This window comes from Furipterus horrens, unplaced genomic scaffold (genome assembly GCF_987537825.1).
Source record: "Furipterus horrens unplaced genomic scaffold, mFurHor1.1.pri manual_scaffold_16, whole genome shotgun sequence".
NCBI lineage: Eukaryota > Metazoa > Chordata > Mammalia > Chiroptera > Furipteridae > Furipterus > Furipterus horrens.
Genome location: NW_028327186.1, coordinates 12,453,753 through 12,587,832, shown reverse-complemented (window position 1 = coordinate 12,587,832; position 134,080 = coordinate 12,453,753). Strand labels below are relative to the sequence as shown.

Sequence of the window (134,080 nt, the reverse complement as noted above, 5' to 3'; positions counted from 1 at the left end):
AGCTGCAAGTGCAAAATCTGCAGGCAGCCAGCCGGCTGGGCACCCGGGAAGTGCAGCTCCCTCCCAGGAGGGAGAGGTGCTCTAAGGCCTGCTGGCAGGGACACCCAGGCCCCATGCCGCTCATTCTCCTGAGGGCCCTCCTTCCTGCTCGCTGTGTCCTAGGAGGGTGACCTCTGTGGACATCCCCCAGGGTCACGCCCTCCAGCTTCCGGTTGGGATGGGGCAGTGGGGGCACAGGCAGAGAGAGGGACGTGGAGAGAAAAGCCACAGTGTCTACCCCTCACCCATTCCCTGCGTGGCCATGGTTTGGGGGTAACTGCCACTGTGACCCTCTCCCTGCGGCCCAACAACCCCTGTTGAGACTGCAACCACTGTGTCCCTCCGCAAGCATGGGGTGGTCATGGCTTCTCGTCGTTATCTGTCCGGGTTATTCCCTCCCTTGTTGCCTCTTGCAACCCAGTCTGCAGCTCTAGATATAGCCCCTCAGTTAAACCCTCTTTGCAGATACCTTCTGCTCCCCGATAATCTAGCAGTTGGTACCAGGGGGACATCAGGAAACAGACTCTCACAATAAGCTTCTGGAGTTGATTCTGCTGCACATGAGGTGAGCACAGCAGTAGGTACCCGCCTTGCTGCGAGCAGTGGGACACTCACGGTCTGTACAAAAATGTCGCAATTATCAAAAGGCTGCGTGTGGTGGTGTGGGATGGAAGGCAGGCAGAGGAGGGTGACAGGAGACGAGTCATTGGCACTTAGTTCCATGAGAATATTGACGATGGCACAGCTTCCGGGGTGGCTGATGGCCAGGATCACCCAGGAGTTGACGCAGAGAGCAGGGTAGGGTGCCCTCCAGACCCTGACCCACAGGCCGTGTGCAGCGCCTGAATGGACTTTGCTTCATGGAGCCACAGGGGTCTCCTTCAAGGTCTGGGCTGCTGAGCTGCAGTGCCAGTTAACCGTGTGTGTGAAGGTCTCAGCGAGGGCCAGAGGGACCCCGAGACTTACGGAGGGCATATTTGGTTAGGCACAGACAAGGCTGACAATGCTGGACCCTCCTTGTCAGTGGAAGCAGCCCCTTCACCGGCCTTTACATAAAATCTTTCAGTGACTGTGTGGAGCCAGGGCAGGGGTGGGGGGATCCACCTTCCCACACACACCCCTGTTGTCTCCAAGACCAGGACTAGAGGTAGGTGCCAGCACCGGCCTGAGGAGAAGTCAAGGTGTTCAGCAGCAGCAGTGCTGGTTGGTGTGTCCTCAGGCGCACCATCCTCCCCTGAAGCTCCTGTCCTTGATGGCCATCAACTAAGACTCTCCCTCCTCCTGGGGAGTTTCTCTTTGGCACCTGGACCATCAGCGTCCTCACAGGGAAGACGTAGCCCACCCATGGCATTAACTGAAGAGGGTTTAATGGAAGAATACTTACAGGGGATGGCAAACCTCCAGGGACAGGCCACCGCTGGAAGCCATTACCCCCTCGGCTTGAAGCAGCAGGGAGAAGGCGTGTTCCCAGACCCGGCAGTGACTGCAGCAGAGAGAAAGTCACCCTGCAGGGGCCGTGGCCACAGGTGGACGGTCAGAGCTCCTGCCCCAGCTGCAGCTCAGCATTGGTGGACTCTGGCTTTGCAGGTCCCTCCACCTGGTGTCTGGTCGCAGGACCTCATCAAACTGAGTCAGCCTCGGGAGTTCTGGGACAGTTTCACGGGAGGAGACGTGGCTCTTTCGATCCACTGAGGACGTGCAGACATGTGAGCCACTAGGTGGGAAAAGTGAAGTAGGGATGGCGGGCACTGAAAGAGCAGGCTGGCCAGGCCAGGGTCCTGTATTCTCTCAGCACCACGAGCACCCACAGCGTGACTGCCACTGCCTTCCTGCCTCTGCCACCTCACCGTCACCGGGACTGCTTCCCTTTCCAGATGGCGCTCCCTCACTGGCCCACTTCCCAGAGGACTCTAGTGTCGCCAAATACAACTGCCACACAGTGGATGGTGTCTCAGACTTTACTGAGGTTTGGCAATTACAGGACGGGACTGTACAGCACAGTGCAGACAACAGCTTAAACGTGGCCACCACACACCTGAGCCCGGAAGAGCTGTTACACGGCCCCTGGAGGCGGAAGTTCCTCTCCGGTCACATTTCCCCTGAGGTCCTGGACTGTGACCACCATCACAAGTTTCTCTGAGTGCTTTTCCTTTCTTCTCTGCCAGCTTCCTCTCTTCGAAAGTTCTGTTTATTTCTTCCGCTGGACAGTTTCTCCCCCTCCACAGCTCCAAACTGCAATGGTGAAGGTGCTCTGATCACAAAGGACCACGTCCTGCCTCCTTCAGCAGCAGAAACGGACAACAGAGTTGACTCAAATTCCAGTTGCTTTTCCCTCTTAACGCCATCAAATTCTTGGGTCTCCCTCCCTCGTGTGGATGGTGGGTAGTTGAATGTTTATGTTCTCCGTGGCGTTGAGCAAGCCCCCAGGGGTCAGCGTGTCTCTTTACCTTTCTTTTTTTCTCTTGGGACATTTGTCATCAGAAGAAATGGAACCAACTCAAGGACTCACTAGGAGTCTGGATATACATGCTTTAGGTGGCCTGGTTTATAGCCGCTGAAATGAGAAGCAGGAAGACAATTGCAGAAACGTGTTTATGATGTCATGTTAGGAGACAGTATGCCTTAAATGACAGAACTGATGGCATAAGAAAAAAATTACACCTTGCATGTGGACAAGGATCAGCGGGAACATATGGATACAATGAATATCACTATTTTGTTGGTGGCTTGGCTAGAAGTGATTTCTAAATCTTCTATCCTTTCTGAAAGCATTTTTTCCCTTGCCACAAAAAAAAAAAAAAAAAAAAAAAAAAGAATCAAGATAGGGTGGGATATATTAACAAATCTAGATGGGGAAAAGAATTAATTGGGAACACGGGATCCCAGAGACAGTGCCTCTCAAACTTTAATGTGCATACAGATTACTTGGTGACTGTGCTGGTAGATTTCTGACCCCCGCCCCCACACCGTCCCCACCCGAGATTTTGATCCTCTAGGTCTGGAGTGGGCTATGACTTTGGGTTTCTGACAAGCTCCTGTTGGTCCTTCATCACCATCTGAGTAGCATGGCCCTAGGGAATCGTAGTTTTTGCTCCAAGAGGTCTCAAGCATCCCCAGGAGATGTCCCCAAGACCCTCCTGCCCCTCGGGATCTGCTACTGAGTGGCTGGGAGCTGCTTCAGAGGGGCTGCTCACGGGCGTTTCTGAGGTGGGCTGCGGAGTGCGAGCTGCTGCGGGGCCTGAGACAATACGCCTGAGGCCCCTGCTCACGATCCCCCCTTGCACAGAGCCCCCAGCGTGTCCTGGTTCACTGCCTTCGCCAGCTGTCCCCTGTGCATCCCACATGGTGGAGGGGACAGCTGGAGATGCCCTGGAATGCTGATGGGACAGCTGTGGCCTTGTTCACTCTCAGGGGTCCCCTGGTGGTGACAGTGCTTTGGAAACGCATTTCCCAGGTGGCCTCTTGGAGTTTGAGCCATGGCTGGGGTGCAGGGGATGGCGAGGGAGCCCTGGGCTGCTTCTCAGCTGCGGGTCTCTCCTGGTGGACGGCAGCCATGCCATGGGGGGTGAATGGAGTGCTTTCAGGGGGAGGGGGCATTGAGGCGGTCTCGTTAAACTTCGCCGTGGGTGTGTGAACACTGATGACAATGACAGTTACATAAATGAATAGACACCATATCCCTTGAGGTCAGTGCTGGGCGTTGCTGTGACCAGGGGTCTTGGCTGGGAGGCTTGGGGAGCTGAGGGGAACCAGGGTGCCAGCCTCTGGGGGGGGCGTTCAGGGGGACCCAGAACCTCGGCTCCTCCCAGCTCAGACCCCTGGCTTCTCCTGGGGTGGTGAAATCAAGAAAGGACACTAAGGTCTGCCCGTGCTCTGTCATTTCACCCTCACAACAACCTTGTGAGGTAGATGTCATTCCCCCATTTCTCAGATGAGGATACTGGGGCTCAGCAAGGCTGAGTTATTGGGCATCATAGAGCAAGGAAGTCGAGGGACTGGGACTTGGGACCAGGTTTGTGGGCTCAGCTGCACTGTCCCCGTAGCAGGGCCACAGATGTAGGTGACGGGGCGGCAGGCGGGGAAAGGCTGGGGTGAGGGGTGAGGAGGGAGGCTCACTATCCACGCATAGTCCTTGCCCCCCCCCCCCAACTGGAGCTCCTTTCATTCAAGGCGCCCCCTTCTGTCCTTTTACTCCCACGAGGTCTATGCACAATTAAAAAAACAAGCCAGGCTTTTCCTGCCCATTATAAAATGAGAGAACAGAGGCACTGAGAGGTGACGTGACTTGCTCATGGTCACACAGCCTTGGAGAGGCTGACGGGACTAGAACCCAGGTCTCCCCATCCACCCGTTATTCTTGTGGGAGGCTGTGCACGCTCAAGGCCTTGTTAGTCGGTGAGAGAATTCTGTGTGAGGAAGGATCAGCAAAAGAATGAAGGGTCTGACCGAGGGCGGTGATTATTAAAGTACGACCTGGCTACCTGGTGGGATGCTCTGCAGCCACTAACAGAGACAGGCACGGAGAGCGTCTGACAGAGGGCGCGTGTGCGTGCCGTGACATGGACAAGACGACGTCGGGCATGCGGCGTGACTCTCTTAAAAATACGTGTAAAAAAGGCTGGGAGAATATTTCAAAACTGTGGCTTCCGGGAGCTGAGATTGTAACTTATTTCCTCCCTTTTCCTTCTTCTTTTTTTTTTTTTTTTGTACTTTCCCAAATTTCTAAAATGCACATTTCACCTGTAACAGGAAAAATATACCCCTATTTTAGTTTAAAAAAATATGGCTGGGAAGCAGCCCCAGTGCCTTCAGTGGGTTTTCGGGGGCTTTGGGGGAGGCTCCCTCCATCTCCCTTCGTGACGGCCCACAGGAAGGGGCGTGGGTTCGGGTGGGATGTCTGTGGGGGAACCCCTAGGGCCAGTGCATGTGCTCGTTTGCATCTTCCGGGCAGAAGGTCTCCTCAGAGCAAGACCACTGTGGTGTGACAGTGGGTGTCGGTGCGGGAGCCAGGGAAGACAACCGCCCACAGCCATAGGGACCCCCACACTGGCCACGGCTGGGCCCCCCACCACACCTGAGCATGTCCCTCCGGTGTTCACATGAGAGCAGGCCAGGCTGAGATGAACCCTGCCCACCTCCGGGGGACCAAGTCCTGTCCTCGTGTCCACGGGGACACAGAGGCACATCCCGGGCGCCCTGCCCGCACCTCAGTCGTCCAGGTGCTGCTCCTCCCAGGTGGAGGTGGGGATGGCGCTGTAAGGGTCCATGATGACCTTGGCGCAGCGGATGATCATGACGACAAGGAAGAGGCAGAGGAAGACGAAGCAGGCCAGGGTCAGTCCTTTGTCCACGTCCACGTAGACGGCCTCGGGCGTGGGCTCCTCCATTGCAGGATGGTGGCTGCCGGCTCCTCCTCCGGCTCCAGGGTGACTGGTACCATCTTCCACCCCTGCAGAGAGCCAAGCCGGGGCTGGGAGGGGCGTGCCGCTGGCCCTGAGTGGCAGCTGCCCCTGCCCCGGAGCCCTCATCCCCACCACCAGCCCCGACTTCCTGCAGCACTTAGCTGTACATTGCACTCCACACTCAGACGATTATTGATCCTCACTTCAGCCCTGGAGGTGAGTTAGGCAGGTATCAGTACTACCATTTTGTAAATGTGGAAACTGAGGCCAGAAAGGGGAAATGACTAATGCCAGACTCCATATCCCACACCCCAGGCCTCCTCGGGAGGAAGCAGTGGGTACCCATCTCCCCCACCCCCTCTGCAGCTTTAGGACACCTGCGCAGGCTTCTGGCTGGCAGGTCCCAGTATGCCTGAAACCACAGGGGACCATGCTGTCCCCTCGCCCAGATCTTGTCCCCCTCCTTGCCTGTCCCCAGAGGGCACTGACCTGCTAGTCGGAGTGGTCACCTCTTCATAAGGGCCACGGGGTGGGCTGGCCCGCTGGGTGGGGCTGCTGCAGGAGGGAGGGCGGGTGGCTGGCCATCACAGCTGGGAGCCCGTGCCCGCGGGGACCTTGCCCTGGAGAGCAGGTACGAGAGTGGGCGTGACTGAAACAGAGCAGGGCGCAAGGCCAGTTACCTTCCCAAGCTGTCCGGCCGCAGACCTGACCTGGGCTGCAGGAAGGACTGGCCTATGCAGCTCCTCCCTGGGCACCGTGGGAGTAGTAGCCACCACGCTTTAGTCCAATGCTGCTTTCTCTTTTCTTCTCTTTTTTAAAAATGATTTTTAAAGCTATGCTAACACACAAATAACAAAACTTACCACCCTCACCATTGCTAAGTGTGCAGTTGAGCAGAATTAAGTCCATCCAGGTTGTGCAATCCTCACCACCGCCTGTCTCTACAGCTCTCTTCCTCTTGCAAAACTAAGACTATAGTTGCCAGAGGGGAGGGGTGTTGGGGGGCTGGGTGAAAAAAGGTGATGGGACTGAGAAGTACAGACTGGTGGCTACGAAATAGTCACGGGGGCATCAAGTACAGTCCAGGAAACATAGTCAGTGATACTGTAATAACTACGTATGGTGCCAGGCAGGTACCGGAAATATCAGGGGGGGCCACTGTAAAGTATATGATGGTGTAACCGCGGTGCTGTACCCGAAACTAATACAGAATAATATTAAGTGTAAACTGTAATTGAAAAAACGTGTTTAGCCCTGGTCAGTGTGGCTTAGTTGGCTGGAGCATCATCCCAGACACCGAAATGCTGGGACACATTCGGGAGGCAACCGATCAATGTCTCTCTCTCATGTCGACGTTTCTCTCTCTCTCTCTCTCTGGGTCTCTGTTTCTAAAATCCATAAACGTGTCATTGGGTGAGGATAAAAAAGTCACTGGCCTGGTTCCCCTCCCACCATTTCATAGATGAAGAGACTAGAATGCAGGGAGGAGAAGAGGTTTGCTCAGAGCCCCGGAGCAACGGCACAGCCACCGTGGAGCAAGCCCCCACTTCTGACTCCGCCATATGCCTGTGCCTCGGTCGCCCTGGTGCTGACCCCACATGACTCTCGGGAGGACGAACGGGCTGCAGCTTCATACCGGGAGCTGCACAGCAGGATGCGGTCTGGCCTCTCAAACAGTGACTCTGAAACTCCTGTTCAGGGTGTGCCTCAAGCCTACAGAGGATGGAGGCCCCGCACGGAGGATGGAGGCCCCGCACAGAGGGCAGGGGGCAGGGTTGGGGCCTGTGACCTGGTGGCAGACCCCAGAGGAAGATACAGTGTTTTCCAGATCCTTCCAGCCGCTGCGAATGCCAAGAACGGGAGCTTGAAGAACAGCTCCGCCTTCCTGCTTTCCAGATGGAGTGTGCTCGCTAACCTTGGCTGCTCGGTGGCACACGTCCCATCCAGCTCCGCGTGAAGTGAGGACAGGACACCCAGGAGGGAACGCAGCTGCCGTGCCCTGGGAGCTGAGGGGCTAATGCCCCAACGGCCAGCCCAGGGGTCCCCAACACAATGACATCGTCCTTCAGCACCAAGGCTGCACTGCCACACGTTTTCTCTGCCAGCTTCTTGAGGCACCGGGGTGAACTTGCTTCAGAGTCAAGGGTGCTGTCTGGGTGGACGACTGACCCCCGTGGATCGGCCCGGCACACTTGTCTAAGTGCTCAGTTTTAGGGTGGAGGGAGTGGCGGCAGCTCCAAGTGGAAAAGGCCGTGAGGTCGTGAGCCTGGGACTTGTAAGAAATGTCATCTGTGGCCACATGCACTGCAGCTGCCATCTGCCAGCCCTCTGAGTCCTTTCCGCCACCTCCTCTTCACTCAGGAAGGAGGCTGTGCCAAGTGCCCTTGCCCACTCCCCTTGACCCGCCACCCAGGACAGATGTCAGTCAGCGCAGCTGGCAAGGCCTGCATTTGGGAGCCTCCAGGGCCTCCTAGGTGGCCTGGCTGTTGGGGACATTGTAAGCTTGGTAAAGGCCAAGTTAGGTTTCTCCCAGGTCTTGTGGAAGTTACGTTACTCCAATGGTGCCAAGACACTTGACCACCCACTGTTCCCTGAGCCAGGCCCAGGAGCCCCACAGGGGGAGGCCTGAGGGTGTGAGTATGGGGGTGAGGGTGTGTGGCAGTGTCTCACTGGTTGTTTCCAACAGTGGCAGCAACTGTCTTGGACAAGAGGCCGGAGCTATTCTCTGGGGTGAATTGGGTGGTAACCGATAAAGAGAACCCAGACTTTGTAATGTCACTGTCTTCCTCCCTTTCCTGCAAAATGCTGGGAGCAAAGGTGTCCTTGCCCTTGACCCACAAGGGTAGATAATGCCCCGAGAGCTAGCGAGAGGAGGCGGAGTGTGTGGACCTGGCCGTCTCAATCTGGGCTCAGCCCCCGGTCACCAGCTTCTCCTGCTGACAATGGGGCGGTGATGCCCGTCTGCCTGGCTAGCGGCTGCGACGCGGCGGTACACATGGCAGAGCGTTCTGCAGCAGTGGAAAGCTCTGTGTGGACATCCCCAGGGCAGAGCCGTGGGAGTGAGGAGGGGTGCCCTGGGCCTGGGGTCAGCGAGGAGCCAGGCCTGTGGGAGCGCATCGCGGCACCCAGCTCCGCCACCCCGCTGGCCTCCTCCTCTGCGCGTAGACTGTCCCTCAGCACCCACTGAACTTCACATCCTAGCGGTCAAGAGCGTGGGAAGGGGAAGACCAATCCAGCATGATATTATTAATTACCTTCTCTGTTCAGAGTCCTTGAAAGTGTCTGCCTGTTTTCCGCGGAACGTAAAGCCTTCCCACTCCCGCTCCGCTAATGCCCTCTCTCCTCTGAGCCCAGCGCCACACGGAAACGAACACTTGAGGCCTGGGGCGTGATGTGCATGGCCCCACGCGCAGGACACTGGGGGACGCTGGTGCAAGGCGCGTCCGAATCCACAGAGCCGACAATCATCCTTTTAATCTCGATAAAAAGAACCGCAAGGAGGGGCAGCCTGACCCACGGTGGACCGTGGGGGCTGGGCTGAAGCGGCCCGCTCCTCGGGCGGCAGGGAGGACCGTATTCTCGCAGGGGGACGCACGGCATAGTCAGAAGTCTCTGGTCCAGAAGGGAGGCGTGAGATTGGGTCAGCTCTGCCCTGAGTCTGCGCAACAAAGGAGGAGGCAGGGGGGCTGGTCGGCGAGGACCCGGTGGCTGTGTGCCGTTCTGGCTGTAAGGGTGAGTCAGACCCAGACACCGCCCTGTGCGAGCCAAGCAAAGGTGACAGGGTGGCTGGGAACCGTGTTGCTGATGGGTTTCCTGGCGGTGCTGAGGCTGCTGGTCCGGGATCTTCCCCGCAGAGAAGAGCAAGGTCAGCCCTGATGCTGGTAGGTGCCTGCCCTGCTGTGCTGTCATCTGTTTTCCAGCCGCCGCCTTGGAGAGGGACCGCGCCTCGGGGTGAGAGGAGGGACCGGAGCCCGTCCTTGGGTTTTGGATCTCAGCCCAGTCCCACTGGTTAGCAAGGCAACATGGGCAAAGTGTTTATTTAACCTCCCTGGGCCTCAGTTTCCTCACAGGTAAAACGGGGGTGACAGTAGGGCACCAAGGTCACGGAGTCAGAGTGGGGGTTAGAGGAGCGACGTCAAGAAAGCACTCAGAACCTTCCCACACAGAAATGAACGTCCGGGCACCAGCGCGGCTGCTCTGCCCTCTGAGGCGAGGGCTCGTGGCCGGGTGGCATGGGGGATGCGGGCCGGGGCGTCAAGGCCCTCAGGCTGTGACTACTAGCCCGCCAGGTGTGTTGCGGTGTCAGGTGTGTGTTTCCCTCAGACTGAAGGGGCGATTCAGGTTCTTTATTCATAAACAAATCACTGTCATTGGTTTTGCTCACAATTCTGGGTTACCTGGGCTCGGCTGGGTGGTACCTCTCGCTAGGAATTCTGACACGCAGTTATAGTCAGCTGGTGGGTGGGGCTGTGTCCTCTGGAAGGTTCCTTCACTCACCGGTTTGGGGGCCAGGCTGGGAAGACTGACACAGCTGGGCTGGGACAGGCCCTGCCGACCCCCGGCATGTTGACCCAAAGGCCACAGCCAGTGGCCCAACACAGAGCAGCAATAGCATGTGGCCTTTTCTAACCCAGATTTGGAAGTCACTAAATATCATGTCTGCCTCATTTTATCCATTGAGGCAGCCACACAGGCCCACCAGGTCCAAGGGCTGGGGACGTGAGCTCCTCTGCTCAGTGGGGTGGCTGTCAAAGAATTTAGCCCATATTTTAAAACCACCCTGAGGCCCTGTCCCTTCTGCCTGTATCCCTTTCTGCTCTTTACCAGAAATGCCGCCTGCTTCCCTCTGCCACTCAAACTGCTCAGACTCATCAAACTCACCCTCCAAGATGTTCCCTTGTCCCCACCCCCACCCCGCCTGTCGCCGCGGAACCCACAGCCTCGTGTTCGTGATCAGTTTATGGGGCTTTGTTTGCGCAGATTCCAATTACGTGAACAAGCAAATGAACAGTAACACCAGAGAGGCATGTGTAGGGCAGGAACGCTGGAAGAACAATGGAAATGATAGCTGTGCACCTGGGATCATAGGTACTTAGTTCCTTCTTTTACATTCGTCAGTATTTCCCCGACACCTCCACAAAGGACATCTATAACTGGAACAATCAGAAAAATATCTTTTCCAGAATAAGTATATTGAAAACTAGATATTAAGTGTTTCTTGTTCGGAACCCAAATCTTAATAACTCAGCTATTCAGCTATGAAAGTCTTTGCCCTTCCAAGCAGCAAATTGCCACTCCAAAGTCGTTCTATAAAAAGGTGAAAAAGTACCGTGACAGATTCAGGATGAACAGAAATAATCTTCCTGATGTCTCGATTGAAACTGGAGCAGCTTTGGAATTTGGGGGTCAAAGGGTCATGTTAGAAGATGCTCTGGCATCAGATGCGGGAGCACAGGGTTCTCTGTGGTGTGTCCCTCTGTGAGCCCCAGGGCTGTGCAGTGAAGAAGGGGACCCCGTCAGCCGGGACAGTAGAGCTTTGGCTCCAGGCAGTGCTGACAACTGACCGAATCGTGACTTCTGTGGAAAACGAAATTATGGGGCGGCCTCGTGTAAAGCCCAAGTGGGAGCGAACGTGTGTCTCTCTGTCTAGAGGAGAAAGAGGATGTTCATCTTCCAGTTTAGACAGAATGAGCTGTGGATGTTGAGAGATTCGGAATTTAATTCAAGCCTCATTTCCTAAGCAGGGTGGGTGATTCTCAGACTGTGGGCTCTCTGGGTTACAGTGCCGCCTCATCCCTTTCTGTGTGGCCTAAAAATGTGCATTGCCAGCTCTACACCGGGAGGTTCTGGTCCAGGGGTGCGGGGCTGGGCCTCGGAACCTGCATGGCACAGTGCGCCTCCCTCTGATTCTTTGAGGATTTCTCTGCTTCGCTCATGCCACGGGAGGTATGTTTGTACTGTCAGCTTCAGGATCCATGCACATGTTTCCAGGCCTGCTGTGCGGGGAGCGAGGTGCAAGGTAACTTCACACTTTCTCCTCTCTCAGCCCTTCCTAAGGCCTGGGAGGTTGGTGGTCATCTCTCTGACCCGTGCGACAGCTGCAGCTTAGAGCAGCGGCTGCCACTGGTAGTGAAAGATCTAGAAGCTGGTCAGGGGGATCTGGCAGCCAGAGGCCCTCCTGCGCCTGGGGTTCTGTCATTGGTGAGGTTTGGATTCCTGGATCGCTCCCTGCACCATCCTGGCCACATTCCAGAGGTAGGAAGCCCTTTCCTTAAATGGCTCTTCCTCCCCCACCACCTCTGTGTCTGAGAGGCCTCAGAAGGGGGAGCGTTTGTCTGGTGACTGGTTGCAGGGTCCCTTCCCTGGACTCACAGGTGGGAACCTCCTCTGAACTTGGGGTGGTGGCACTGGGAAGGTGGGGAGCAGAGTGTGAGATGGAAAGATCGATTCTAGACGGTGGTGTGACCCTCGAAATATGGCAAACCCACCCCCCCCACACTAAGGCAGATAACCAGTGATCTCTCTGAGGTGTGTTCTCAGAAATCAGAAACACTGCTGGACAGGACGAGGGATGTTAGGGAAGCTAGTTAGAGCTCACTCAGGTGTCTGTCCATTAACAGCAACGTCTTTGCTCAGGTGGCAATGGGGCTGCCGGGGAGAGGCAGGATTTTCAAAGCTTAGTTTGTTAAAGGTGGCTGTGTTTCTCTGTTCTGCAGATGCCGAGGGTGAATATATTATTAGTATTTTAACTGGGGCACAGGGAAGGAGGCTGGATCCTCTGATGTCACTGAACAGTTCGGCCTTGTGGTTGATGCTGTTGGAATGTGGGTCCTGGCACTTGAGTCCAGAGTGTGCATTTGTCCACCTGCGGGTCCCAGGAAGAAGAGCATCCCTCCCAAACATCCGTTATTGAGAGAGAGGAACAGACTGTTTTCAGGACAGGGGTGGTCTTGGAAGCTGAGCAGTCCTGTATTGATGGAGGTTTAGATGGCAAGTCTATCTGTGCCCCCCAGGGACCTAGCACGTATGGCTGTTCCCATGCACAGGGTCTCGCTGCTGAGCCCTAGGACTGAGAGGCGGGGCCTGGGGGAAGGGCAGGGCATCCCCTTACTCTTGCAGCTTGAAACTCCTCAGTGTCTTCCCATTGCCTACTGTACCCAACGCAATGATATTCCATGAGCCAGACACCAGGCAGTTGCTGAGGATGGTGAGACCTCCCTCTGGCTCTGTCGGGGAGAAGGTCATGATTGATTAGCCATGTATCCTCCGAGCCAGGGAGCAGTCAGTGTAGCCGGAGGGAGCTGGGTGTGATGATAAAGGCCCCATAGCTCCGGGCCACTTGTTTGCTATCAGTGCCAACTGCTGGATGACAAACAGATGTCCTCATGCCCGCCACCTGCGGTCAACTCATCATAGCCACCTGAGCCTGAAAATTCATGCCCATGGAAAGAACACTGTATTTCCACCCCTGGTGTCCGCCATGTGCCTGGACCGTGGGAGAGCTGGCATGATCCCTTATCTTTCTGACCCCGCTGCCATCTCTTGGGGGAATGCTGGGTCCCTTTCCATTATGTCACTCCAGGGACAGGAAGGGAATGCCATCTGGCGTCCCTGGGGCTCTGGGCCTGGCCTCCCTCCTGGGGGCGTGCATACCATGGAGGGTGCAGAATGGGCCCAGGCAGCAGCTGGTAGGCTGCCCTGCTCTGTATGAAAACAGAGATGTATCATGGAGGAGCATAACATTTTAAAATAATATAAACATTAAAACTGAATAATTAAAGATTTAAAACTTTTAAAAACTCCCTGAAGCACAGAATATAATCTGTATACCAAACATGAAATGTGTGCCTCGAGGGCTATCATTCACTGAGACCCCAGGGTGACAGTCTGAGTGCTGACTCTAAATCAGGATACGTTCCCCTGGGCAGCCTCGTGGGGCAGGTGTGGCCCAAGGGATCAATATCCAATGAGCCCAGTCTGCAATATAACAGCTCTCCTACTTTGAACTCACCTGGGGTGATTCAAGGTGCTTCTCATCAGGAAAATGGGGATAAGAGTCGTTACTCTGAGCATTAAGCAGGCATATAAAATCCTCGGCATATCGTAAGTGCGTCACGAATGAGAGCTCTGAAGCTCCAAAGGGCAGCTCATTTGGGTCACCTGACCAGTGGCAGAGCCAGGACCAAACGCTGACCCTGCCAGCTGAAAACCTCGGGGTCTTTTCCCCTCTGGACACGAGGTAAGAGGTCCAGCCCAGTGCTGTCGGGAAGTACATCCATTCCCCTTTGCCAGCTCTCTGACTGTAGGGAGGCTGCCATGCACTTTAGGAATAGTTCCTCCCAAAACAATGCCAATGTTTGGAAATGTTGTCACCCGTAATGTCTTAACGTGAACTCAGTTATCTAAAAAAAAAAAAAAAAAAAAAAATCACGGCCATGGACCATTTCCATGGCTTTTAATGCCAAGAACCAGTGCATTATGGCCTTCCTCCCCATCAGAGCTTGTTAGAAGCACTGACCTCAGAGTCTTGGAACAGTGTCAATTTTATAAGCACTGTTCTTTCTATTGTGACCAGACGGAATGATTTAAGGACATTTTCCTTGATACCATTTCATTTTCCATTTAAATCATGGAAACAGTGTCGAATTTGAACGATACCGTATACAAAACCACCTAAGGACTGCAGATTTTGAGACTGTGCTGTGATAGGGCGGCCTGGTAGTGTAAATATTTGTTGGAGAAAGATTAGCTAAGCAGTATATTCAGAATGGCTGCCTCTTCCATTAACTCGGTAAAGAAATAAACTGGAACAGGGTTCTTGAAACCATGATTTATAAGCTGTCACTGAGCTGCTTCTAGCTGAACTATTTTGGGGGGGGATAATTAAACTTCATACTAGTTTTAAAAAACCCTTATTCTACTATAATCTTATTTATTTTAAATTTATATCTCAAATACCTAATGGCTAGAAATTTGCTCTAATTTTCCAGACCCATTTGAGTTTAGAGACCCGTTGAATTTCCTGCATTCATTACTTGCGTGTCATTCAGAAATAAAAAATGCAACTGGAAAAAGTGATTAGGAAATTAATCGTTCGGAATGAGAATAAATGAATGCCAAGAGCACACAGACCAAACGCACCGCCCACGCCCCATTTGTCTTCTGGATAAATGTGGAGTCATGGGTTTCAGAACGGTTTTCCGAAGGTAAGGTTTTGCTTGCACTGCTCCTCCCGAGGCGTCCTCGGAGCTGGTGTGTGTCTTATGCTGAGCCATCCCCGAAATGTGGCCCTGATCCAAATCCAGTTTGTAAGTCACACCCCAGGCCTTGGGTGTTTGGCTGTACGAGGCGCTAAACCCACTTTGCAGGCTTGCAAAGCGCTGAGATGAGGTTATCACAGTGTGTGTCTAGAGGCGACTTACGTCCGGAGAGGGAGGGTCCAAGGCCGCTGACCCTCACTGAGCCCCTAGTGCGAAGGTGCGCCACCTTGGTCTCTCCCTCAGAAATTCCCCTTGGGCAGTACAGGCTCTTAGAAAATTCCGTTCTGTAATATACACTCTCCAAAATATCACCCAGAGCCACGCTCCACTTCGGCACCGAGAGGGGATGAAATATTTGAAAGGTGTGTGAGGCTTTTCACCGCAAATCAGAACGAAAGCCCGCTGCGACCTGACATTTTGAAAGGCTGCCACGCACAGAACTTTTCCCAGAAGTTACATCAATTGTGACCTTCATCGGCTACACCGGGAGCAATTGGTCCTGTGTTCCTGTCAGCCACAAGAAGGAACTGCATTTTAGGCACCGAACTTGACAAGAAGAATTTCTAACTTTGAATCAGAGACAACTCACACGGCTCGACCCCCTCTCAGTGGCAGAGGGGCCCCGGGTCCCCGAACGGGGAGGTGATGGCTCAGCAGCGGGCTGGCGCCCGAGCGCAGCACAGCCTTCTTCCAGGTGGAGAGACCCACACCGGCAGCACAGCTGGGGCCACTGCAGTCCCGGCCGCCCAGGCTGCGGCGACCTGCCGGCCCTCCCCCCGGCCCGGGCGCAGGGCGCGGCGCCCCGAGGAGGGGGCTCAGCCACCCTCCGTTGAGCGGACAGACCTGCCCGCGCGGCCGGGGACCCACCGCGCGCCGCCGACGATTCTGCGCCCCAGCCGGCAGGCGCCTGGCGGTCCCGGGTGCCCCCGCATCCTTACCTGGCGAGGCCTGTCCCGTGCGCTCTCGGGGCCCTGGCTGGCTGCGGCACCTCTCGGCCGGGGTCGGCGGGCCGCAGGGGGCGCTGCCAGGCCCGGCTGGGCGCGCGACAGCCCGGCTGCGGCTGAGTCAGCGCCCCGGCGGTGCGGGCGAGCCCGGACCAGCCGCCGAGAGGGGGCTCTGAGCGGAGCGGCGGCCGGCCTGGCATTTTAAAGGCGAGGCAGCTGGATGCCGTTCAAGCGGAAACGCAGGAGAAACTTCACCCCCGGCCAGACAGAGCGTGGGCCGCGCGGGGAGGGGGCCGGGAGCCTCTGGCAGGCACACGGACCAATCTGGGCGTTCAGATACTTCATGTAGGGAAGAGCAGACACCTCTCCCCAAGCCTCCGCCTGCATTCTGCTGAGTATCCAGACATTGCCATTGAAGTTAGGATCGAGACCAGGAGGCCGCTTGGGGAACTCCGGTCAGTGCAAGCTGGACTGGAGGAGAAAAAGGTGTGAAAATACTGAAGTTGTGCCTTTGTGAAAGAGACACATATTTGCCTTTCATTTTCCATTGGAAAGCAGGAGAAAAAAACGGTTACTATTCGCAGCAGATAAACATACCAAATTAACAGTATTCTTGTGCTTGCTCCCACTTAGAAATACGGATGAAGAACCTCATTCTCACTCATAGCAAAATCACACATAAATAGGAATATGAATTTATCTGGGAATATGTTCTACTTTGTATAAAACTTCTGGCCTCTCCTGGGGGACTGAAGAGGACTTGAATGTATGGACAACCGATTCTTATCCTGAAACAAGGAGAAAACCATATCAAATCATTTTGAAATGTAAATTCAATACAATATCCAATTCCGAGGAGAATTTTTAATTTAATTTAATTTTATTCTTGTTTAATCTTTATTGTATTTTTTCTATTACCACTTAGTCACCACCTTTATACCAGCCTGCCCCCACCAAATAGAATTTTGTTGGTAGCTTGACACAGTGATTCCAGGTCTTGTATGGAAGAATAAAGAAAAAACAGCCCACAAAATCTTGATGAAGAGACGCTTAGGGAAAGTAGCCACGCTGGGTATTAAAAAGAAAGAACACCCACATGGGTGAATAAAATGCAGTACTGACGGAGTGCTTGTACCAAAGGAAGTGCCTTAGAGGTATTAGTGCCTTTTCTTCCTCACTGGAGCCCCGTGATGCAAATACTAACATTGCTGTCACAGCAACAGAAGTGGGGGCCCAGTGGGATAACTGTCACACCCAGAGTCACTCGGCGGATGTGGGGGACCAGGACATGCGGGGGCTCTGCCGCCAGCCCCAGGCATCAGTGCTCAGGCCTCTGTCACGCTGTGCTGCCTTTATCACAGAGCGACAGTAATTAAACCAGCGTGTTACCAGCCCGAGAGGACTGCTCAATGGAGTAGGACGAAGAGCCCAGAATTATCGGAACAAAAGAAACTGTGGTGCTTAAGCTGATAGAGCAGATGGATTTTCCCAAAAATGATTTTGGAATAACGACATAGTAATTCATGGGAGCTTCTTTTCTATCTACTTCCCCAGAACAAAACAAATTCCAAATCCATCAGTTAATCAATGTAAAAAAGTGAAGCCAAAAAATAATAAGATGAATATATGGATGAGTATTTGTTCTAAACCTGGAATTGTGAAAGCCTTTCTCAATATATTTCAGAACCATAATGGAAGACTGACAGATATGATTATAAAAACACGAATATACTTATTTATGAAAAAAGGCACCAGAAACAATTAAAAAGTAAGTGACAAACTGGAAACAATATTGGTTATGAAAGTTATAATTATGTTTATTTCTAAAAATTCAGAAAAAGATAGACAATCATGGGGGGAAATTTCCATTTTATGAATCAGTCCTTCTGCATTGTGATGCTCTAGGCTTTCCCCAAGCTTGTTTCTCCCTCCACATTCAGAGCGCCCAGATAGATCCCAGGCCTTCAGGCTCCTGCAGCCCCTGGGAAATCCCCAGCCCCGTGCTCACCTCCTGCCTGCCCTCTAGCGGAACGAGGGGGACAGTGCAGTGGCCCGGTGCTGTCACAGACGTGGCGGACAATCTGAGTAATTCCTAGCCTTCTCTTAGTTACATTGCTGGGGGTTGCAAAGGCTTTGAGGCCGCCCGGGTGTTTCATCAAATGTAAAATTGAAGGTATACTCTATATTTCCCCAACCCATTCTGACACTGTTATACGGGAAGCCTTAAAAAAAGCAATTGGTGTGAACCCTTCTCAACAATGAGAGGCTCTAGCAATTTATATTAATCAGTCATCAAGTATTCAAATATTCATATAACACCCACTGGGTGCAAGTATGAACAAGGCATAAATAATGCAAATCAGACATTTCAGTCATTTAAAAATAATTTCCTACCCATATGGGCCCTGTTGTTTTCAGTTTTAACAGAATGTTACAACTTGTCATTGGCCGTCAGGCTGTTGCAGTGCCTTGTGTGTTGCAGGATCTGAGACTTGTTTAAAGAACAGGGATGGTCTGGAGTGTCCGTGTGCTGGCAGCAGTCCTGTCCGGGTGGGAGTCCCTGGTTCCGTCTCTCTTCCTCCCTCCTTCCCTCCCTCCCTCCCTCCCTTCCTTCCTTTCTTCCATCCAACCCATCCACCCATTTCCCATTCTTTCCATCAAAACAGGGACCAGGCCACCTCTCCTCTTAGGCCATGAGAAGAGTAGATTTGGTTAAGAGATGATCTTATCTGTGGCTCCTCCCAGCATCACCTGAGGTTGGATTAGTGGCACCGGGGGGGACTTGCCCTTGGATATCTTGATGGCCGCACACTTTCCCATCAATACCTGAAGTCTGTGTGACTCCCATCCTACTCCCGCAGGTTAACCGATAAGATGCAGTTAGCCTTGGCCAGCAGGAAAGGCTGAGGGAGAGCAGTGAAAAACCTCCCCATACAAAGCCATGAATTATCAATAATGGATGATTCCCTGTCACACTGATTCTGCTGCATCATAAGAAGCAATTTCTGGTGTCAAATGAGGTGGAGAATGAATGTGAGTTTCCTTCAACTTTCTCCTATACTTTCAACTTTGGTCCTGAGCTCAGCAGAACTGATTTATGGGAAGCCACGGGAGACATTTCCAAGGCTGCGGAAGGAAGGTTAAATCTATCAGGAAGACAAACAGAATGAGTTCATAATTAAAAGTATAAACTCAGCAGATGAAAATGCACAGCTACGTCTGTCTGTGCCACGGACTCAGGGTGGCAGCTCTACGCTGAAAGTTGTTAAACACCGAATATACCATGCTGTTGTTTGGAAACTATTCCCATGACCAAGAAAAGAAAAGCAGGCTCGGCAGACCCCGAGGGACAGATAGTGGCGGTCAACGGTAGTGGGGGCGTTTGGGCTTTACAGCCATTCAGTCTTTTAGATCAATGATTTCAAAGTCAGAGAGGGATAGTCAAAGAGTACAATACTCGCTTGAGATAGAAAATGGAAAAGATATGATCTGTGCCCCCATAAGAGTGATTCACGGGCTGCTGTTTAGTTTTTAATTTCCAGAGAGCTTGCCTAATCTCCGTTCTAGTGCCATCGACTGAACTATTAAGTGCGACTTCATCCCATTTGTTCCTGGCGATATTAAATAAAACGGAAAACTCGACAGCACATTAATATGCACTCAGGGCATGGTCTGCCACTTAATAAATCTAATTTAAAAGAACTCAGGCTGTAACATTTTATCTTTTAATCAAATAAAAGAAAAAGTTGGATGTATCCGCTTGAGCAAATGCATCTCCTGTGAATAAACCTGCATGTTCTGCAGAGCTGGGTGCTATAAAAACGCATGGACCTTCTAAGGTCTGCACCTTGGTTTCTCATTCCATGGTCAGTAACACAGAAACAGAAGGCACAGATTGTGTAAATGGAAAATCACAGGATCCCCAAATGTCAGGGACTGTGAAGTATTTCATCTCTCCCTCCTCTTACGGATACTTCGTTCATACAAAAGCCAGAACAAAATAGGATTTAATTCAAACAGTTTGAAAATTATGGAGCAATTCAGGAGGAATTTTCCTTTAGAAATACGTAGTTTTGTTTCATTTGAGGCCGTTCGTCTTGCTTCTGTGATACCTAAGCGTGAATTTTATATCTTTACGCTAAAACAAACAGCTTCTGTCAGGCTCCAAGGACAAGAAGAATATTGCAGTCTACCAAGTCCAATAAGATCATTAATTACTTTTCTGAAGGTTCTCTGAGTTGACTGAAAAATTATGGGCCCAGTGATGGAAGCGTCCGCATGCCCTGTGATGGGTGGGTCGCTGCTACCCTGCAGACCTCTCCCCACCTGTGCCTGGAGCTCATCCCTGAACATCTTCCCTATGATCTCTCCATGTGCTCAACCCTCAAGATTGTCCACATATCCAGGTCATAGACGAATCTCTCCCACGTCTCCAGACGGCCTCAAATCAACCAACAGGCCAGGCCCCAGAAGACCTATTCCTGGGAGCCCCAGAACGGAGCTGCCTGTCGCTCCAAGCTCCACATCCTTCCCAGCTCTGTTCCCAACCAACTGTTCCAGGTGAACGTGGATAGTCACAAGTATTAGCAGAGGCGTTCTTTTCCTGTTTCCTGTGGTGCAGATATTACCCACCTCCCCCCGAGATGCCTCACTGCCGTAGACCAGCCCACGGATGGGGCTGAAACTCCAAAAACGTGGCAAGAAGCCCTCCAGGCAACCTTGGGGCGTTTTTCAGGGAAGAATAAGAAACAACGAAAGAAGAAAGCATGTGTGAACAATCACATGGGTTCTTTCAGGAAGAACTCAGCTCCGAATGGGCTCTTTTTCATTCTTTAAATCAGAAGCAGCCCCCTCAGCCTCAGGAGCAGGCACAGCGCTGGTGAGAAGGAAGTGAGGCTGCGGATTGCCGGGAAGTGCCCTGAGCAGGAGCAAGTCGGTGGGGGCTGCACAGTGCTGGCTGGCGGTCTGCCTGGGATCTAGCATAGGGCATGGGCCCACCGAGACACCGAGAAGGTTCTGGAACCAGACTGTCAGTTCTGATACTGCCAGCAGGAGCAGGTAACGCAGGTAGAAGAAGGACTCAGATGAAGGAAGACGCAGCAACCAAGGGCCTGAATGTCACTGTTGCCGGCGCTTCTCCTGCTGAGAGGAAACTAATCCCCAAGGAGGAAGAACTGGGGTCCAGAAGGGCAGCTGTCTGGTGGCAGGGCCTTGAGTGAAGCCCATGTCACCTGGTGTTAATATGAGGAAGGAGGATCTTGCAAAGGCAGGTTCCTGGAGAGGAGGGGTGGCGGTCTCCATCCTCCCCTGGCCCCCACAGACGGGATGCCGGGCAGGGCGCTGCGCCACGCATGTGGGGGTGCGTCCCACAGGACCGTGTGGCCCAGCAGTGCTGACCTTTACCACTGGCACGTCCTCACCACAGGCTGTGGCCAAGAGCAGAAATGGTACCAGCCGTGGGAGCTTCCCGGTGGCCAAAGAGCCCTGGAAGGAGAGGGTGAGCTGAGATCCAGGAGCCTCTGCCTTCCTTCCCCAAGTCAGCTGTCTCAGAAGGAGCTGGAAGCTCCCCCTGGTCTCGGAGTTCTCCTCACTGAGAAAGCAGTTGCTCAGGATTCTGAGGGGGACCGCTCCTGCCCGCCTCCTCCAGACCTCTGAGTGGGTCTGTGGCCTAAAACTGCAGGAGCAAATAGTAGAAGCAATGCGGCTCCTGTCCTGTGGGAGCTCTGAAGGGCCTTTTGTGTTTCCCCTAATTGCATTCACTCTGTTCACCAGACAGCCGTGGAAACCAATAGCAAAGGCATTTTTATTAAGTTCTAACTCAAAACGCTTCAGGACACTTTGGCAGCTTTTCTCCACGCCAGAAGCATACACTCTGTTTGTGCCCCTTTGCCCCCGAGGCTCGGTCTCAGGCATGTCTCTTTATGACCTCACAGTGCGCTTCCTGGTGCGTGGCTCGGCCGTGCTTCCATTCTTTGTGCCAACTCCTGGGCATCCTCCAAACACAGACGTCTTCCAAGGATCACTGTCTTCCCTTTGAACCTGGAAGCAGTAAGGGAGAGGCCTGTGGCGTGTCCTTTGTGAATCGGCTACGGAAAGGAACCTGTCCTGATTTTTCATTCATTTCTTATGGTGCCCGAGCTTCCTCTGCATGTGGACATGAGGAAGCTGGCAGCAAATGGAGACCAGGAAGGTCCAGCTCAGGCCACACCCAGCACTCGGACCGAAGGACACCTGGGGTGGATGGCTGGGGTCAGAGGCCACAGAAGAAATGGGGGAGGGCCAGAGCTGGGCCATTTTCAAGCAACCCATGACAGAAGAACAAGGAATATGAGGAAGAAAAAGCTTAGGGGAAAAATATGAAACACCTAGCGGGCTGAGGAGCCAGGCCATGGTGTGCTGTGTGCTCCCACGGGCTGTGGGTATGACACCCCTCAGCACTTCTGTGAGCTTGTTGACACCACCTGTCCAAGGTAACCCAGCTGGTAGGAGGGTCAAGCTGGGTCTCACAGGCAGGCCATTCCCAGTCTCGCCCGTCAACCTCCGAGGCCAGGAGGCAGATAAGAATATTAAGGTGCATAAAGTCTTTTTATCATTTTTTTTAAAAAATGTGGATTTAATTTTGAAAAGGAAGTCTCTGTGCCTTTCTCAAAAAGTGGCTGTTGCTTTAATAAGGAAAGACAGTTCTTCTGAGAGTTGCTGAAACAAGAGTGAAAGGCTCGGCATGGTCCTGCTTGCCGTCTATTAATATTAATGCCACAAACCACAGAAGAGCACTGGGCAAAGGCCCCAGCTGCATGGAGAACAGGGAACTGGAATGAGCCAGAAAACCTGGATTTGAGCCTGGCCCTGTATTCAAAGGCTATGTGTCCTTAGAAGAGTCATTTCAACCCCCTGAACTTCTGCTTCCTTTTCTGTGCAGTGAGAGAATCTTAGCTTGTGGGCTTAATTCTAAGAAGTCAGTGAAATAATTTTAAATGAACACTCGTCCCGTGAGAGCAGGTAGGTGAGTGGCTCCCTCATCCTCCGAGGTCAGGTGGCACTTATTATTCATGCATCCATTTCTCATCCCACGATGTAGTAATTGTACGTTGCCGGACTGTGTTTCCTTCCAGAGCACAAGTTATTTATGAGTAGAGGAGCCGACTGACCCGTTTTTTCTATGTACAAAACTCTCAGATCGTGGAAGACCCTGGAGTTGATTATTCCTGGGAGGAAGCGTGACTTCGGGCTGGGAAGGGCAGGAAGATCTGGGAAACAGTGGTGATTCAGGAAGTGGACGGAGCCCCAGACCCATGGAGGGACAGACAAGCGATGGTCAGACAGCAGCCACCGAGAGCAGAACTGAGAGCGGATGAGGCTCTAGGCATGACTGAGATCTGTGTTCAGAGCAAGGCTGGGAAGGAGGCTGTCCGAGGTCCGAAGCCCGCTTTCTGTGATGACCATGGGAGAGCCGTGATCCTTCAAAGGGCTTCTCAGGGTCCACCCCTCAGGCAGGTCTCTGGCGAATCATCTGCATTTTACCCCAGATACTGGCCTTGCCATTCCCGTTCTGGCTGGCCTGCTGGGCGGTGTACCACACGCAGGTACTGTTACCTGGACTAACTCAGCTGATCCCCCCGATGGAGCACAGAACGAGGTGTCCTTGTTCCCACTTTACACGCGAGGAAACGGAGGATTGCAAGGGTGAAGCAAATGGTTTAGGGTCTCAGGGAGAGTACGTGGCAGGTGCCGGGGGAGGGGCATCACCACTTGTGCTTGTCTGTCCTCCACGTGTTCTGTCTCTCACCTGTCAGCTGCTGACCTGTCACAAACAGCATCCGATGCACCACAGAGTCTGACTCCAGTAAGAAAATGCCTGATAATCGCAGACCGCCTACACTGGTTGCTAAAAAGAAACAAAGGATGGTAAATCCATTAAAATGAATCCGGGAAAAGTCGGGTACGAAACACAGGACGAGCTCAGCCTGGAAAACTCCGGTTGGGTTTTTGTCCACTTTATGCCTTTGGGGTCCTGAGCTCTGGAAATCGGCATGACCACCGGTTTTGATGGGGAAAACTTCTCACAGCAGCTTCAGCGACGGCGGCTCAGTGCACCCAGGCAGCTACATGTGACACAGAAGATCGCAGAGAAGCTTCTGGGGAGAGAAACATGAGCTCGGACTTTTGACTCATATAAACACGGAGATAAATGGAAGCACTTTGGTGTCAACAAGTCCAACCTAATAAATTAGAAACAACCCCAGTAAATGCATCAGACAGCACGAAACCAACCCTTTTTCTTTTTGTCTAACCGTGAAGCACAGGGCTGAAATCACTGGCGTCGATTTACCCAGTGTCCTGTTGTCAGATGTCATGTCTGTGCTGATGTGATGATGTTAATGGGCTACAGTAGTCCCTCTCTATATCGCAGTTCACTTACCGCGGCCTCACTGTATCGCGGGATTTAAAAATATATATTTAATTATTTATCGCAGATTTTTCGCTGTATCTCAGGATTTTGTGATACTGTATATGCATGTTGTTAAAGTTACGTAGGTTTAAGAGTGTAGAATATGTTTAAGGTTCCTACTTCGCGGGCGGGGGGGGGGGTCTGGAATGTAATACCCGCGATAAGTGAGGGAATGCTGTAATTACGTTCGGTGCCTTTTAGTGTACATGCTGCCTTCAGCAAAATAAGAAAGTAGGGCTAGGAGTCTCTGACTGTGTCCTGGGATAAATAGGGGCAGTGCCCTGTGAGAGCAGGAAGTGGTGTCTTTTGGGGTGCGCTGGCTTAGACGCAATGGAATTGGAATAATTGAACATATTTACGGGCATTTGAGCCGCGCAGTGGACCTTGTCATCGTGAGCAAATCGCAACAATGGTGTGTGTGCTGGTGCGTGGGTCGTGATAATTCAGGGGGATCCTGCGGGGAGCAGAAGCAGAGACTCATCTGCTTCTGTGCCACCCAATGCCACCTTTACCTCAAATTTATATCTCGTTCTATTTCTTCCTCCGGGCTCAATGCCGACACTCTCATTATCTTGAGTCTTGAAATTACATCTGCTTTTCACCTTGAAACTCCAGAAAAAGGCCTGAGGCCCAGGTCTTGTCTGAGATAATGAATATTTCTTAAAAGAGACAGAAAGAGTCCATTGTTCCAATTTGCAAACCATCCCCCGAGGAGAAAAACCCAGGTGCGTGGGCTCCTCATTCCCAAGGTTGTCTCGGTCAGCTTGAAAGGGTCAGAAGAACCTGTACTCAGGACAGAGCCCAATGTCCGTGGGTGAGGGCTCTGCATTCGGGTCGATACTGTGATGTCAAGACCAGAGCGACAGAAAGTGTGGCGCACTCTGGCGAAGAGCTGGGAGGCGGAGTCAGACAGGAAACCCATGCTTTGGGGAAGGGACCATTATCAGCCTCCTCATTGTCTTAGAGAGACCACAGGGACCGTTGGAGGGAACCATGTCCTGGCAGGTCAGGACGGGGCTGCATGTTCCCACTTCAGTCCTCCAGGAAAGTGGGAGATCTTACACCAGGAATTGAGGTCATTTCTGAATTGGCTGATGGAGGGAGGTTGCCCTGTCTCCGGGAGCTGGAAGAAATTGGGACTCTGGACTTGGTGGGGTAGAGAAAGCTAGGGCGTGTGGGTAGCAGGGGTCTGCGCGCAGAGGCAGCCCAGGCAGGCAGCTCCAGCATGCCTTTGTGTTTTGCTCGGTTTGGTTTGGTTTCCAGTCAATTGTCGGTGGTCAGTACATATGGCAGGTGCATGAGCAGCACAGAGAAGGGCCAGTTTATGGAGCCCGCAGCTTCTGGGCCAGTGGCTGCAGATACTCCTGGGGTCTGGCCCCAGTCCCAGGTGGTAGGAAGGAGCAGGAAAGGCCCTTTGTCAATGAGGAGGGCAGAGGTCTGCCTTAAGGCTGACCAGGACTCTGCCAGGGTGTGGGCAGCAGTGCCCAGCAGCTTGGACACCTGGCAGGGTCACTGGCTGAGGAAGTGCTGACCTGGAGAGAACTCTGGACCCGATGGTGCAGGAGGTGGCCACTGGGGGTGGCAAGAGGAAACCAAGACAGATCTGTGGAAAATTCAAATGCCTTGAGGACCCCCCAGAGAGGGCGTGCAAAATCCTGGGAAAGACCACACTTCTGGCTAATGCTGGGAAGGTGGGTGTGTCATCCTTTGGGACAATAGTGATTGCTTACCTGTCCTTCAGCCCTGACTCCCCCCTCGCCCAGTACACGCTGCTGGTGCCCATCCCTTCCACATCAACCCCAATTTCCTAACAGAGAAGCAGGGAGCCCCAGGGAGTTCCTAAGGCTTACCTCTGAAGTTTGTACTAGATAGTGTTTACAGTTCCCCTCTAAAAGTCTACGACTGTGTTTAAAGTAGGCAGATATTCAAAAGGCCAAAATCTAACCCCTCAATGAGTTAGCTTATATGTTCCCCAAATAAATGTTCTTCAACAGAAGCATGCCTGATTGTCCTCTAACAGTGTGACCTACAGGAAGGGGAGGCATTGTCACCTGTCCTTTATTTGTGGTAATTTGTATGCTAATAATTGAGCAGTCCCAGACCAGTCGGTTGGATAATGAACTTGGTCTAGCCATGTTGTATTGGAGTAACCACGGTGGATGCCGGAGGAATGCTGAATATATCTTGGAGAGGGAGATGAATCATTAACTGACTCCGTTAATGTACTTGGCATTTTTAAGCAAAAATCACCTTTTTTATATATAACGTAAGAAAAGACCACATGCACCAAGCTTTAGTCTTAACTGCTAAAATGTCTGGAGAATTTTATTATGCTGAGAAAAAAATTGTTGTCATTTGTGAAGGTGGTTTCCAAAACGGAGTAATACAAACAAGAACATGGTTATCTATTCGTCGGCAGCCGTCCGTCTCGAGAGACGATGGTGTAGCTTCTTAAGAGTCTATCTGCACCGCCGAGAATGGCTGTGCAGTCCAACTCGGGAGTGACACGGTATCTGTCTCCTCCCGTGTTGAATCGACATCTTGTGATGACGCTGGAGTGTCCTCTCCAGTGAAGCTGAAGCTACAGAGCCTGGGCAAGGTGATATGGAGGGTCTGCTGTTGCCCATGCAGCAGACCCCCCCTCTCTTTGCAGCTGAAGGGGCCAAGGGAAAGACGGAGTCAATACAGCTTGGCTTCAGGTTATCTATTAAAGTCTGAATAATTGCACACATGTGGCATTTCCCCACTAAGAAGGCTGAATCAAAAGCGCCGGAGCCTGTGAAATAATGATGGTCAAGTGACTTAGAAGTCAGGAAGTGCTGAGCATAGGTGAGGAGTCGTTATCCTCACTACTGAAGTCTTTGTGATGCACTTGGGGAAGGTGAAGGCGCAGGCCACGGGGAGCGTTGTGCGGAGTGAGGACCTTTGCACACACTCATCGCTCCCTTCCAGAGGGTGCCCAGGTGGCCGTGGAGCGCCTGGAAGGGCGAGGAGGGAGCCTGGGACACTGGATGCTGGAGAGCTCATCTGGCTGGTGAACTTCAGGTGACTTTACGGGACCTTGTCGTGGGGGCTGGAATCCGTGGCCCTGGTTTTGAGCCTTCGTCCATTCAGTCCCACTCCCTGGAGCCTCTCTGTCCTCCGCCAGGCCTCTGTGTGTCTAGACTCTCCCATGGCCTCCCTGCCCCCTCACCTGTGGGAACACAAGGACCCTAGCTGACCATGGAGAGGCCATGGGGAGCAGGACGCCCATCAGGCCTGGGTCTGTGGCACGTCCTGCGATCCTGAAGCACCAGCTGTGTGGCTGCCAAATGCGGAAGCCTCTGATTTTAGCTTTTCTGTCGGCTTGTTTGATGTGTCTTCCCTGGGAAGTCAGACACAGGGGTGGGACTGCCTTTCTCTCTCTCTCTCTTGTTCTCTCAGCATCGTGGTCTCGGAAGTGTGTGGAATGCCCCTGTGACCACATTCCATTTAATCTTCACTGTGCCGGAGCACAGTCGTGACTAGCACCACATTTCACAGACAGGGAAAGCGAGGCTGAAGAGGGGTAACAGTGCCAGGGGCACCTGCTCGAGGAACGAGCAACAGCCCCCCGCTGTGTGCTCCCAGGGCCACTGCCTACGCCCTTTTGTGTGGAACTAAGATCGCACCCCGTCAGCCGTACGTCCTAGACCGAGAGTGGGGGTCCGTTGTCGCCTGTGCTGAATCAAGGATCAGGGGGGTGGCATTGGAGGCAACAGAGACCTGCTGGCCTTTCTGTCCAGTGAAGACAAAGAGGTTGGGAAGATCCAACTCAGGGAGCGTGGCGAGGAGACAGAGTAATGGAGGAACAAAAAGCCGTTCGCCCCACCATGCCCTCTATTTCGGAGGCAGGCCAGGCTTCCCCTCCTGGGCGCTGGCTCCCAAAGCGAAGAGAAGATAAAAATTCCGCAGTGACCACACATTACACAATGGCAGTCCCGTCTCTCCCGTCGAAGGGCTCTGAAGCGGACGACAAGCACCCGCTTCCTCCCACCCTGTGTGAGAACTGGGCCTGGCAACCCCGGTAGTTTCTGGGAGGACACTGCCCAGAATCATGTGCTGTGGGCCCAGGGGGTCTGTGCTAATTTTTTTTTTTTTTTTTTTTAAGTGCAAATCTCAGCTTCAAACTCCACATCCTCTTTGGAATATAAAAGAGCTCTGGGTTGTTAAGGCTGAGTGGAATTCCTGAGCCTGCTAACCGGTCACAGTCCACTGACTCTCAGAATTAGCAGGGGCCCTGGATTGTACACTCACCTTGGCACTCAACAATGGCAAACCGCTCCATTTCAGGTTCCAGAGCCGGGCTCGCGTCCATAATCAATGTTTCTGGTTGTTTACCTATTTAACACTGAGAGGCAAGAAAGAGTGACTGCCCACCCCACGCCCCACCCCCCACTCCAGCCACCTAGTCCCAGCATTGCGGGTGACCCAGTGTGAGGTCTTGTCTAGCTCCTGAGCTGCATGACCTTGGGGAGGTCACCCTTCACCCTGACACTGAGGAGAGGAACTTGCTTACTGGGGAGAGGTGTGTGAAGTTGGAGAACGGAAAGGTCTCTGTGGGAGGTGCGTGCGGGGACGCTGGGTGCTGTCGTGGACAGAACTGGGCCCCAGAGACAGCACCAGCCACTGGGCAGGGCCCCAGAGAACGCTTCCAGGGGCCGGATGGTCTCAGATGGATTTTTACCGCCTTTGAGCAGTGACTTGCGTCTGCTTTTGCAGTTACCTTACGAAAGCTTCAGTCACGTCTATTGTGGATTCAGCGTACAGGGGTGTTGGAGCGTGTTGCCGTTGGGGGTGTGTGGAAGAGAGGCTGACTTGTCATGTGGCTTGATGTCCAGAAACCAGGGCCCCTGTACGTGATACAAGGATGGGAGTCCCCGCTGATGATCCCACTTGTCCGTCTCAGGCTCATCTGTCTGGGCCTGGATGCACCATGCTTTAGTCTGATTTCAGCGTCTCTTTCCACCTCTCCACATCCCACACGTTTCTTCGATGCCTAGTTTTCATTTTCTGTGATCACACCAATTCTCTGCTCTTGTTTATTCAGCAGTGAGCACGGGCCCCCAGGCAGCGGGGTGCTTCCTGAGTGCAAAGCACCCCACTTGGCTCCCCTCTGTGGCTTTCCCTCCAGGCCTCCCAACACCTGGCTTCCTGCGAGGCACACAGACCCTCTGCCTAATCGATAAACAAATGAATATCTTTAAGCGCCTATTAGTCAGATCAATAATGACAAACGCTGCCCGGAGATAATGGGAACTTGAAAATACCTCCCAACCTTTGTGCCTTGACCCCCCTCCTCCCCAAATGCTTCTTGGGTACGGATTTAGGACAGTCTGAGGTTCCCGCTGTCCTGCCCTGTGTGCCGCCCCCTGGGGTGGACTCCTTCCAGGTCGCCTTCCTGAGGCACCCGCCGTGGGGACGTTTCCTGCCTGAGAGTCAGGACTGCTCACAGCGTCTTGCATGAAAATACCCGCTCCAAGCTCTCTGCAGCCCGACCCCAGCGGGATGTGCAGCTAAAACCACTTCACATGTACATTTTAAAAACTCTCAGTTTGGTTGCATGCGTCAGGCAGTGGCGACCACAGCCCATGACAGCGCCCAAGGCGGGGAGCGGGCCGAGCCGAGCGCCCTCCTCCAGGCCCGGGGCGCTGCCGGTGCCGGGGCCTCCGGGCCGGGTGCGCAGCGGGTGCACCCCCAGGCACGGGCGGCTCCCCATGCTGCGCCCCGGCCGGCGGGCTGAGCAGCGCCTGCGCGAGGGGGCGCCGTGGTCCCCGATCGCAGCACCTGCGCCTCCCGGCAGCCCGGCCCCCCGCGCGGGGGGCCCACCGCCCCGCGGCTCCAAGTCTCGCGGTGCTACGGCCGGACCCGCGCCCCCCAGCGCGCGACAAAGGCGGGACCGGCGAGGCGGCGGCGCGAGGCCGCGGAGCTGCCGGCCTTTGTGTGGTGCGCCGGCCGCGCCCGCCCGGGCTCCGCGCGCAGGGCCTCCGCGCCCCCCGCCCCCCCCCGCGACATGGCCACCCCGGCGGCCGTCAACCCTCCGGGTGAGTAGCGGGGGCTCCCGGAGCGCGCAGCCGGGGGTGGGCGGCTGTCACCGCGCGCAGCCTGGGCTCCGGTACCGCGTCTCCATCCCCAGCGCTGCCCGGCCCGGCCGGAGGCGACCCAGCCTCGCGTACGCGGACCCCGCAGGGCCTGGGGACCCCCTCAGGCGCCGAAAATGCCACCTTTCTCCCTGCCGGGCTCTCGGCCTCTGTCCCGCAGCACGGGGACCCGGGGGAGGGAAAGTTTGGAGCGGGGACCCAGCGCGGCGGCCGCATTCTCCCGCCCACCCCGTCCTTGGCACCCGCTTGGCGGGCCACTGTGTGTCCCCGTCTTACATGCGCACAGACCCAAGAGTGCACCGTCCTGGCCGCCCGAGGCGGCCTCTGGGCTCCTGTCCTGGGATCCACAGGTCTGTGGCCGCACCTGGTTCCCGTGCCGTTGGAGGGTGGGAAGAGCTCATGGGCGGGTGCGCATAGTCACCTGTTAGGCAGCTGTAGCCAGGACCCCCTGTGTGGAGGACTGCCTGCAGGGGACAGAGTGGGAGGGGGACACCTAGGAGGACCGCTCCCAAGTTTGTGTTGTGCGGTGACCACTGGGGGCACGGCTGGTGCCAGGTCCCCCGGGGGACGCAGGGGCTGGAAGAGGCCAGTCCTCAGGGAGGGGTGGGGGTAACCGTGTGGTCGCAGTCAGAAGTGAAGGGTCAGCTCCGGCTGCAGTGGTCAGGGCGAGTTTCAGAGACAGCACCTGGAAGACGGGGCTTTGCGGAACTCCACAGTGTCAATATGCGGAGCCAGGGGCCGAGGGGCCTTGCAGGAGGAAGGGACAGGTAAGTGCAGGTGGACCGGCTCTGAGCACGGATGTCATTTCGGAGCTGGGGTGCTAGGGAGCAGCTGGTTTCCACAGGCTTGCGTGGCTGTGGCCAGGCTTCCGGGGGCCCAGAAGGACAGGCTCCCTCCGCATGAGGGGTCCTCACAGGTATTGAACAGAAAGGCACAAGACCGTGGTTCTGGAAGATTGCCTGTCCACAGGTGCGGAGCTGAGACTTCGCGGCCCTGCTCGGAACACAGCACAAAGGACAGCGCTGTGAGCAGCGGAGGAGCTCAGGCTGGGCACTGCTTAGGTCTGGGGTTAAGGGGAGGCCAGGGGGCCCGGAGGTGAGGTGTCCATGGAGGCCCAGGGGCGAGGAGCCTGAGCGGCTCCGAGGAAGACGCCTCCATGGCAGACATGACGAGTCTTTGCAAGAACAGCACAGGGGTTCCCTGTCCAGGGCACTGAGGGGAGAGTGCCGGTCTGCCTGTGGCTGTACCTGCAATTCCAGCCTGTTCGGCTGCTTCAGCATCCCTCACGCAGGGATAGATGTCAGTGTTGTGGCACCAGACAAAGGGAAGCACGTGAAAGGAAGCTGTTTTAGTCCAGGATAGGTTTCTCTTGGAAATAGGAATGAAGCCCAAGAGGCAGTTGACGTAACGTATACATGGATGGACACCATTCTGTCTGCTCAAGGCCGCGTTGCCCACTCTGTCGTCCCGTGAGCTGCGGAATAAATATGGGGTGGCTGCCGGGTGGTTGTTGGTCAGCCCCTGGCCCGGTGGACAGACCATGGGGTCTACGTCTTTTCTCTGCTGGCACGGGCACTAGAGATCTTGAGCTTGGTGACACCTTCTCCAGTGAAATTCTTTGAGGTGTCCCCGTCCCTCTTGTCCGTCACCTACGCTTTGGCCCATCTCCTGTGGCAACACTCAGAACTGTGGGCGTGTGTGGCCCTTGCCTGACGTGACTCTCTAACTTCTTCTTTGGGAGAAAAGGCAGAGTCTCGAGGCGCATGGCGATAGGGTTTGAACAGAGAGAGATTTCAGATCCCCCTGCAGGCAGGGCACCCGGGCATGGCCCCCGAGGACGCCTCCTGTTCTTCCTGCCTCACCCCCTCCCCAGATGTCTCCTTGCTGAGAATAAGGGCTTGGTAAACACAGGCAAACGGCCTGGTAGGCCCCAACATTTGTTTCTGCGGCTCCTCTGTGCCCAGGGTACAAAGGTCAGAGCTGGTCCCCTCTGCCCGGCACCCCACCCTCCGGTCTCGTTCCCCAGCTGACCACTGCCCACCAGCAGGCGCCTTTCACTCTGGGTCTAGGTGATGACATGTGAGGTTAGAGGCGTCACACACTCATGTTATTCAGGTGACATGAGCCAGGGGTACAGCTCTGATCTGCCCCCTCTAGACCCCCCGGTTGCGCTGTAGGTTAGGATCCCAGCAGTTATCCTGGGGGAGGAGGGGCCTCTGGAAACAAAGAAGGGTTTGGCCCCGGATGTTTTCCTCTTGGCGTCTGCCTTGTGGTCCTGGGTCTGGGTCCCCTCTCCTGTGGCCTCTGACCCCTCCCTCCCTCCAGGTACGTTGGTCCCCAATACTGTCGTAGTGGCTGGTTTTCTCGATTCTCTTTGGACGGGGCCCACCTGGGTCCTGTACGCTATAGAGAGCGGGGTCCCCTACTGTCTTCTCGTGTTATTTGCTTCACCCCCTTTTTGGGCGAACATTCCCGATTTATATAAAGCACTGAAGGTTTGAGTTAGTTGGGTGTGTGTAGGGGGTCTGCAGCTGGAGTGCCACTGTGCAAGAGGGGACGGTGTCCCCAGGGCCTGGGCCACCCTAGCCTTTTGTGACTGAAGCGTGAGGGATCCAGTACCGACTCAGACCAGCAATGTCCTCTGTTGTCCCTCTTCCACGTGGCCTTCCCAACTGCAGGAGCCACTAGCTGTCCTGGCCACCTGATATCCATGTATGGCCCACACATTGTCCTTGGACTGGGAACAGATTTCCGAGCAGACCACCTGGCTGCCCCGTCCCCGGGGCTTAGAGGGCGCTCTGTCCTTCGTGCCGGCATTCTGTGGCCTTGGACAGGTCACGGCGGCTACTCCTGCTTCGGAGACAAAGCCAGGAGGTTTCACTAACAGGGTGCATTTGCTTTGGATCTGGGAGGCCCTGCTTCTGTTCCACAGGTGGCAAAGGGAAGACTCAGGTACAGAGCAGGCTGGGATGGTTCAGGGGTGCTCTGATCAGGGGGATGGGGTCTAGGAGAGTCGGCTGATGCTGAAACCAAGCTCAGTGGGTGGGCCCAGGGCCACCGAGAGCCGGGTCTGAGGTGGGACCGCAGGAGAGGAGGGACGACTTCGTACACCGGACAGACACTCCTTGGGACCCTGCAGCGACCCAGTCTGGCCCTCAGAAGCTCTCTGCTGTTGAGTAAGGCCACTTCCTGCCTGGCTCGCCAAATTGCCCTCAGTGGTTCAGGAAAAAGTCACTGAAATTGATAAATGGCCGAGGGGCGGGCAGACAGGGGCATCAGGACAGGAGCTGAGTCCAGACTCAGAGGCCACAGGGAGCCCAAAGTTCAGTCCCACATTTTTATTCATTGTGATACCCAAAGGGCGTCCTCTTTCCTCTTCCTTATCCTGTGAGGCCGCCGAGCTGGGGGCAGAACCTCTGAGAACCTGGCACGGGTGGGGTGGGGGTGGCCCCTTGGAGGCCGAGGCAGGGGTGCTGCACATGGCGGCCGCCACCATGCAGAGTCCTCCAGCCCCCAAGGACGCAGGGCCCTGGTCTCCGGGCTGCCGTGCAGCGGCCGTGGGCAGGCCCCCGGGAACAGTCCGGGGCGGGTGGCTGGCAGAGCCTGAAGGGGTGAGCCCCTCTCCAGTGTAAGAACACCATGTGGTGGCTGCCAGGACAAGATGAGACTTTTCAGATCATTTTGATATCTGTGACGGAAGTTCGTTTAAACGTGAAAGAACAGAATGGCAAGACTCCTTTAAAAATTATTTTTAGAGCAGCGTTGATGTTTCTATCGGATCAGCAGTTTGAAATGAGGCGTCGTCTGGAATCATTTGCTCTCATTTGCTCTGCTTGATGGACTCCACGTCCACTGAAGAATAAAATGAATGGATGTGATCAAGGATCACAGCTGTGTTCTTTCTTTTCTGAAAGTATTTTGCACCCAAAGGCTTCTAGTTGGGTTTGGCGAGCCTTCCCTGACACCCCTCACCCCCGCCCGCCTGCCCACCTGACAAAGGCTGCCGTCCATCCAGGTCAGGTGTGTTTAGCCGGGCGACGTGGGGACCACTCTATGCAGGTGACTGCCACGGGGGAGAAGACCGTGCAGAGCCCGCCAGTTTCTGTTGGTCGGCAGAAAAGTGGGGCCGTCGGGCTAGTTCAGGGCACCCAGCCTATCCCAGCACAAGGCGGCCTCCCAGGCCACGGGTCTCTGTTTCCAGCTGCCTGCCCGGCACCCGCACCCCTGTGTCCCGCAGATTCTGGGAAGCCGCCCTCTCTCTCCTTTCCCTCAGTCCCCTGTGGCAGTGACTGGCACCTCTCTCCATTCATTGGCCCAAGCCAGACATTAATTATTTTAATTGCCTATCCACCTAATTAAACAAATATTAATTGAATGCCGACTGTGTGCACACCGCGGTGGGTGAAGCCAGGCATGGTTTCTGCTTTCAGGGCACTCCCTGTGTGGCTGGAGCGTCGGCCATTTACCGAGGGATCACGTGCAGGAGGGTATCCCTTCAAGTAAGTGTTGCGAAAGAAAGGAGTCTTTGTTTCCAGATGCAACAGGACGCCATTGAAGTGTCGCGCGCAGGGGTGTGACGCGATGGGAGGCGGGTTTTGAAAAGATCTCTGGCTGCTGAGCAGGGCTGGCCAGGCAGGGGCAGTGGACACGGAGAGAAGCACATGGGTCCCTGAGCTGTTCAGGAGGGAAAGCCGATGCCACCCACTGACAGATGGCACTTGGTGGATGAGAGGTGGGTGGCACAGCCCCTGGTTCCGTCACTGTGGGGGCTAGGTGGCCACGACAGGGAGCACCGATGAGGTCCGGGTTCTGGGGGGACTCGAGGGGCCACAGTGTGAGGTGGTGACCAGTTTGGTCTTGGACATGCTCAGCTGAAGAAATCTTGAGTTCAAGATGTCCCAGCGAGATGGGGCTTTGCCGGGAACCTCTGGGCTGCTTCGTTTCCCCCGGAGCTGGGACTTTTCTTTCACTGTGGTAACCCCAGGACCTTAGGGAAGGCCTGGCTCATCGCTGGTGATGAATATTATTTATTGAAGGAATGAATGAATGAAGGGACTCCGAGTCCCCGAACTGCAAACCAGTGAGAAGAGGTGCATCCACCCTGAGGTTCCTTTTGTGTTTTCGGTAACTTTCTACACTGAAGCCGTTTTTGGCTTAGAGAAAAGTGGAAGGACGTAGAAAGGTTTCCTGTAGACCCATCACCCAGATCCCCAGGTGTTAGCGCATCTGTCTTCCCGACGCCTCCAGCTTGTCCCTCTGAGCAATTCTAGGTTACGTGCTAGACAGAGGCCCCTTTTAATTTCCGACACCTTAGGGTGTGTTGCCTGAGGAAAAGTACATTCCCCTCCTTGACTGCAATTTATGACCAGAATCAGGGAGTTAGCACAAATAATATCACATTACCTAATCCATAAGCCTTATTCCTGTGTTAACAATTGTTCTTCAGATCCAGAAACACGTTTTTCCTGGCCTCGGAGCCTGGTACCTGGTGCCTTTCTTCGCTGGGGCCGTGTTTCTCCGTGTGGCGCGGTGGTGTGAGCCTGGGCACAGGGGTCGGAAGGGCGAGCATCTTTCCAGCTGGGCAGGGACAACTTGGGGAGCAAATAAGCAGACGCACTTGGGGAGGAAGGGACTCCAGTGACGCAGGAAGCCCCACCTTCCCTCTCCACTGTGCGGCGGCGTCAAGGGGCACTGGGGCTCTTTGCCTGCAGGGGTGATACCCTGTGTCCACTCCAGATTCCGTGGCCAGGGTCATTGCTGACGGGCCTCTGCCGCCGCACTCTCCACGGCCCTGGGAGGTCCCCTCCCCACCCCGCTGGACTCAGGCTGCTTCCTCCCGCCCTGCCGTGCGTGACCTTCTGCACCTCCGCATGCATTTGCTTTCTGCTCTGGCCCTGCCCCCAGGTGCCAGCAGGGTGCTCATATCCCCCTGTCCTCACCGGCAGGGAGGCGGGAAGTGTCCCCTCATCCAAGGGTGATTGTCCCTCTCGGGCCCTCCCATCCTCTGGGCAAACCAGGTGGGGCCCCAGTTGACAGCCGAGGTCTCGGGCTTTGTGCCTGGACGCCTGGGACCTGTCTCTGCTGACGACAGCTTAGTGCCTGACCTGCTGAGCCTCAGGCCGCGTCCCAGGACTGGACAGCCTGCGAGTGAGGGCAGGTGCCTTCTTTGTTCAGGCTCATTCAGTTGCCATCATCCGTCCACTCGGCAGACATTTATCACCGTGCTCGGTGCTGGGAATACTCTGGTGAGAAAGAACAGGACGGCCCAGCCTGTGCGGGTGCTCCCTGGACGGTCGCTTCTTCCCGAGGCCACCAGCTGGTGACAGAGGAAAGGGCTGTTGGGCCCCGTCACCACCAGGTGGCGCCCTCACACAGGTCATTCAGGGCTCCGACCTCAGGAGCATCAGAATCCCCGGGAGGTTGTGCAGGTGGGTTGAAGAGGGTGAGACTTGCATTTCTGACAAGTCCCCAGGTGACGCTGATGCTGCTGGACCCAGAACCGCCCCTCAGGTCCTCAGAGGCAACCAAGCCAGTCCTGTGCCCGCTGTGCCAACTTACTTACCTGGTTCCATGAACTCACTGACTCTTCCCCGGCAGGTGGGCACAGTGGCCCCATTTCACAGATGAGGAAATAGAGGCCCAGGCAGTCGGTCTGGGGTACATGGCAGAGCTGGGACCCCTGCTCACTCTCATCCTGAGCGTCCCTGTCTCTGCATAGATGGCTCCCTTCGGGGCTGTTTTTAAATTTGAAACCATCATGGGCATGTTTCTTTTCCACAGTCTTGGATGAAGGTTGCTATTTCAACAGTATTTCTACAGATGATCTGAGGGTCTTGTTCTGTATTCAGGTTCCTGAACTGGTCCACCAGGCTCATAGGAATTACTTATGCTCTTTAGGATGGGAGATTTAAAGAAAAAGACAAGAATACCATGTATGGGATGCATGGATAAAAGAAGAGAGATGCAAATGTGATTGGTTACCTAGCTCTTTCTCTGGCTGATGTAGAAGATTCTTGCGATCTGTGCTTCTGCTTAGGATACATGTGGATTACTACTAACTCCTCATAAAATAGAATAAGACGTGGAGAAGTTGAGAGTCCAGCAAGGGAAAACTGGGAAATTAGTTATTCAAGGTGGGGGGACCATGCTGCCAGCTCAGAGATCAGGGCAGAGGATGACAGGAACCAGAAGAACAGGCGTGTTCCTCCTGGGAGTGACCCTGTGGCCTTCCTCCTACCTCATGATTTCTCGGTGCCAGCAGACGATGGGGACGAAGGTTCATTTCCCGGGGACCAGTTCTTCCACCAGGTACCATTCAGAAACCCGACCTGGTCTGGAACTCCTCCCACCTTCTGCTCAGCTACAAACTGTAGTTAGACAGTCAGTACGCCTCTGGGTCATTCATGGTTTCCCCACTCCTCACGCCTTGGCCGCCAGCCTCGGCCTCTGCAGGAACTGAGCTCTGGCCTCGCCCTGGTCCAGTACAGGCGCCTGCAGCTGTGAGGGGCTTCTTCTCTCCTCCAGCCTCAGGGACTCTCTTTCCAGCAGATGCATTTGGTCTCAGCAGCTTCTCCCCAATGTCACACCCAGACTCTTCAGCTCTGAGCGCCTTGCCAGCTGTCCCACTCCCAGGCCACAGCCAGCACTTTCTTCTGGGGGGGCCATCTGGCTGCAGCTGGGCCTCTGATCTGAAGCCATGGGGTGCTGGGCCACAGCCTGGGGACAGCCTGGGCACCGACAGACCCTGAGCCTCCCAGCCCAGGTGGCCTGGCCGGCCAGTGGCATGGCTGATGAGACCCACGTTATGCTGATGGTCTCTGGCTGGTGCATTTGACTCAAGCATGAGACAGAGGGGACATCCCACTGTGTGGCGAGACATGTGGACCCGCTTGTCCTGTCTCACAAAGGGGCCAGATTGAGTGTGGAGGTCAGTTTTGTCGTCTGGCTCCAGATCCGTCCCCTCTGCAGTGGCCTCCTCCCTTCCTTCTGCTAGAACTGCTGGTTGCCCGTCCCCTTGCTGGCTGCGTGTCTTTTACCCTCTTTATAAAGTTCAGTGCAGGGGTGCTGGGACCTGAGCCAGCAGGTGGGCACAGACACGCGTGGGAATTTGGTGCTAACACCCTCATGGGCCCTGGCATGGTGTCCACGCCCACTCAACCCAGGAGTATTGTTAGCTGAGGTGGTTCTAGGTCCCTCACACCAGACCTGCTGGGAGTAGCTCAAGCCAGTGGCCAAGGCTCAAGGTCCTTGAGCTGGAGGTGGCAGGACCTGGCCTCTTGCTCCTCTCCTGGGTCCATTGGCCACCTCCTGGCCTGCAGACAATCCCTCCCCTCCCACCCAGATGGCAGCTGCCTAACAGAGGATACACAGCTGGTTAGAGTCTAACAAGCACCTGGGGTCAGAATCCCCGGCTCTCCACCGAATGATTTTTCTGCTCACGGTGCTACAGAAATCCTACCCCACGGGGGGCCTTGGGGAAGAGACCCTCCCTCCTGGGCACATCAGGAGGAATCCTTTCTGATCCCCCCTGAGATGCTTTGATTTTGTAGATATTCTAAATGTATATTGTGGTTGCATCAGAAATCTAAGTCACCGGTTTTTCAGAGCCTAAGCAGTTAATGTTAGAAATTTTGCTGCAAATACATTGATCAGTATGCAAGACAGTTGTCACGGCTGAATCATGGTCCACAGTTAAGGTAAACAGATCTGTGATGACATTTTCTGAGCAGAATACAAATGCAGCTTGCTTCCGCCCAGAGGTTCCTGACATTTCTCCTACGCGGATCCTCCCAAGAAGGTGCTGGTCTCGGGGAAGAAAGATCTGTGTAATAGCTCTGAAAAGGTAGGGCTGTGGCGTTGAGTGTGTTTTCTGTGGAAGGGATTGTTGAAGGGAGAAGATCCGGGAGGAGAGAGCCCTTGGGTCCGCTGCCTCCCTCCCTCTCTCCCGCCCACAGAGAGAACCTTCCCGGTTTTTCTTACATTCGAGTAATCATTAAAACACTCTGTGTTGTTGTGTAGTGATAGTTTGCGTGTCATTAATTGTCCCCCCCGCCCCCATGAGAAGATGGAAGAGAGTCTTTCTCATTTAGATGCACGTGAAAGAGCGGGGCGCAGGGATGCGTGTTCATTTCCCATGTTCCATCTGTACGAAATCCTCTCAAGCTTCTGGGTCCCCCCAGTGTTTGCTGCCTGTGCCGTGTCGTAGGAATGCTATACGACATGTCTGCATTTGCCCGGTGAGAGAGTGCCGAGCTGGTAAGCCAGATGGGTCTTCTGAATTATGGCGGAGCTTTGAACACCCTCAGCTTGTGGGGAACGAGGCTAAAAGGAGCTGGAAACCTCATTGCAACTTTGTGTCTTTGAGCAGGAAGATACTGGAAAACAGTGTTTCTTGGGGTGGGGGTGGGGTGTTTGCATTTGGGGTCGGACTGCTGTGCAGAGAGAGGTTTCTGTCTGTGCATTTGTCATTGGTTGTGACCAGGGGCCCTGAGCAGAGAGCTATACAAGAGGGCTGGGGGCGGCGTTTGAGGTAGGGGAAGATTCTAGATCTTGTAGAGTTGCCGTTGGGGGTAAAAGGACGTGAGCAAGAGAGCATGAACGGGTCTGCTCAGAAATCCTGGAGCCATCAAGGAATACATTTGGGAAAAAGGCACCTTTAATATGCTTGCTTCCTCCCAATGTCTGCACTGCACTGCTGGGATAGCACCAGGCAACCTCCTCCAGGAAGCCTTCCTGGATGCTCCCAGTGGATCCCTGTCCCTCACACAGCGTGCAGCTCTCAGTATGAAATTACACAGCTACATGTCTCCATCACACTCAATACTGAGCCCATTTTCTAGCACAACTCCTGACTTAAAATGAGAGCCTTGCCAGCCTGGTTGCATTATAATGGAAACAGAGTCCCATTTTCTTAGGGCGACCGCTGGGGAGGGAGGAGTATCCTGATTAGCCGCATCGCTCAGCTGGAACATAATGGAGACACTGCATGACACAGTGACAGAGCCAAAACCAGCACCAGACTCCGTGAGCATGCGGCCCCCTGACTGAATGGGGGTGGGGTGTAAATGCTCCCGCCGCTACTCTGGGACGGTCCCCAGGGTCAGGCACAGGGCGTGGCAGATCTCGTGTGCGGCCAACCCAGCCATACTTTCCTTCCTCCAGATATTTTTTGCCCCATGCAGTTCCCATGTAGGAGGATCAGGTGACCGGGCTCTTTAGAATCTTCCCTTTTCGGCTCTGACGTCATTGCTTTCCTCCCGAACGCCCTCTTCTCAGCTCTGGCGTTCAGGCCATGCCATCCTCCACCTGGGCGGCAGCAGCCTTCCTCCATTCAGAGCAGGCGCACAGGTACAATAGGCATGGACAACAGGGGACCGGCCAGCCCTACGCTTGGCGGCCAGGGACAGGCTTCTGTGGGACAGTGGGAAATCTAAAAGCCTGTGGGGAGTTAACGGGGTGAAGGGAGGGAAGGGAGCTTTGTTGCTGCAGGACATAGTATGTGCAAAGGCCCTGGGGTGGGAGGGAACATGGGGTTTCCAAGCTGGAGAGGTGGGCAGTGGCCTGGCCACCCCAGAGAGGGGGGTCATGGTAGGGAACTCCTTTGTGCTCAGAGCAAACAGCAGCCATGGAGGATATAAGGGCTGGAGTGGCCCGATCTGGCTTCCCCGTGGAGAACGAATGGGAGGGAAATAGTGGATGTGGGGAGACCAAGGAGGCCCTGAGAATGGCCAGCAGCCACCGCCAGAGGCTGGACGGACCTTCAGGAGGTGACAGCAGGACCGGGTGCCCGGGTTCGGGAATCAGCACAGAAATGGGGTGGGTGCCAAGTGCCTGGATGAGATCACCAGCCAGAGACTAGATGGAGGGAGGAAGCTGGTATTGGGGGGTGGGGGCTGGGCTGGCGGGCTTGTGAGGCGGGCGGGAGGGAGGGTCGTTGGTCCCTGGAAACCAGGAGAAGATGCTCGAGATGCGGCCATGGGGGCCGCACCCACAGAGGGTGGGGACAGAAAAGGGACTGCTGGCCCTCACGAGAGGTGGACCGTGTGACGGTAGCTCACTGGTGGGTGAAGGGACAGGGTCGCAGGGAGAACGGGAGGTGGGGGAACTGGAGGTGAGACCTGGCCGCCCCACAGCAGGTGTGTTTTTGTGCAACTGGACGTTCCATCCCTGTGTGTGGGGTTGAGTTGGTTTGGGTACGTGGCCTCTCGCCAGCGAACATGCCCGCTCCTGTCTCCACGGGGCGCCTCTCCTTTTCACCCGGGGTCAGCCCTCTGCTGCCTGGGGGCCAGGACAGCGTTAGGTGCTGAGGAGACCGCGAGGCTGTGCCTGGCCTGGTCCCCGTGGCACCTGCCTGCGTGTGTCACGTCACTCCTTTCTCCTCCCTCCCGCCTCCTCTTGAGGAAAAGAGGGGGCTTCCCAGATTCCTCAGCACTGCCCCATAGCCGCGATGTCTGTGGATGGAGCTTTACCTTCTATAACTCGTTTTACAAAAAGCAATTCATCACTTTGTTTTCTCCAAATAAAATGGGACGGATATCATTTTTTTCCCTAACTTTGCCCCCAGCCCCCATTCTGAGCTGGTGGGTCCTTGGGGCAGGGAAGGGGTGGGCATTATTTGTACATTTGCATTTGGGACTAATCTCTTCCAGCCGGAACATCCTCACTCAGAGGCAGGCGGGAGGTAGTGGCTTTAACATACTTAAGCGTGTTGCGCGGTACATGAGCTGTGCAGGTGATAATGCCACATGCTTCCACACATAGGACCTTTACCATATGCCGGGTAAATGAGAGTTCAAGTTGCTTCCTTATCTGGAACTCTGAGGATGTTTGTAATGAAAACTTGTTGGCCACAAAACCCTTTTCTTATAGAATCTTGAGGGCCTGACATTCCATGGGACTTGTTTTGGGAAGTGGTGGCTTTTGGGGACTTAATGAACCTCCATTTCAGAAAAAATTACAGATTTCTGATCAGCAAAAAGCTAATGATCAGGTTATGAGGTCTTGCTGCCCAGTACAGTAATTGCCTAAGGGTGGGAGGATTACCTTAAGAAATGGATTTTTTTTCTTGAATATTTTTAATATGTACATTGGTTGGGAAAATAAAACAACTGTAGTCACTCAAATTTTTGGGAACGTCATGGAGTGGCTAAATTAAGATTTTGTTTATTAGTATCGTAAAATTCTTCAGGAAGTTTCAAGTGGGATAGTTCCGACTGATGTTGGAATGTGTTTATGAAACAGTGTCTCTGGGCGTAACGGCGGCTCCGCGTCAGAGCCTCCCCCGCCCCTGACTGCCCCCGACCACCCCCTGGTTCCCGGAGGAGGCAGAGAGCAGAGACATGCCGGTCTGAGTGCCCTGGGCACCCGCTCTCCACGCTGCCTCTTTCAAAAATATCCTTGTAGACTGTGGCTTCCCCCTGCCCTGGCTAAGAGTTGAGCTCAGAGAGGCCATCACCGAGGACGACCAGGCCCGTGAGGCTGTGCAAGGACTGGGCTTGTCTTTTCCTGGCCTGAGCAAGGGTGGCCAAGTTCAGGAACCGTCCCCGAAGTGGGGTGGAGAAGCCCTGAAACTGTGGTGGCTTTGAACTCAGGGATGCGCAAGTTAGTAAGTTAACATTGCCTCGATGAACTTCCAGAAGTGTCTGGCTTTTAAGAAATGGTGTGTAAGACAGTGAGACGCAGGAGGGGCGCTTCAGCTAACACCCGGCTTTCTTGTCCCGTAAATCCGCAGCTACTGCTGGCCGTGGAGCTGCTGTCACCGGCTCGTGGTGCAGCCTGGTGACGCCTTTGCGGCCCCTGCACCTCGCTCTCCTCCACTCTCCTCGTCATGAATGTAGGGGCCACGAGGCTCTGTATTCAGAACTCTGAGTGCAAATTTAGGGTGGGGAGGAGTCTTTCTGCTTGAACACAGATGTCCAGGGAGCGGGCAGAGCGCGTGGATGCTGCTGTGGGGACAGATGCGTGGTGCCCGCGGGGTGGGCCCATCAGGGTCCTCAGTAGTTGCTATCAGGGCGGCTCTTTGATGCGCTTGGATTCCTGGACAACTTACCTGCCTCCAGGTGGGCAGGACCCAAGAGCCTGTCACCGGAGCTGCGAAGCTGTGCTCACTCCCTTTAACCACTGAGTTAGATGCGGGCTTGCTGCATCGGGGGAGAGGAGCGAGGGGCAGGGCCCAGGCGGGGACGGCCAAGGCAGCCCGGGACCGGGTCCGTGGGCTCTCCCCCTGGGCGGGGCCTCTGGTGCCCTCGGTCAGTGTCCTTGTGTTTCCTGGATTGACAAAAGCTCTCGTCTTTGCTGAATTCCAGAAATGGCTTCTGACCTCCCCGGCGCGGTGACGCTGCCCGTAGCACCCATGGCGGCCTCCGGACAGGTGAGGATGGCGGGGGCCGTGCCCGCCCGTGGAGGAAAGCGGCGCTCCGGGTAAGCGACCTCAGCGTGCCTGGGAACCGCGCTTGCGTACGTGAGCCACCCCCTGGCCCCGTGGGGTGCGTCCTGTTCAGCTTTTGCAAGGCCTCGAACTCTGCACGTGATGGGCCTCTGAGTGGCTGGGCTTCAGCGCCCTGCTGGGACCTCGTCTGCGTGCCTTCTTGGGGAGAATGAGCCCTGCAATCCTGGCCGTGGCCCAGGCCATCACCCCGAGGAGGCACTTCCCCGGCCACGTCCACCCCCTGAGCTGCAGCCACTGGGCAGCTAGACCCCTGGCGCTGCCGCCCTCTCCTCGGGCTGCCGGTCTTTGCTGGGTGCTGGGCGGCTTGCAGGACACGCTGCTCCGTGGGTGATACTGGTAGTGTGGGAAGTTCTAGCAGGACCGGAAGGATCTCCCTCCCGAGCTGCTGGGACCCAAATGGCATCGACTCAAGTGTATTCTGGCTCAGAGCTCAGTCCACCGAGCCACACCAGCCAGGGCTCAATTTTCTTTTCAGTGAAGTATTTGGTACACAGCGTTTCTCTTGAAGTGAGATCGGTGTGTCCTTTTGACATAATTTCTAAAAGCACACAGACCCTCCCCACCCCCGACAGCAGAAGGCACCAGTCGGGTGCAAGGCCTGGGCAGGGGCAGGGGTGCTGTGTGTGAAGACTGGGGATGGAGCAGGTTAGGAGGAAAAGCATGTTCAGCCTCAGCATGACAATTTCAGGTTGTACAAAGCACGGTGTGCGCCCAGCGCCGTCCTCAGAGGGGCCCTGGGATCTGGGTGGTTCTTGGGAGGGCAAACAGGGCCGAGAAGGCGAGCTCCGCGGCTCTGCCGGCTTTCCCTGCATCAGCGGGATCCCACCCGCCCAGGGTGCTGAGGCAGCCCCGTCCCCACCCACCACTGCCCTTGCCAGCGGAGCTATAATAAGCCAGGTGGGTGCCTGGGGCAGGTCCTCAGGTAAGCTGTGTCCTGAGATGCAGCCCGTCTGCCCTGGGGCCATTGGCAGACACAGCCGTTCCATTTAACCAGCTGCTGCTGCTCCTGGGCCTGAGCTCTGCGGAGTCTGGGTTGCTCTCAGGCTTATCAAGTTACTGTTTGTTAAAGAAGATTCCAGGTATTTTTTTCTTTTTTTAAATTCTTTATTTGTTTGTTTATTTACTTTTAGAGAGAGGGGAAAGGAGAAAGAGAGGGAGAGAAACATCACTGTGAGGTTGCCTCTCACTTGCGCCCCCAACTGGGGACCTGACGTGCAACCTAGTCATGTGCCCTGACTGGGAATCGAACCGGCGACACTTGGCTCGCAGGCCGGCGCTCAATCCACTGAGCCACAGCAGTCAGATCTTCCAGGTCTTTTAAGATTGTTTTCAATGTTTGCGATCTCTAGCTGCCATCCATCCTGGGGGCCAGAGCCCCATGGAGTGCCCAGCAGGAGCTCTTGGAGGAGGGGGTGGGCTGGGTCTGGCCGAGTGCAGGTGGAGGGTCAGGACGAGGCGCCCTCTCTGTGTCGGGAGTGGTCTCGGCGCCTGTGCCAGGAGCTGTGGCCGCCCCTCCTGCAGGTGTGTTCTGGTCGGTGCCCTGCTCAGGGGGCCTCCCACCCGGCCTCCGAGCTCCTGACCGCCCACCCGCCTGGCGTGGCGTCCAGCCCGGGACTTCTGCTTGCTCCTTGAGCTGGGCTCGGTCTTGTTTCTGCAAGGCCCTCCCAGCCGTCCCTTTCTGTGCGGATCACAGCATGACACTGGCTGTGGAGGGGAGGGTGGCAGGCTGAGGCCCAGCCAAGGACGCAGAACACCGAGAAAGAAGAGACAGAGCAGCCGAGGACACAGCGCCTGGCCAGGAGGACGAGGGCGCAGGCCCTTCGGGCAGACATGGGCGCTGACACCCTGCAGGGGGCTCTTCCCAGGGCTCCTCCTTCCCAGGGCCACGTGCCTGCTCCTCTTCCCCATCGGAGGAGGGAGCCGTCCAGCCCGGGTCCTTGCGGCCGAGCCCCAGTACGCAGGGACGCCTCCTCCATGTCTAAGCACAGAAGGCTCCGTTTCCCAGGGCTGTTTCCATAGTAATCCTCGCAGCTGATGTTTCTGCATGTTTTGCTGAAACCCTGTGACTGAGGCTGTTCTAGAACTTGATGTCCTCTTCGGAACACAGCCTGCACGCCTAGCCGAGGACCTGGGTGACCCCACACAGGGCGCGTGCCCCCTCTCCAGGCTGCACGGTGTTCTTCCACCTCCGTCCCTCTGAGAGTGTGGCACAGTTGGAGAGGCACAGGAGTGGACAGCGGGGGGAGGGGGTGGACAGGGGACAAGGCGGCCATCAAGGGCCCCCTCTCGGCTCGTTCCTTGCCTGGTTCTCCCACTCTGACCGGTTATTCTGGTGGCAGGAAGTGTCCCAAATTCCCAGGGTATCTACCCATCCCGCCCTAGCATTTCAAAGCCAAGTGGAGCTGACCCCTGTGGGCTTGGGCTCCTCTTGGCATCACCCAGCACTGTGGACGCTTTGGGCTTAATGCTCTCCCTTCCCCAATGGCGTCCTGGCAGGCTTCCTAGGCTGCCGGTGGTGGGGACACAAGGTGAAGATTCAGAAGTTTCAGATTCTTTAAAAAGTGATTCAACTTGTAGGAAACAGGAGCAGAAGCTATTCACCCGAACTCTGTTTTTGCAGAGACCTTCCTGGTCTCAGCAATGGCGCGGCAGGGGCGAGGCGTCGGGGGGCTCCCACAGGGGCGTGCTTGGTGCTGCTGAAGCCACCGGGGAGTGGCAGGGATTAGATGTCTGTGCCCGCCCCTGCGCAGCTGCGGGCAGCGACGCCCCAGGCCCTTCCTGCTGCCTTGGGGCCCAGTGCTGGGCTTCTGAGAAAAATGATTTCTAAGTTGCGCCCAATTAGGCCAGCCTCACAGCCCCTGGCTGCTGCACCACGGCCCAGCGGAAGGCGTGTTGACCAGAGCAGATGCTTTGCTGGGTTGCTGAGCGTTTAGAGACAGGCACGGTGGGGGCCCTGCACCATCCATGTCTGAAGGGAGAGCGTTTGCCAGCTCCGGTGTCTTGTCACCTTTGTTTGAAGATGCCTCAGGCGGGTCCCAGGCGGCTCCGTGGCTGTCCTTCTGGGACCCGGGTATCGGAACGGCCTTTTCTAAGAGCGTGAGTGAGTTCTGTGTGGTGGCTCATACTTGATGAAGCGTTATTACTTCACAGCCCTGCTAGGGAGACTCATACCCCTTATACCTAATCACAGGCCCAGAAGCAGCTGCCGTCTGCGGCGCTTTAGCAAGGTGAGACTTGGAACCGGACAGCAGGATAGTGAGGGGGCCTGCGTTCGCGGCCCATATCCGGAAGATGCATACGTCGCCCACTCCTTATACCGAGTTCTTTTAAGTGACCACTTAAAAAAGTCTCACCTTCGTTCCTCTCCCTTATTATCCAGATGCTTCGGTGCCACAGAGACAGTAAAAGGCGTAAAACGAAGGAAGGTTTAGTGAGAGTCTCCCTAGTGGGAGCAGCAAGCGTGGCTCTTGCTGTCCTGTCTAAAGTGGCCACAGAGACCTGCTGGCAGTCTTGGCGGGCACAGCTCTGAAGCCGCGTGTTTCCTGTGTTGCCGTCAGCCGTGAGGCCTGGAGGTCCGGTGGGCCACCCTGAGGACGTGAGCCTCTCCCGGTTCACCCCACCACACGCTGTTCTGGTGACTAAATCTGATGACCGTCTGCGTGCGCTCACATGCGCAGGTGGGAGGCACAGTCTCGTGGTTCCTTGTTTTTGTGGAAAACTGGGCGGACCTGGCCCTCGCTGGGACCACGTGGGGGTCATGGTCACCCACTTGTCTGCCGCATGGCTGTCTGGGTGCAGGACAGAGCTGTCTGTGGGAAGACGAGGGTGACCGGCTGTCCTGGCGGGCCTGGACTTCCCCAGTTTTAGCTCTGACACCCTGTGTCCCGGGAATCCTCTCCGACTGGGAGAGTCGGGATGGCAGGGCACCCTGAAGCCCCTAAAAGGTCGTGCGGGCCAAGGAGGGAGGGCTGGCTAATTGCATCTTGCAGGGCCCAGTGACCGCACTCACTGCAGCTAGAGCTAACAGGCAGTTTCAGGGTTCCTGTACCCCCCATCCACTTGCGGTTTGGCTCAACGCTTGCCTGAAGCCCCTGGAGTTTTGAAAACGGGATCTCTTTCCTGAGCCCTGAATGGGTCCTGAGAGCCCAGGGGCCTTGGGGAGCCATTGTGCTCATTCCGGGGGTGGACACCAGGTGGCAGTGTGGCTCTGCGCCCGTCACTTGCAGGAAGGACGAGGTGGGGGCTGAGCCCCTGTGCGTGGTTGGCGGCGGCTTTGCTTCACTTAGAAGTCGTGCCTTTGGGCCTTGTTTTCCTAGAACACAGACTCGCTGCAGCTGCTGGTTGGTGCGTGGCGGCCCTGGCCGTGTCATCAGGGGCGCTGCCTGCCCCTCCCGGTGGCGGGTCTGTGGTCTTCACCTCTACGACCCCCTTCGCGTCCCTTTCCTCTGGCCTTGCTTTTCTCTGCACAGGTTTTAACGGGACCGAGAAGGCCCTCTCTCCCGGGGCCTTGACTCCTTTGTTCTTTTGTTCCCAGCAGCTCCGCTGCCCTCTTGTAGGGACGTCCAGGGTCCCCAGGGACCCTCCCGGGCAGACGGAGACCCAGATGAGAGTTGTGGCCACACTGCCCGCAGACAACACAAAAGCAAACCCATGGCACCGTTTCATTCAAGTTTTTTTAATCCTCACCCGAGGATGCCTTCTTTGACTTTTAGAGAGAGAGGAAGGGGGAGAGAGAAACATCAGTGTGAGGATGAAACGTTGATTGGCTTGCCCCGTCCCTCGACCCCATGCATGCGCCCTGAGTGGGGATCAAACCTGCACCCTCTTGGTGTATGTGGGGCGACCCTCCAGCCAGCTGAGCCACCTGGCCAGGGCTCCCATGATACCATTTTAAAGGAGAGAATGCTCCTCTGCCCTGTCTAATCCTGGTGCCCACGTCCCCTTGGTTACCCCAAAGCCTAGAAAACACGATTCATCCCAATAGGGATGTGCTTGGACTCAGTGGCTCTTCCTGGGCAGCTCGGCCATTTCCTGGTGGCCTGGGTGGCCTCTGCCTCCTCCTCCAGTTGCCATGACCCACAGAACTCCGCCCTCAGGACCGGGGGTGGGGGTCATGTCTCCCAGGTGTCCGGAGCTGTGGTCTTCCACACCTACTCCGTTCTGGCTGACAAGGACCTTCTGGGTCCTGGCTGCCGGGCCGCCCAGCCTTCCTTCTGCTCAGGATTCCTGGGGGCTGGGCCTCACCTAGTCCTTCGGTCGCACTAAGAGCAAGCTGGGGGGAGTGGGGGCTCTGAGGCATTCGTCCCCAAGGCGCCCCCTCCCCTGGACGTCCCGAGATCCGAGACATCGGAGCCAGTTCTCATTTTGCCCCGAAAATGCTGGGTGCCCCTTATACTAATTAAGTGCCCATCTGCCCCGCTGATGTCTTCAGCGCGGACTCCGCTGACGTCAGAGAACACGGGATTCTTGAGGAGAGTTTGGGATATTGTTTAAACAAATATCTATCAAGACTTTTTGTTTTATGTTTATAGTGAAGGGCCCGGCAAAGTGGGGATAGGAGTGTTTATTTAGTGAATTTCAACAAGCAGGCAACCACGTGGAGTGGACGAGGCTCCCAGTGCGCACTTCTCCCTCCACATTCACTTATTTGGGCCCGGACTTTAGAGCGGGGTGGCCTTAAATGTCCTTTTCATGTGGACGCGCCAAGGCCGGCTGCATTCTTTCGTAGCCCGGACAGCCGTGGGTCTTCTTCTCCTCCGACTCCCTCCATCGCCCTTCAAACTCCCTGTTTTAAACTCCTGTGAGCTTTTTCAGTCTGTTCATGGGCCACAAAGTGAAATAGAAAAGGAAGTCTCACTGCAGCATAAGTGATGTGGGGGGCGCAGCGTCCCCACAATGAGGGGAGGCGAGGAGCGCAGACCCTCTGGCTCAGCGGGAGGGCCCGGCGGCAGCAAACGTCCCCTCCCACATGCTCGTGCTGTGCGCACCAAGGACGTGAAGGCCGTGCGTTTGGCCTTTCCTTGTCCTGAGCCTGTGTGATGACCATGTGGAGATACTGTTTCCCTTGCTGCCAGTGGTGGGGGTGGCTGGACAACCGTCTGCCCGAGTCAGGCCCCTCTGTGCCCGCTGCTGCCGTGACCAGCGAAACGTCCTGCCTGTCATGATGCTCACTCGTGACCTTGACTTTTCAGAATGGACTTTGATGATGAAGACGGGGAAGGTCCCAGCAAATTTTCCAGGTGAGTTCACTTTCTGTTCCTTCGACGTAAAGGAGCCTGTAGCCAGGCATCCCCTGACTGGGGCAGACACGATTTTCCATGTCTCTTGTCACCGACAAAGCCATGGCCTGTGGTTTGACCCCACGCTTGTCCCCCGTTCTGTGCCCAGTGACGGGAAGCTAGCAGCAACCCTGCCACATCCCAGCCCAGACTGTTGATGGTTAAGTAAGAAGGTAGTGACTCTGTTGGCATTTTTCAAACAGTGACTGCCAATGTTAATGGGTTTCTTGTTAAAAGACAGCCACAGAGTTTAAGTTTAGATAAACAGTCAAGATTTAGGCCTCATATTCCACCACAGAAAATAAGGAGAAACCCATGGAACCTGGGGTTCAGGCCCTGTTCTGGATATGAAGTTGGACTCTGGGTTCCTAGGAACTGGGTGACTCGCTGGCCCCGTGACAGCGTCTGTAACCGGAGTACAGACCACCCCGCAGACAGGAGCGCGGCTCAGGGGCCGCTGGTTCCGTGTGTCACATACAGAAGGGGAAGGTGGCCCAGTCCCACGGCTCACTATCCTTTTAATTTTTTCCTGTTTTGTTTGGTAAGCTATAGTAGGAGGTTTGGCAGTGGGAGAGAAAGGCGCAAACCGCTCCATCAGTCTGCACTCACTTCACTTATGGAAGGGCCTGCCCGGACACTCGTCCCCGTCCGCCTTCCAAACATCCCTAACCTTGGCTGTGGGTGACCTTGGACACCTGCCCCCGCTGACAGGCACCTTCCTCCGGCCTCCACATCCACAGTTCAGATTGACAGCCTCGGTTATTTTCTAAACACCTTTAGGAGAACGATGTCCGTGTGGAGCCCCGGGCCTGCCGACCTCCCCAGGTGGCGCGTCCCCCTGGCGGCCACCGTTGCTGTGGTTCCTTCCTCCACATTGTGGTTGTGGACGGAGCACACGCTCCCTGAATCCAGGCGGAACGTGCGTCTCCATGTAGGCCCAGGGCTTCCCGGGGTCTCGCAGCCCGCGTGAACGTGCTTTGCTCCCTGACACTGGTCCCTCTGTCCCCCTGCTGTGGCTCTGGGGGAGGGAGGAGGGAGGACGGTCAGCACTTGACCCCTGATGACGCTCGAGCCTCTAATCCAAACAAAACGGGAACATAACAGAGTTTGCTGTTTCCCCTGGTGCAGGCCGGACCCGGGCTGGGACGGTCAGGGTCTCCCGGGGCGGGTCGCAGTGGCGGGCGCTTTGTTCCTGACAGGGAGCTGACCTTGGGAGTGAGGGCGCCCGCCTCCCCCTGCCCCCCTCCATCCCCGAGGGCCCTCGCCTCCCACAGCCTCCCTTTTGGGCAGAAACAATGAATTTTGGTTTCTCTCATTCAAAATTCCCCTTGAGATAACATTCCAAGCTGTGTCCCCTTAGGAAATGATGGTTCCTGGGGTCTCGAACAGAAAGAGGAGGAGACGTGAGGGATGAGTTTGTTTGACCTTGAAGGTCCCTGTCAGTGATGAAATGGCTGGGCAGGGTGACAGGGAACCTGTTGTGCTGGGTCCCATCTTTTAACCGTAGACTCTCTGTCGGAGTCCAAACCCCAGCTTCGGTCTTTCCTCCACACGTTAACAATAAGAGAGGAAGACGGACAGGCTTCCCAAATGTTGAGTTTGCGCGAGCCAGCTCCACGGGACTCCATCACATATGGTCGTTGATGGGCCTGCCAGGCAGTGGGTGCATTGGAGCTGCTCCCAGTTGGGGGGTGTGCATGAGGCTGTCCCCCACCCCGGTGGCTTTCCTGGTAGCTCTGGCTGCTATCCAGGGGAGGATGTGAATTCTTGGTGCTTATTACCAAATCCCTAGGTTCATGGGGGACGATTTCAGGACCTTTAGTGATGAGACCAAAGCCCCTGCAGAAGCCTGGTCCCCGACACAGAGACCAAATCTTGCTCAGGTGTCAGGGAGCTGCCCTGCCCAGTGTGTTCAGAGCACCCAGCCATCCTGCGCTGGTCCCACTCCCTGGTGCCGCTGCATCCTGTCAGCCGGTGACCCTGACCTGACGCTTCTCTCTCCCCCTCCTGGTGCGCCTCCGGGAAGGGAGAACCACAGTGAGATTGAGCGGCGCCGGCGGAACAAGATGACCCAGTACATCACCGAGCTCTCGGACATGGTCCCCACCTGCAGTGCACTGGCCCGCAAGCCCGACAAGCTGACCATCCTGCGCATGGCGGTGTCGCACATGAAGTCCATGCGGGGCACGGGGAACAAGTCCACAGATGGCGCCTACAAGCCTTCCTTCCTCACTGAGCAGGTACCTGTCCCTCAGCGTCCTGGTGGGGAAGCGGGGCCCCAGGCTGGGGGAGGGATGCAGTCAGGACCTTGTGTCCTCGCTGCCCCAGGAGGCTGTCTTCTGGGGTGTGGGTCTGACCTCTGCGTCCTTCCAAGGACATTCAGCATCCGAACAATGTGCCTGCCACGCTGGCGCAGGGAGAAGTCAGCAAACGCCACCCGGTTCCATGGGCTGGGGGAGCCGGGGTCAGGCTGGTCATTGTGTTGGTAGCAGTCATACCAACTAAGTGACAATAAGGACCATTGTCGCGGCACCTGGCGGCCATTTTTCCGGGCCTGGTCGGAGGCAGACCTTTCTGTGTGTCCTTTCATTTGCCCCTCATTCAGGCCCAGGAAGCAGCCTCTGTGACTCACCCCTGTTTGGTAAAGGAAGTTGAGGCCATTTGCCTGAAGCCAGTCAGCTGCTAGTTGGCAGGGCCCGGTGTTGACACAGGTTGGTCGGACCCCAAAGCCATGTTTGAACAGCTCTACTAGTCTCTGAATAGTTGGGAAGCACAGACCCAGGAGATGGTTAGTGGGGTCGTATTTTAGAAATGGACGTTGTTCCGAGGCCTCGTGCTGCACGCTGGTTGTGGGGGAAACGGGCAGACACGCTCAGCTTCAGTTTACTCGTCTCTGCAGCGAAGGTGAGCTTTGTGCTTTCCTGACTCAGGGGCTGTGCAGGTGAAGAGCTGCTGGATTGAAAGCCCTTCGTGTGCAGCGCGGGGCATGGGGAAGGCAGCGGGATGCGTTGCTGGTGAAGAGCAGTGACAGGTGCCCCCGTGTGCAGCTGCAGGGCCCGGAAAGTAACGGAGTGTTTGGGAGGCACCGAGCTGTGGCCCAAATGAAGGAGCGGAGGTGTCCGAGGTCCTCAGGGGGGACGTTCCAGGACAGAGGCAGCCTTGGTGGCTGGGAAGGAGCCCCAGAGTGTGTGTGGAAAGGCGGGGGCCCGGGCGGTTTGACTGGAGGAGAACAGGGAGCAGGGAGCATCGGGCAGGAGTGGCAAAGGCGGGTGTGCGGAGACACGCCCTGGGAGCGAGGGCCAGAGAGGACGAGGGATGAGGAGGCGGCGTGAATCTGTGCCTGGCGTGGGGCAGGCATCTCGTCTTTCATCGCTCAGTGGCCCGCTGCCCACTTGCAGGCAGTGGCGTGGCCGTGGCCGGGAGGACGTGGAGCCTGGGGGTTCAGGGCATAGGTAGCTCCCCCATCGCATGTTTGTGGTGACGGGCAGGGAAGGTGGCAGGAGCAGAAACCTTAGCGCACAGTGAGGGGTGAGAGCCGGTGGGCAGCCAGCCCGGGGTGTGCTCTGTACCCACTCACTGCTAGGACGAGCAGAAAGCTCTTCCCTCCATTTCTTGAATTTGTCCAAACACCCTGCTGGGGTGATATTTGAACTTGATCTTTATTATCCATGAGTGAGCCAGGGCTAAGCTGCTGGAGTGGAGAGAGAGAGGGCAGTTACACAGTGATTAGTTCCACCCATGTTTCTCTCGGTGACCTGGCATGTTTCTGACGATAGAGCGGCTGCCTGTGCTGAGAACCTCCTGTGTCCTTCCCCCCAGGGTCTCATTTCACCTCATGAAATCTCACAGGGAAAAAAGCACAGAGAGGGGAGTCTTTGCCTCCAAAGTCCATGCCCTTTCTGCCTTACTGTCGGTTTAACCAAGAACGGGACCCTGGCCGTGGGTGCCGTGCTCCTGGGAGACAGAGATTGTGGGTGGTGGTAGGAAGAGGGACCCGCGGCGAGCGTGAGGCTCTGTCCCCCGAGCCCTTCCCACAGTCCAGCAAACGGGACAAAAGCGAGAACACACAGATGAAGTCATCAGCCTCCGCCTCCTCCCCGCCAGTCACAGAATCCGCTCCCCTCCCAGACATCCTGTGCCATTTTCTGCCGTCCTTCCTGTCGGCAAGATCTTCCCCAAACCGAAAATAAAAGTGCTGACCGGCTCCTCAGCCTTGCGTCAGCATCTCGGAGGTGCATAGAAGAGATCCAGAGCAAGAGAAATGAGTGAAATGAGCCCTTCCTTAAATATCCACTTCCGCCCTCATTTCCCAGGCAGAGGAGGTTAGAGTTCTGACCCAGTCACGGGTGCAGGGACCCTTACCAAGCCCCTATGTTCCGCTCCCCAGCAGGCCCATGTTTTGTCATCATGGGGGCGGACGTAGGGCAGGGCCACATGCAGCGGGCCCTTCATCTGTGCTGCAGAGGTTTCCATACACGATCATCTTGGGACAAAGATGCCCAGCAAGAGCACTGGCCACCCACTGGCCCGAGCAGGTGCACGGTGCTGGGAAGTGCTCCTGTGGCTTCGAAGGCACATGGTGCTTAGTCTTTCAGCTCTGGCAGGGGCAGTTCCCGTGTCACAAGCAGAGAAGGACCCCTGGGCTCCATGTGAGGAGGATGCAGCTGGGCAGCTGCTCTGGAGCCACCTTCAGGCACCGCAGAGAAAAGATGTCTCTTGTGACCCAAGTGATGTTGCCCCTTCCATGTCCCTCTTGGGCTGATGACAAGGCGTCCTGCTGCCCAGTCCCTGACCCCAAGCAGCTTCCTTCCTGCCTTCGCTGCCAGTCCCGAGCCCGGGGAGCCCGTGTGGCTCCGGGACTGCTGCCCGAACCCCTCTGCTGCTGTAAAGTGATGTGACGTGGACAATGCTTTATGTCCTGCCACCACCTGGGATTACGCTGAGTCTGGTGAGGTGTCGGCTCTCAGACTGTTCTGGCAGTTTGACAGACGTGCAGACATCAGGTGGTGCTCTTCTACCCAGTGCCAGCATGCAACTCAGAAAGCACAGAAGTGAGAGGACGCGGTGCCCTGGGCGTGTGGCATGTGGTGGGTGGGGAGTCACACGGCCCCTTTCCGTTTGTCATCCCACTGTCCCCTTCTCATTCGTCTCCGTCCTCCTTCTGTTCCAATGGCATGGCTGTGGTTTGAATATGTAGGTGAGGCCATTCACACCTGTGACAACCCCGCACCTTTGATCCCTCCTGTTCTCTCGCCCCCTGAGCTGGACATTTCCGCTCTCTCCCTCAGAGAGGACTGGCTAGGACAGGGCTAACCGCGTTTAACGTGGCTGCATCTTCGGGCTGGTCCAAGCTCTGTGCATTTTTAAAAATTTATTTTGCAAATTAAAAAAAAAAAAAAGCAATCATGGTTTCCCAAACTGGTGTTGGAAAGAAAGTTGAAGGTTGCCAGTGAGAAAACTGGATGGGCTGGTGTGTGCCAGTTCTTTTTCCTGGTGACGCTCTTTTCTTTCCAGGAACTGAAGCATCTCATCCTGGAAGCGGCGGATGGGTTTCTGTTTGTGGTGGCGGCCGAGACGGGGCGGGTGATCTACGTGTCTGACTCCGTCACCCCCGTGCTGAACCAGCCCCAGTCAGAGTGGTTTGGGAGCACCCTCTATGAGCAGGTGCACCCCGACGACGTGGAGAAGCTGAGAGAGCAGCTGTGCACCTCAGAAAACTCCATGACAGGTCAGTGTGGCACCCTCGGGGGGGCAGTTGGACCCTCGAGACAAATTTCTTTCAGCAAAGAGATCAGGAAACTGCAGGTCAGAAGAAGCTGCCTCCAGGGGAATGGGTATATTTGACTTCGCTTGTGCAATGGCTTCATTTCTCCTATCCCATAAAAATTCGTTTTTAATTTATCACTGCACCCTTGCCCCCCTGTATTCTACCTGCAATTAGAGATATTGCCACAAGGAGGCGCTGTTGATATAGTAGCCAGAACTACATACTCTGTAATGAGGTTTGTGCCTCATGCGTGACCATGTATGATCCCCTGGCCCAGCATAGCAGGTCTGGTCAGAGTAGCTCAGCCCAGGCTTGGGGGACCCAACTTGCAGAGGGCAACCAGGCAGCGGTCAGCGGGGCCCCGCGCGTGTGAGGGCTGAGTGGTGCCAAAGCTCCACGACGGAGCCGGACGGCCCAGGAGTCTCCAGGGTCCTGAGGGACCCGTGGTTCTTAAAGTGCGGTCCCTGGGCCAGCCGCACACGTGTCCCTTGTCAGCTTGCTAGACGGGCAGATTCCTGGCTGCACCCCAGACCCACCGACTCAGAGCTCTGGGGGCCTCGTGACCTGCACGTGCACCCACCCTCCAGGTCATTCTGATGTGGGCAGCGTGAGCACCAGCAGTCACCTGGCCTCGGTCCACCTGGGCTTTGAGTGCGCCGGGCCCGTGGATCTCTGAGCTTCACTCCCCTCCTTGTAAAGATGGGCCTGGTGTTGTTTTGTGAGATGTCTCATCAACCGTGAACCTGAAGGCAGACGTGGATTTGTTCTTGGAAGGGAACCCTGGGGTCATCAGGAAGTGTGCTCCGCGGGCCAGCGTCTTAGAGGAGCAGTGTCCCAGGCCCCTTCCCAGGCTTCTCCCCCGGGATCTACATTTTCGTAGACCCGCAGGGATTTATGTGCATGTGTAAATCTGAGATGCTCCGAGTGAAGGATTTAGCACATCGTGACGGGGGTGTCCCCTGCCGCTGGGACTGCCATGGCGTGGTGGCGGTGGCCCCAGCAAACTCTGCTGCCTGGCTTGGGTCTGCCCAACTCCCAGTCCAGGGCCGGGCCTTTGGGGAGAGCAGGAGGAGGAGCCCATCTGAAGGTTTGTGCCCAGGGCCCAGGCTGGTCGGCATGGGGATGGTGCAGCGGCCCTCGGACCTCGCTCTGTGAGCGCACACATCCCAGGCTGCAGCCCCAGGCTCAGCAGGGGGTCTCAGGGGCACCAGACAGCACCCTCCACTGTGCAATAGGAAGACAGGACTGGAGGGCGTCCTACTATCACCCTGTGAGGACCCTGCATGTGCAGAAACCCAGGCTAGTGTGTGACGGCGCAGGGGGCAGCCAGCGTTCTGTCCCAGCTCACCTGAGGCAGCTGGGCCTCCTGCCTAATGCTTTGCAAAAGGGCCCGAGGGCAGAAGCCTGTCGCGCGCAGCCACACGGTGGAGTCCTTCAGCAGGATGTCAGGCAGAGGACCGGTCCTGCAGGGGTCCTCTGAACTCTGAAGTCCCCCCGGCGGCATCGGCGCTGGAAAACGATGGACTGCTTCCAAGTGTCAGTCACGGAGGTAACTTCATGAAAACCACACGCGCACAGGATAGATTATTTCCCTTGGAATGCCCGAGCCCCGGCCTTGGACGAATGCTGGCAGCTGGAATCCTGAGCATGCTGGGCAGTCCATTTCTTGCCGTATTAGGTAACGGATAAACGTAGCCAAAAAAAAAAAAAGATGCTGAGTTTATCTGAGTCAACTATTATAACACTGTTATTGGGTTTCTGTTGTTTGAAATATAAATAGTGTTTAGTGGCAAGAAAAGCATGTTTATGTGATCCAGGCCCCTTGGAAATGGCACAATGATGTAGCAAACACTTAGGCACCGAGAAAGCGTTTAGCGTCGGGCTGGGCTCAGAGGCGGCGGGGGAGCGCACGTGAGTCAAGCCGCAGGGCCCGGGGCTGGTGATTTTTCGTGTCTTTGCTGTGACTACCCCGCTGGAAACTGCAGCCCACAGAGCTCTGTTATTCCAGATGTTTCTTTGGCGCCTATTCATTTCTTGTGAAATATTTATACAACCTGCCTCGTGTTGCTTTGCTCCATGCATAGCACACTCATGTCGTCGCGTGGTTTGCGTTCTCCTCTCCTATTTTATGTTGAAAGGTATTTCGTGAATGTGGACAGAGTTCCAGCTCGGCCGATGGCTCGGGCCGCGTGCCAGCAGATAAAGGAGCCGGCGCGGTGTTCTCGTGCACGCGGCAGACGCCGGCCAGGGGGCTGGGAGCTGTGCAAGGAGAGAGAGCTCACAGCAGCTGTGTGTGTGTGCATGTGCGTGTGTGTGCGTGTGCGTGTGTGTGCCCCTGCCCTTGGCGTCAGAAGGCCTGGTGACAGTTCCACCTCACGACCCTCTGCCTTGGGTCAATGATGTGACCTCCCCAGGCCTCAGTTCACCCTCGTGTAAATGCAGACAGCCCCCCATCCCCTACAGGACGCACCGAAGCCTGAGATGGCATGGAATGTTGCTAATAATTGTGTTTGAGAATTGTAAAGATTCTGTTCACTTTTTAGTGATTGAAAAGTATAGTTAAACCTTGGTACAGGTGGCGGGGTTCCTCCTATCCACCTGCCCTGCTTTCTTTCTCTGAAATGTGTCTTGGGCTTCGGACACTGTTGACAAGGGAAGGTTTGCATTTTTTTTTCTTTTGCAGTGACAGGGACGTGGCCAGCTGCAGCCCTGCCAGTCTTCAGGGTACAGAACCAGTTAGCAAACACAGAACTCTGATGGCTGGGGCTGGTCCCCGAGCTGCGTCTCCTGAGGCTTCCTGGGAGGGGGGGCCCTGAAGCCTGGGCAGGACACCCCATTCCCTCGCCAGTCCGACTCCTCTCTTGCCCTGTCCTTGCCCCGCCCCGTGTGTGAGGGTGTCCTGCATGGTGTCCAGAGCAATAGCTTGTTGGGGAAGGAACCCTAGTGAAAGCACACCCAGGCCCGGCAAGGCTGTGGGCGACCATGCCGTCATGGTGCTGAGAGGGGCTTCTGGGGGCTGGGAGGTAGCCACGACTGTGAGCCCTCTGTTCACAGAATGTATGCACCACCAGCTGGACCCCCCCGACCCCCACCCTTGGGCTAGAGAACTGGCCTCTTCCCCTGCAAATGAGACCCTGCGTGGGTAAGAGGAGGGAACCCCGCAGCCTCTGCCCAGCTGGGCTGCTGCGGAGTCAGGAGGGCACCCGAGAAGCTGGGCGCAGGGACCCCCGGGGGAGAATGGTCTTTCCCGAGAGCAGTGAGTGAGTTGGCCCTGCCAACGGGAGCTGATGAGCTTCTGTCGGTCCACATGCATGTTTTCTGTCCCATTAGAAGAGTGAGTGAGACTGGAGAACTCTGATTCTTGCTTAAAATCCACGTGGGTACAGCCGTGCAAAAGAGCCGTGGCGGTGTTTCTCTGATTTGCTACAAATCACCTTCGAAGAGCTCCTCAAAATTCTCATTTCCGTATCATGGCTTTTCTTTTCTCAAAACCAAGAGCATCCCAGTGGTTCTCTAAAAACAGCAGCTTTGTAAATAAGTTTTTAAAATCCCCAGCCCCTCCACCTTCAGTGGGGTATGAGGCTTATATCATTGGAAGTCCCCTCCCCCACTTTTTTTTTTAAAGAAAACGAATAAAATATTTAGTATAAAATAAATAGATAAAAGCCCAGTCCTGAAACAGTGCAGTGCACGTCGGATTGTTAGTAGATCTTTAAAAAATGCTGATGTTGGGGCCCAAGCCCGTTTCTCTGGATTTTACAATGTGGTGAAACCCAGGTATTTGTGTTTTTAGAAGCGACCTGGTGTGACCCCCTGGTTAGGGAATGACTGCCCCCCAGTAAAATAACAGCCTCCTGTGTTTACGCCAGGAGAGAAATTCCAGGGAGATCACAGGAAAAAAGGAAACATAATGTTAACATTGTAATCAGCCGGCAACATAGTTGATAAATGAGCAGCTCCCGAGGATTAAGCGCTTTCTGCAACAGTTGCAACTTTTTAATCTTTTGTCTTCACTTTGATGTGGGAGGAAAAAATTAGACAAAGTTCTTTTTTCTTCTCCATCTATAAAAAGCAACTGTAACGAAAATAAACCAGTCATGTTGTTTTTAAGCAGATATTAATTATTTGGAGTTACTTTAGAACGTTTCCAAAGGCAAATGGAATCATCGCTTCCTGCTGGTGAGACCTGGGTTTCTGGAATATTCTCACGTGATGGGCCTATTTTGTAATGCTTTGGCTAAAAAAACAACTTGATTGCAAAAAACCTCAGCCTGATCAGGAACATTAACATAGTTTCCTTTAGTTTCACTAAAAAAAGACACATTTCTTTCTGAAATGTCATGACTCACGGAGAATAGTTAAATGGGAATGTGGGCGGAGCGCTGATCCTTCCTGTTTATGGCTTTCTCAGCAGGAGCTCATAGTGCAGACCGAGCACGTTCAGTTTTTCCCTTATTTCTGCGGATTCGTCTATGACAGCGCTGAGCCCGGACTCCAGCCGCGCGCGAGGGCCGGGCTCTGATGCTGGGTTCCGGTGAGGACGTTCGTTCCTCTCCAGTGAGCTGTTTCCAGCGTCATGCTTTGACCTTGAGTGTCCATATCCTGTGACCTAAGGTCACAGGTGCTCACATTGTGGGGACCTCAGAGGTGACCTGGGCCAACCCTCCTCTCAGTCACGCAGCTTCCTCCACACACACCTGGAAGGTGGGCGGGTGCGCGGCTCCCCCGTGAGCATCCGCAGGGCAGACTGGCTGTCCTTTGTCGTGACAGACATGTGCCTAGGGTGATATCCCCCTCCAGTCCTCTGGCCGCTGTTCTAAGCTGGCATTGTTCGTTCGGTGGGACTGGGAACCTACTCACACACGTGCACACACACTCACACACACGAACTCACGCATGGCCTGGCAGTGGGGGTCAAGAGCAAGGACTTCGGAGACAGAGTCAGGAAGCCCCTGGGCGGAGGAGGACCTCAGGCCTGCCCATGAGGGCAGCTAAGGTTTTGTCCTTTGTGGCCTGATAGAGCCAGTGTTTGCAGCCCCTGGGACAGAGCTGGACCCTCACTGTCCCGGGCCTGCAGGACGGCAGCAGCCTGGCCCGCGGTGGAGGGCGACCCCAGTGAGGCCAGCTGCACGTCCTGTTCTAATCCAATGGGTGCGTGTTCAGCGCACGTCACTGTGCTGGGGCTGAGACTTTGGCAGCGTCGAAACAAGCCCCACTCGCCGCCCATAGCGGAGCTTTCGTGGTGGCTGGGGGAATGGGTGACAGAGGTCACATGGTCCCAAGGGGACACCACAGGAGGCTGCGAAAACAGAGTCAGGGACCCTAATCCCCATGTTAGCAGTGGTGGGGCGAGCGCATGCAGCCTGGGAGCTCCTCTCTGAGGAAGTGGTTGTGCACCTGGGGTCTGGGGATGGGAGCGGGGTCAGCCATTATAGGGCCTGGGGAGGCAGGGAAGGACTCACCACGCCTGGGAGGCGGCCAAGGCGGTGGAGTGCCACGAGCCAGGCAGGCCAGGCCTGGACAGCCACGGAGGACGATTACGCACCCGAAGTTGACTCAGTGCAGAAGCAGCCCCTGAAATGATGTCTAGAGGGTCTGATTTGCCTTTTTATCCGTAGAGTGTTCTGGGGCTGGGAAGGAAATGGCTTTCTCTGGAGGGGAAGGGGAGAAGGAAGGAACGGGGCTTCATTCCCACACTGCACGAGGTGCTGTGTGAAGTGAGTGCACTCATATTTGTCATTTCGTCCTCACAATGAGCCTTCTGGGGAGGGGCGACGTCCGGTGGTCCCAGCCCCTCTGTTGAAGGGACCGTCCTTTCCCCATGGGAACGCCGCTGCCCCCCTTGTCAGACACCCGCCATCCCTGTGAGCGGGTCTGGTTCTGGGCACTGGCCGCAGGCGGCTGGCTCTGCACACTCCCCGCCCCGCTCCCCTCTCAGCCAGTCTCTGGGGCAGCGTCTGTGCGCCTCTCCCCGCACTGGTACTCTGTCCTGTCCTAGAACTCTTGCTGGTTGGCTTCTCGGGCTTCTCTGCTTCGTTTTCTAAACTAAGGGAGTCACCCGGCCGGGGAGGGTGCCCTGCCTCAGCGGCAGCTGGTCATGTCCTCCTGGGGGTACGGCGTGGGACTGTGGGGCTCCTCCTGCCTGTTTCCTGACTCTTAGGGGTCCCTGACTGGCCTCCGCTGCCTGGTGGCCAATGCTTTTGCTTTTTTTTCTTTTTTTTTAAGATTTTATTTATTTTTTAGAGACCGGAGAAGGGAGGGAGAAAGCGAGGGAGAAGAGCATTGCCCGTTTGCCTTCCATACGCGCCCCGACTTGGGGTCAAACGCGAAGCCTGGGTACGCACCCTGACCAGGAATTGAACCTGTGATGTTTTGGTGCATGGGATGACACTCCAACCAACTGAGCCTCCTGCCCAGGGCCTCACCTGTTTGTTTATTCTCTGCTCCTACCATTTATGAAGCTTTGAAATGGTTTTGGTCAGTGTAATTTCTCTTCTAGGGTGAGCTGTGGCTGCTGTGGCCGCAGTGGCCGTGGGCCTGAGCGAGATGCCTGTGGTCGGCAGGGACACCCCCCGCGGCTCTAACGGGGCCCCAACCCTGCAGCAGCCTTGTTCCTCTTCTCGGGGCAGGTTGGCTGCGATAAGTCACGGTGACCTGAGAGCTGTGCCCCTGGCTCCCCAGCTCCTTGGTCTCCTCCTTCTTTCTTGTAGTTCTGGAGGCTTCTGTCGGGGATCCTCTCGCTTCTTTCCCAAGCAACCACTCCTGTGTATTTGCTGAACCATGGGGCTGCCCATATCCACCTCCATCCCCTCCTAGACGCACGGTTTCTTGGAGAAATCCCTTGGGATTCTGACTTGTTCAAGCATCTCCCACCGTTTTTCTGCATGGGTGCAGATCGTTCCTGCTACTTTTGTGTTCTTGGATCATTTCGTTACCCACTGCAGGCACGGCGAGGCCAGACATTGCCTCGGATTGCCTTCTTGAACTCCCCATCCGCCTGGCCCCTCTCCATGGGCCAGGCGGCCCTCGGAGGAGGAGGCTTAATCTGTTACCGTTCACATGAAAGCCCGCAAGCTCGCATTGCTGGCATTCTTGTAGCATGATACCCGGAGAGGAATGTATTTCTTTAAATCACACTCCGGTGTATTCTAAACAGGATGGAGAATTTGTACTTTTGTCTACAGATTATATAGCAGAAGAGGTGCCGGCCGCGGGGGGACAGTAGGGGTGATGGCTTTTTAATGAAGAGCAGAGCAGCCAGCTCAGCACATGGCGCTCCCGTGACTCTGGGTCACATTTGGAATGTGAGTGCTGGAGAAAGTCGCGGGGGAGCTGCGGGGGCCCAGTTGTCGGGGTGGGAGAGGCGGCGTGGCTGGTCACCCACGTTGGGGCTCTGCCCCTGGCCCCCCTGCACACGTCCCAGCCTGGGTCTTGTCATCAGGGATGATGGTCCCTGTTGCTCTGTGCAGCTTTGGGCTCCCCTCCTCCTTGCCTGGTTAGCTTCTCATTAGCACCCTCCCAGATGGCAGGGTGGGAGACAGAGGACTGACACACGGACCAGACTGCTTGGCAGAAGGGCTCATTCGTCGTGTCTGTGGGCCTGTTGGCTACTCTGCTCAGTCCCTCCTGCCAGCCCTGCTCAGGGGCCCTGAGAGGTTTGGCTTCTTTGGTGATTCCTCAGCCATCGGTCCAAGTCCTGACCCAAACCCCAGCCGCCATCTTCATGGGTCAGAAGAGCCTCTCGCTCTTCTGTGTAGAAGAAGGCTGGTCCCCTCAGTCCCCTGAGGCGGCATCTCCCCCCATCAGGGGCTCTCAGTCCCCAAGACAGGGCGTCCTCGCTCCCCAAGTGTCCGGGACAGCCGGCATTGAATGTGAATGCTGGTCGTAAAGCTTCTGCTTCTAAAATCTAAGTTATCAGTCATCTTATGTTTAAGGTACATGTCACGTGCATTTCCTCAGGCAGTTAGGACTTCTGCTTTTACAATATGGGGCGACCTTGGCGGAGCACACTCAGAATTTACCGCCGACAGCACCCAGGGTTGTATGGGTGCGTGGGAAGCACATGTCTCCAGCATGCGGAGCCTGTGGTTTCCTGCCCCTGGGAAGGATGGCGGCCCAGCCCGCAGGCTGGACCCCGTGTGCGCTCCGCCCAGCCCACCTCCCCGACCTGTGTCCCACCGATCTCTGGAGGACAGGACTGGGGCCCCAGAGCCCTGCGCCCACAGCCCCACACCAGGCTCGTGGTGCTTGGCCTGGGGTGCCTCCCCCTCCGGCCCTCTGTCCTGTGCCTCCTTGGCGCCTTGTCCCAATCCCTGGCCCTTAGTAAAGTCCCCGGTAAATTTAGAGCCAATCCCTTGTCCTTCCTCTATCAAAGGCCAGAGATGGTTTACTAGCCTGGACCGTTGGGTGGCAAGGCCTGGAGAGTCACAGGGAGCCGGTGCAGGCATCAGAGGGGGCTTGTTGGCACCGATGGCTGCAGCAGTGTGCTTCCCCTGTTTTCTTAGCGTCAGTGTCATTGTCTTGGACGCGCTTCTCCATGAAGCTGGCATCATTGCTGCTGAAAAAGCCAGGCTCGGGCTCCTAAAGGAAAGAGAGGGGCAGGTGGAACGGTCACGCTTTGCCTGTGGAGGGCTCTGGATCATGTCCCAATCTTGGACCAATCATTATGGACAGAGGAAGAATAAAGTACCTTGTGCCAGGTACCCAGCCCTCAACCAATCACTGGACAGAGAGTACGGCGGCAGAAGGCCCGTCCCTCCCAGACTCCGCGGCGCGGCTCCAGTCTCGGCTTCTCTGCGCTGGGCCGTGGGGGCCCTGACGCGATGCCCTGGGGTCCTGGGCCAGCAGGGGTGTCGGTCCCTGTGTGTGCAGTGGCTCGTGTGCTCGGGGCCAGCCTCCTGGGAAGGAGACACTCTGTCCCCGGAGCCACCACGGAAGCTTCTCGCCGCCTCCGGGCCCGCGTGTCAGGGCCGCACGTTGCTGGGAGAACATCAGCTGCTGTCCGTCTCGGGCCGAGGCCTCGCCTTTGCAGCTGACCCTTCTCGCTTGTTTTCCTCCTTCCTCAAACCAAGATAAGATGGTTCCTGTTTTCCCAAGGATTCCTTTGACAAACTCATTCTCGTTTCTGCTTGTATTTCTGCGGTAGCCTGGGGAGCCGTGGAAGGCGCACAAAGCCTTCTTTTGTGATTTTATCCAAGACAAACTTCAGATTCTTCTTTCTTAAAAAAGTGACTGCTGGTTGAAATCCTTAAAAAAATACTGAGCACGGTCACGGGAGGACCCTCTGCATCTGGGAAAGGCGCTCTGTTACTGTTGGAATCCTGATCATCATTCTCTAAAGGACGAGTCAGCAGGTGCTTCTGGAAAGGGCCAGAGAGGAAATCTTCTTGTCTTGGAGACCGTCCTGTCCCCCTCACGCTGACCGAGCCCTGCTGCTGTCCCGTGCGGTCACCACAGATGATAAATCCATGAGTGGCCAGAGCCCTGTTCCAACAAGGACGCCAAGAACAGGTGGTGAGCCAGGTTGGGGCTCTCCTTCCACGTTTGCCAACTCCTGTTGTAAAGTATCTTCTGCTTCTCAACCGCCTTCGGAAAATCATAGTTAAAAACCCTGAGCTGTGTTATAATGTCCATTTCGTGGAGTGGAAACATGGAATATTCTGGTCATTCTATTAGAAGGATATTCACTGGGGGCTTCAGGGGTCGACACGGTGTTGGTATTAATAGCGTAAGGACGTTCTTCCTGTTTGGTACAGTAATTCCATTTGGGGGACTCTGTCCTACGATGATGTGGGTATTTTTTTCTACAGCTATTTACTGTGGCATTATTTGCCATCTGAAAACCTGGGAACTGCTTAACCACCTAACAGTATATTGTCTCCTAAAATAATGGTGCGCAGGCCGTGTGTCTGGAAGGAGCCAGGGGCTGCTTGGGAGGGGCACCGGGGCTGAGAACAGTGTGGGAGGAGGAGCTTCCTCCCTGGAGGGCTGGGGGTCTGGGTGGTGCATTAACCCAGGGGTTCAGGGGATTCCTGTAAGGAGCTGAGGGTGTAGGGCTTTGTGGATTCCAGAGCGGGCAGTCCAGGGGGCATCCTAGGAAGGATGGGAGCAGGGGGCGAGGACGGCAGAGCACAGGTGACCAGGGTGGCGGGCGTTCTGACCCTGGCCAAGAAGAGCAGGATGGGGCTCGTGGTGGGGCCAGCCCAGGGACAGGACTGGAGAAGAGGGGGTCCTCCTGACCCAGCAGATGAGGTCGGCATCGGGGGAGGCTCTGGGGGCATCAGCGTTGGCCTCGATTGGCGTGCCTCTTGGGCCCACTGGGAACCAGCCCTAGGAACCCAGGCCCAAGGTTCTGAGACCCAAGGTTCTGTACCGTCAGTAGCAACACCTCCATGCTTGCCTGTCTCCCTGGAGCCCCATTGCAGGTAAACCTGTCACCCAGTGGGACAGAGAGTGACTCCCAGCCCATCACACTGGGGCTCGCTGCCTGGGGCCAGGGGCTGGCCACGTGCCTTCACACCGCTGCTGTTAAACTGGTCAGAAAGCCAACTTGCACGCAGCCTTTCCGGAACATGCGTGTTGTATGAAGTTCAATGTGCCCGAGGAGCCGGGGAGGGGCTCGTGGTGCCCAAAGAAGTGGGAGGAGCCCACGGAGACGTAAACCCAAAGGACTTGTGCCCCTGGGGTCGCAGCAGCAGGTGGCGGAAGCGTGCTTCTCCGTGTCCGTGGCCCGCAGCTCATGTGCTCCGCAGCTGTGATTTTATCTTCAGGACACACTTTGGAATTCGACAGACGCTCCTGCTGGCCCGCTTCATGGCTGAATTCCTTTGCCATGTGGTGGAGGATAACGCAAGTGACAGTTTGCACTGAAGCGGTCATGAAAGGGGGCTGTCTGTGGGTGAGACAGACAGACGTCAAACCTGAGACAGAGCAGCAGCCACCCCCGGACTCCTCCCTCCCGGCCAGCAGTGCGGAGCTCCCGCAGATGGAGGGCCGGGTGTCTCGTGGAGTTGACCCTGGAGCACGCCTCACGCTTAAAGATGCATGGTCGGCCGTGAGCCCAGCAGTGACCTCTGGCACCTGTCCGGTGCTCTGCACCCTGCGGAGCCCTGGGCCACAGGGACGTAACAGCTGGCGGGCATGGTGAAGCCCTGCTGCCGGGCCACTGGGTGCAGAGGGACGCAGGCTGAGGGAGCAGGGAGCTGTGGGAATGGAGGCAGCGAGGGGACCGCCTGGACTGCACCCCTGCATCGCCGCTGCCTCCCCTGCGCTTGGAGCCCTGGGACCTGGGGCTTGGGGGGTGGGTCTTCTTCAAGGGATTTCAAGGGATAGAATCCCAGTCAACGTCTTGCTGCCAGGGGTGGGTTTCTGGTTGCTTTCTTCGTCTGCTTCATTTTTGTGCATAGAACGTCCCTCCTCCTGACAATGCCTTCCCTGCCATTCTTTGGTTTTTGTTATCTGTTAGCTTTTTGTGCTTAGATCAGTGCCTGGCAGAATTGTGGGTGCTTAAAAAATGTTTATGAGGCGATGGCAGGGTGACCCCTTGGGTCACTTGTGACGGTGAGTGGGAATTAGTGGGGCAAAGGGCTTCCCGAGGCAGAGGACGCTGCGAGGGAGGAGGCGAGAGCGGCACCCAGGAGGGATGGGCCGTGCGAGCGAGCGGGGGACTGAGAGAGGACGCCGGAGGCCGGGCGGCTCCGTGGGGATGGTGCGTGGGCCGTGACGGCCGAGGGGGACTCGATGGCAGACAGACGGAGCGTGCAGGAGGGGAGGGCGAGGGCAGACCCGGGAGCATGTCTGGCGTTGTGGCCTCGGCTCCCCGAGGGCGGCGTTGCCGCTGCTGACACCTGGGAGGAGGCATGATGTGGCCCATGAGGGGTGCAGTCTGCTCGGGCCAGCTGGGTGTGCGCCCGAGGAGATGGAGGGGCTGGTGCTGGGGGTGGAGGTGGAGGGCCAGCAGCGCAGAGGTGATCCTCGGGCCCTTGAGTGGATAAGGTCATGGAGGGGGCACAGAGGGTGAGGAGGAGAGGTGGCCGGGCGGGCCTCGGGGGCACGAGGGGCAGACGGGGTCCAGCAGATGAGACGGAGGGGAAATGCATTTGGATTGGCGATAAGGACGTTGTTGGCGACCTTGGCAGACGCCGAACGCCATTTCTGTGCAGTAGCGGGGAGAAGGCCGAATGGAAGGCCTCGCGGTGAGACACGCATGGGGACTGCCCTGTGAAGAGCACAGACGTTTAGAATTGAGTGGATTTCACCGCGGATTTCACCGCACTGTGTGTCTCCTGCCAGGAATGTTGGGAACTCTGAGGAGCAGACTGCCTGTGTGACCCTCCTGCCCGCCCCCCTGCAGAGCACGTGCACAGAGCCCCCTGTGCACCCCCAGGCAAAGGCGGGGGCTCATGCATGTGTCCTGCGCTCTCTCTTAGGCCGCATCTTGGACCTGAAGACCGGGACGGTCAAGAAGGAGGGGCAGCAGTCATCCATGAGGATGTGCATGGGCTCGCGGCGGTCCTTCATCTGCAGGATGAGGTGTGTCCGGGTGGGCGGTGGGCCGGCGCCCTCTGACCTGCCAGGAAGAGCCTCGACAGGCTCAGCCAGGGTCACTCGCGCCCCCTCGGGTTCACCCCGTTCCCCTCACCTTCTTGACTGCGGCATGTCATGTGCCTACAGGCTCTGCCATGTGTCTTGGAAGGGCCTGCTCCCTCTCTCTCCCGTTTCAGGGGGTTTCGCTTCCCACATTCCCGGCTGGCTTCCCTTGCCCACCAGTCATCTGGGGCCCCCCCGCCCCAGCCTCACCAGGCCGTTTCTCCGCTGGTTCTATAGAAGACCGGCCGGCTTCATGCTCCTATATTTTCTTGTGCCAACTCACACATTTTTAATGCGTCCTTAAGTATCATGTTGCTGATTGTTATTTTAACTGTAACTATCTTGGCTCCATAAGTAAGTTACAGTTTCCTTAAGGATAAGGCATTTTTATTTCTACCTCTTGGAGCCTCCCCTAAAATCTTGCAGGCTGTTCTGCACATATTTGGTTATGACTCATAGTTGTTGAAAAAATGCAGGAGTGACTGAATTTGGGAGTCACTGGGGGATTGCTCTGACTCCAAAGAAGGAAGAAGTAGGATCTTGAGTCCTCTAATCCAGACCAGACTCACCTGGACCTTCAACCCTGTGGCCCCGGGGGGATGGCAGGCGGGAGGTGCAGGCGGAGGCAGTTCTGTCTGGTGGGCGCAATTCCTGAGCTGGGAGCATGAGGCGGGAGTTTCTGGTCCACCATTTCCATGAGCAGCGCCATTATCCCTGCACTACGGCCACATCCAGGCGGTCCCGTCGCTGCCCCGGTGCCTCGTGCGGACATGCCCCAGGTGCTTTTCCAAGGGCCTGGTCCACCCCACCTGTATTTACCTGTGAAGTGAGTGGCACTGCTACCTGCTGAGAGCGTGGCCTTCCCCTCCGACAGCAGCTCAGTGTCAGCACAGTCAGCTGTAGGGCAGAGGGCCGGGCCCACCTCCGGGGCAGCAGGTCATGGATAGTCCTGCTGGGAAAACCACACCAGTGCCGGCTGCTGTCCCCGGTGTCAGAGTGTCACTGACTCGTGTCTTTGCTGCGTTGACTATTAAGACATCCAGGGTCCTACTTGTCACACGGTTGGGAAGTGGGAAGGCACGTGACGTGTGGGCATACCGTGCGGCGGTCAGAACTGGATGCTGAGCGGTCACTGAGCGGCGAGGCATAAAGGACCCTACTGGAGCAAGCATGGGCACCTCCCACACCGGTCCCCGAGGAGGATGCACAGATGACCTGCTCTGTTCCCGTGCCTCCCTGGGTCCCATCCTGACAGCAGGCCTGCAGCTGTCTGGTTCCTCCTGGTGCCAGGACATGGCGGACGGGGAGCATCCCCTCAGCTGCGAACCAGAGCCCGAGCAGAGGCTTCTGTTCATCCGCCATCAGCATCTGCTTTGCATCGATGCCTCTGCTTAGGCCTGAAGAGCCGCTGTGGCCGCCGTCAGTCCGGCCCCTGCTTCCTGAAGGCCACCAACTCGCACTGTGGGGAAGGACACCCCCTCGAGGCCTTCTGTAGGTCTCCAGCTCCTGGGCTGGGCCCTAGGACCATCTCGGGGGCCTTGCAGATGGGGTCCCACTCTCCTCGCTCGCGGTGACCGTCCAGGTTCAGAGACGCAGGCCTGCGTCTACACATGGGAAGGAAACTGGCTTTAGGGTCACCCGGATGCACGTCAGCCTCCTTGTCGGCAGCGTGTGCTTTATAAACCCGCCGGGTCTTCCCTCGTCCTCATGTGTTTGTTGGCTCACAGGTGTGGGAACGCTCCGCTGGACCACCTCCCTCTCAACAGGATAACCACCATGAGGAAAAGGTTCAGGTCCGTAGGGCTTTCCGATGCGTGCTTTTGGGCTATGTGGGTAGATAGTGGGGTGTCCCGAGCTGAGGAGCAGCTGAACTTGCAGACAGGCTGAGGGGCCCAGGAGACCCGCCCATCAGGTTTCGGGGCTCCGGTGAGAAGGGGAGTTGGGTGGAATTTATCTTGGACTTTCAGGCCATGTGCAAGGAGGGGACACAGGGTGGAGGGGAGCCAGGAATCGAAGCCACCAGGCAAATGGGGGACCCTCGTGGCTTAGATACAGAAGGCGCCACCAGCATCCTTGCCTTATCCCGGGGCCTGAATGCAACTTGACTGATGTTCTTCCTGCAGGAATGGCCTCGGCCCCGTGAAGGAGGGGGAAGCCCAGTACGCTGTGGTCCACTGCACAGGCTACATCAAGGCCTGGCCTCCCGCAGGTAAGCAGAGCCCAGCGCCGAATGCCCCAGCCAAAGCCCCTTCCAAGGTCTGTCACCCACAGCACTAGTGACACCCGAGTGCCGTTTGAAATGACGGTTGCACCCAAGTCATTAGCAAAGTGCTCATCAGGACCACAGCGGCGCCTCTCACACGCACCGAGGCGATTAGCATAGATTCTAAGGCGTGTTGGTGAGGGTGTGGAGAGACGGGACCCTCATAGGCTGTTGGTGGGGACGTAAAATGGTGCAGCTGCTTTGAGGAACCGTCTGAATTACTCAGAATGTTCGGCATAGAGGTACCCTGTGACCGACCCACCTAAGGAAGGTGAAAATACATGTCCCCAGAGAAGCGCGCCTGTGGGTGTTCATAGCAGCATGATTCCCATGGGCCAGAACTGTGTGCATCCGCCGAGGCACGGATTAATGCAGAGTGGTCTGCCCATGCAGTGAGACGTGACCCAGCAGTAAAAGGCGGTGAAGCGCTGGTTCGTGCGATAACGTGGGTGAACCGCGAAAGCACCGTGCTGAGTGCAGGAAGCCAGACCCGGAAGGCCACATTCTATGGTTTTATTTATGTTAACCACCCGGAATAGGGAAATCCATTGAGGCAGAACGTAGATTCATGGTTTCCGAGTGCCGGGGGAGGGAAAAATGGGGAGTGACTGCTCATGGGGACGGCATTCCTTTCTGAGGTGACAAAGGTGTCCTAAAATTTGGTAATGGTGATAGTTGCACAGCTGAACTGCACTGACTTCTGCACGTTAAGGTGGCAGATTTTATGTAGGTGAGTTGCATCTCGGCAAATCTGTTGAACAGAAGAGTCCACGCAATGTTTGTCATTTGGGGGTGCTTTGTGGCCCAGCAAGGGGTCCTCTTCAGCTCTCTGCATCTTTCCTGGGCTGGCCGCATCTTCTGAGGAGCCTGTCAGAGGCAGGCTGCATGGTCCACGGCAGTGCTTTTCATTGCAGGCCGCTCCTTCTGATTCTTTCTTCACGTTCCCGGCTCTCTGCTGCATCACGCGTCTCTTCTCGCCATGTTCTGCTTCTTCCATGAGAGGTCATGCAGTGATCATAGGTCCACCGCCCGTCTGGCCTTTTCACACTCTGTGACCTGACGGAGTCTGACCGTGAGGTTCACCTTGCCTCTTCAGGTTGTGTCTCCTCTTGCTTTTTAGCAGGTCACATAAATCTTTGTTGAAATCCAGATGTGGTTTGTCAGGTAATAGGAACCGAGGAAGACAGGTCTTTCGTGGAAGCTTTTTTGATGATTTTGCTAGGAGTTGGCTGCCTTTAATGTTTGCTCTACAGATACACATATGTCAGTTTGACATAGATGTGTAGGTGTATATTTTTAAAATGTATATGTATATACTTTTCCCACTCACATCATAAAGGACAGAATTGTCAGAGTGTTGCTTGCCTGAAGGCCCTGGCTGGAGTCCAGGACAGGGACTTGTAGGCAGTGGGGTTCGGAGGCTGGGCCTCAGCTCCACAGAACCAGGGAGCGTGGGGGAGTTCTCCGAAGCTGACGCTCAGCCAGGCGCAGGCAGACGTGGCCCAGGATGTCCTCGTCTCTGACATGGGTGCTGGGACCCGCTGTCCGGGAACCTGGGAGGCCCTGGAATGTTTCAGGAATCAGATCAGCAGCAGAATGTGGTGTGATGAGAAGCAAGAAAGCACCAGGGGACACGGGACGCCCGGAGGTTCCCAGCGGCAGCTCCGTTCACGAGCGCGTGCAGTGGGCTGGCGTGGCAGGTGTTGAACGAGGCTCTCGGGCGCCGGTGTTGCTGATCCTCATGTTCACAGGGACGCTGGGGGGCACCAGCACTGACACAGGCAGCGACAGGCAAGTGGGAGGCCGGCTGCACTGGGGACAGAGGGAAGTTCCCTACCGGTCCCCAGGCCCGAGGAGGCCCCTGACTGCCGGATCGGCACTGCCTCTCGGGACCCTGTTGTTACCAACGGACCATCTCCTTCACGCATTCCTCATCTGAGTGACTCAGACACTGTCACGACACAGGGCAAGTTGCCGTTCCCGTTTCTGGCCTCACCATGCTCCCTCTCGCCACTTTACAGTGGCCCCTGAGAAAGGCCGGATCCTCACGACACTAACGCATGGTCTCCTGTGGGTGAGCGGGGGTTGGGGGCAGGCCAGGCCCGAGGTGCCCGCAGCGGCAGCCTCCAGAGCATCTGCCAGGACGGTGTAGGGCAGGCGTCCCAGGAGCAGCGCGGAGCTCTGCGCGGCGAGTGTTGAGTGCAGGCCATAGGGCCGTGGGACCTGAGACGCGTGACATCTTCCACAGCCGCCCTGGAACTTGGCTGCGTGAGAAACGGTGGAAGGGGCCGGGGTGTTTATCTTGGAGAAAGCAAGTCATGATTTCTGTCTCTAAATATTTGAGGGGGTGTCCTGTGAAGGAGGAATGAGTCTTACTGAGGTTCGTTCCAGAAGGCACCATTTGGACAAAAACGGGAAAGGGACCAAGAGGTAGATTTAATTCTAGGGAAAATGAGCAAAGGGTATGAAAAGGGTATTAAAGCACGTGTGTGTGTGTATACACACTTTGTACATACACTATGTATAATACACACACACAGGAAGCATTTGGCAAAAAACTCATTCTCCCATTCATCCTAACTGCAAATGAAAATAATTTGATACTGTCTCCTCTTACCTGTCAACTAGCAAAAAAGTAAAAAAGACAAAACACGCAGTGTTGGGAAGATTCAGAAAAATGGACGCTGTGTGTACTGCTGGTTGGAATGTAAGTCCGCGCGACCCTCCTGGAGACTAGTTTGATCGTACGTGTCCAGTGCCGTCGGATGCGCATTCCTTAACACGCAGGAGTTTGTTCTAAGGAAGCCTGGGAATTCATCTGAACTTCGGTGGTAGAGAATCGGTTGAAAATAGCCTGGAACGTCTATTTCAGAGACGTTGGACAACCGACCCGTAAAGCATGTACTTCAGAGGACACTCGAGGAGGGAGGCAAAGTAACAGTAAGAGTTAAACACAGTAGCAGGTCCTATGGCGTAAGCACCGTGAGGCCAATGTGATTTTAAGATTATAAGCGAATAGTGTATCTACATGTCGAAACATTGTAACAATATATGAGCTACTAATCATTGTTACTTCCGGGTAGTAGATTACCGGTTACTTTGTTCTTGTCTATTCCTGCCTTTTCCAAAGTCTTACATGACTTTCACAATCAGAGGCCTGGCCATTGGTATGAAATCAATTTAAATTTTCTAAAGAGCATTCCAGACAGTTGGTTTGCACTGAATTCAGACATGGGGGAGGGGGGAGGGTTGTTTGTGTGTTTCTTGGTTTTTGTTCCGGTGTATTTAGTGGTTGCATTTCTATAAAGGTAGAGGTTGTGAACAATCCCGCTTTATCCACATAGGTGCTTCAGGGAGGCCTGCAGGGTCCTGCGCTCACGCCCCCTGTTCTGCGGCTGGTCCTTCTTTGTTTCTTGATTGGCAGGGACATTCTTAGCACACAGAACACTGTGGTTATCATTCAGACCCTCATGCTCCATGCATTTGCTCAGCCCAGTGCTTAGCTCAGCCTGGCACACAGTACGTGTTTCATGAAGACCTGAGGGATGGAGGGGTGGAAGGAGAGGAGGAAGGGTCTCTCGTCCAGAAAAAAAGAAACAGTTGACCCGGGTGTGGGGGGGGGGGGTGGATTGCTGAAAGAATGTCTTGCTAGAATTTCCAAAGGCATTTATAGAATCTGCTCTCCCGGAATTCTTTTAAGATGATAGAGACAGTCATGGGGCCCCACTGAGGAGGCTGGAGTGAGCTCATGAACACGCTGACCCCTCGTAAGGCCACGGAATTGGGACACATTGGGCGGTAACTCACTCAATGCGCCAAGGACGGCTCGTAAATGTCCACGAGGAAACGCGGTCCCTGCGTTCTCATGAGCTCAGGCTGCTCAGTTATAAACAGTGACTTGCTCAGGAAGCATGAGGTTTCCTAAGCACCCGCGTTGCTAAAAATATCTGTGGGCGACCTTGGACATCTGTCAAGGTGAGCAGAAGAGGCAGGCTTCAGGGAGCCCACAGGGGCCTCGTAAAAAGAGCCCTGACAGCCCCCGTGCCAGATGTGTGGGCATTCCTGAGTCCGACAGCTGAGCGCTCCCAACACTCGCCGACCCGGCTGCCTCCACGTTCTGCGTAAACAGCACTGAGTGCTCCGATGTGTCCCAGAAATCCTTCCTGGCACCCTGTGGCCTTCCCCGTTAGCCTCCCGGCGTGTTACGGGGCTCATCCCCCAGGGTTCCTTCTGAGCACGTGCGGGTGTGAGCGCGGGAAGAGTTCCAAACACACTTCCTTCCCTTGTCCGACCCTTCCTCTGTTTACTCGGAAGAAACAGATACGCTGCACCCTGCGTGCTGGAGAAGAGGCCCCCGGGACGGGCCGCGGTTTTTATTGCGTGCGGTGTGCGTGGCCACCAGGAGACTTTGAAGTCTCAGCGCCCGGCACTTGCGTGGATTTCACAGACTGACACTCATTCAGCTTTGAGCTGGACGCCGTTTCTGTGGCAGGGGCTGCTTCTCCAGGAACCTTCGTCTGGTCTGCGGGGCTCCTCACCCAACCACCCGTGGGAAATTGCTGGTTAATGGCAGGGGGGAGAGCCCGCATGGCCCCCAGGGGAGGGCGCGGCACCAACACCATCTTGTTGCGTCCTCATCGGGAAGGCTGATGCTTTTGTTCCCTCTGCTGCCCGACTTTCAGGAAGCCTGGGCCACCGAGCGCAGGAGGCCTGAGGCGATGGTGGGGTTGGGGCTGGAATCCGCAGCGGCCAGGCCAGCACTCCCAGGCCGCCGGTCAGCTCAGCCCTGCCATGAGCTCATCCAGAGCAGTTCTGCTCTTCTCGGCATTTGCTGTGGGACCTATTCTGTTTGGTTTTCCTTCCTTTGAAAATCTCCAAAACCTGTTTGTCTGTCCAGAGGCCACCAGCCCCCAAGGTAGTGACCGGAGGCCTGCTGTCTCCAGCCTCCAGCCCCCAGCCCACGTTTCGTGTGAACAGCAGGCCCCGCCCCCTGCTCAGGACCTCACTGTCGTGTCCTGGGGGGACACCAGAGCCGTGGCCTTTGCTCGTGAGGGAGAGGATGGCAGTGGGCAGACCCTTCCGGCCTCCTCATTCTCAGCAGGGCAGAGCCACCCTAACGTTTCCTTCAGCAGCCACTTCTGGGCATCTGTCCTGGTCCAGGAAGCTCGCTGGGCCCCGAGGACCCCAGGGCAAGTCTGGCACAGTTCCTGCCTGCAGGGAGCTGGACGTCCACTGGCAGAGACAGGCAGATGTGCAGGTCACTGCCCCGCCCTGGCTCAGGGATCATAGCAGAGGCACAGAGGCACGCACTCAGTGGGGGAGCCCGTGGGAGGGAGGGTCGTGCCTGTCCTCCCACTCTGGCCCACGCCCCCTGAGAGCCCAGCAGGCCGGGGCTCGCCCCTTCTCCCTCCTGGCTCACCTTAGCGAGACGCCGTGTGGCTGAGGACGGGTCCCTCATTGGTCGCGTGGGCTCTTGTGAGATCTCTCAGGCTGTGGCAGGGGCAGAAGAGGACTGTCTGGCTTTACTGTGGCCCGAGGGCCCGTGGGGGGTGGGACAGGACTGAGGTCACAGGCGCTCTGCCACCAGAGCCTCCTGGGGGGTGTGAGAGCGCGTTGTTCCCTCCTGCATGACTTGCCCCCACTCTGCTCATCTCAAGCCGCTGTCGCTCCAAGGTCACAGGCTGCTCCTCCTGGGGGCCCTTCCACACACACCCCTGGTGGCTCGTTCCTTCAAACGCAGGGAATCGTGGCTTAGCGGCTTTTCCTCAATCCCGTGTTGCCAAACCCTGCACGTGAGTGTCTTCTCGCTGTGGCTGGCCTATTGGCGGCATCGGCCCCGGGCGTCAGACTGACTGGTACAGCTCTCATCTCAGGCTGCCGTCGCGGCTGTGATTGGGTGGACAGGTACTGACTCAGGTGGTCTCCGTTGGTTCCTTCTGTGCTTCAGAGTCCTGTTTCCTCAGGGTCACCTGCAGCAACGCCGAAAGGCCGGATACTTGCAGGGCAGCATTTCCCAAACATCTTCCCAGCTCACAAGTCCCCAGAAATGCACCATGAAGCAGGAAGCCGCGGCCAACAATTTGGGGAACTTTGCCGTCTGGATTTCCCCCACTAGAGAATCCTGCTCCCAAGTGGCAAGTTAAGTTCACTGCAAAGGCCTATGGTGATGAAATCTCTCTGTCTTTGTTTAAACAAATGTGTTTGGCCAAAGAAACTTCTCTTTTTATTTTTATTTTTTTGCCTGAGACTTATTACTATTCCTCAGGGAGGACTTTGGAAGAATACGCTATGAACAAGCGGCCTGAACTGCTCGTAGCAGAACATGGTGGTGTTTCTTCTCCGCCCGCATTTGGCGGAGTGAGGAAAAAATGTATCTTCATTCCCATGTGGGGCTGTCAGTCCCAGGACAGACTCCACCCGGTGTGGCCGGACCACCGTCCCCCTTCCCACGCATGTTTGCACAGGGTGGACGCGACTCCGCGTACGGAATGGAGGCGCCCTTCTGGCCAGGGCTGAGTTTCCCCCCAAACAGCGGTATCTGGTTACAATTCATTTGTGTGTTGTCTCTATTAGGTTTATTTAGACCTGGCCGGGGAAGAGCATGTCCAGAGGAAAGGGAATTTAATTAAGGACAAAACAGGCTTGTGAAACCAATCGGGGAATTGTTGCAATCTGCTAAAAAGGCTGGAATTATCCTGTTCCTATTAAAAACCACTTTGCAAAAGGTTGCTGCCCCTGCCAGGAAGCATCCCTCCTGACCCGGGCACCCAGCCCTGGCCACGCCACACGCCCCTCCCTGGCCCTAACGCTAGCCATATGGCATCGCGATGGCCCTACCCCTACCCCGTCGGCCATGAACTCCCCGAGAGGGGGAGCCGGTCTCTTGCACTGCTGATCCCCTGGCCCCTAGTGGAGTCAAGCGCTTAGTAGGTGCTTAGAAACTGTCACGTCTGGCTGATCTCACGGTCAAAGTCTGACCGGGTGGAGGAGGTGCCTGCAGCCCTGCGGAGCCCTGCACCTCGCTGACCCCAGCATCTCCCCTGCCCTTGACCAGGGCTGAGGACGGCACTTCCAGCATCACAGTGCTTGAGCCCAGGAGCCTGGCCTGCGCCCCATCTCGGGCAGCTCTGTGGAGTGGGGACAGCGGCCGTTCCCTTCTCACAGCTCCTGGGGTTCACAGAGACAGCCGGCTTTGCAGTCCGTCAGCGACAGTCAGGATTTCGGCATCAGGACTCCTGGTCACCCCAGAGCCAGAGCCCTTTGTCATCGTCCGGCCTCTCTGTCCCCCACCGACGTGCCTTCTCTCAGTGTTGGCTCTGCACACGATGACATTCCCCGTAAAGCACTCCTTCCTGGAGCCAGAGAGACCTCGTCACCATCGTTTCAAATATAAAGAAAGCAGGTACCCTGCTGTCTAAGAGGTGGCCCGCGGCACTGTGCTCAGAAGATGTGTCTCCTCCTCGGCTCCGAGTGGTTAGGCCACGGGCAGCTTCCTGAAAGGCCCTGTGCCGGCCAGTGTGCCGTCGGTAGGGACAGGCGGCAGCACTCCGCTGACCCCGAGCAGAAAGTCCCTTCCTTCTTCTGTGAACACGCTCCTTCTTTCTGTCCCATGCCTGGATGAGCGCACGGCTCTGAAACTGCTGAGCGGGGCGAGCCCCTGAGGTTTCCCTGGGGAGGGGCTGAGGGCGGCCATGGCTGTGCTCTGGGAAGATGGACGCCGCGACGGTGTGGACGCCGGCCGGGGAGGGGAAAGAGTGGCAGGCATGGACGCGGGACCGAGACACCGTGAGTGTCAGGAGTGGAGCTGTGCGGAGGTGGCACCAGGGAGGGGACTGGGGTCCCTCCCAGGGGCCTTGGAGAGGGAGCAGCGGGAGCGCAGAGCCCGCAGAGGTGGACGGCCGGGGGCGCAGGTCTCCCCCCGCACACAGCACAGCTGCTGAGGGCCGAGGAGAGCGGCCTCGGTTGGGAATTGGCTCGTCTGCGCAGGTGGAGGTGGATCTTGAGGAATGTGGAGCTGTGGGGTGCTGCATCAGGTGTGGTGCTGGTGAGAGCAGGTTGAGGGTGTGGGCCAGCGAGGGGCAGGCTGTGGGGGGGGTGAGTCTGCACGAGGACTCCCGGGAGGGGCTGTTGGTGCCCGCCAGCCCCAGGCCCTCGGGTGTCCCAGGCAGAAGTGCTGTGATGGCAGGTGCAGGAACAGCTGAGTCCCAAAGCCGCAGAGCAGGGGCGGGTGACAGGGGGGCCGCAAGACACAGCCCTGCCTTCTCGATGCCCGCTCTGCACCGGTGGGGACTCAGCGCCCAGGAGCTGGAAGTGGGCAGTGTCAGTGTGTTTCTGAACTGTTTTTTAATCACTGGAAGCTGAAAATAGCAATGAGATCCCACAGGGAAGGCGCAGAGAGGATTAGAGGATTGTTGTGCTGTGGTTTCCACGGGAACACCCCCCCCATCAGGACGGGGGCTGGGACTCAGTCCCACGGGGGCGCCTCCTCTATCACCGGGAGTGAGATGAGGCCTGGAGAGGGGTGCTGTCCTGCCCCCCGTTCCTTCCTGGTGTCCGGCTGCCCCTCAGTGTGGCTTTACTTCTGCAGCCCCCGCCCTGCCACCCCCCCCAACTCTGTTTACAGACCATGATTTACTGGAAACGAAGCTCTGTCTTCCCAGCCCACGTTTGTACAGAACAGGCTCCCTATGACCTCAGGCAGGAGATGCCCATTCGTTTTCGTGATTTAGGGGCCGTTTCTTTGTGAAGGCATGTTGCACCTCTGCCAGAGGTTATAGAATTAAACGTCCCCCGCCATCGGCTGCGGTTTCTCTCCATCTGAGCGCACTGGCAGAGAGCTGACGCCCGCGTTGCCGGAGGCCGAGACGCAGCCGGAGAGAGGTCCCGTGTGTGGGAAGCCCACCTTTGTAAGCTTCAAAGCATCGTGGGCCACCCTTTAAAATCTTCTCATTATTATTATTGTGCAAACAGTGCGTCTTCACTAAAGAAATTTAGAAGATCTATACAGTCTTGAAAAATAAAGTAAAATTAACCCATTAAAAATTTTTAAAAGTTATGCACTAAAAAATAAGTGTCTCTTTTTACCCCAGTGCTACCCCCAAGAACCAACGGATGGTAGCGCAGTGATTTTTGTGGGTTTTTTTGGTCTTTTGTCAACAGGGTAAGTGAAACATTGACATAACCTGAAAGACCCATCCTCCGTCACACTGAAACTTCTTTTATAATGAAACATTTCGACCCCAGAGTGCAAATGCACAAGCGGACGATTTGCATTTCACCTCTTAAATTCCTCTGCGTCACCCGCAAGTGCAGAGGACAACGTACCATGACATCCTCCAGAAACGCCGGGCAGAGAAAGGGGCAGGAGGGGGCGGGTTCCCTGGCTGCCATCCCAGGCCCGCGAGGCAGGCAGTGGGCCTGTGTTTCCGTTGGCCTGAGGGATGTGACGGGCACGGTGGCCCCCGTTTTGTTCATTGTGGACGCTTCTCGTTCCAGGCATGACCATCCCTGAGGAGGATGCTGAGGTGGGACAGGGCAGTAAATACTGCCTCGTGGCAATCGGGAGGCTCCAGGTGAGAGACAGCGCACAGCCTTTGTCACCCACCAAGGGCTCCGTATGGGTCCCATGTCACAGGGCAGCAGGCTGAGGCCCAGCTACAAGGACTCCTCTACCTGCTCAGTCAGAATTCATGTGCCCTGCCCCCATGCTCCCAGCATGGGGTTCATTACCCAGGGTCTGCTTCCCCGGGGTCAGCTGATTGCCCGCCCCGTTCCCGCTGCCCCTAAAGGGCAGGAGATGGTCCTTTAGTCTCGTAGAAACACTGAGTGTGCACACAGCCCGGCTCCATCAGCTGCGCCCTGCACTGTCCCTGTGGCGCCGAGCGCCTCCCCTTACGGGTGAGGGGGCTATAGAGACACGGGGTGCGGGACCCTCACCGTTCATGTCCCCGTTCCCCGTGTCTCATCGTTTTCAGACAGATGAATAAGCAGTTTCGATCACGTATGATCAACATTGGTTATTCCTTGCGGACGGGTGAATTTGGTCCCCACATGTTGACTTTCTAAATACCTTGCTCAGCTCCTCGGATGCCCTTGGTTGTCCTTGGTGAAGGGGAGGTGGGAAGAGGGAAGGGTGTTGACGCTTCTCAGCACCGACTGTATGCTGGTGTTTGACGGTCACTCTCTGGAGCCTCTCCACCCCCTGGGCAGACCACAGGCTCCGTTATTCCCCCTGACGGATCGGGAAGCTGAGGCTCAGCCATGGGAGGACGAGGCCCCTTGTCACGGGTTCTGTCTCAGGCGTGATCTGGGCTACCAGGACATTCTGACGTGTTGTGCTAACAACGTGGAAGGGTCTGTGAGGCTCAGTCCCCCTGGACCAGCCCCCCCTGCCCTGTCCCTGTCGAGCCTGCTCACCGGGGCTTTCCCGCCGCAGGTGACCAGCTCTCCCGTGTGCATGGACATGAGCGGGGTGTCGGCGCCCACGGAGTTCCTGTCCCGGCACAATGCGGACGGGGTCATCACCTTCGTGGACCCGAGGTGCATCAGCGTGATCGGCTACCAGCCCCAGGTAGGTCGCGCTTGCTCCGGCTCAGGGCTGTGGGTGCAGAGGTCATTCGCTCACTGTGCGCTCAGTCCCCGTGTTGGGGACACAGCACCCTCACGGTGCCGGGTGCACCGCCCAAATGCCCATGTCCCCGCCTGAGCGCAGCATCGTCTGTGTAGAGTGGGGCGGACTGGCGGCAGCTGCCCCCCTTGAAGCGCACCCTTCACTCCTTGTGCGGCCCATCCCTTCGCCCAGCTGATGTCTCACAGACGAGAGCGGAGGCGCCCCTGACGAGGGCTCCCTGAGCTAAGCACCAAAGAGGAAGCCTCCTTCTCGGGGTCCTGCAAAGCGTCTTAATGAGAAAAAGCTCTGAAGTGTCCTGAAGTAAAGCTCTCCCCTCCGTTGTGCCTAAGCCCGTTTCTTATACGTATTTGGAATCCGCTTTTATACGGGGCACAGGCTCAGGTTTTAGTTCCAGACCACCCCCCTCCAAAAAAAAAAAAAGAAAAAAAAAAAAAGTCAGTGCTGTGAGAAACACGAAAAGGCAGGAGGGACTGTTCCCGATGCAGGTAAAGCAAAGAGGGGAATAGGCAGCATGCGGGGTGGGAGCCCTCATGGGTCCTCAGCCCAGAGACCTGGCTGTAAAATTCGCGGGAGACGCAACTGAGGGGACGTGAATGTGCGTGGACCACTGGGTGACGTCCCTGAATTTTTAGGCAGAATATGGGGTATTTGGGCTTGTAAGAGAATCTCATTTTCGTGAGGCACATGCTTCACGGAGACACGTCATCATATCACTGTTTCTGTAGGTTTAAAGTTCTCTGCAAATAAAAAGTATTTAATCAAAAAAAGAAAAAGATCTTTGTTCTGAGGAACAAGGTTTAGGATCTCTCAATAGAACTAGAAACAGCCCACACTGTAATACTAGAACCACTCATATAGTTATTTTCTTCTTTGATTTGAGAGAGAGGGAGGAAGCAGGCGAGAGAAAAGCATTGATTTGTGGTTCCACTTACTGGTGAATTCGTTGGTTAATTCCTGTACGTGCCCTGACTGGGGATCGAACCTGCAATGCTGGCGTATGGGGCTGATGCTCTAACCCACTGAGCTGCCCGGCTGGGGCCTGATGCTAACATGTCTAGATTCATAAGGGTCTTGGATGGAAGGAGGGGGACCGGGATTCCGTTTATACCATGACCCCCAAGGGTGCCGCACATCCATACAGATGTGCCTCCCCCACGGCACCTCCATGGGCCTCTGGCTGGTTCCTGGCACAGAGACTAGACCTGCCGATGGTCACTGTCGGCCGCTTGCTGCCTGGGTCCTGAGCAAGGTATTAGTTCAAAACCTTTGCCGTTGAAGACACTTCCAACTGGACCGGTTTCCTGTGACACACCTGGAGCTGCGTTTGGATGGTTTCTCCTACTCCGGCTGGTGTTGTCATGAGACACTTCTGTTCTGGGTTAATGCTGGGCCCTTTGAGTAAAACCAGGGCGAGTGAAGGGAGACAGCAAACAGGCGTTTCGCAAGTGCAGGTATTTTGTGACAGTGGCGTTTCTCCAGGCACAAGAGAGTTGCAATCTAAAGAATTCAAAATAATTTCAGCCTTTAAACCATTCCAGCCCTCCCAGGCCACGTGCCTGCTGTCCGCCCGCCTGCTGTCACCTGCATTTTCTTATGTTTATTAACAGACGTTTCCTATGGTTTGCCTCCAGTTTGAAAATAAAATTGCATTCTGACGCTGTGGACCCAGGGCCTCGGCGAAGCGAGAATTCAGAGTTGACAATGCCAAAGGGACTTGGGATGGGGCCCAGCAGGTGGCTGTGTGGTCCCGTGATGCTAGGGGGACATTTTCATCCACTCTCTTCCCCTTCAGGGTGGGGTGAGGGGGGTAGAAACGAACACTATATTGATACGTGAATGATGAACACAGGGTTTGGGGTTTTCAAAGCCTCTCTCTCTCTGCAGGATCTTCTAGGAAAGGACATTCTGGAATTCTGCCACTCAGAGGACCAGAGCCACCTGCGGGAGAGCTTTCAGCAGGTACCACCGATGCCACTGACGTGGGTGTAGAGGCCGGGCCCACGTGGCCGTGGCAGCAGGGTGTGAGCCCCAGGTGTGCCGGGCAGTCTGGGCCCCGGGCTCGCAGCCTCGTGGGGGAGACAGACCCAGCAGGGAGAGATGGCTGAGTCACAGAGAAGAGCAGAGCGGGGAGAGGGTCGCAGAGGGGGAGAGAGGCGGGGACGGTCTCCCAGGGTGGGGGGCAGTGCGGACGGGTCTGAAAGGGGGAGCGTAGAAGGCAGGAGAAGGTGTTCCGAGCTGAGGGGCAGCCCCAGAGCAGCCAGAGCGTGGCCCGCGGGAGGACAGGAAGCCTTTGCTGGTGCCCGCGGGGCCGTGGGAGGGCGTGGGTGCTGGTGCCTGGGGCTGGCGTGGCGTTGGAGTGAGATTCCGCGAGTGTAAGCCAGGCAGCGTATTCAAACCACAACCGTGGCCTCCCAGGTGTGCAGAGGAGCCCCTTGTGGGAGGAGCTGGAACACGGCACACACTGGGGGCTGCTCCGATCGCCCCGCCAGAGGTGCCGAGGCTAGTGCTGTCTACGGGGGAGAGTCCAGTGTGACTGGGGACCCCCCACCCCCACGACTGCATCCTGACCATCGTTAGTGTCAGCTGCTGTTTGCTGAGCACCTACTATGTGCCAGGCACGATGGAGAACCGCTCTGCCTCAGCCCTCCTGAGTCTTCTAAGCACCTGTTACTTCCTGAGCCCAGGACAATGGTGATGGGAAAACAGCAGGTGCCCCCACGGGCCCTGGCATCTCGCTCTGGCCCCGGGAAAGAAGAGAACCGGCGATGTTACCAGGAAAGGGGCTGGCGAATTGCTTTTTAAGAGGGAATGACAGCCTGTCGTTCGTCTAAGAGAACAGGCCTTCGACACCCTGCTCTACAAGTACGTCAGCAGCACCTTCTGACCGCCGAGCGCCCGCGCTGAGGGCCTGGCTGTGTCCACGCAGGGGCCCCTGGCCTCCGGTTACCTGCCGTGTGCGTGGGCCCAGCTCACACCCTCTCCCGCCCCTGCCTGCCTGCTCTCCTCCCCTTCCCCCCGAGTGTGGCGTTTGCACGTGGGTTTGCTGTTCTTAACAAAGTGTCTCACTGGATCAGGACCCATAGCAGCTGACTTCCACGCTGGGAAAGTGTGAAACCACGTTGCAAGAGTTTATCTTTTCTGCCCTGTCTTTGCTGAATATACTCCCGTAAACTCTGCATCGGCAGGTGCTGCCTTGGCTGGACCAGACGGCTTTATTTTTCTAAACGCTAACGGTGATGCCCTCCACTTCACTTTTAGTAACTACGCAGTTCTCAACCCCACCCAGCATTTTCTCATTCCCATGTTTTCTCAGTGGACGCCAGGACTCAGAGAGGTTCCGTCGCCTGCCCTGAGTCACACAGCAGGGTGGGAACAGCGAGGGCTGGAGCTTGCCTCCTTCCAAAACATCCGTTCCCACGGCCGCACCCCACACCCAGACCTCCCCACGGACAGACCGCTGACGCTGTCAGAACCTGGTTGGTTTTGAAAAAGAAAGGAAGGAATTTAACATCTGATCCCGCCTGGCATCCAGCTTCATTCATTCGCTCTGTGAGCGTCCCTCCACCCCTCAAGTGGGAGGTGGAGGCCAAGGAGAAGCTCTGGGGGCTGTGGCCTGGCTGGTCCCAGGCTCAGCGGGAAGTGGCCGAGCAGCCACAGGACGTCCTGGAGCGTGCTTGTGTTCTCTGGGCTTTGGCCACCGGCAGCAGGGTGGGCGGGAAATGTTGATACAGGGAAGTGGCTTATTTTTGCAAAAGCGCGGAGGGGGCTGGGTCAGCCCTTGAACCCTGGACTTCAACTAAAGCACCGAATGGCCCAGATCCAGTGCGAGAGGAATCTGAGTTTGGTGGTAACAGCGCGCCCACCCAGGGCCCGGAAATCTGAGCCCACGGCTGGATGCCCTCTCTGAGGCACGGTTTCCCTAGAAGAGTGGGGCCCAGTGAAACTTACAGCAGGTTCTGCCCCATCCCTTGCTCTCTGCTCAGACGCCTCTCATCCCCATGGCCATGAAGACAAAGCTGTTTGCATGGAGAGCATGTGAGGCCAGGCTTTGGCCTGGCCACTGTGGTCTCAGGTCTTGCTGGTCGTGAGGCTTGGGCGGCGACACCTGCAGTCCGGCCCGTGTCACACCTCAGGCTTCCCGGCCTCCAAGTGTCCGCTCAGGCGGTGCCCCCACCACCGCCAGGAGAGCCCTCCCCGCATGGCTCATGCGGCAGCATCTCACCCCCACTCCAGCGTGTGTCCAGACCCTGTCCCCTGCAGGAGCCGCTCTGGAGCCCAAGAAGAGGCTGGATCCGGACTTCAGAGTTTTCACAGTTGGATTTGTAAAAGCTAAAAGTGTCCTGATATGAAACAGGCATGGACTCGGTTCCCACGTTCAGTGCGTGTCTCACCGAGCAGTGGACAGAGGGGTGCCGTGGCGGGGATCCCCTTGCTTTCCCTTGCTGTCTCCATCTCTTACTGTCTTTTACCGCAACGCCCGGCCCCGAGCCCCCGTGGGCCTTTGCAGCGACCGCCCCAACTGCCTCACCCCCAGGCTGGCGCTGTCCTTTCTCCCGCTGACTCCTGTCTCCTGGTGTCTCCGCAGGTGGTGAAGCTGAAGGGCCAGGTGCTGTCAGTCATGTATCGGTTCCGCACCAAGAACCGCGAGTGGCTGCTGATCCGCACCAGCAGCTTCACCTTCCAGAACCCGTACTCGGACGAGATCGAGTACATCATCTGCACCAATACCAACGTCAAGTACGTGCTTCCCCCACTGCGGCCGGCTCCACCCGAGCGTGGTGCTGGGCTCCTTGGTCCTGCTGAGCCGGGCACAGGCAGGAGCAGCTCTGGGGCCTGGGGGTGGGCACCTCGGGGCCACAGGGCCTCTCTGCTCTCCAGCCGTGGGCACATGCCCTTCGGGCGTCAGCGCTCAGACTGGCCGCAGTCTCAGCCCTGCTTCCTGGCTGCGGGGCTGGGTGAGGCCTCCCTGGCAGGGTTGCTGGGAAGATGGCGTGAGGCCCAGCTCCTAGGTACAGGCAGGTCGCGCCTCCCGTCTGTGTTTGTTCTCGAGGAGGTACAGGCCCAAGAAGCAGCACATACAAGGTCAAAACGGTGCCCAAGGGCACAGAGCAGGTGCACCTGTGCCCAGAGTATCAGGGCTGCAGCCGGCAAGGACCTGAGATTTGTCCTGACCCCGAACCAGTCACTGCGCCCTCCCCCATTTTCCTAGATTCAACTCTGAGATGCGTATGTCCCCACCCACCACCTGCCCCTCCTCATCTGCTGGCAGTGTCCCCATGACCGCAGCCTGCAGGCGGTCACCTGCTTCCTGGCTGCCCTGGCCCAGGCCTCGGGTGGCAGAGCTGCCCTCCAGGCCCCACGAAGCAGCCTTCTTCCCAGGCAGTGTCTCAGCCTCGGCCTTGGTCCTGGCCGCAGGGCACAGCCTGGACAGACGGGCCCACATGAGGTCCCTGCTAGACGAGTCCCCTTCCCTTCCTCAGCCTCGCTGCCCCCCCTGGTACCTGGGGAAGAGAGCCTCACCCTCCCACCCTACAGGCGGACGGTGCGCGGGGGCCACAGCTGCCCGGCTGAGCCTTGGCCGGCCCTTACCTGTGGCCCCAGGTCTCTCTGGGCCTCTGGAAAGGCACCGCCCTGCGTTCTGCTGACTCCGGGCAGGTCCTGTGGCCCCTGACGAGCTGAGAGGCTGCGCCTGGGCATGGACCTCCTGCTCATGAGAGCGTCTGTCTCAGGTCCCTCCTCTCCTCCTCCCTGCAGCTCCCTTTCGGGGCAGCCGCTCCTCCAGGGCCTCAGGAGCTCCCTGACCAGCAGGCAGTCTGGCCTGGGGGCCCCAGGGAGTGGAAGCGCTCAGGGAGCCATGGGGACAGCCCGCGCCCCGCTCTAAAGCTGCTCCTGCCCTGCGAGGAGGGAGATGCTCTCCTGTGGCCAGCAGAGGGCAGTGACGGCCGCAGATGCCAGCAGTCCGGCCCCGTTCACCATCCCGGCTCACCTCCGCAGGCAGTAGGCAGCCTCGTGGTGGAAAGCCGGGGGGAAGAAATTCAAGTCCCGCTGCATTCGGTCACGGGAAAGAAATTTCCCGGAGAAGTCGGGTGTTTGACGGTTGGTGTCTGTGGGAGGGAGGCTGCTGAACGAAGGCCTCTCCGTCCCTCCGTAACTCAAGAGCAGGAAAAGCAACCCAGACTCCTGTTTCACAGGCTGGCCGCGCGGCTTTGGAGTGTGCCCACGTCCTGGTGTTTGGGGGTCGGCACTCTTAACGAGGCAGGGGCTGGGCTGTCCCTGGCAGGAGGGCTGTGCCGGCCTCGTGGCCGGCGTCTCTGCGGGGACGCTGTCCCTCAGCCTCTGCTCCGCTGAGCCCTCCTTCCTGGGCCGGCACCGTCCCTGGCCCTGCTGGTCGTCATGACCGCGGCCGCATGTTGTGCGCCACGTGTGTGTTTTCCGGCAGCTGGCAGGGTGCTGGGAGTCGGGATCCACAAGAAGGGAAAGGAATGTTCATTCCTGGTGTCTGCAGAGCTTAGAGCCAAACGCCCGGTCACCTAGCCCCAACCTGGGGTGCGTCCCGGTCCCACCCTCTCATCCACGTGCCACAGGCCCCACAGGTTCTGTCTGGGAGTCTCTCTGGCCCGCCTCCCGCTCCCTGCCTCTCCTCCCTGCCCCGGTCGAGGCCTTGGCCATCCCTCAGGGCAGCATCTCCCTGGCGGCTCCCTGCCTTCTGTGCGGTCCCTGTTGAGCTAACCCAGGTGGCCAGGAGCGTGCTCTCTGGAACACTCAAGCTGCTCCCGCCCCTGAGCAAAGCAGCCGCACAGCCCTGCAGGGCGTTTGGGGTCCTTCCCCCGGGCGGACGGCGCTCAGTCGCACGGGCATTGCTGGCCTCGCTCCGCTCAGCCGGGCTTGCTGAGCCCCCAGACACCTCCAGGCCAGACCCCGGTTTCTCCCAGGGGGGTGCGTGCACCACGTCTGAATGCCCCCCACATGGCTGCGTGCTCACTCAGGCCAGGCAAAAGCCGCCGAGCGTCCCCCCAGCCTCCTGGCCTCCCTGGTGCACGGGGGCCGCCTGGGCAGGAAGCCGGGCCGGTCACGTCTGGTTTGTCATCACCAGCGCTCGTCCCAGCTCGTGGGGGCCAGCGCTCGGCTGCGGTGGGAGCCCCGGTTCCCTCGCACGTGCTGTCGGCCAGCTGTCCCCTGAGCAGCGCGTCTCTCCCTCTGTGGAGTGCGCAGACACACAAGGTTTATTTTTATTCTGTTGCCGTGAAATGTCCGAGAAACCTACTCAGGCCTCTTCCCAGGACTGGGCGGCCGTGGGAACCGAGGGCTGTGGGATGGAGGTGCTGGGGTTACAGCTAAGCCTGCGGTCTGTTTTCTACACCCTGCGGGAGGAGCTTCGTCTGGTAGAGGAGCCGGAAGGGCGAGAGCAGGCTCCGTGCGGATGGCTGCAGCTCTCACGGTGCCGTCATGCGGCGCAGGGGCCCCTCTCGTGCTAGTGCAGGCGAGAGTCAGCTCCGCGGGGTCCGTGCGGGGTCGGCCCAGCTCACGAAACTGGCGTTTATAGCTAAACATTCGCTCGGTGTTAAACCCAACTGCCTTGCGTATATGGTGACAGAAAAAATACAGTAAAAATATTGGTTTTAAAAAACCCCATTACCTTTCTGAGTTTCTCCTCAACCCCTCCTTTTTAAAGTGTCTTTCTACCCTGCATAAAATGCAGTCATAAATCAAAACTTATTTCCTATATATCAGCAGCCTACACTTGCAATTCGTAACTTGGAGCCTTGATTTGGAGCATTTTACTTATTTATTTTTAGAGAGAGGGGAAGGGAGGGAGAAAGAGGGGGAGAGAAACATCCATGTGTGGTTGCCTCTCACACACCTGCAACTGGGGACCCGGCCTGCAGCCCAGGCCTGTGCCCTGACTGGGTCTTGAACTGGCGACCCTTTGGTTTGCAGGTGGACGCTCCATCCACTGAGACACACCAGCCAGGGCGAGTTGGAGCATTTTAATAAAGAATAAGTAAACAAAAATAGGAAACAACATAGAGAGCCATCGGGTGCCGCCCATCATGCCTTGGGTGGGTTCTGGTTCTGCCGGGTTGTGGTGACAGTGAACTTCCTGCTCCCCAGGCAGCTCCAGCAGCAGCAGGCGGAGCTGGAGGTGCACCAGAGAGACGGGCTGTCATCGTACGACTTGGCACAGGTGAGTCTGTGACCGTCTCCACCCAGCCCTGAGCTGGGGCCCCTCAGCCCCGCACGTGCTAGTGCTCCGTTCCTCCACACTGGGCAGAGATTCAGGTGCCCCGGGGACCTGTCACCCACTCATGCAGAGCTCAGCTGCAAAGGCTGTGAACCAGGTGACGAGCTCTGTCTGAGCCGCAGTCGGGGCGGAGAACGTCACAGGGCTACGGGGCATGTCAGGCTCTGTAACCCACCCTAGTGCCGACCGTCAGAGGCCACCGTTCCAGTTCTGAATGCTGTCAGCTCCCCAGCCGTTTCCCCTGCCTCTTGTCTGGGTCCCGCTCATCCTCCCTGCCCTTCACCTGCCTTCTACTTCCTCCTCCCGTCTCCCAGCCCCCTCCCCAATCTCTTACCCTCTTCCTCTTCCCATGGCCTCAGGTCTTAGAGAGGAGCCGCCACGCGTGGGCTTTTGGCCTCCTGAATTACACTTTACGTCTGCTTTTCCTCATATTTAGAGTACGCTGAGTATGTTTATTTCTCTAAGTCATTTGTGTGACCCCGTTGTGCTATCTGTGACCGTTGTTCATACCCCAGCCCGTCTGCTCTTGGCTTTCATGTACAGGAAAGCTCCCCACCCCACACGCAGGTCAGCCGGCGAGGCCCGTGGGGGTTGCTTCCAGTGAATGGTTGTGGCCTCACACACGGGATGCTGTTGTGTCTTAATGTGCACACAGGTCCCTGTCCCCAGCCTGCCAGCCGGTGTGCATGAAGCTGGAAAGTCTGTGGAAAAGGCGGATGCCATCTTCTCCCAGGAGAGGGACCCCCGGTTTGCTGAGATGTTCGCAGGGATCGGAGCCTGTAAGTGTCCAGACAGCATGGACACCGTGCATGCAGGGTCTCCAGCTGCTGTCCGGCCCCCGAGGGACAGCCGGCCGGGGGGACAGGACCAGGGTCGCGGATGGGGAAGGTGGGATCCGGGTGGGTCCTGTCGTCCTGGCCTGGCCTCTTCCTCACCCGTCACCTGGGGCCTCTAGCATCTTGTCTTCAGTATCAGAGGTTTTGGAATAAATGAGGACCATTGATCCACGGGGCACATTAGCTTTTGTGACTGAAGACATGTCCTAACAAACAAACAAACAAAAATATTCAGCTTAATCCCTAAGGTAGAGAAGACCACGTTTTAAAGTAAAAGTATGCATTAAAAATGAAAATAAAAATGATCCATTATCCCAGCACCTGCATGGAATCATTTTCAAAAGTATGTCCTTTCTGTCTCTTACCCATGGGGACGCTTTTTCTGTACAGCACTGAGCTCACACCGTTTGGTAGCTTGCTTTTTCCGCATGACAGTTTGTTATGAGCTTCTTTCCAGATCATTAACCCATCTAAATCGTTTTTATCGCTTGCGTGGACGCCCACGGTTCCCGCTGGGCCCTCTGTGGACCGTCACGTGTCCCACCCCCACCCCGCAGGGGGTGCCGCAGCAGAGACCCAGGCGCAGTTCTCTGCGAGGGTGCCCCTGGGGACCCTCATGTGAGGCCGCTCCCCTCCCCCTCCGATTACGACCGAGAGCGGCAATGTATAAACCTCGTCGGTTCCAAAATTCAGAAAGAAGATTCCATTTCCACGTGGCTGAGGCATTTATTTCTGCAAGATACAGTGTCGTCAGGGCCAGCTGAAGTGGGAGAAAGCAGCTGACTTACCTCAAGGGAACCGCCATCACAGGAAGGGAACCCCAGCCACGTCCTGTGAGGATGATGAACACGCTGGGGACAGTGTGGGCTGAGGGCGGCAGAGGTCTCAGCCGCGGGAAGAGAGCAGGCCTCAGTCCCTGCACTGTGTGCGCCATGGACCATGACAATGTGGCTGAGGACCGAACACAAACACATCAAGGAGGGCGCTGGAACTGTTGGGGCCACCACCACACGGTGTCCTGCCGCCAGCAACAAGCAGACCTGTCACCAGGGCAGGGAGGCGCCTGCTCTTGGTTCCCCTGACCATCCAGATGTGCTCTCTGCTTGCATCAGCATGTCCTCAGCTTGTACAGAGAATGGTAGCTTCATCTAGCAAGAGGTACCCACAGCATCTCCGGGAACTCCATCCGAAACGTACCAGTCTGCAAACACAGACACCTTCCCGGAACGCTGACAAAATGGGAAAAATCAACAGACAAGAAAAATAAAGAGGAAGAAAATATGTGCTCCAAACACCGTCCAGCACCCAGGCCACTGTCTTATTTGAGGACAAGAGACAGACATTCTTGGGCTCGCACCGTCTACTTGTACCAACGTGCAAGTGTGACCTGCATTGCAGAGTGAACAGTGCGTCAGCTGTGACGCGCAAGGACAGCGCTGATAGCCTGGAAAAGCCGTCGGGATGAAAAATGAAGCTACAAACACCTGGAATTAATGTAGAAACGGTTGGAAGATAAAAATGACAGCCAGAATGAAATCAATTCAGAGAAGATCCAGGCATGGTTTGGACTCGGGGGATTAAACCCAGACCTTTTCAGCGGTATACGCTGTTTTATCTCTGACATTTGTAGAGAAATACTGCTTCCAGTGTGTTTAAACATAACCATTAATGGGAAAAAGAAAAGAAGGAAGGGAAGTTGTCTCACTTCCAAGAAAAGACAAGGAACTTGTCAGCAAGTTGCAAAATACTCCGAAGAAAAAATGAGGTATCAGGAAAATATGGCCATCAAGAGTGATAAAATAAGTTGACGTTCAAGCACTCCTGACTGATAACTCCTGAATAGTAACCTGCCAAAATGTGAGTGAGGCCAGACAGAGGGAAGTGAAATCGCGATAAAGGCGTCCAAGATTAATTTTTCTGTGTCCTCAGCCACACCCCCGGGGAGTGGGATTCCAGCCCAGGAGCTGAGGGTCCAAGTCTGTTGCCCCGACCGCGCTTGTGTCCTTCCGCACGGACGCTTCCTTCCTTTCCCACAAGGTTGGAGAATTTGGTAAAATAGTGTCTGAGGCAGCTTCCTGAGTTCTTTTCATCTTCCCGGCCCTCGGAAGGGCCTGCCTTCGGTGGCGCGTGTCCTGGCCCAGGCGGCCGGTGCAGGGAAGGCCCCGGAGGTGGGCCGCCCCATGGTCTGCAGGGCGGGGACCCCTGAACGTGACCCTTGCTCTGCCTTCCCCAGCGGAGAAGAAGATGATGAGCTCAGCGTCTGCCGCCGGCACCCAGCAGATCTACTCGCAAGGAAGCCCGTTTCCCGCCGGACACACGGGCAAGGCCTTCAGGTAGGTGCCCAGAGGGGGCAGGGGGCCACCCCGGCCGCAGCTGGGCTCCGTGTGTGGTCCCTGGTTACGGCTGCAGGCCCCAGTGGCTCTGGTTCTGCGTGGCACCCTCCACGGGTTGCCATAGATACATGGTGTCGGTTACTCTCAGATGGGTGCGGCCTTCGGGGCTGGGAGGACGAGGATGGGCTTGCCTTTCTACTTCAAGTGGACACACACTGACCACTGACAGCTGCGGCCTCTCTCCTGAGTCCTTCAGCCCCAGGTGCCCCAGAGGAGCAAGTGAGCGCCGCCCTGGGGTCATCGGAGGAGAGGAGGGAGGCAGTGGTCCAGGGTGCGTGCTGGGCGTGTCTCAGGACAAACGCACTTTCTTTTCTTCTAGCTCTTCAGTGGTTCACGTGCCGGGAGTGAACGATATCCAGTCGTCCTCTTCCTCGGGCCAGAACATGTCCCAGATCTCCCGGCAGCTGAACCAGAGTCAGGTGGCATGGACGGGGGGCCGGCCACCCTTTCCCGGGCAGGTACGGGACTCGGAGGGCACTGCCCTCGGCTGCCGAGAGAGCAGGCTCCCGCCTGTCGTGGGTCTGGGTCTCGGCTCTGAGCCAGGGCTGACCATCCCAACCGTAGCCTGACACCCAGGGGCACCAGCCAAGGGAGACCTTGGTATTCAAGGCGTCAGGCCCCATACCTGGAAGGTGGATGACCCAAATCCCTGTAGCCTTGGGGGTGACTGACTGGCCCCAAAGATCCAAGGCACATGTGCTGCAGTTCCCGGGCCCATACCTGTGGGCCTGCTCCCAGGCCTTGTGGCCAGCTGGCCAGGAGGGCCGTGGGGGTCCCATCGGCCCAGAGGCAGAGCTGCTGTTGCCCCCGTACCTGCGGGGGGTGGCGACCGACCTGGGGTGCGGGGCGGGGGCCTGCCAGCGGTGCATCCCACCTCCTCACCTTGTCCTGATTGTAGCAAATGCCCTCCCAGTCCAGCAAGACGCAGTCGTCCCCCTTCGGGATTGGAACGAGCCACACCTACCCGGCCGACCCCTCCTCCTACAGCCCGCTCTCCAGCCCCGCCACCTCCTCGCCCAGCGGGAACGCCTACTCCAGCCTGGCCAACCGGACGCCGGGGTTCGGTAGGTGGGGAGTGGGGCAAGGGTGCCTGGGAGAGCCCGCAACGATGTTCTGAACACCCTGCATCTGGGGGGCCGAGCACCACGCACCCCAAGTCCTGGCACCAGGTCTGCACGTTTCTGACCCCCGCCTCTCTGGCTCTGAGGAGGCCGGTGGTTGCCCACCCTAGTGACCCCTAATAACCTCTCTTTGGAGTCAGCTCCGAATAGTTACCTTCTGAGGTCCTGGGGGCTACAGCAGGACCCAGGCCCCGGCAGGAAGGAGGGCTGCAGGCGTCCCTCTGTGACTGTGTCCTGTCCCCCGGCTCTTCCAGCTGAAAGTGGGCAGAGTGGCGGGCAGTTCCCAGCGCGGCCCTCGGAAGTCTGGTCCCAGTGGCAGAGCCAACACCACGGGCCCCAGAGCGGGGAGCAGCACGCGCACCAGCAGCCCGCTCAGACCGAAGTGTTCCAGGTAAATGCAGCGACCGCCGCCTTCCTGTAGGTACCCGCGCCTTCTCTCTGCCACCTTTCCCTGGGTCCCAGCCGTTGCGCGACTGTGTGCCGGCCTGCGTCACAGCCCTGATGACAGGGCCCAGGGGTGGGAGGCTCGGGTCCTCTCCCCAGTGGTGGACACCTGGCGTCCTCGCAGCCTCCTCTGATTAGACCCTGCTGGCCTGTCCCGGGCATCAGGCCGGCCTGACCCCCCTGCGCACCTACCAGCAGCCCCAGAGCAGGACTTGGCCCCCGGGGGGTTTTCTTGGCTCCACGGTCAGCTAGAAAAGTTTCCACTGGGACAAGGCTCCAAATGGGGGTCCCGAGCCCATGGGCTGCTCCCAGCCAAGTGCTGAGTCCCTCCCACCCAGTCTAATGGGAGCCCAGGGCCCCGGGCCTGCCGTGCAAAGCTGGGGTGGAGCAGGAGGCACGGGGTGGGAGAGCAGAGCTGCCCAGGGTCATCATCTCCGTTCTGAAGGCCGCTGTCCTTTCCCCACACCCCCTCACCCCAAGCTCTCCCACCAGGTCACGCAGCATCTTCCCAGGTAAAGGCCTAGAGCCCAGATGTCACGCCAGGTCTCCAGAGGGCAGAACCCTTTTAACCGTGCAGAGAAGCGCCTGGCCCAGGCCCCCTTCCTCCTCCTGGAAAGCGCAACCTGGCCCTTCCTTAGACCCTGCAGGGATGGCACTCCCTTCCTGGGCTTGGCACGGTCACGATGCTCAAAAGAATTCTTGGTCCGATAAGTTTGTGAAACATGGGTTGAACAGTCACGCATTGCTTTGACTGTAGACTTATCAGGGCCTTTATTACCCGAGAGAGGACGCAGGATGCTAGGGGAAAGGCAGAGTGCTCCTGGCTTCCCAAACTTATCTGTCCGTAGAATTCTTCCTTCCCAGAATATCTCACGGATGCAGAAGTCAGCAGAGCGTGCTTTGGGGAAATTACCACAAGGAATTGAAGCGTAGCCCCTCCCGTTTTCTGCAAGGGTAGTCTGAGGCCCGCAGAGCTGGAAGGACTTGTTAAAAGGGAAGTCTAACCGTGTTGGGCTCCGGCCGCGCCCTCACACACACAGAGGCCGTGGGTGGCCACAAAGCTCTCGCCCGCCCCTGCGTGGCCCCCTCCCCGCTGCATTTCCGTCCCTGACTGCGTGTACCTGCCCAGAGCCAGGCTGGGCTCTCCCCGCCCATGGAGCGAAGGGGAAATGAAATCCAGCCTTGAACAGACAGAGGTTGTGTCCTGCGGTTGCGTTTACTGGTGGGAACGGAGCCCCAGGAAAGAGCAGCTTCCCAGGGTCTCAGGCGTTCGTGGACCCCCGCAGCGCGTCCCTGGGGGACAGGAGTGCTGCTGGGCGGCCCCCTAACCGGACGCACCACCGTGAGGCTGTGCGGGACTTGCAGCTGCCCGACTCGCCTGCGGCCCCCTTGTCTCCTTCCTGCAGGACATGCTGCCCATGCCGGGGGACCCGACGCAGGGGACGGGCAACTACAACATCGAAGACTTCGCCGACCTGGGCATGTTCCCGCCCTTCTCTGAGTAGCCGTGGAGGGAGCGAGGCCTCCGCTGCCCAGTGCCGCCCAGGCCGTGACGGGGACGCCCCTCGCCCTGCGTGCCCTGCCGCAGAGCGCCCCCCATCACGCAGCACTAACCCGCCGCCTCTGCGGCTGCTCGGCCGCCGCCCGGAGCCCTGGTAGACGCTACTGAGTTGTGTTCTCCGTGTGTCCTGGGGAGGCAGGGCCACTGGGTCCTTAACTTCTGGTTGCGTGTGATCTCGTCGTAGACATTTTCACTTATAAAGAGTTTGGTTACGCCCCAGAGTGCCAATGCACCCCCAACCCCAGGCCCGCCGAGAAAGCTGGGACCCGGGTTCTTCTTGCCTTTATCTTCTGCGGGTGGGGAGGGCTCAGGGGCGCCCAAAGCAGAGGCGAGCGGCAGGCACAGGCCGGGTCCTGTGAGCTGGGGAGAGGGGTACAGGTGGGGCCACCCCCAGCTCGCCAAGCCTTTGTGTCTCTTGTACTGTGGACGTGTACTTTGTGACGTGACTCCCTGTCCTGCTGGCTGTGTTGGGCCCGTGTCTGTAGCGTGGGGTCAGAGGGAGTGTCTGGAGTCCAGGGTGTGTTGCAAGGGGAGCTGATTGCAGCCCCACCCCATGCTCAGCAGCAGCCCGACTGTGGGAGCCCACGGTCCGGGTGCCAGGCTGGCAGGGTGGTGTTTCTCCTCCTTGCGCCACTGGTGAGAGCTGACCTCGTGCAGCCAGAGCCTGGGGGTCACAGAGGCCCTTGTGCGGAGGTGTGAATGGGAGGGGAACGCCCCGGCCTCCTGTCCTGTGCCACCAGGTGGCTCCCCAGGACCAGCCTCGAGAGGGCGCGTTGTCCTCAGTGACCCTGGAGATGGTGTAGGGGGGAGCCCATGGCAGCCCTGTCTGGCACCCCTGGGGCTCCGCTTGCTTGGGGAGCTCCATCTGTGAAGCCCTACATTTTGGGGAGCGGGGAGGGGAGCAGCTTTGCGTGATCCCGGTTCCTGGACTCAAACTTCACACCGACTGGAGTTTCCAGAGCGGCTCTCATCCTTTGGGAGCAGGGCTGTGTGGTCCCGGCTCGGGCGCAGGTGATGCTCTGTCTCCCTGGGAGCAGAAACTCTGCTCAGCCTGACAAACGAGACCCAGGGCGGCTTCCCTGGGAGCCCGGCCAGGCAACCTCTGCCCCGCGGCCCACAGCCGGCCCCGGCAGTAGTAGGCATAATTACTCCCAAGAAAGGCACAAAAGCAGCTTTTGGATCAAAGAATGATTTCGTAGTAAAAGGAAAACAGACTGTGGCCTTTAGCCTATGAGTTGGGACATTTCAGAGATTCATGTGTGTTTGTGCTGTTGTTTTGGAGGGAACTTGGGGGCTTTCTGATGTGGCGTGTTCGGCTGACCTGCTGGCTGTAGCCGGGTCTGCTGGGCGCTGAGGGGCGGGGAGGGGACATGGAGGAGGTCTTGTTCCCTGGGACCTTTCATTTCCTCTCACTTCAGCTCAGGCCAGCGGGGTGCAGACAGACCCAGTTGTTGGTCCCAGGGGGCGAGGCTCTGTGGGTGACGGAAAGCCAGGCACCTGCATCTGTGCCCTTGAGAGGCTGCGTGGCCCCCAGAGTAACGTTGTGGACAAGATCAGAGCTCCTGCTCGCCTTGGCTGGGAGACGAGTCCCCAGAAAACAAGTGACATCTCGGGCACGTCAGCCCCCGGGCCGGGACGAGACAGCGGGCTCTCACCCACCTGCTTGCTCTCTGTGAGGACGTCCTGTTAGCAAAGCCAGGCCAGTTACCTGACAGCTCTGGGCAGCAGCAGGTCACAGGAGAAACGATCTTTGTTCTACCAGGAAGTAGGGGTTCGGGCATTAGGTTGCTGGGCCTGCTTCCTTCCCCAAATCCTTGTCTTGTGTACAAAGGGGCCACCTGCTGTCCCCACTTCCTCCACTGCCTGGGGCCCGAGGCAGCATGAAGAGGCCCCTTTCACATGTGCCTGGGCCAGTGGCCAGAGCTGGTTGTGTGGTCAAGCTGCCGGCCAAAGCCCGTGGGGCGCTGTGACGGTGGCCGGAACAGGCCAACTGCTCCTTGTAACCATCCCGTGTCCCTTCCGAGACAAGAAATGTCACAGCCGGGCGTCAGCGGACAGTGGACGCACTTCATCGTTGCTCTGCTAACGTTGCCTCTTCGGGATGTGGACTGGGCCATGGACCAATCATCGTGTGTCTCTCCTGAGTGTTCTCGGTGACTAACGGTTATTGATTTGGTTGTGTATGTGTAACTAATGTAACAGCCTTTTCAAATTTCATTGCAGTAAAAATGACTTTGCTCTGAATGATGACTAGCCCAGGCCAACTTTGTAACTGAGCGGTCTGTGGACCGTACCCTGGGAGTCTTGGGTAGATCTCGTAGAAGAGAAAAACGGAGGGTTCAGCCCCGCAGGCAGCTGGGAGCTGTACAGTTAAAAGTGCGCAGACAAAGAGCTAGGCCCCGCGGGCCACCAGCCGCAGAGACCCTAGAAATACACGCACATTCAGAAAGGAGGCCGTTATTTGGTGCTGGGGGAACAGCACAGAGGGAAGAAAGCAACCTTGTCCTGATCTTACACAATATGCAGAATACCATATGCAAAAAAAAAAAAAGAAAAAAAATTATGCAGTTGGAAACAGCTGAATGTTAAAATCATTTAGGAAAAAGCCTAGGAAAATCGATTTCATGAAATCAGCCAGGGAAGGATGTCCTCAGCGGGACACACGGGCTCAGATGCTGACATGATACTGATCTGCTCCAAGGCACTAAAAAGCAATTAGGCTTAAAGAAACGGAAATGACAGCCCATAAAGTGGCAGGAGATATTTCCAAGTTAGACACCCGACCCAGCAGTGTTCAGAGGGTGTTCAGAATAGATGAGGCTGTCAAAAAAACCGATAGGAGAAGTGTAACTTCTTAGATAAATGACCGAAGGGTTTGAATTGTCGGAGAGGCTGAACCTCGCGGGTCCTTAAACCGGATGGAACTGTGTCCCTCGGATCTGCCGAGTCCGGGAGCACAGCTGTGATGGAGGATGTGGGGGCACGGGGGCTTCTCTTGCTGGTGGCCCTGGGACACTTGCTCCTGAGAGTATTAGGCAGCATCCCGGGACGTCAACGACGGACAAAGCCTGCTACCCAGTGGTCGCGACTCAGTCCTAGAGGGCTTCCCGCAGGCGCACGAGGAGACAGGTAAGAGGAGGTGCGTGTGCTGTTTGTAATACTCATCCCCCCTTATCCACGGGGGGTATGTTCCAAGACCCCAACAGATGCCCGAAGCCGCAAACTGGGCACTTGGTGTCTTTCTGCACATGGTATAGAGGGGGCGCTGCTCCGTCCGCGCTGTTACTCACCCCAGGCCTCCACCCGGGCTGCCCCCACCCCTGCCTGCTCTCCAGCAGCCGAAATCCAGGCCAGATGTCTCTGACTCCCTGACACTCCTCCTGGAGGGGACAGACAGCACAGGGGACGACGGCCCCGCTTTTGCTGTCTGTTGCATTGGCAGCCTCTGAGGGTGCCCGTTTTCCGCTTCAGTTCCTGAGATCTGTGGGCTCCTTTGGCTTCCTCCCTCGTCTGGGAGCTACCTGCAGAAACACGCGTTTCACCACCGTTCCCCTGTCACTGGCGCCTGACATCAGTTGTCCAGTAAATCGCTGCTGAACTTAATCAAAGAGGGAAGCAGGCTGTCCCCGAGGGTACTTGTTCAAATGAGCAAACGGGCTGTCGGTTCCCTTGGCCGTTTTCCCAAGATGCTTTGAGCCACCCCAGCTGAATGGAAACTGTGCCTGACACGTAGGAACTTCCTGGCTGTCGTAACAAATCACACACGGCGTGGCTTGAGAAGACAGTCACTTATTGTCCTGCAGCCCGAAGGCCGCTAGTCCTAAACCTGCCCCATGGGGCTAAAACCAGGGTATTGGTGGGCAAGCTGGTTCCTTCAGGGGGTCCCAGGGCTGGGGAGAGTCTGTTCCTGGCCTTCTTGGCGTCCAGAGACTCCGCGCATTCCTGGGCTCCTGACCCCTTCCTCGTGCCACGTCATGGTCTCATTTTCCACGGCCACCTCTGCTGCTGCCACTAATTCTGATCTTCCTGCCTCCCCTTCTGTAGGACGTTGTGATTCCTTCAGGCCCCCGAGATAATCCAGAATCCTTTCCCATCTCAAGATCCTTAGCTGGAGCCTGCCTGCAAAGCATCTTTCGCCACGAAGGTAACACATGCACAGGTTCTAGGAGGTAGTGGATGGACACCTTTGGGGACCACGGTTGAGCCACCACGCCGACCCAGAGGACTGCGGGCACTGCCAGTCGTAAGGGCTCCACTGTAGTGCTCAGTCTTGGTGTCGTCATCACAGGCACAGGGTGGCCGCGCAGACCCCTGGTCAGGACCGTTGTCCCTACACCTCCAGTGTGTTCTCGGCTCCACGTTCTTTTTTGAAAATTTTTTTATTGATTTTAGAGAGAAAGAGAAAGACATCAATTTATTGTTCTCTCACTTACATATTCATTTGTATGTGTCCAGACTGGGGATCGAATCTGCAACCTTAGAATATGGGGATGACACTCTAACCAGCTGAGCCACTTCCAGTGCTTTTATCTATAAAAGAGGGTGCTGGGAGCTGAGGCCGCGGAGGGAGGGGTGTACTACATACGCCTGGGAAGCTGCTTCCTGCCTTTCAGGGGCCCCTGCCCTCTGCCAACCCAAGTGGCCTCGTCTGTTACCTTCAGATGCTGCTCTGACTCTGGCCTCTGCTGCTGGCGCCCACCCCTTGACTGATGACCCTTTAAATCCCCGCGTGGGTGTGACTCCTCTGGGAAGCCTTCTGGGCCCTGGCCTGGGCGAGGCGATCCAGGTCCCCACTCCGTGTGGTGCACCTGCCACGGTCTGTGTGGACTTCTCACAAGGCGGCCCCCTTCCAAGTAGTGACAGTGACCACGTCCCACTCACCCCTGCATCTCCAAAGCCTCCCAACGGTCCTTCGCACCCAGTAGGAGACATGCATTAAAGTGAATCCAAGACCTTTGCCCCCCAGCAGGTGTGAAGCAGGCATGTCCTATGCTCTCCTAAAGGTGGGCTTAGCTCCCTGGTGTCTGCAAAGCAACTCATAGGCCCTGCGGCTTCCACAGCCCTCTCTGGGTGGTGGCGCCCCCAACCCAGCAAGTCCTGAACTTCAGAAACTCCCCAGAAAGGGCAGATGTGACGGCAGCTGGGATTTCTTACTCACCACCGACATCTGTTTTTCTTGATGAAGGGTTTTGCCAAACATGTTGGAAATATACAAAAACAAATTAATGTGATGTTCTCTAATCCCCAAATACTTGCACGCCATCATGTGTAACATATTGCCATTTTGGCACGGACGGGCGTCTCTGCCCTCTGCCCAGCCCTGCTGAGTTGTGGGGAGAAACTTGGCCTCCCAACTGGAGGCCATCTTCCTGGTGCACGCACGGGACAGTCACCATCACCGGCCTCGGAGCTGATGTTCAAGCCAAGAGACCTGTTTTATTTCTGTCTTCATTTCCTCTACTCCTTGCCCTCAAATGGCTTTGACATTGAAGAAGTTTAAAAAAAAAGAGAGAGAAGGAAATCCCTGGTTGGGTCGCTCTGTTCATTAAAGCATCATCCCCAATACACTGAGGTTGTGGGTTTGATCCCCAGTCAGGACACATACAAGAATCAACCGATGAATGATAAGTAAGTGGAACAACAAATTGATGTCTGTCTGTCTGTCTGTCTCTTCTTTTTCTCTACAAATGAATTAAAAAATAATTTTAAAAAAAGGAGGAATTTTTTACCAAGTTTGGGACTCAACCGAATCCAAGGCAGTCAGCAACCCATGATGACTTCCTGTAATAAATTCAACCTGCTGACCCTACATGTGCTGTAATTCATCCCGCAGAGCATCCCGAAGAGGCGAGGACCGTGATCAGCACATGACGGACGTGGAAGCTGGCGCGTCACTTGAGTAACTGGACCAAGTAAGTGGCTAGGAAGCGAGGGAGCCATGGCTGGAGCTTGGTTCCGCTCTGATTTCAAAGCCCACGCTCGTCGCTACCGTATCCTGTGTCCCCTTGGTCCGTGGTTCTCGATTCCCGTCATCCCAGCAGCTGGGGGTCGGATACGCCACCCTCCTGCTGCCCCACAGTGCCCGTGCTGAGCTCAAACCTCGCCTGAGCTTTGACCCTAGAGGCCTCACAGAACCATCTTCCCCAGGGTGATGCACCATGTCAGGAATCTCATATGTAAATGAGAGAAGGGACATTTTTTGAAGTCCTGGCGCCGAGGCTGTATCCCAAACCAATGACATTATCATCGCGACCCCCTGGGTGGGACCCAAGCCCCTGTCTTTAAAGCACACAGGGTGATCGCCATGTGCCGTGAGGGCTTCAGGTGCCTCCCCCTCGCCCCCAAAGGTAATGTGCTGTTTTTGTACAGGGCTCCCCACCGATTTCTTTGGGTGAGCGTTTGGTGCTCCAGAAAACAGAGGTGAGGGCCGCGGGGCTCGGGGGCAGACTCAGGCACTCGAATGGGATCAAAGGCACCACTGGCAAGTTGGCACCCCTGGTCACGCAGGCGGGGCTGAGCCGGGCCGCCATTCTGCTCCGTGATTCTGAGCTCCGATGCGGACCCCACCAAGGAGTCCATAAGTCAGAGCGTGCTCGGAGGAGGAGAGATAGGGCAGATTCCAGAAGATGCCCTGTATTTACTGACTGTCGCTTAGGAAACCAGGTGCTGGGACAGTGGCTTTGCCTGGAATCCTTTGTCGTCACACAGTTTTCGCGACCATCCCCGGGTTTCCCCCCTTTTTTAACAGAAAGTCGGTGAGTCATTTTATCTGACCTCACTGTGACATCAGCTGGCACGTTCCCTGAAGGAGCGCTTTTGGGCCAACTGCCCTCCGGGGGGATGGCGTGGAGGGAGGTCTTGTTTATATTTATGTCTCGTTGACTCTGCCCCTGTGGGTTGTGGTTTCCGGGGAAAGACGTCAATTCTGCTTTAGGAGAAAATGGAAAATCCAATTGTTCAATACATGATACATCCCGTCTCCTGTCCTTTGGCCAAAGACCCGTTGTTTCATCACACGTTAGGGATGCTCTTCCGGTGAGAAATACGAGGCTGTCTGTGTTCCTGCTTCGGCAGTTTCTCTGGTATCTTTGTCTGACATTTTTACCTCTTGTTTTTTAAAAAATTTTAATGACATTAATAAGATTTTGTGACTTTGTTCACCTCTGTCACAGGCGAGTGTACTTGGTGCTGCTGAGGCCCCTCAGAGCCACAGCTCAAGACATACATATTAATAAATAAGGAGTCCATTTGTTATGCCACCTCCTCCAGGAAGACTTCCCGATCCTCCCCACCTGGAGGGTGTCTTTCCCCGTGGCTGCCTTTGCTATCTCCGGGCCTCTTTTTCACCCCTGACCCCTCTCTCGCTTTCCCTTCCGCCTGCATGCGTCCTGGCACTCAGGACGCACTCCCTGGATGCAGGGACGTTGAAAGTGGAACTGAATTCGCTCACAGCAGCATGAACAGGATCACTCTGGAACAGTCTGTGTGTTGGCCCTTACATTGTAAAAACAATGTTCCGAAGAATCCAGGCAGGGCAGTAATTGGGTGCCCCTGTCTGTGTAGCATCCTCATCTTCCTCGGATTGTACAGGTTCCCAGGATTTGGTATAGTTGTTGTGTTGAGGTCCATAGAATTTCAGGCCTAGAATGTGAGAGTTGAACTTGAAAGTCTTTCTAGTCTTGCCTGGAACGGGAGACTCAGTTGGTTTGCGCATCCTCCCGCTACGCCAAGGCTGTGGGTTCGATCCGCAGTCAGGGCACATGCAAGACTCACCCAGTGATGTGTCAGTAAGTGGAACAGCAAACTGCTGTCTCTGTCTCTCAAATAAAATTTTTTTTTTTAAGAGAAAGGTTATCTGGTCTTTCCAAGCTGTCCCTTCTTGCAGATGGGAAAACAGGGTCTAGAAGACACACTCATTTATCAGGGCAGGGTCACGGCCACCAGAGCATGTCTCGCCCACACTCCTCTATACAGACACAGAATGGGCATGGGGCCCGAGATGCGGGGGACAGGTGACGTGAGCCCATGACCGAGTCTAGGAGGAGAGCTCTGGGAGTGCTCTGCAGGGACCGTTCAGACATCACGGGCTGAACTCAGCGGGCCTTCGTCTCCCCTCAGGTGAGGAGGCCCCTGCAAGGAGCCGACGGACCCCCCGCCCAGTGCCCATGCAGGCCTGGCACCCAGGAAGCACCACCCAAGACTCCTTTCTGCAGTTGCGATGAAGTCAGGTGTGTACCCGTTCCCAGCCTGTCTGTCAAAACTGCAGCGAAGCCGAGAGGCCAGCGAGGCCCCGCGCCGGGGGGACGGGCAGACCCGCGGAGGATAGAACGGGGTGACAACCGGGAGGCAAAGAAGAGCAGCGGCCTCGGAGCCGCGTTGACCCTGGCACCAGGACTGGGGCGGGCGACCGAAGCCACTTTCTTTGCGCCTGTTATGTTTTGTTTCTTAATCCAAAAGAGAAAATCAAGGAAGAACTGAAGCAAATGTCACGAAGGGCATTTGTCCTGTGTGCTGGGCACACGGGTGTTCGCTGTATTGCCCCCTGTGGTTTTCTGGAGGTTTGGGGGCTTTTCCGTAAAACCGCAGCAGTGCGTGGCAGCAGGGACTGTTCCAGTGACCTCCTCGGCCCCAGCGCTCGCGGGCAGAGAGGCGACGTGGCAGAAGGATCAGAACCCAGAAGCGCCGCCCGCTCTCCAGCTGCAGCCGGTGCAGTGGACAGGGATGGGAGGCCGTGTGGACGTGCTCGGAGATCAATGTGGGGGGCAGAGCCCGGAAGACCAGGCACCAGCTTCCCGTTGTCCCCCTGCTGGACCTACACAGGCAGCACTTTACTGCCCCAGAGACGGTGTGTGACAGTCACACGAAGGACCTCCAAGGTTCTGTCGTGGGTCCGACCGGCGGGCGTGGCGCCCCTGCACAGCCGACTGTAGCCGCCCAGAGGTCAGGGAGACGCAGCGTGGCCTCAGCCCTCCTCACGCCTCAGGTGTCGGCCTCAGCTCCCTGCTCTAGTCCGAGGTCCCTGGCGCTCCAAGACCCTTATCAGGCAGAACATTCCAGAGCTGAGAGCTAATCTCCTAGGAGCCTGTGGAATGTGCAGGGACTGAATGTCCTAAGCTGGCCACGTAGCCCTCAGACCATCCAAAGTGAGGTGCAAACCCCCGCCAGCGTCTGTCAGACACTTGGTGACTCTTAGGTGACCCACCTGCCTCCAGCCTTCAAAGTGTTTGGAGAGACTGGGCTGGTCGGGGAGCCTGCTCCTCACTTCCAGCCTGGGAAGGTGGACCCTGGAGGGACCTTTGGAGGTCCGGGCACGTGTCTCCAGAGGCTTCAGAAACCAGAGCGCTGTTAGTGGATGTGCCTGAGATAGTAACCCAGCCGGCCAGGAAGCGGCAGGGGCCGGGCTCAGACCCAGCCGGCTTGACTCTTATTCTGTCCTGGATTTGCTTCAGTTCTTCCCAAACTGGTCTGCACATCCAGGTCGCTGAGGGGTGTCTTACAGCTCCCAAAGCCCGGGCCGCCCCCAGGGCAGGTGAGTCCCAATCCCTGGGGACAGGACTTGGGCATCCGGCATGTTTGGGGCTCCCCAGTGGTGTTGGTGGGGAGCCGGGTTTGGGCACCACTGTGTACATCCCTTCTGAATGCTCAGCATGGGAGCCCCACGCATGTACCACCCGAGACCCTGGCCAGGCCCCAGATGAGCCCGGTGCACCTCCAGCTTGAGGAGGAGTTGTTGACCAAACATATGCCGTTTGCTCCGAGATGGAAGAAAACACAGTCCGGCTGCGTGTCTCCCGCCAGGAGCTTCTGCGACGCCAGTGCTGTGGGGTCGCTCGGAGCTGCCTTGTTCCCCCGACAGACTGTTCACAGCTGGGTCTCTGTGCTGCTTCTAAAGCTTCTGGCTGTCTGCACATGTATTCCCCCGTGGTGCCACGCACCCGCTGTTCCTGTGCGAACACGTGGTCCGGGTTCTCCACGGCTGCGCTTAGACCCCACCTCCCGCCTGAAACCCCCCCGATGTCTCCAGCGACGCTTTCTCCTGTGTGAAGGGCACCTCTGAGTCCACACCCCAAAACCCAGTTGCAACAGCGTAACCCCTGCACCTGCCGCAATGAGCGAGTGTCTTAATAAATTTGAAATCTGCAACGCAGAATCAGCTCTCTCGATTAAAAGGGGTCCCGAACTCTAAGCTGAGCCACCTGCTGAAGACCTGACTTGGATGTGATCAGCTTTCCTCAAAGGGAACTCTCTCAGGACACCACCCATTTTATCTTTGGAGAGCTCTTTGTTTTCGGAGAGGGTCCGTGCCTCAGACGGGTCCTCGTGCCCTGCTTGCCGCCACTCCTGCCCATTCATCCACATTCCATTCCTTGGAGCCTCCTGAAGGGCCACCAGGCTTCTGAAATGAGCTCTCCTGTCCTTCAGACTCCACACCCCACAGGGAGGAGCTCCTGAGCAGGCTTCAGCCTGCCTCCGCCTCTCTGGGTGCAGGGCTCCTGACTGCATGCAGCATTCAGGTGTGGCTGGACTGGGGACAGGACGAGCAGGGATTCAGTAAGAAGAATCCTGAGTGGGCTGAGGACACGCTCCACGTTGTGTAATGCGGCAGCGTTCTTCCTGCTAATGCTCAGCACCCATGACGGAGAACAGAGCAGACAGGGGCCTGTGTTTGTCCTGGGCTGGGACGGGCAAGGTAGGAATCGTGAAAGGTCACAGAGGAGACAACCTCTCGAAGCCCCTTCCATCCAGCTGCGTTGTCTTTATGCCGCTGTCCTGAGCCTCTTGTTCATTGATGATGTTGGCATCTAAAGGGATTTGTTCAGACTTCCCTCTCTACACTCTCAGAATTTGTGAATATATTTTATTTTATTTTGTTATTTTACTTTTTGTTGACTTTAGAGAGAGGAAAAGGAAGAGAGAAGCATTGGTTTGTTGTTCCACTCATTTAAGCATTCATTAGTTGAGTCTTATCTGTGCCCTTGACTGGGGATTGAACCTGCAACCTTCGAGTATCAGGCCGATGCCATGGATATATATATATATGTATTTAAATTTCCTTATTTGACATGGCAAAGGGCAAGATGTTTTTTGCATTATTTTCCTCATAGTCTGTGGCTTAAAATTTAATAGATGAGCAGTTCCCTTAGTAGAGATTACAAAAGAGAACAAAATAAACTCTATGTCATTAGACTTTTAAAAAAGTACTTGAGGTATGACCTTCTGAAAAGTGGAGTTTCCAAGTCACCACGATTGGAGTTCTTTGTAAACATGTGCCACTCAGCATCCAAGGCCAAGTGCCATGAGGGAAGAGGGAAGGGTCCCGGTCTTCCCAACGCTTTCTCAGCTATTGCATTATCCATATTTATAGCATTTGACATTACCACAGCGCTCTGTAATCATATTGTACGTGGGCTGCCTTACTCTGCATCTTTCAACATACGTGGGAAACCGGATCTCGCAGATGGAGAAACAGGCCATGGGTTGGGGCTCAATGGCAGCTCCTGGGCATTCAAGGTCAAGGCCGCTTGGCCGGTTGGCCGTGGTTAAGCCTTCACATGGGGCAAAGGCCTGAAGGAGAAGCTTGTGCAAGTCCATGGGACGTGAGACACTGGACTGCAGGCGGAAAGGCACTGTCTTTGGTTCCGAGTCTGAGGACTGGACTTGCCTTGTTAGATCAGTGGCGCCTGGAGTCCTGGCAGCTGCCAAGAGTGGCCCGGGACTTCTGCGGCCCTGAGCTGAGCCCACTCAGGCTTTCCAGCTCCTTCCTCCCTGCGTCTCTCCCGGCTGGACAGTGGAGCTTGGGCAGGGAAGCGAGGGTTGTCTTGATCAGAGATGCTGGCTGTAGAACCCCACCATCTCTGGTTCCTCTGCCGCTCGAGCCTGGACCCAGACTGCAGAGGTTCCGACCACGTGTATTTGTTTCTGAAGGGGTCACGTCTCCATTCTGATTTGCAGCCCCATCGAAATACCAATCCCATCACAACAGACAGTTGGCTCAGTCACAGCCAGCTTGGAATGCAGTTATGTGCATACACGCACACCCTCTGTCCCGGCCCCCCCGAGTCTGCGGCAACTCCGTGTGGAAATGGAATCCGTCATTCCTGGTCCGGCTCACACAGGACATGGCGGCCCCGCCCAGCTCAGCAGCATTTCTCTCTTTCGTTGTAAATCATCAACCTTGTCCCCAAGTTGGCGGGCCTGGAAGTCATTAGAAAACAGAGCTGGATTTGTTAGAAATGATTTTTGCAACTGACTATGGGACCGGGTGAGTGTGAAATCGTGTGGTTGTCTTCTTCTGATTTCATGCTGAACATGACGCTTTCTCTAGTTCGATGAGTAATTTCAAAGAAGAATAACCTGTTTCTGAGACAACACCCCCTGCCCCGCCCCGAAATTGAGCATGACAGGCTGGTTTTGTGAGCGTCCCTCACTGCCGAGCAAAGCTGTTCCTCAGGGGATGGCTTTGTGGACCCTCAGTGGGGACCTCACACCCCCCGGCGACGCTGCAGACCCCAGCTTCCCTCAATGACCCATGCAAGCTTCCTCTGCCTGCTCATCCACGGACCATGCCCCTGCTTGGGGCCACATGCTCTCCGAGGCCTCACCCTTGGGTCACTTCCAGCTGACTTTGCAGGTGAAATTTGGCCAAGCCTGGCCTTCTCTTGGTGCTTTTAATTCTCTACAGTCCTCCTCCGACCTCCTCCTGGGTCTCCAGTTCCTTCGCACTCTGTCCCTCCCCTGCCTGCGAACCCCACGTCTCCTCTGCCTCACAGCAGCAACGCCCTTCCCCGAGGACAAAACTTAGTCATAGTTCTCTCTGTGGTTCACCAGGTTCCTCTAAACCATATTCTGCACCCAGGGAGGGAGTTGAATAGTATCCCTGCTGCTTGGAAATATCAGCTCTGTCCTCTGAGAAATACTTGCACACTGGCTGGTCTTAGACTGGTGTTACTGTTTTGTGGGGTTTTTTGGAGTATGTATTTGATATTTGTTATTGTAAATGCCCTAGAATAACGCTACAGATGAATCATTCATGTGCACAGTTTCAATGTGCAACTATCCAAAATTCTTTAAAAAAAAAAGAGAAAGCCCTGGCTGGGTAGCTCAGTTGGTTAGAGTGTCGTCCGAACACCCCAAGGGTGGGAGTTCAATCCCTGATCAGGGCACAGACAAGAATTAACCAATGATGCATCAATGAGTGGAAGGACAAATCATGGTTTCTCTTTCTCTCTAAAATCAATAACTTAAAAAAACCCTTAAAAACCACAACCCTTAAAATCGATGCCATGAGGTTGTTCATTATCACCTCAAAATTAGGTTTGTAAGCTCAGCATATAAGGGGCTGTTATTTTCCACTTTAAAAAGTTACCTATTTAACCTAGTCTACCTGTTAACGCCCTTGCACATTTAACAAAAAGCGATGAGGAATGATCAAAAATGGAATTTCAATCCACTGACCCATGTGTTTGGGGTCCCTGTGTTTGTGTGCAGGGACCCGGTTGTCTGGTGCCGAGGATACAGGGAAAACGGGGCGGACAGAGGCCCCATCATCCCGTGGCTGACCAAACCCAGAGTCTGTGAGCAGCTTCAGGGCGCTGGGCCTCAAGTTCCCATCCATGGATACGGCAGAGGATGAGACCAGCAAGAAATGCAGGGTGTGGCCGGCTGGGCCTGTGAACACGCAGGCCAGGCCGGTGTTCTGTTTCCATCCTTATCTCCAGGGCGCTTTCTCAGCATTTTGTGGCTCCCAGCCGGGCTCCCCTGACCTCGTTTACAACACTTCTGATAAGAGCCCTGGGGCTGAAAAAGGTTCTGGGAAAAGATATTTCACCAACAAAAGCTCTTGGTTGAATGGCAGGCCCCTTACCCTAATTAACACTGGTGTAGATCCCCTGGGATAGCCTCACAGTGTCATTTATACCCTCTTCAAATTATAAGCTTTGACTTCCCTTACCTTTCAGAGGTTCGTTTAAGAGATATCTCCTCAAAAATCTATCCCATCTCCAGCCATAATTTAGTATCTTTCTCTGGGGGAGGAGCAGGATGGAGGCGTAACTGTTCCGTGGTTGGGCAACAAAACATTCTTTGTCCTTATTGAGAAACAGTTTAGAACAATGTAAGATCGTTTGCTTTTGTGTCATGAATCAGATGCGTAATCATTGCATTAGAGGCCACAGGTAACAAAACACCCAACCACAGTGACAGAAAGGGACTTATTTTTCTCACGTAACAAGAGGCCCAGACAAAGACAGAGCTGGGCAGCTCTTCAGCAGCACCACGGAGGCTCTAGGCTCCTCTTCTTCAGTGTCTTCAGCTACGAAATTCACCCTCATGATGGCAAGGTGGCTGCTGTGGCTCTAAGAGCGACGCCTGCGTCCCAAGTAGGAATAAAGGGAGACATGACAGATGAGTCTGGTCCTGCCCATCCCTCCAGAAGCTCCCCAAAGTTCTCTACTTAAGAGACTCTTGGCCAGAACCGGGCTACCTGGCCATCCTCACAGCTGGCATCGTGACTGGGAGCTCTGACGCCCGGAACAAAGCCGGAGCTGTGCTAGTAAAAAATGGGAGCATGCCACTCCTTACCCAGAGGACATGAAGGGACACCTCACACGGGGTGCTGCTGGCACTGGCTCCAGGCCGCACTGCCTCTTCCTCAAGGCCCACACCGGCAGGAACAGGCTGGGCCTCCCTCCTGCTGCATGCACCAAATCCCTTATCCATTCTTCCACGTATCCATTTAACGTATATGTACCGAGCATCTTCTCTGTGCCAGGCATGGGGGAAATGGTGCAGCCACAAGCAGACACAATCCTTGCTGTCTTCACAGAGCTTCCGGCCCTACGTTAAAAAACAAAATAAAACAAAGGAAAATGTGAAACAGCTAGATTCCGTTTCTGAGCATGAGTGTCCTTCTCCTATGGTTAATAAAAAATGGAACATTCTCCCCCTCTGTGGCTGACCCACGGTTATCTTTGTAAAGGGAGGGCGTCGTGAGCAGCTCAGCATTAGACTGACGAATATGGAGGACACAGTCCCACGTATAAGGGGCCAACATTCAATAGTACAGACCAATGCATTTAGCTACTTGGAACATGTGTAGTGACCGGCCCTGGCCGGCTTAGCAAGACGCGGTTATTCTGAGGTGCTGACTACACAGAGAGCCTGCTGAGGGCGGAGGTGGGGGGGTGGGGGGTGCTGTGTCTCAGCCTCAGTTGTGTCCCCCCACATCAGCTTGGTGACAGATCATGGTGAGGACCTAGTGACATTTGCTGACCCGAATTCCACGTTTGGCATTTCTCTGCTAGAATGTGAGGAGCCATGCAAAATTCTTTAAGGTCAATCCCTGGCTGCTGTGACTCAGTGGATTGAGCATCGGCCTGCGAGCCAAGGGTCGCTGGTTCAATTCCCAGTCAGGGCACATGACTAGGTTGCATGTCAGGTCCCCAGTTGGGGGCACGTGAGAGGCAACCGGACATTGATGTTTCTTTTCCTCTCTTTCTCCTTTCCCCTCTCTCTAAAAATAGATAAATAAAATAATAATACAAATAACAAAATAAAAATAAAGTAACCTTGTTAAAATATATATATTTTTTAAGTTCTTTAAGGTCAAAGAGAACAGCCCATCATCCCTGACCTTTCGTATTTTCTAGGGCAGATTTATTCTCTCTGCGCTGCATGGTCACGCTCTCCACCGGGTACGCCTGGGCCCACTGGTGCGTTCCTCGCGGCTGTGTTTGGAGGTGAGCTGGGACACTGAGCCTGGGGGAGGCTGCGCCCCAGGGTAGCACATCTTTCTCTGTCATGGGGCTAGGCAGGCATTGCCGCAACCACATGTGGCACCAGCAGAGGAAGGGGCGCACAGTTTTAGGGTCTCAGTACCCACACAAACCTGAACCAGCACACGTTCCTGCGGAAGAGCGGCTCTTCCAGCCTGTCTCCATCCAGCCTCCTTAGAGGATGACCATGAATTATTTACTTATTTGTTTCTTGGTGTGAAACTCTGTGTGATGCTCCGCAAATCCTTTGTGGGATGGGGCAGGGTACAGACACACACACACCTGGCTTTTAAACACTGCCCAATGGCGCTAACACTGCTGCAGGCCATGTGGGACATCCAGCCGGTGTTTTCCATCAGCCGCACGGACAGGACAGGTGACAGCAGGGGTGTGTGAGACAGACCAAGGGCACATTCGACACTCTTTCATCTCAGTTCCCAAGAGTCTGTTCTTATTCTCACTTAGCTGAGGATGTAACACACGGGCTGTCTATCCCCTTAGCTTCCCCAGAAATATCACCGCTGAACCAACATTCAAGAGTCTCCTTAGCTTTTATGGAGAGCTAATTTTTTTAAAAGATTTTATTTATTTTTAGAGAGAGGGGAAGGGAGGGAGAGAAACATCCATATGTGGTTGCTTCTTGCGCCCACAACTGGGGATCTGACCTGCACCCAGGCATGTGCCCTGACTGGGAATCGAACCATCGACCCTTTGGTTCACAGGCCGGCGCTCAGTCCACTGAGCCACAGCAGCCAGGGCTGATCTTTCCTTTTTTTAAGGCACAGAAAGAACTGTTCTGAATTTTCCCCTAATTAGACTGGAAGACACTTGAGAGTAAGGATTATCTTACGCATCTTTGCAGCTCTTGCCATCGAGGGAGCTGTGAGCATGGAAAACATCCCATAAAAATACGCTGACTGCGAGAACTCAGGGGTGTGCAGATGTGTAGCAAGTTACAAACCCTTTGAAGGAAAGAAACCCAACTGTGTGATGCTAAATATTTGATTTTAGGTGAAACGTCATGAAACGGGAATAGCCATAAAAGAGACAAAGAAATATTTAGTCTGAACAGGGCTTGCTAACCGGGTTTTCTTTCACCAAGTTTCTGGATCATTCCAAAACAGCTAAAAATTATATTAGTGAAGAAATGACCTTTGAAAACCAGGTCCTCCAGGTTATTGAGATGAGGATGGGCAAATTCACACAGGTGATCGTACTCAAAAATACTCCTGCGGAAGCCACAAGAAAGTCCCATCTGTGAATGACAGCAACCGCCCCCCACCCTGTCTCCAGCGGCCCCGCTGCCACCCAGGCGGGGCCTCTCCTGTCCATTCCTGAACGGGGATTCGGCTGCCAGACCAGGAGGGACAAGGAAGTCCGGACGGCTCCCCGAACTTGGCACCAGCGCGCACTCAGGTTCAAGGCACTCGGGTTAAGGGAGAAAAAAAAAGCCACTTAAAAGTGAGTGCTAGCATGGCAGTGAATTCAAACCATTTTAAGAGAGCCCTCTCAAGGTCAAGGCTGGTTCCAAATCCCGGACTGGAAACAGGCGTAAGAGGAACCAGCCCGGCCCAGGACGGTGGTCACTCCCGGAGGGTCTGTCCCGCGCACGTGGGTCTGGGAGGGTCGGCTCCGGCGGCGGCGCTGCGCGGCCCTCGCGGCCCTGCCTGACTTGCAGACACGGGGGGCGGCCTAGGAAGGTAAAGCTGTGGCCACAGCTGCAGAAACAGCTCCCGGGCCGGGCAGTACAGCCGCGACCGTCCTGCCCCACAGCGCTGCCCCCTCCCGGGGCAGAAACTTCGGGGACAGGCGGCTCACAAAGCGGCAGAGCCACCAGCAGATCAGGTTCCTCCCATCCTGCGGATTCCCGGGCACGGACCTCGGGTTTGGGGAGGGAGCCTCGGCGGGAGCGCGGCAGCGGGGCCACCCCCTGCGGCGGGCGCCCAGGGCCGCGCGGCTCCCAGGCGGGGAAGGTGCCCGCCCCGAGTGCGTCCGGGGGTGGCGCCGCCGCGCGGTCCCCGGAAGTGGCGGCGGGCGGGGGGGCGCGCAGCAGCGATGGCCGCCGGCTTTGTGCAACGCGCGCGGGCCGCGGCCATCCGCCCCTCGCCTGGGCCACCGAGCCGCCGCTGACCCGCCCCGCCCCCGCCGTGTGCGCGCTCCCGGCACCCGCGCGCCCGCCCGCGCCGCCCCGCTGCCTGCCTGCCTGCCCGGCCGGCGGCGGGCCCAGGCCGCCCCGATGCCCGAGCCCGGCCCCAGGATGAACGGCTTCTCGCTGGGCGAGCTGTGCTGGCTCTTCTGCTGCCCGCCCTGCCCGAGCCGCATCGCCGCGAAGCTGGCCTTCCTGCCGCCCGAGCCCACCTACACGGTGCTGGCGCCCGAGCAGCGCGGCCCGGGCCCCGGCGCGGCCGCCCCGGCCCCGGCCCCGGCCCCGGCCCCGGCTCCGGCCCCCCCGGCGCCCGCGGCCACCCCGGCGGCCGAGGAGGGCGCGTGCAGCCTGCACCTGAGCGAGCGCGCCGACTGGCAGTACTCGCAGCGCGAGCTGGACGCCGTCGAGGTCTTCTTCTCGCGCACGGCCCGCGACAACCGGCTGGGCTGCATGTTCGTGCGCTGCGCGCCCTCCAGCCGCTACACGCTGCTCTTCTCGCACGGCAACGCCGTGGACCTGGGCCAGATGTGCAGCTTCTACATCGGCCTGGGCTCGCGCATCAACTGCAACATCTTCTCCTACGACTACTCGGGCTACGGCGTCAGTTCGGGCCGGCCCTCCGAGAAGAACCTCTACGCCGACATCGACGCTGCCTGGCAGGCGCTCCGCACCCGGTGAGCCCGCAGGGTGCCCCGGCCTGCGGCTGCGGGAGGCGGGTGGGGACCCCCCTGGCAGGGGATGAGCCGAGCGCCCCGGGTCGCTGTGGAGTGGCTCCCTTCTGCGTCCTGGCCTTCTCCCAGCGCCCCCTCCATAACCACCCCGTCCCCCCCAGCACGCCTGGCGCCCCGGCCGGGTCCTCTGTGGCTCTGGTCACCCCAGGTGGCAGCGTGGGGTGCTTGAGTACCTGCAGAAAGAAAACTACTTGGTGCGCGTTTAGTTGGTGTGAGCTGGCCACCGGAGACTGAAGGTCCTCGGGCTGGAGTGACCTTGGGCCAGGCACAGGGCGTCCTGAGACCTCCGTTTCTTTGTGAGATTGGGGTGACAGGGGTGACCTCCAAACACTCTCCGGCTGTATGTGTCCTGCGGGGCAGCAGCTGGGCAGCTGGACAGACTGTGCTCGAGGGCCCGTGGTGTGAAATTTGCGCCCTGGCGGGGCAAGCGTGGCTGTGGACAGGCCGGGAGGGTGGCTGCCTGCGGGACCCGCCACAGAGCCACCGCAGACTACCCAGGACGAGTGGGGATTCCCTTGACCTTGAAGGGCTGGAAAGGATTCCTGGAGGGAGGGCCGTTTACAGGCCAGGCTCAGATTGAGGGCTCAGTGCCCGGCAACCAGAAAACTTGGGTTTTATGTTCACCTCAGACAAAGTGGGCAAGCCCCATCACCTGGCGCCCTGTCACCCGCCGCCCAGCTGCGCTGGGGAAACACCTGAGATGTGTCTGTCAGGACGTCTTATTTCTGCCGGTGCAAGGGCCCCAGAATAGGGACCGGGCATGCCTGTGGCTGGGGGACCCCTCCACAGTTTTTCTCCGGTGTATTTGCTGGGCTTAGAAATGACTTGGTCTCCATTCTGTGCGTACACGTGCTCCTAAGTCACCCGTTGCTTTTCTGAGAAGATGGCCTGTCCAACCAGGAAGAAGTTAAGATTCAATGCATGTTGCTGATTCGTGTGCTGGGGTCCTGACTTCCTTTGGACCCCGGCTTTCCCAGGCTGATGAGGGTGTCCTAGGCGGATGCGTTGAGTCAGAATCCACAGGTCATTAAAAGCCACCTGTTCCAGGAAAGGCTGCCAAAGGTGTCCATGTGCACCGTTGATCGTGTGCTAGAATCTGTAGTTGGTAACGGTGTTAAAAATAAGGGTTGGCATTAGATGTCCTTTAGGGGATGCAGTACAGTTCTGCCTTGAGTAGGTTTTCTAATAAAACGTCCCTTGCGGTGCCTGCCCGCCTTGGAACGAAGGTCTGTCAGGTGCAAGGCCCTCCCGGTGGCCTGCATAGGCAGGTGTGTGTGGGCACAGCCTCTGGGGCGTAGCTACATCCTGGAGACGTGGGTCATGCGGAGTTTAACTAAGGCCATTGTTTCAGATAATGTTTCGTTTTGAATTATGCCATAACTCCAATCTAGGCTGATACACACACCTGTCAAATGGGAGAATCTTGGACTTTGAAGGAACTTACACGTCTTTTCATCCAGTGCTTTTCACACTTAAAAAAAAATTGTGGCCCCAGAGTAAGAAACACTTTTCATATCTTGATCAAGCCACACACACACACGTGTCTCTAGATCTGAAGCAAATGTTGCACAGTACAATTTTTTTCCTTATGGCCAACACATATGGCAGAATATGTTCTGTTTTATTTCATTTTAATTTTTTAGAAAAATTGCTGTGTCTGAACCGCTAACTTTATTTCCCAGCTCATTTCTGGGTACTGCTCTTGTCCCCCCTTCTCTGACAGAAGCCGGGGAAGACGCTCTCATGGCCCGTTAGCCGGTGGGCTCATGGCTGCGAGTCCGGCACTTTCCCCTTCACCACGTAGCCCTGGCTCTCCACTTTGCGTGTCTCGGTCAGTCTCAGAATCGAGGATTCTGGAGCAGCTCAGTCGCTTCTGCGCCGTCCTTCAGCCGCACCCCTCCCCACGCTCTGTAGGTCTGCTCTGACCTGGCCTGGCACGTGCCCCGTCTCTGCCACATCAGGCTCCATCGGGGTCAGGCTGCTGCAGTGCCTTGCACCACGCGCCCCTGTTTGCCTGTGGCTGGGTCACCCCCTGGGCCACCCCTTGTCTTTGGGGATCGTTCTCTTTCCTGACTTCCTAGTGACCCCACTGCTCACTGGGGGCCTAGGAGGGCTGAGAGGTGTGTGCGTCACACTGTGCGCCCAGGCCTCCGCCCTTGGCTTCCTCCTTCCCAGGCTTCATCGGGCCTTTGCACCTGCCCTTCCCCGAGGCGGAAACACCCCACGCTACCTGGGCCCAGATGGGATTCGCAGACCCAGTCGGACCCAAGCTGCTTTAGACTGTGCAGACGTGAGTGAGGCCTGTGGCTCCAGAGGGAGTGGATCAAGCTGGTTTGAGAGTATAAACCCGAACAAGCAAATAACCCAGAGAAGACAGTGGCGAGTAATTCAGCCGAAACATTTTAATCAAGGGCAACAAGAGAGCTGGGGCGTTTGTGATTCAGTTGGCTATCGATGAATTAAGGGACTCATTGCCTAGAGGCAAAAGGCAGATCACCAGAGACTTAATACTTCATCCACTCATTCCTGCGTTCGACCAGCAAGCCATTAACCATGAAACACACGTATCGATTCCCTGCCTGGACCAGACACAATGGTGGATCCCCCTTGAGTGCCATTAATTCCAAACTGTTTCTTTTTGTTGTGAAAGAACAGATGAGCTTTTAGAGGCATTCTGAGTGTGTCACCATGTGCTGCTGTGTGACAGCTTTTGTGTGAGGGTCGCACCTGTCATAGGATTGCCTGTAAGTTACGGGAAGGTGGCAGGGGAGCCTGGAACGGCCCCACCTGTTGGTTGTGAGCGCTCTTGGCAGTTAGGATTCCTGGATGCATTTCTCCGGGCGGGCAGTCGTGCAGTGACGTCCCTGGGGATGCTGAAGGTAATGACCCAGCGCCTCCATGCTCAGCACGCTCAGAGGGACATGCAGGTCATTAGGGGAAGACCGCTTGGGGTTTCTGCCTGGCTGGGTTGAGTGGGGCAAGAGGAACAGAGTGTGTGACGAAGAGTGTCCGGGTTGCTGATGGAAGCAGGTGCACTGACGTTTCCAGAGAGAAAACAGACCATCAGCTTGCAATCCACGACGTCCTGCGGGAGCATCTCCCACCAGGAAGCGCTGAAACTGAAGTGGGCCAGGCAGCTTTGGGGGGTTTGCTCAGGGCCTTGCCTTGGGCGTCCCTTCTACCTCCCTCCAAGGGCTCCCGCTGCCACGCCCGGCTCTTCCTGCCACGTCACCGTCAGGCCGGCATCTTGCTCTTGCACGTCCTGACCCTTGCCTCCATCCCGCCCACCCTGGCTTCCCTGTGGCTCCGTGTCGCGGGGCCTCCCTGGCCCGTGGCAGGAGATCTAACAAGGTAGTTCATGTTTCCGGGTTGACAGGCGGCCGCGCCCGGATGCGTTTTCTCGTCCAAACCTGTTTGTTTGTATTTGGCGTAATCATGGAGGCTCAGTCCTGCTGTTCTGCCAGGGCCAGGGCGGATTGGTGGAAGAGGCTTTTCATCCTGAAGGGATCGTTTATACCATCCCGAGGTCACGTCCTACCTTCCCCTCACCCTGTCTCCAGATTTAGGAACTTCTCTGTTCAGCATTGATAATCCCCCGTAAGACCCCAGAATCCGGCTTTAGGAACTACAGTGCTCATTTGGGCCACAGATTTACCTTCTCTGTTGGATTTGGCTTCAGCTTAATGTTGAAGCTACAAATCGGCTCCACGTCTGGGAATCCAGGTCTCAGCGCAGACACAGTCAGGTCCTTGTTTGGCTGTGAAAGTGACTGTTTTTTTCTCTTCCAACAAGTCCTTGACATAACAGACTTCTAGTTTGTCTGGAAGGTTGAGTTTACAAATGTTAGATAAACACAAAACCTTCAGAACGAGGAAGGGAGTTCTAGTTCCAGCACCATCCCCCCGACCTTTGGTGGGTGCGGCCTGCGGCCCCCCTTTGCTTTACGGTCTGTTGTTCCCAAAGGAGGGGACTCAGCTGTGTGACTTCTGCAGCGCCTTCTCCAAGGCCCTTTCACGTTTCTGTGACGATGCCTGGAACCGTGGTGGGCTCAGTGTCTGTTGGCTGCACTTAGCATTTACTAGGTAGATCTTATAAGAGTGTGTTTTCAGATACAAACATATATATATATGTATCTGTGTATATGAATGTATGTGTGTCTGCATGCACATATGTGTAAATGTCTGTGCGTGTGTACATGTGTTGAGAGGTACTAGTCTAGAAACATCCAGAGGCCAGTGTGTAGTTAAAGATCAGCTGTGATTATAATTGGTTAAGAGTTGAAGACAGTGGCTCCTGGCCGGGTAGCTCAGTTGGTTAGAGCACCGTCCCTATACGCCAAGGCTGCGGGTTTGAGCCCCGGTCAGGGCACATACAAGAATCAACCGATGATGCATCCATACATGGGACAACGCTTTGATGTTTCTCTCTCTCTCCTCTTTCTTAAATCAATAAAAAATAATGATAATGGCAATAATAATAATAACCACCACCAGCTGGTGTTCAGTGCTCCAGCACAATGCCTCCCACTTAGTAAGAGCACAGTTGGGATATTCTTGCTTAGCATTATCAGTAAAATTATTAGAGCTCCAATAACCAAATGCTCAGACCCTGCTGAAGACCAGATGCTTCCATCAGAAGGGGTGTTAAAGAGATTGCTCCTTCCTCCCCACTCTCCATAGACGTAAATAATTCCAGGGCGAGCCAAGCTTGGAGGGTGTGGACGAGGAGGATGTTTGTTTTATTCGCCGCTGAGGGGAAGGAGGCTCTTTGAACGTGTTCCTCTGGCCTGGCTCTTCTGGTTCTGTTTGGGCTTTGGGCGTGGCGTGTGTTCGCACTTTAAATCGGGCAGCACTTCATCGACCAAGGTGTTTATATCACCAAAGCAGGAAACCTTACCTGTAACCCAACACCTTGCAATTACTTTGAGACCTCTCCTTAGCTCCATCCACGGCCCCGTTTCCAGGCTTCGTTCTCAGGAGCTGGCCTGTCTCCCCGCTGGAACCAGACCCGTCTCTGGGCCCAACGTCGGGGTGGAGAGGATGGGGGCGGTGAAACCTGGTCTTTCTCCACCCCTCAGGACTTCCTGGTTGCTCTTTAGTCATGGGATGACCCTCCACGGATGGAGGTATCCTTCCCTTTCCCGAAAGCTGGCCGAGGCGCTTGAATCATCACTCACTTCCTGTTAAAGTATGAACACTCCCGCGATGCCTGGTGCCCCAGGTTCCGTCGCGCCTTCAGGGCTCCGGTAATGCCGCTCATTGATAACTTGCCCTGCATTGATTTCCTTTAGCGTGTTCAAGGGCCGGGCTCCATGGGGAACTGGGAACCTCTGTTTCCTGGAAGTCTGCGTCATTCACATTCAGTGCTCGGACTAACAGCGGGCAGTTCTGGGGCTGAATCCCTGAGGAGCCGCACCTCGGGGTGACTTGTTAACAGCAATGGGAAGAGAAGCCGAGACGCTCCAGCACGTGGTCTCCGTTTGCTCCTTGGTGACGTTTCTAAGTGGTGAAAACACAGTCTGTGCAGAGATGCGGGGCGCAGCGTGTCCAGCAGACCCGAGCTCCGACGCTGCCGCCCACAGCGGGGCCCCCAACTCCGCGTGACGGGAGGCGGGCAGACGAGGTCCAGCTCCTCCAAAACTGTTGTCAGCGATTGTCATGGACAGAGCCAGACTGTGAGCAGGGCGGTGACGCTGACTGAACAGCTCTGTGATACCGGAACCGTGTGCTGGTTTAACTGAAACGATGTGATTTCTCCCCCTTGTCACAGACCCACCAAGGACATTTCAGAGTCTGTCTATGGTTGCTGAGTGGTTTGACCATCACTGTCATCCTGATAACTTGAAGCATTCATAGCATCTAAATTTTCATATATATGGGCCCTGACCAGGTAGCTCACTTGGTTAAACAGTCGTCCCAGTGTACCAAGGCTGTGGGTTCAATCCCCACTCAGGGCACATGCAAGAATCAGCAATGATGCATCAGTAAGTGGGACAACAAATCAATGTTTCTCTCTCTCAAATCAGTAAATTAAAAAAAAAATTTTAATATATATGGAAAGGACCGTTCACATGCTAATCATTTCTAAACCTATTTTGTATTGTATAATTAGGCCGGGCAAAATAATTTTTAAACGAACCTGGAGTCATAGTTAATTGGGATAACTTAGCCTTGGACAGATGGACTAAGAACGTGCTGCGCTGCAGTATAATCACGAGGCCGGGACTAGGTGCGTTCCGGCTCTCAGCTCGCTGCGTTGCCTTTCTCCCCCGTCCCGGAGCCCGCGGAGCTCCTCGTGCTGGGGTTCCGGCCTCGGGTTCCGAGGATTGGAAACGCAGGTCCTCACCTGGCCATGCGTCCCCCTCCACTCACCTGTGTGCACGCTGCACGTCCCACCTCTGGTCAGCCACAGTCTGCTCTCTTTCCTTTGACTCGTTCCTTCTCCTTTCTTCCTTTCCCTGAAGGAACCCGGGATTGGAGGGTCAGGTGCGCCCCGGAGCGGCTGGGCTCCCTGGGCACAGGGCACTGGGCGCTGACGCGTGTGTGTGCATCCTGCTTGCTGGGCCACCCTGTCTGCCTGGGGAGGGACCCCTGGCTTTTGCCGTGATCTCTCCCAGGCACCTGGAGAGCAGCTGGAGGCCCAGAGGCAGCCAGGGCGCAGGGCGGGGCTCACTGCAGGGAGGCAGCCCCCTCCAGTCCTGCATTGTCCCCAAGGGCCCTTCCCGGCTGCATCCTTCCTGGGCCCCGCTAGACTCCTCTCTAAGCCCTGGGGCCCCCTCAGCCTGGACGAGCACCTCCTGCCTTCGGGCTGGTCGAGGGTGGCGGAGGCTGTGGCTGCCATGTGCGTTTTCCCTCCTGCCTGTTTTCCCGTATTTCCTCTCTGAACACGGGACAAGAGTTTCTTGGGGACGTTTGTGGGCATCTCTACCTTCCAAAGTCCTTCTTTTCTTACATTTGAACTACCCTCCCACCTTCACCTTTGCTCCGGAACGGTGGCAGGAGTTCACGAACCCCCCAGACAGTTGGGATCGACATCTCTTAGGGCCGGTCTCTTCCACCCGCCGCTTCTTCTCGGGAAAGTGCCTGTGTGTTTGCGAAGCGAGGAAACAAGCGAGCCTCGCGATGTGTTGTTTTTAATGATTTTCTTCTCGCTGTAAAGGTCTGTAATGTGTATGCACTGTTTGACAACACTAACCTGTGTAAATCTGTACCTGGCCCCACACCCATCATTTTTATGAGAAAGGATGCCTGATCACACACTCAGACACCGTCCTCCAGGCTAACGTTGTCACCTAGTATTTTTTGGATTTCTTTTCTCAGAGTTACAGGCTCTGAGCATGAGAAGGAATTAACCAGTATGCCCATTTCAGACCTTCAACACACCCGGCCCCTGATGGACGGCGGGCACTGTGGTAACAATCTCATTGTTACCACAGCTTCTCAGGAACCAAAAGAAAGAAAGAAAAAAAAAATCTGCAATTTGCATTTGAAAGATGACTTTGAATACCCTTGGAGAGACCCTCCCCTCCTGTGGAATTCTGTACGTTGGTCTGGCAGTATTCTGAAGAAGAAAAATGCCTCCTGATTCTTTGGAAATCATTTCAAAGGGAGAAAAAAAAGGATGCTTTTCTAGGGAGGTGGCCCCTCGGGCTCCTTTCAGCTCTGGGTGTGGGTGGTTCCGAGGACTTTGCCTTTTGTGCTGTGGGTGCTGATCAGGCAGGAGGGTCCCTGACCTGGGTGGGTGCCCGGGGCAGAGGCGGGGAGCTTCCTGGGTCTGCATCCTGCCTGGGCCGTTTTCTCTGCGCCTCTGTTTCCTCTTCTGTAACAACGATCGTTGTTTGTTAGATCTGCGTGTGAAGAAGAAATAAATGTTCGAAGCCCCTGAAAAGACAGTGGGGGAAGAAATGAAAACGTTTCTAGCGACCAGCCTTTAAAGACTGGAGCCATAGCAGCTGTCTGTGCTTCTGAAGGGTTTTGTGGGCGCTAGGCCAGTTCTAGAGAAAGTGAGGACCGGAAGCAGAGTAAATGACTTACAGCCGCTTTGGGGGCCGTTCAGTAGGGAGAGTAAGGCTTCTGCAGATTTCTTCTGACTTTAAAATGGGCTCTGGGCTGCCTTTCTTAGCGTGTTGCTGATCTTGTTACTCCGTGAAGAACGCAGGTGTGTGCAGGTGGCCCAGCGGCATCCCTGTCCCTGTCTGACTTGCCTTTCAGGGCAGTTGCCTTACAGTTCCCATCCCCCGCCATTCCTGAAATTGGTGTGAAAGACCCATCGCGACCTATTTTAGATTCTCTGGGACAGTGTTTTATTCCTGTGCATTTGACATGGGGCCAGTTTTTTCCTCCTAAACGACGGGCCTTCTCTTTTTTTAATGGGGAGTGGAAATCTTTAGTATTCCAGCCCATGTGCCCTGGCTGATGGTTCAGCTGGTTGGAACATCGTCCTGTGCACCAAAGGGTCGTGGGTTTGATTACCCAGTTGGGGTGCGTCCGGGAGGCAACATCAATGTCCGTCAGTCTGTGTGTCTCTGTCTCCACTGCCCCGTGTGTCTGAGGAGCCTCTGTCATCACGCAGAGCAGGGGCTCCGATCCTCCCAGAGCTGAGTGACCGTTGCCGCCGGCTCCCCGGAGTCCTGCGTGCACTCCAGGGACAAGGGGATGTTGTCACAGGTGGCCACCCAAGGGCCAGGTCAGGGCTCAGCACCTGGTCCCAGCCGGACACCCCTAACACGGGGCTGCACGTCCGCACACCCTCTGACCTCTGCTGGCTCTAGATTCCTTACAGTGTCTTGGAATTGAGATGGTCTCTAACCCTAAACTGAGAGGAGTTCATCACTGTCCTGCTCTTTCTTTTCCTCTTCTTCATACTTAAAATTCTGCCTTTCTGTTTTGGGTGGGTTTCGGGAGTGGGGGGGGGGGGATGGAGAGGTGTGTCTTTACTGAGCTGATTTTTATTAGCAGTCTCATGATTGGTCTTTTAAATCCTGTACCAGGTAGCACTTCCTTGTTCACTGCCTTCTGTGACCACAGCTCCTATGTTTTTATGTCCCAGTTTCTTGGAGAAAAACCAGAGTCAAACAGTCAAAGAGTGTCCGGGAAGAGGCGCACGGGGCTTGTGCCCACCAGCCTGGGCGGCTCAGTCGCTCAGTGCACGTTAGAGATTTGGGGCTGGGAGCCAGCAAGCGCGGGGCGCATGGTCTGCTTCCTAGAGAAACCAGAGCTGAGAGACTCCAGCCGCCTGGTTGGCTGGCAGGTGCACCTTCGGTGAAGAATGTTCTCTGGCCCTTTCTGTCCTAGAAGGTCTGAGGAGTCCACGTTCCTTGGCACCACTGTTGGGTCTTTAACGCTGTCCTAACACAGCATTCTTTAAATATTAGAGCACAATCCCTGTCTAAAAATAGAGACCACGTTCCTGAGCTGGCTGGGGTGGCACCAGGGGAGAGGAGGAGGGCAGGAAACACAAGAGCAGGTGAGAACCATGGCTCACACATGTTATTCTGGAGTCACACGCGGTGAGTCTCTGTGTGCCCGAGGTCCACAGAAGCAAGCCAGTGGCTGGGCTGGTGGGTGTGCGCACTGGTTTCTGCCCCGCTGTGAGGTCTGGGGTGTCCCGCAGGGTCTGGCTGCACCGTGTGAAGAGGTGGGTGTGGAGTTCGGGGCAGGGGCAGGTTGTCAGGCCTCACGCACTGCGGACCTTACCTGGTCACCACGAAGCAGTGTGGCTGCAGCCCCTGGTCCTTGGCTCGTGCGGGCACGTCAGGACGAAGGGCTTAGCTCTGGAGGTAGCGTCTGGAGATAGCGCAGGGTTCAGAGCCAGGCTCTGCTGCCGATCGGCTCCGTGGCCTTGGGCAGCTCTCCCAGCTGCCTGGGTCTTCAGTTCACAGGACCTGATGTCAGCACCTTGCAGGTGGCTATCAGGATCAGAGAGGAGGGGTGCAGAGGCATCGGGGTACTCACGCTGTGTGCCAGGCACCTTTGAAGGATGGACAGGAACCAGCACGAGCAAGCCCCAGGGTGGTCCCTGTGATGCCCCGTGTTTCCTGGCGGACGGGGAGCCCTGAGAGTGGGGGCTGTTGATCGCAGCAGGTGCGGTTGGCCCGGCCGGAGGGGACACCCGGCCTGGCCAGGTCCTGTGATTTATGGCCTGGCAGGGCCGAGCCTGTAGGGGAAGGGCGTTGATGAGGCAGGGGGGCTGGAGGAGGCAGGCCCAGGCCTAATTCTGTCCCCTCCTTTGACAGGTCAGAAGTCTAAAGGCAGGTAACTCCCTGGGCTCAAATGCCCGCAGTCCCCGCACATTCGCTGCCTATGGGCATCTTCATGGGTCATTAGAGCGGGAGGAGCGATTTGTGGGCTCAGGGCCCTTGACCTCACTCTTAGGACATTCAGGTCACAGTCTGTGGAACCAGGAAAGCAGCTAAACTTGCGGGCCTTCCTTCTGGATACAGTTGAGAGTTTTTTCAAAGGTAAAGTGAATTCTTTTCCTAATAATCAAATTAAATCTGTAAAAGCAGACTCACCCCGGCTAGTGTGTCTCAGTGGATCGCATGCCGGCCTACAAACCAAAGGGTCGCCGGTTCGATTCCCAGTCAGGGCACAGGTGGGCTGGGCAGTCCTCTCTGGGCAGCGCTGGCCTGCACCCCCGGCGAGGTCTCGGAGACGCAGCAGCGTCGTGATCCCTGCTGCCGGCTGGTCCCCGTCTGGGAGCCGTCGTACCCAGAGTGGCTGTCTGGTAATGACCAGTCTAAGTCAGCAGCCTCTGTGAGCTTTGATTTTCTTATCTGTAGAGCAAAGGCATCCATCTGCGTGATCTCTAAGGGCCTCTCCACCCCCGGCTGGGGGGTTGACATATCACCATAATTGATGCCGCGAACTTCACACGCTTTTAAGAAGGACGAAGGGGAGGTGGGGGTTCTGGAAGGAGAATGAAGACTCGGGAACACTAGGAGAAGGGACAGCGTCAGGTGCCGCGGCGGAGAAAGGACCCAGGGATCCCTCGCCAGGTCTGCCCAGGGGGAGCGTGTGCTCCGCAGGCCTCCTTCTGAGTGGACGCCAGCCGTGGGTACAGGGACGAATGGAGTCAGGCAGCACCGGGCCAGGCCCAGCGGACACGTGAGCTGGCCCTGGTTTCGCATTTAGCGGTCCTCTCGTGTCCAGGGCCGCGTGAGATCCCGCTGGTGCCCCATCCGGCTATGGAGGCAGGAGAGCAGCCGAGAGGCGCAGAGGGGACGGTCTGTGGGCTTCACTGGTTAGTGCTCCCCACAGCCCCGGGCAGCACTCACACCCCATGTGGCCGAGGAAGTGGCCGCCCAGAGGGAGACGCTAGGGCACTCGCCGGTTCTGCCCCATCACAGAGACTTCCTGAGGTCTGCTCGTTCCTGTTTTGGGTGAGTATCTTGCCTATGAAATAGGGAGACCCTTTCAGGCTAGACGTCCGTGAAGAAGCCCAGCGACCCTCTCAAAAGCGGCAGGGAAGGATGCGGCTTTAAAACAGTTAGCGTACGCCCTGAAACGTTTTGAAATACATGAATCAGTGGAGAAAGGCGGCAGTGACGGGGTGTGCCTGTCACTCCACCAGGCCACCTCGCCGGCGACCTCTTGCTGGCAGGTCCGCGCTGTTCTGTGGGTTCCGTGATCGTCATAATTGTCTGTTTAAGAAAAGGGCACGTTGGCTTCCTGTTTGCTGGGCTATGTTTGGGCCTGTCTGTCTCCCTGGGACCTGAGCCATCGGGTCCCTCCCGAGCCCCTGCCCCTGTGTTAGCTGCAGCTTCCGGCCTGGCCCGGGTCCCCCCCACCTCCTCCCCGGCCAGTGGCTTCCTCTGGGGCTTGGAGGAGGAGCTGGTCTCCCTAACGTGCCCAGCAGGCAGTCTCAGGAGGCCTTTTCCTATAACTGACCCTGAGGGTTGGGCTTCTCTAAGCCCCCTGGGGTATTTCACAGTCCCCTGAAACTCCGTGTCTTCCCATACTGAGCTTGCTGTCTAGCAAAATGAAACTCCCGCCACCCTCTCTCTCTTCCCCACTCCCCTGTTTGCGCCACGTGTCCCAACGGCCCCCTCTGACCTGAGCAGCACCAGACACTTCCTACCTGGCCACCTTCTTCCTGCGTCTCCAGGCGGCACCCTCTGGGGATGTTGGGGGCGTCTGTCCACTGGTCCTCTGCTTCCCCAGGTGGAAGCCTTGGCCCTGGGCCCGCAGGCTGCAGTCCCAGTCCTGGGGGCTCTCCCTGCCCTGGAGCGGTTGCCTTTCTTCTCTCTGTGTTTCCAGGCCTCCCCTCCTTTGCGTGGCTTCCAGCGGAGCGGGTCCTGACGTCTCTGTCCCCGTTTCGATCTGTCCCTTCCCTGTACACTTGGATACACTGGTGACCATAACGGTCATTCTGCCTAAACGTACGCTTGGCCTTCGTGCCGTTTCTTGGTGCAGATCTAATTTTCCCTTTTATTCCCCCAAAGCCTCATCGTTCATCCCCCTTCGACTCAATGTTACTCGGAGCGAAGGAGGCCACTGTTAACATTGCATCAGGTTTTGAAAGTTTCCAGATAATGACCTGGTTTATTAATGATCTGGTTTGTTAATGCCCTCAGTCAGAAAACATCACTAAGGGTTAATTTTTGAATGTTCTCAAACAGCGCGAACTCAGCTGATACTTTAAAGCGTGTTTCCTTTGCTGCCACCACTGGAATTCACGACCCACAGAAATGTTCACGGAACATCAGTATAACATTAAAAAACAGTCTAAAGCTCCAGGGGCGCCCTTTTACAAAGGAAAATGAGCCCGTTTCGGGCGATGGATGCTTCTTGGTCTTCCTCATGAGGAAAATATAAGGCGCCCAGTTGTTCGGCTCTGGCCCCTGGACGGGAAAAGCTGGTTTACGCTGACGGGCGCCAGAGTCCAGGAGGCGAGTGTGTCATTTCAGGTCGTGTTTACCCACCTGCTTCCCGTCACTCAGTCCTTGAACTCTCAGGCTTCGCTCTCAAGGCTGTGAGGGTTTCCCAACATGCTCAGCCTCATCCTTCGGTGAACACTCACGTGACCCTGCATGTTTATCTTTGTCCCACATCTAAGTGTGTTTCCACCGGGCACTGCAGCTCTGAAGTATTCCAGCTAGTGACTTTGAAGTCAGTGGCCCTGGGCCAGGTGTGCTTCTGAAGGCAGCGGCCGCCTCCCGACAGGACAGTGTCAAGGCCGTCCACTTGGACAGGAGGCGGGGTGTCCGGGAGAGGCCCCGCGCGTCCCTGTTGGCAGTCAGAGCAGAGAGCTTTACACCGGAGTGAGAATGAACAGCTTCTTACCTCCTCGGGGACGGGCTCTTTCCCACAGGACACGCCATCAAAGAAACTATAGTGAGAGAAGCATCAAGAAGGAGTCTGTAAATACTGCAATGCAATTTATAATGCCCATATTTAGTTAATTGTCCAGAAAAAAAGTCACGTGCAGTATTTTCGCAAAGCGTCGTAAAAGACAGCATCTCAGTCACTTTCACAGGGATGCGTCGTAACGTCTGTGTTTGTGAGGGTCACGTTTATCGGAAGCTGAAGCGTTCAAGTGCGATGACTGAGGTCTGTGAGCACAAGTTACCATGGTTTTTGTCCCCCCCACCTTTTTTCTCCATTCGTGAGCTAATGGCGTGCCACCTCTGACCCCTGCAGGTACGGCGTGAGCCCTGAGAACATCATCCTGTACGGGCAGAGCATCGGGACCGTGCCCACGGTAGACCTGGCCTCCAGGTACGAGTGTGCGGCCGTCATCCTGCACTCGCCGCTCATGTCCGGTTTGCGCGTGGCCTTTCCCGACACCAGGAAAACGTACTGCTTTGATGCGTTCCCCAGGTAAGCTCACCCCGGGCAGCAGGCGTCCCACGGCCCGGGCTCAGGTCTGCTGCTGCCATTCACTGGGCCACTAATAAGTATTTATTGAATGCAGTGCTATCACGCCTGGGCTGACACCTTGGGGGACGTGGGAGTGAGTGTGGCACACGCTCTGGCGGGAGACTTTGTCCTCTGGGCCTGACTCATGCATGCAGATGCACCAGACGACATGTGAGGACCGCGTCCGTCCTGCCAGCCAGGCTGAATGGTCTCAGCTGTGTGCACAGGGGACAAAGCACCCACCTGTTGGGAAGGAACTCACTGTCCAGTACTTGTGCATTCAGGTTCACGTGTGTTGTTGAATCACAGAGAGCGATGTGCCTGTGTGTGACCAGGCCATTAGTGGGGTGACACATGCTCAGATAAGAACTATCAGCGTCCGGAATTTTGTCATTATTTTCTTATCCTCACCCAAGGGCATGCTTATTGATTTTAGAGACAGACGAAGAGAAACCGATGGGTTGCTTCTCATTCGTTCCCCGACTTGGAACCAAACCCGCGACCTTTGGGTTTATGGATGTCGCTCCAACTAAGGGGAGCCCCCCGGCCAAGGCAGCACCCACGATTTTGCAAAGTCTCTTCACTTTCTCAGTCAGCAGTGCAGCTAAGGGAAAAAGGGAAGGGAGCTCCTTGCCCGCCATGACGCGCGTGGGTAACAACCCTGCGGACAATGGAAGGGAATGAGCCTCCTGGGAGCCCCCGTCATGCCGTCCTCTCTCCCACTTTTGCGAGGACACATGCCCCCTGCGGAGGGGGCCTGGACCTGGAACCCCCTGGGGACATGTAACCAAGAGCCGACGTTTTCTTGTCCCTACTGACAGAAGGAAAACAGATGCCGAGCATCCAGCACAGGGGTTCTTGAGTGCCTCTGTCTGAAAATCTGTCTTAAAAAAAAAAAATCTAAGATGAGGACAGTATTTTTAATAAGAACTGTCTGCTCCCTAATTGTTCCCGGGTCCCTTGCTGCAGTGGTCTGAGGCTGTTATAGCAGGACCGGCCGGCTCCCCTGCTCCTTTGGTAGGCAGAGCCTCAGCCGGAATCGGGTCCAGGTCTAGGACTTCAACTGACCCATGAATTGTTGTCATTCTGCTGTTTCTGTGGCGTGGAAAGACCACCATGTGGCTACATACACATCTGTTGCCCAGGCTGCCTTGTTTCCTGAGAAGAACCCTTCTGGTGGCCCCTCGGGCCGACTGCGGCTCTGAGCAGCCTGTCCCAGGGTCCCGTGAAACTCGGCTTCCTGGGAACACTGCGCGAGCCGCCTGTTTCTGGGGTGCGGCCAGGAGTGCTAAGCGGGCTGGTGGCTGTGTCAGCCTCGGCCTGATGGGTGCCAAACTGGGAAGGAGAGGCCACTTGGTTGAAAGGGAGATATTTAGCTTGTGAGTAGGAAGCCGTTCCAGTTCTCCCAGCAACAAAATGAACAGCTTTTTTTTTTTTATGACTCCTACGTGAGCTTACATCTCAAAATACAGCCATGGCAACTCATTTCGGCTTATTCACTGATAGTAAACCAGCACCTGATCGTTCCAGGGGGCATGGGGAGCTCCAGGCGTCCAGCTGAACAGCAGTTCAGTCTTCGAAACCGTGTGTGAGGTCACCCACACACCCTCAAGAAGGGGGTCCAGCTACGGGCCTGTCTTTACAGATTAGGAAGTGGAGGCCTAGAGAGTTGAGCATTTGGCTTAATGAGGTTGGTGAGTGGAGACACCAGAAAAAGCCGTTCCAACCGTTCAAACCCATGAAACACGAACGTGATAGATTCCAAACAGTGGAGAGTCACGTCAACTTTGTTCGTTGATTGGATTTGGGAAGTGTGTCTGATCGTTCCCATTGTGGCCAGATGCTATAGACTTGTCTCTGCACCCCTGTCTTTAAAGGAGGGTCCCTTCCAATTTCCTTTTAATATTAAAAGATAAAAATAAAGAAGTGCCTGATCATTCCTGGGTTCATAGTTTACTTCCCTTCACCCTTTATATTTAGAATCCGACGGTGGCATTTAACTCCAGATACTCCCTCCAGGCTGTAGAGATGGTTCCAGATTGCACGGCGGGGAGCACAGCCCCTTCCTTCTGCCAGTAAACATCTTTTAAATGGAATATAATTCACTGGACTCCCGCATTTTTAGAAGAAGTCTCTTTAAAATTAAATGCCAGTGGGGAGGGGGGAGTAGGTTTGTGAACAGGATTCTTAATCTGCAAAACTGAACTCTGCCACCGTGGCTCTGGCTCGGCTGGTGGGGCTGCGCCGCTTTCCTGGACGTGGCCGGCAGTGTCCGGAGTCCCTCCTCTCGCCTGCGGGGCAGCTGTGTGCAGGGCGGTGGAATGTGTCAGCGATGATGCCGGGGAGCCTCCTTATCTCCACCGCCTCGTGGTTGTTACTTCGTGGCCTCCCTGAGCCTCCATTCCCTCTCTGGTTCCACAGAGGCGGTTTTTCCTTCCTCCCTTGTCCCTCTGGAGGTGACGGGGTTCTCTGTGTGCAGGGCCAAACTCCTCCTGGCTGAGGTAAATGATTAACAAATGTGAGCTGTGACTTTGAACAGAAAGTCCCCTGCAGAGAGTACCCAAGAGTGTCCCTTTGTAACTTTGATCGAAGACAGAAGGAGAGCTTAGCTGGAAGCGGGACCTTGGGCAGGCGGACAGGCTGGACAGAGGTTATGACATCTCTCGGTTTGTGCCTCGATTAAGTCACCTTCCTGGGAGAGGTCGCCCACACACCCAGCCCAGCGAGGCCTAACGCCTTCTGCATCCTCTTGGAGAAATGCTTTCAGAGCCTCGGGCACATTCTTCTGAAGATCCTTAAATCCTGCATCCTTTTGAGGGAAGCTTTGGTTGTAAACAGCCAAAAATCATTCGGAATCCAGGGCAGGAATGACCTTAAGTTTTCAAGCTGAGTAGGACAGTGTGTATCAAAAACGAGGCATTAGCTTTTATGAAGTGTGATGTGTGAGGATCTTGGTAATGGGTTCTGAAGATCACTCTCAAAGGAGAGGTCTCCAAACCAGAGCAGTAGGGTTTAAGGGTTCAGCTTTCAAAGGAGACATTGGTTCAGATATGCTAAGTTCTAGCCTATTTATTGTTTTGAAAGTCCTCTGGGGGGAAAAAAAATTGACTACATCGAAATATTAGTTACGGGATTGTTAGTCCAATGGCTTTTCGGTTCTGTTTTTAATAAAAGACTTTTAACAAAAACACAGTGGCTAAATGAAGTGTGGTATTCTCATGTGGGTCTCAGAACAGAAGAAGACATCAGTGGAAAAACTGGTGAAATCCAAAGAAAGTCCGGAGTTTAGTTAATGGTCGTGGGCAGATGTTGGTTTCTCGATTTTGACAAGTACCCGGTGATAATGTTCAGTGTTCACTTTAGTGAAGTTGGTTAGGGGCGTGTAGTATAGGAACTGCATTATCTTCGTGCCTTTCCCATAAATCCAAAATTATTCCAAAATGAAAAGTTTTTAAAAAATCAATTACTAGAAAAAAGGGGGGGAACTCGCCGTGTGACGTCTGTGAGCATAACTAAAGGAGTCCTTTTTCTCTCCCCTTCCCCTTTCTGTCCGCAGCATTGACAAGATTTCCAAAGTCACCTCTCCTGTGCTGGTCATTCACGGGACCGAGGACGAGGTCATCGACTTCTCCCACGGCCTGGCCATGTACGAGCGCTGTCCCCGGGCCGTGGAGCCCCTCTGGGTGGAGGGGGCCGGGCACAACGACATAGAGCTTTACGCACAATACCTAGAGAGACTAAAACAGTTCATATCCCACGAACTTCCTAATTCCTGAAGACGACTTGATTTTACCTCACTTACTGTGAACACCGGAGCCCTCTGTTCTGCACACTTTCTAACAGCGCCACGGCCGCGAGGGAGCGCCCGGCCCCCGGGGCGGCCTGGTCATCCAAAAGCCGGGGAAGCCTCCCTCTCGCAGCGAGAGGATTCCTGCTGACTCACACGACCTCTCACTCTGAACTGTGGCGATTTCCCGCTTGGTGACCTTGCAGGGATGGGGAATGAGGCCAGGGGTGGGGCGGGCCCTCGTGCTGTGCAAAGGACGCTCCCACCTGTGTCTCTCTCGCTCACCCATCACTTAGGATTCATTTATGCAGGTCTCTCCCCCAACGTCCCCCCCCCACCCCCCATGCCCTCTGCACTCATGGGGTCAGTCCATTGGCGAAGCTGGGAGAGAGTAGCCGGAAGCCTGGCAACAAAAATGTCCCTTAACTTTGGTTAACATGCTGACCTTTTCCCCACACAGGTCATTTGAGAGTAATTTCCTGGGACTCTCCTGAACAGCGTCACCTCCTGGAACCATAGACATATAACTGGAATATTCTTAAACTAAAAGAACCTGGATTTTTTTAAAAAGTGTAAATTTATTACTAGGGAACAGAATTTTCCTACTTTGACCGTCTGGCTGGTCTCAAAACAAGAGCCTGCCGGCTTTCCTCCTGGCAAGTCCTCCTTATAGGCTTTTTAAAAAGTCCTGTACATATTTTCAGCCCATTGTGCATAGATTCTTAATGCGTAGCTGTCCTTTGTCAGGGTACAACAATGAACTGCAAATCCTTTGTTTGTAATGTAAATGATTGGATACATTTTGTTAATATGTTTTTATTCCTATGTTTTGCTATTAAAAAAAATTTTATAACATTTCCAAGACAAACAAATTACCAGTTTATGCTTTGAAGAATTTAGGTAATTAAAATTTCACTAAACTAATCTTTTTAGTTCAGCGGGTATTTAGGTTTTGACACTGGAGTTGCATCTTACAAGCATCAAAAATGTAAGATGCTAAAAATTGCTGCACTGCTCGTATTGGTTGGGGGTTTGGGTTTGGAGGGGGTTTTCTGGTTTTACTTTAATTTTTTTTTTTTTTTTTTTCAAATTTAAAAGCCTTAAATGTACTGTCAGCCTCAGATTGTTGTACAGGTGGATTGCGGTTGATTGCCAGTTTGTGTACCGTTGCTTGGACGCGGCTCAGTGGTTGGTCACGGAATAAAGGGTGCATGGATCAGCCTTTGGGGTGCTGCTGTCTTTCCTTCTCTCCCCAGGAGAAAATGCCGACTAGGAAAGCGTTTTGTGTCTATTTAAGAGGAAACCCTTGCGGCCTAGACACGTCACCACCTTCTCAGGGTCGAGGCTTTTGTTTGGTAAGAGAACTTAGATGACCTTTGGAAGAAGCCAAAATACAAAATGTGTCGCAGGAAAGGGCAGCTGGAACCCAACTCTCCCTGTCAAAAAACACTAACACTCCTGAATAAAATGGGAAAATCGTAAACAGTGCACGAGCTGGTGAGGAAATAAAGGCTCAGGAGAGAGGGGCCGCCTGGCCACAGTCGCATCTCTGGAGAGGGGCACATGCCAAGTAAAGAGGAGAACCAGGGGGGAGAGGTGCCTTGAAAGGAAGGAATTTGCTGAACTAGGTTCACCTGAGCGTTGGTTTCCCATCTGGTGAAGCTCGGGGGACCGCAGACAAAACCTAGAGCTCCCTCCACGGAGGGGAGACTAGTCGGAAACTGGCATATTTTAGGGGTAAATTGTATGATCATCTCAACAGATAGAGAAAACACTGGAGGGGATTTTCACGTCCCACTCATGATTAAAAACCGCACCAAACTCTTACCAAAGTAGGAATGGGAGGAAACATATACAGAAAGATGATCTCAAAACAAGCATTGCAGTGAGTGGTTAAATGAGGATTATTCCACTTTTAGACGAAGAATTAGCCCAAGCGCCCATTTCCCTGGCTTCTGCTCGAAATGACACAAAAGCCCCTTGCAGGTGCCCTCGGGTCAA

General features: G+C 55.9%; 3 protein-coding genes and 2 long non-coding RNA genes across 10 annotated transcripts; 3 read left to right on the top strand and 2 right to left on the bottom strand.

Moving 5' to 3' along the window:
* Nucleotides 1-2,087: 2,087 nt before the first annotated feature.
* CTXND1 (cortexin domain containing 1) lies at nt 2,088-5,486 on the bottom strand. Its single transcript, XM_090263629.1, has 2 exons — nt 5,246-5,486; nt 2,088-2,593 (listed from the first exon to the last, which is right to left on the bottom strand). Exon 1 carries the CDS (start codon nt 5,424-5,426, stop codon nt 5,247-5,249), a length of 180 nt encoding a protein of 59 aa, XP_090119755.1. The 5' UTR covers nt 5,427-5,486; the 3' UTR covers nt 2,088-2,593; nt 5,246.
* Nucleotides 5,487-34,901: 29,415 nt separating this feature from the next.
* On the top strand, nt 34,902-95,786 carry ARNT2 (aryl hydrocarbon receptor nuclear translocator 2). The gene is made up of 19 exons (XM_090263847.1): nt 34,902-34,945; nt 43,518-43,632; nt 49,852-49,899; nt 51,965-52,178; nt 55,453-55,666; nt 68,134-68,236; nt 70,021-70,086; nt 70,417-70,502; nt 80,052-80,128; nt 80,992-81,126; nt 83,071-83,145; nt 85,772-85,923; nt 89,299-89,371; nt 90,084-90,207; nt 92,498-92,597; nt 92,977-93,115; nt 93,556-93,721; nt 94,033-94,169; nt 95,629-95,786. Exons 1-19 carry the CDS (start codon nt 34,939-34,941, stop codon nt 95,725-95,727), a joined length of 2,130 nt encoding a protein of 709 aa, XP_090119973.1. The 5' UTR covers nt 34,902-34,938; the 3' UTR covers nt 95,728-95,786.
* Nucleotides 95,787-98,344: 2,558 nt separating this feature from the next.
* On the top strand, nt 98,345-104,271 carry LOC149992171 (uncharacterized). Its single transcript, XR_016508443.1, has 3 exons — nt 98,345-99,927; nt 101,617-101,695; nt 103,902-104,271. It is a non-coding gene; the product is annotated as an uncharacterized LOC149992171 (long non-coding RNA).
* Nucleotides 104,272-106,950: 2,679 nt separating this feature from the next.
* On the bottom strand, nt 106,951-114,479 carry LOC149992170 (uncharacterized). Of its 5 annotated transcripts, none has more exons than XR_016508495.1 (5): nt 114,057-114,479; nt 112,407-112,518; nt 110,364-110,618; nt 109,735-110,150; nt 106,951-107,978 (listed from the first exon to the last, which is right to left on the bottom strand). It is a non-coding gene; the product is annotated as an uncharacterized LOC149992170 (long non-coding RNA). The 5 variants fall into 5 exon arrangements; XR_016508496.1 differs by lacking the exon at nt 114,057-114,479 and adding an exon at nt 113,436-113,486; XR_016508494.1 differs by lacking the exon at nt 114,057-114,479 and adding an exon at nt 112,640-113,429.
* Nucleotides 113,721-133,300, top strand: ABHD17C (abhydrolase domain containing 17C, depalmitoylase). Of its 2 annotated transcripts, XM_090263760.1 has the most exons (4): nt 113,721-114,376; nt 128,074-128,253; nt 131,849-131,938; nt 132,540-133,300. In XM_090263760.1, the coding sequence occupies exons 1-4, from the start codon at nt 113,793-113,795 to the stop codon at nt 132,571-132,573; spliced, it is 888 nt and encodes a 295-aa protein (XP_090119886.1). In that variant the 5' UTR covers nt 113,721-113,792; the 3' UTR covers nt 132,574-133,300. The 2 variants fall into 2 exon arrangements, with proteins under 2 accessions (XP_090119886.1, XP_090119885.1); XM_090263759.1 differs by lacking the exon at nt 132,540-133,300 and having other exon boundaries at nt 113,726-114,376; nt 131,849-132,416.
* Nucleotides 133,301-134,080: the final 780 nt, after the last annotated feature.

Coding starts and splice junctions, on each gene's coding strand:
- ABHD17C (XM_090263759.1), top strand. CDS start 113,793: ATGCCCGAGCCCGGCCCCAGGATGAACGGCTTCTCGCTGGGCGAGCTG. Junction 114,377..128,073: donor TGGCAGGCGCTCCGCACCCG/GTGAGCCCGCAG, acceptor TGACCCCTGCAG/GTACGGCGTGAGCCCTGAGA. Junction 128,254..131,848: donor TGCTTTGATGCGTTCCCCAG/GTAAGCTCACCC, acceptor TTCTGTCCGCAG/CATTGACAAGATTTCCAAAG.
- ARNT2 (XM_090263847.1), top strand. Junction 49,900..51,964: donor GGTCCCAGCAAATTTTCCAG/GTGAGTTCACTT, acceptor GCCTCCGGGAAG/GGAGAACCACAGTGAGATTG. Junction 83,146..85,771: donor TGCGGGAGAGCTTTCAGCAG/GTACCACCGATG, acceptor GTGTCTCCGCAG/GTGGTGAAGCTGAAGGGCCA.
- CTXND1 (XM_090263629.1), bottom strand. CDS start 5,426: ATGGAGGAGCCCACGCCCGAGGCCGTCTACGTGGACGTGGACAAAGGA.